Source organism: Meriones unguiculatus, chromosome 14 (assembly GCF_030254825.1).
Source record: "Meriones unguiculatus strain TT.TT164.6M chromosome 14, Bangor_MerUng_6.1, whole genome shotgun sequence".
NCBI lineage: Eukaryota > Metazoa > Chordata > Mammalia > Rodentia > Muridae > Meriones > Meriones unguiculatus.
In genome coordinates, this window is record NC_083361.1 from 19659292 (window position 1) to 19766925 (window position 107634).

The 107634-nt window shown below is 42.2% G+C and overlaps 3 protein-coding genes across 6 annotated transcripts; 1 reads left to right on the forward strand and 2 right to left on the reverse strand.

The window, feature by feature from the left end:
- Nucleotides 1-4499: 4499 nt before the first annotated feature.
- Mosmo (modulator of smoothened) lies at nucleotides 4500-62993 on the reverse strand. Of its 3 annotated transcripts, none has more exons than XM_060366920.1 (3): nucleotides 62707-62993; nucleotides 12957-13169; nucleotides 4500-6259 (listed from the first exon to the last, which is right to left on the reverse strand). In XM_060366920.1, exons 1-3 carry the CDS (start codon nucleotides 62810-62812, stop codon nucleotides 6120-6122), a joined length of 459 nt encoding a protein of 152 aa, XP_060222903.1. In that variant the 5' UTR covers nucleotides 62813-62993; the 3' UTR covers nucleotides 4500-6119. The 3 variants fall into 3 exon arrangements, with proteins under 3 accessions (XP_060222903.1, XP_021491330.1, XP_021491331.1); XM_021635655.2 differs by having other exon boundaries at nucleotides 4500-8219; XM_021635656.2 differs by lacking the exon at nucleotides 62707-62993 and adding an exon at nucleotides 15385-15412 and having other exon boundaries at nucleotides 4500-8219.
- On the forward strand, nucleotides 62661-84082 carry Pdzd9 (PDZ domain containing 9). Of its 2 annotated transcripts, XM_060366921.1 has the most exons (5): nucleotides 62661-62798; nucleotides 69784-70022; nucleotides 71569-71748; nucleotides 77012-77201; nucleotides 83597-84082. In XM_060366921.1, the coding sequence occupies exons 2-5, from the start codon at nucleotides 69992-69994 to the stop codon at nucleotides 83994-83996; spliced, it is 801 nt and encodes a 266-aa protein (XP_060222904.1). In that variant the 5' UTR covers nucleotides 62661-62798; nucleotides 69784-69991; the 3' UTR covers nucleotides 83997-84082. The 2 variants fall into 2 exon arrangements, with proteins under 2 accessions (XP_060222904.1, XP_060222905.1); XM_060366922.1 differs by lacking the exons at nucleotides 62661-62798; nucleotides 69784-70022 and having other exon boundaries at nucleotides 71677-71748; nucleotides 77149-77201.
- A 705-nt stretch (nucleotides 84083-84787) lies between these two features.
- On the reverse strand, nucleotides 84788-106687 carry LOC110547840 (cytochrome b-c1 complex subunit 2, mitochondrial). The gene is made up of 14 exons (XM_021635652.2): nucleotides 106534-106687; nucleotides 104329-104412; nucleotides 104078-104227; nucleotides 103806-103870; nucleotides 102187-102243; nucleotides 100354-100478; nucleotides 97228-97325; nucleotides 94832-94889; nucleotides 93378-93473; nucleotides 92905-93104; nucleotides 90208-90288; nucleotides 88006-88082; nucleotides 86219-86372; nucleotides 84788-85033 (listed from the first exon to the last, which is right to left on the reverse strand). Exons 1-14 carry the CDS (start codon nucleotides 106564-106566, stop codon nucleotides 84950-84952), a joined length of 1362 nt encoding a protein of 453 aa, XP_021491327.1. The 5' UTR covers nucleotides 106567-106687; the 3' UTR covers nucleotides 84788-84949.
- Between the last annotated feature and the right edge of the window lie 947 nt (nucleotides 106688-107634).

Below are 107634 nucleotides of genomic sequence, written 5' to 3' on the forward strand. Positions count from 1 at the left end.
ATGAGGGGATCCAGCCAGGGTCCGCCACCAAGTAAGTGGCTAAGCTCTTCTGATCCCAGCCATCCTTAAGTTGGTTTTTCTTTTCTGGAACGTTTTGCCCAAGAAGCCAAGAAGCCGGAACTGCCGAGACGTAGAGACTTTTTTTTCACGTGTTCATTCCAGCCAGATCAGAAACAAACTTCCCAATGGAGAGTGTTAAGAAAGTGTTCAGATTCTCTGGGCTGCAAACACCCTATGTAAATTCAGCACTATGCTACATGCTAACAAGGCAGGTGAGGGGCAGGCCAGAAAGAAGTAAGGGGACCGTAGGGCCATGAGCTAGGTGAGAGGGCCCATGTGCCCACCTTGGGGGAAATCCTAGGCGGGAGGCCACAGATACAGAATTTCAAGGCCAGCTTGTACACAGTGAGACCCTGTATACAGGGGGTTGAGGGTCCTGGATGGAGGCTGGCTAATTTGTCGGCATTGTTTTTGGAAACACAAGGGACCCAGACAAATAAGTTACCTCCCCCTCCTATTTCCTTTGCTTCTGTGATACAGGGTTTTGACTTTTCTTTTCTTTCTTTCTTTCTTTTTTTTTTTTTTTTTTTACATTTAAGGAAAATCCAAACACTGGGAACTCCTGGTGCTTTCTTTCACTTGAGCTCAAGCAGCACATTCTGGATACACCTATGCTATAAAGAAGGTTAAGGAAGGTTTAGAGACCCAACAGAGAAAGCTGTGAGTGAGCACCCCGCCCCCCCCTTTAAAGACAGGCTCCGGATGTTCAGCCATTAAGGCATGGCCGTTTTTGCCTCAGTCTCCCAATTGTTGGGGCTGTGAAGAACAAGCACAAGCAGCCCATCTTTTGTAGCTCTCTTTAGAATGTGGCTCTTGTCAGGCATCAAAGCATAGCAGGAATGTGTGTCTGTTTTCTTTTCCTTTTTGCTTTGTTTTTGAGACAGAGGTTTTCTTGCTGTCCTGGAATAAACTCTGTAGAGCAGGCTGGCCCCCAGAGATCCACTGGCCTCAGCCTCCCAAGTGTTGGGATTAAAGGTGTGCACCATTGCCTTGGTAGGCGTGTCTGTTCTTCCGGAGCTGGTCAGGGTTCGTTCATCCATCTCTGATCTTTCTTTTAGGAGCTCTTACCTGGTTACATTATCCCCATTCTGAGGTGGGATATATTTTTGAGAGATTGATTTGTACTTTCCTTTACTTCAGACTCAAGAACAAGGTGCTTCTTATGGGGTTAAGAAGCAGCATGAAGTCAATTGTTTTTAAATTGCTGACTAAAAGAGTGCCTTGCTGAAGGAAGAAGAATATGTTTAATGTCCAGAGGATGATGGGAATGTATAGGCTCCTTTTAATTAAAGGAGACAGAAACTAATTCAAACTGGCTTGAAGTGGGGGAGGAGGTTTGCTTAAGTAACAACAAATGTCCAGGCAGTTCTGGCTTCAGCTAACATGATGTTTAGAAAATGGTCTCCATGTCTCAGCTCCCTTTCTTCTGTGATGGCTCGATTCTCTCAGGCCAAGGCTCCTCTGGTTTGGCAGGAAAATCTGGACACAGTGGAACAAAGTTCTCCCTCTACCCCCACCCTGGCCACAGGGACAGAGCTTTCCTCCAAGGAGCTCCAGCTAAGTCCTAAGCTTGGCTCCTTGGTCACATGCCACCATGCTTCCTGAACCAATGGTGTGACTCTGATTGTCTGAGTTGCTGTCTAGCTCTGCAGCCAGGTAGGATCAGCTGTGAAGTCACATGGTCTGAAGAAAAGGGGCTGTTTTCCAAAAGTTTTGCTTTTTGCCTTTGTCTGCGTTTTATGCATGCGGCTGGAGCCCTAGAAACCAATGCGTGGCCTTATCAGTTTCACCAATTAAGGGTACCAGCACTGTAAGATACCATGAATAGTGACTGCAAAGAGAGACCTTGACAAGAGAGAAATCCTGAGAGATTGAAGGCAATTTGAGTACATAATTCCATTTTTTTTTTCTTCAAACAAAGTAGACAGCATTCACCGGGTGCTGTTAATAAGGAACAGCTTTTAGACAGGGGTCGGCGTTTATGGTTCTCTGCCTTCTGCATCCAGATACAAACCATAGACTTAGCTTCTACTGCTGGAGCCAAGGAAATCATGCAACTGGGACAAGCTATTTTTATTTCGTTTAGACTAGCCAAACTGGCAATGGGAGACAGCAGGAGGCCTAAATCTGAAGTCAGGGAACCTGGGTTTCAAACCCAGATTTACACCAATTACTACTTACAAAGCCTGGACAGCTTTCATTGTTCCGGCCCTCAGTTTTCGGCCTCTAGAGCCTCTTCTCCTTCTGCACAGGAAGAGGGCAAAAGATGACACAGAAAAGCACAGACCACATGATTTAATGTTACTTTCTTCTCCTAAACATACTGAATAACATTATTATTCACCCACAGGACCCTACAAAATACAAACTGCCTTAATAAACTGGTAGACTGTAAAATATTGTTATTTGGTAAGTTTTTTTGTAATCTGAATTTACAGCAGCATTCTTTGTAAGAACAAAAGATAACACAAAACGCCTCACATGCTCCTCCATAAATCAATCCCTCATTGAAAAATGATGTGCATACATAGATGTTATTATTTTTAAGATGGAATTCCACCTAAAAAAGTCTTGGCATGTGTGTGTATATATATAAAATATCACCCCTTTTGTTAAGCTAAACAACTGTACAATGCCTGTTGGAATACCCAGTGAGTCACAGGGCTCTACTTTTACAATAGTGAATATCCCTTTATCTCAGCGGAGGAACTGCGGGCAGTTGGTGGCTGTGGGGGATGGGCAGCCACCTTTCATCATGGTGTGGTTGCTGGAATGCTGCCCTTGTGAAGGCAGCAGTGAGTGGGTCTGAGGGGCTGTTGAGAACAATTTACAAAGGAGATGTGAAGGTGGACGGTGTACGTGTCTGGAGGGGTGTGGAGAGGGAGATGGGTCAGAAGTGGATAGGGTCAAGGTATCTGTATGTAAGAAGTTACCAAAGAATAACTAAAAACAAACTTTTTTCTTAAAGAATATTCAATGTTATTGACAGTAGTCCTTGGGATGGTAGGTTATCAGTGGGCACTTATCATGTTCAATACTCCCAGACTTAAAAAACAAAAAAAAAGTATTTTTCTTTATGAGTATGTGTGTGCCTGTGAGTACGTGCTGTGTTCTGTGCCCAGGGAGGCCAGGGGAGGGCACTGGATCTCTTGAGGCTGAAATGGCAGCCACGTGAGCTGCCTGACGTGGGTGCTGGGAACCAGAGGGTCCCCTGCGAAAGCAGTCAGTACTCTTAACCACTGCCACATTGGGTTTTAACACCCACACGTACACACTGTCGTTAAAAAGAAAATCCTTTTACATCAGCCTTGACTCGTGAAAACTGCCTTCACAACAGACCCTTGGGACAAGAGGTGGCTGATGGCCCAGGGAGTGGTGAGAAGGGTGGCAAGTGCGAACCTGCACTCCAACTTGCTAGTCACGAGCCACCTTATCCGTCAAGGGTGTAGAAGGTGACCTGGTCCAGTCTCTGTTACACGTGCAGGGCAACTCTTAGCCCAGGACAGTTATGGATAACCAAAAAGACCTTCGGTGCTTCAACTGCATTTGAAAAAAAAAAAAAAAAAAAAAAAAAACACGGCAAAGAAAGAGGAGAGAGCTGCTTTAATGGACGAACAGATCCGTCTTAAACAATTAATGCCAAATATCTAAGCAACGTGAAAACGTGCCAGAGAAAAGGACACTGTATTTACTTTACTGGAAAAAGGCCCTAATCCGTATATTGAAGGAACAATGGCAGCTGCCCTGCTTTTTCTGTTGCTGTGATAAAACACAATGACTACAGCAGCTCATGGAGGGCAAGGTTTATTTGTGTACCGGCTCTGGAGAGGTAAGCAGCAGTCGTGGCGGGGAGGCACGGCAGCAGGCATGGCGGCTGGAGTAGAAGCTGAGGTCTCACATCCTGAACTGCAAGCATGGAGCAGAGAGCTGGGAAAAGGCACGCGGCTTTGAAACCCCAACCCCTCCCCTCCCCCATGCCATACCTTCTCCACAAGGTGACACCTCTTCTTAAAGCTCCCCAGACAGCCACCAACTAGAAACCAGGTATTCAATGAGACCATGGGGGGGCTCATTCGGATCACAACTATTCTCGAGTGAAGGTGAGCCAAGCGTGAAGTGGGAGAGCAGGGACTCTGCCTTCCAGACACTGCTAACATCAGCCTAGAGGCAAGGTCTCTGAACATGCAAAAGTGCTACAATACTGTTCTGTTTGTTCTGGGACAGGCTGGCCTAAACTTCTATGTAGCTGAAGATTACCTTGAGCTTCTGCCTCAAGCCTCTGAACGCTAGAATTACGGCCAAGTGCCACCTGGTTTTCTCAGTGCTGGGGACAGAACACAGGGCCTGGTGCACACTCTACCAAATTACTTCTTTAGCAAGAGAGCTACATCCCTAGAAATAAACACTTAAATCAAAGCTCATTAAAAGTAAGAGAAGCCTTTTTAGTTTCTTTAGTAGACAATTTATTTTGATAAACTTGCTCAATAACAAAAATACAAGTGAAGAAAATTATGTTCACTTTATACAGTCGTATTAACAATTTGTTTTGAAACTATTAATTGAAAAATGTTATAACCAATTAGAAAACAATTCTTAATAAAGTTTGGGATAATATACAGACCTTGACCACAAACTAAAACCTCTCAAGGCAATACAACTACAATCTCTGTATAGGCAATTCTACCTACACAGACCACCTTTTTCCTTCATATATTTTTATCCTTCAAAAATTTTCTGAAAGACAGCTTACTGTTTTATGAGTGTAAATTTAATTTTTAAAAGAAAATCAAAATGGGTTGATAAAACAGTTACTATAACCAGAGTAACTGGTGACTAGTAGTCTTTTAATAAAGACAAAATAAATGCAACATGTTCTTCTCACGAAGCCCATGAGGCCAAATAATAGCTAAAAACAGATCCAAAGTTAGTTTTCAACACTTTTTCAGGACCTTTCCTCTAAATCAATAGATTGCCTGTCACCAGGACTGTTTGTTACTTCACTGAAGAGATTAAACAGTGAACTCACAGAACACCACGTGGAGAAATAAAAGCTGTAGGTAAAAGGATAAGAACCAATAATGTGTTTTGGTCATCTAGAACATTACAAAGGAAAAAAAAAAAAAGGCATCCTTCAAAAACAAAACAGATGGAACAGAAAATAGGTTTGTGAGAGATGGAAGAGTCAGAAACGTCACACCCACACACTAACAACACAGAACATGGATTACCTTTGGAAAGAATTGTACTGAAATGGTTGCTTTTAATGAATTGAAGATTTTTATCTTTACAGATGTTTAGGCTTGTTCAATAGGAGCTTCTCAAAAACTCAAACTAATTCAGTCTTGTGCAAATAAAACCTAAAAATAGTTTTCAGCAGATTTTACAGTGATATTCTTAGGCATGAGAAGAATGTACACTCTAAGAACAACGTAACAGACAAAAATCTGACAAATGATTGCACCATAAAAGTGTCTTATATACATTTTACAAGATATGATTCCTGCTATAAATTAATACTGTGCTATGTGGTACTCATATGACCTTTCCCAGCAGCTGCTGGCAGCTGGTTGTCCTTCCACTTACAGGACTAGACTGCAGGAGTCCACGTCAACAACGTTTGGTCTGGAGAGTTTACAGAGACTGGACTTCACACACTACTTGATGGGATGGTTTTAATCCTGGGTTAGAGCGCTGAGTGGCTGGAGGGACTTTCTCCCACCAGCTCTTCACGCACTGGTCCTCCAAGACAACGATGAAATTAAAGACAATTGAATGGTTTGGGTAATAGATACAAATAAAACCTAAAATTTTGTAATCATATATGCAATACCACTGTGAGAGAAGTAAACAGCGGGGAAATTCATAGCAGCTGAGAAACTTTCTCTCCCCATGCTCATGATCCAGTTAAAAATATCTTGAGAAACTATTTACAGTAAAATCCATCTTTTGAAAGAGAAAAGCTCTTGGTCATGTCAGTTAATTTGAACTATACTTTGCTAATACTTTATACCAGTGGTATGCCAGCTGCCACACCTTTCCTTCAAGTGGCTGAGGGCTAATCAAAGCACAATCCCAAATGTCCACAGGACATGTCTAGTGGTGGCCTTAGAATTGACTGGATATAATATTTGGTGAAAAATGTCCTTCCTCCAATTTACTTCAGGTTTCTCACACAGAAGGGTCCACTTCTCCAAGGTTCCTGTGTGAGCCCAAACACTGGATTTTCATTCACAATTTAACACTAGCAAACAGGCTGGTGGGGTCTATCTGAGCAGGTAGCCCTGTCTCTGAATAACCATCCTGTGAGGAATGATCAAGCTGCTTAGAGATCATCCCTGCTTGTATGAAGCACAGGCTACATGGGACTCAACATGGACATTTGGATTGCCATTCACGATAGAAAGGACAAACTCAGCTCCGCTGCCATGAGGCATCCCCATGACAAACTTCAAGTGGGATTATATAGTGTTCACCAGGGAAATCTAGGCGCTGACCTAGGGATGGGGATTTGGAGAGGAAAGGACTATTTAAAAGCACTCGTGAGTTCAGGATCAGCTGCACTGCTGCGTCTAGAAAAACCCAGAAGGCTGTTAGTGTAATGCAGCCTTCAAAGCAAATGCAAGTGTTAGCTTTTCAGCAAAGGTGTAAAGCATATAAAGGAAATACTGTATTGCTCAAGAGTCTGGTAAAAATATACTAAGTAATGCTTACAGATAAAATGCAATTAGTGTTGTAAATAGTGTTGTAAAATTAGTGTTGTGACTAGCCAAAACAGCCAGCTATCTGCACGTGAACTTAGTGTTTATGTGAAGTCGTGTGCTTGAACATACAGGACGCGTTGTTAACGCAGCAGACTGAGGCAGTGGGAAAAATGAATGTTCATACAATAGAGGGTAGTTGTCACTCACTTCAACAGTGCCAGGTCCCCACACTGTACGGCTTGACATGACCTCATCTTTACTATCATACACAAATAAATTAAACCTAGAAAGGATCTTTAGCTTAACTTAAAATTGCACCTAGAAAGGTATGGAGTTATTTGTACCTATTACAGAAACCTGCCAAAATCAAGGGCTGCTACAAAGAATGAGGTAAGCTGAAGACTCTCTCCACTACGCAGCCTTCAGATAAATGGCTTTTTTTCTATTGAGTTCTAGGTTGCACACCACAGTGTTTTGCTAGCAAGCATTCAGAGTTCTCTTCCAGGAACTGTTTGCATGTGTGCATATACAAATGTATACACACATACTCACACACACATATACACACTGTATACTGCATCAGCAAAATATATATATTATATATATATTTATATAAATATAAGGAAGATTTCCCCCACCCACCCCAGACTTGTTTCTTAGTGTTTGCTTTTTTTCTTTTGTACACAGAGATTAGGGAGTCTTAGAATTCTTACATACATTTTAGCAAACGAGTTTTGATCTATTGGCTTCTCGGTGCAGTAATGCAATGGCGATCCATTGTGGTGCCACAGGCTCATGACATGACGAGGAAGCTGAGAACACTAACATCTTAGGTGAGGCCAGCCTCACACGAACCTCCTGCACCCCTCTGGTCCATCATGATTCATAAATACTAGACGGCCCCCCCTCCAATGAACCATTAGACATTAAAAACAGATCAACAGAGTCACAAGGGGCCGCATGCTTTCAGGATAAAGCACTCTCCTTCACTAGGTTGCTATCACAGTGCAGACTGCCTGCCTGAATATGCTCAGGAGATTTAGTCAATATTGTATTTGGTTATGGAAAAGGCTCTCATTCTTTTTTTGTTTTGTTTTTTAAATCCAAAGTGCATAGTGAGAACAAATCAAAGCATTTTTTCCTTTCAGCATCAGGTTCATCTAAGCATCTTCCTATGAGAGGATTGCCCAGATGCCTTCTCTTTGTCCTCCCAACCTCTAAAAATAAAAAAATAAAATAAAATAAAATAAGAGTTAAGCCGCTTAGACATTCGTCAGCCTGGTAAACAGACTTTGCCAGCAAACAGAAGTCCTACTATTGTGAAGAAAATCGATAAGACAAAAAGTACATATGATGACCCAACTACTGTGTTGTTGGGTAACTTATAAGGTTGACCTCCGACTTCATTGATGTAAAATCCTATTGGAAATATTAGGGCAGCCATACAGAAAAGGATCACTGTAAAACAAACCAAAACACAACATTAGTAACATGCTTTGGTGATGAGAAAAAAGCAACAATGAAAATTTGGTACAAAGCAATTTTTATGAGGGTTTGTGGATTGATAATAAGGTCAAACCTGTGAAAACATGGCCCGACCCGTCAAAAGACTTACACACGCTACAGGCCACACAATATCCCCGGAGGCCCAGCAGACCAAACAGAGGAGAGTAAAAGCCTGGGGTTACTCTTCTTTATATACGTTTTTAGAGGATTTTGAATTATGACCATTAAAGTGAGTGTATGTGTCTGTCTGTCTGTCTGAACCATTTAGTAACTAAAGGCAGAGTTAGAGATGAAGTTCCAGCCCTGTCTGACTGCTGTAATCATTTATAATGAAGGGTAGAGTTAAGGGAGAAGTTTGGGCCTGTTCCCCTCCTTAAAATAGGAGAAATACGAAAACGTTAGGTAAAACATGTCAAGTCCCTAGCAAAGTGTCAGGCTGACAGATGTGCCAAGCAGACGCTGTCACTATTACATCACAGCTGTCACTGCCAGTCCTCCTCACAGCAGGAGTGGGCACCTAGGAAAAAGGGGCATAAAAACGAGTACTACTTCTCTTCCTCTGATTGTCAGCCAGCTGGAGAGAGATCGTCAGATCTCTAGGATGCTGAGCAAACTGCCAGAGGGGTTATCTCTTGGACAATGGTCCAGAACAGTAACATCCCTGTCAGGTTTCTGAATATATACAGACAACCCAGTGAGGAAGGCTGAGAAACCTCCTTTGGGTTTTATATACAAACACAATGAAATATACTTTTCACTAAAATGTTTCTAGAAAGATTACCAGAAAACCCAGTGTTTGGGCAGAAGTAATGCTTGTCTGACCATTTGCCAAACAGTATATTGTCCATGTTACCAAAGAAATGCTTTTCCCAGTAAACATCAGTTACCCACAGGAAGGCTAGCTTTTTTGAGAAAGAATTTTTGCTTTTTGAGGATGGGAGTCAAGTGCTCATGGTCCCTTGCATTTCTTAGAATAGAAGGCGAGGTATGAAGATCTGAAACTTTCTGTGATTAACAAAATGAGAAACGTTTTCTTAGAAACATACCCCCAGGAATATCAAGAGAGCCCTGGACAAATATATCAGTTGCCAACAGCTCTAAATTTTCTGGGTGGGTCAGTCGGAACTTAGTGGAATCCTTTCCTGGATGGACTTGCATGACATTAAACAGTAACGCCTGCTTCAGCATCAGTGTTCTCTGGTGCTCCGTGCCACTGTGGTACACTATTCTGTACTGTGCGGACAAAAACCCATTTCATTCTGGACAGTGACTATACCAAACAATCTCATACAAGCAAAGTTCCATTCTTTGTGACACCTACAAGTGAAAAACTTTAGGCGTTAGGTTTCATTGGGGTTTTGGCCGTTTTGTTGACAAGTCACCAATAAACAATTTTAGATGCGCTGTAAGCATCTGCTTATCAGTGTGTGTGCATGAACTCTGCAAAGCAGCCTAACCGGAGCTGAGTTCACGCGTGTGTGAGCCAATCCCAGCTCTTGGGAGGTACAGGCGCGATCCCAGCAGCATGCTGGCTTGAGCTTCCATGCATAGTGAGACCTCGTGTCAGCACACACGCACCGTAAACACACACAGTTGTCCGCTGGGGCTAAGCTGGTTCTTCAAGTATTTTCCTCTGCTGCTGTGTAGCTCGGGACACAGGGAAATAAGACAGAGGCATTTAATGGCAATTAGTAGTATTCACTTAGCAAGTACAATTAGAGTCAGGACTCTGAAGAGTATTTCCCAAACTGATTAGGAAACGCTCAATTAAATCCTGAGGAAGCAGTGACTTCCTATTCATTATGTATTTTAAGGCCTAGGAACCTGGTTCTCTGTACTTTCTGGGGTCCAGATTTATGTAGATGGAAGAGTTTTTCTTTTTTAATAAACTTACTATAATTTATTATAATAATTTATTTATAATGTATTTATGTGCATTTTATGTACCTTGGTGTTCTGCCTGCATGTATGTCAGTGTGAGGGTGACAGATCCTTGAGAACTAGAATTACAGGACAGTTGTGAGCTGCCATGTGGGTGCTGGGAATTGAACCCGGGTCCTTTGGAAGAACAGCCAGTGCTCTTAACCACTGAGTCATTTCTCCAGCCTGAGCAGTTTTTCTTTTAAGCTATCGACAGCTGTGAAGTTAGATAGCTGTGAAGTCAGATCTTAAACTATTTTATTAGTGTTTCCAACAGGTAACAGTTAAGGGGAAGATCAAGCTCTGGTCCCAAGTAAGCTTGTAAAGACAGCTTCGTCTTCTCTATGGAGGAGATTTCTTTGAGGTAACAATGAAGTACCAGTAGCTGTAAATCAAGAGTGCTAAAAGGGGGCTAGGGAGATGGCTCAGGAGGTGAAGTATCAGCTGTGCAGGCTACAGGCGTGAGTTCAGGTCCCCAGCAGCACACAGAAAGCTGTGCATGTGCACGTGGGCAGGAGGCTGGTGGAGACAGGCTTGCTGGCCATCCAATCCAGCAAATGGTGAGCATCCAGGTCAGTGAGAGATCTCATCTCAAAAACTAAGGTGGAGAGTGACAGGACACCTAATACCAACTGTTGGCATCTACATGAACATACACACTGTGGGCGTGCGCACACACACACACATACATACATACACACACACACACACACACACACACACACGATAAAAGAATAGGGTCAGACTTAAAGAAAAGGACTCATCTTTGTTTCTCTTGTCCATAGACAAGGCACATCATGCGAGGCTCTCATGACAGGATCTGCCATTAGAAATCTCCTTTCACATTATTACAAAAACTCCTTCCCTAACTAATGAAAGAACTATATACAGCTGGGCTCCAGGAAATCTTCAGGCCTCAACCACTAGGGGGAGCTCCATTCCTCCCTGAACTGCTCCCCAGTAAGCACAGAGTTAGGTAAATGTCCACTTATCTAAGTCTATTCCGACGGGTCCTAAGTTAGAGAACAAAGGACCGGAGTGGAGACATCTTTACGAAGTATGTATTTTTTTTTTTAGAGGAGATAACTGTCTCAATGTACATAACACTACTCTTTAGAAACTTCCAAAAATAGTACGTGCCTCCAGCCAAGAGGTTCTAAGGGCTGGTGACAGTCAGGAATGAGACTTCACTTGGTTACCCACCCCTAAACTTTGAGTCACTCTCATATGCAAATACAGCTTCAAAAAGAAAGGATGAATACATTGCATTTTGGAGTCAACTATACATACTTAAAGCTTTTATCTCTGGCCCTGTGCTCACCGTGCTGCCGTCCTAGCCTCATGTAAGCTTGTTTCCTTACAGTTTAGGTCTTTGGGTACTCCTTATTTTACTCATTAATGACTGAGTCATACCTCGGAAAATGACCGTGTCTGTGAGCAGAGGATACAGAATTAGATCCTTTTTCTTTAAAGTCCTCATCAACATGCTTTCAGTTAGCGGCCTCGTCTATTACTGCTTCTGGCCCTCACTCTCTGGAAAAGAGTTGTCTCAGGTCTCTGACAAGAAAAATATCATCAGTTTGTTTCTCAGTGCTTGATACGGGTGAGGAACTGTTGCTTGCCTCAAAGGCAACTTGATATAAATTTTACTATTAAGAGAGGGATGTAGACAAAAACACAGTGAGAAACAAAGTTCCACAGGAAGCTGGGGGACAGGGACCCCTGAAGGAACAGCACCTCCCTGCAGCGTGAGGGGACACACCGAGTCGTTTCACTTAGATCGTCCCCTGGTAGGACAGAACGTAAGGCCTCACAGACTAGCAGGCAGTGCTCTGACCCAGCTACAGGTCTAGCTGAGGTCAACTGAGCTGTGAGCTGGTAACAGGGATATTGGAGGTTAACCTTTGCTCCAGTTGTAACAGGTATAAAGAAAAGCAGCAAGCTGAAGTGAGCTGTGTTAAAACTATCTTTAGACATGTGTGCAGCCCGAGCTGAGCCTAAGACACTGTGCAGAAGCCTCAGTGTCGGCACACGTCTGTAGACCAGGGCCACCGCTTCTGTGCAGCGGACAGTCCTCTCTGGGGGAGGAGGTCACAGCACTCCTGGCCACTGTGTTTCCCGTGGTGAAAAGAGTTGCTTTAGAGACAATGGAAGCAGAATTACAGAATGTTCTTGCATGTGTATATATTTGTTTTCCTTACCCTTGGGATAAGCTTCTAAAATGTTCAGAAATTAAAGCAATTTTGCAAATTACAAGTGAATATTATATGTAATATATAAATTCATGACTCCACTGGGAATAACTTAGTAGACTAAGAAGCCTTGATACACAATTACTAGAAAAACTAAATGTGTTGGTTTTTCAATGGTCATTCACCCCAGCAAAAACAAAAATCAACACTATTAAAGAGCAAATGATCGCCTTCATCTAAGTGTGTTTTCCTAGATTTCTCTTTATTTTGATAGAGGACACCAGTACCTTCAAAGTGGAAACCACTCAGACTAGTGGTAGCTCCGAATCACAAACCTGACACACTTATGTTACAGACAGTAAAAAGCCTCATAGAAAGAGCATTCACACAAAGCAGTGCCAGCCTCGGTGTCCTGGTCCTGCAGTGAGGACGCTGAAGAGCTGACGGGACTGTGCGGTCTATCCCATGCCATGTGAGTGGCGCTCCGGGAAGATTTACGAGTCCTTAGGACTGATCTTGATAATCTTCGTGAAAACGTGTGCCTTCTAGACCAACTGAGTAAGCACGGGCTACTTACTTCCAGTGAATGCTATCCATCGAGCATATTTTGTAGCTTCTCTTCGCCAGTGGGACGCCACCAGCAAACCACATGTGACAGTCAAGGAAATGATCCCCATGATGATAAAAAACAGGGTGGTGACCCACTCTGGGGGCAGTCGGGGAGGAATGCAGGTCCGGTCTCGCCCATGGATCGTTTGACACTGTCTCACAAGGCCCACGGTGAGTGCTCCTGGGAAGATGCAAAGGTGGGGAATACTTTAGTAGGCCTGGCACACTCAGGGGACAGTCCCCAGCCAAACCCCTTTCATACGTAAATCTCCTCGCTATCTGTGTGGTAACCCAAGCATTTAATTCACAAGTTCTCTTCAGCAGTCTGCTAATGTTTACAATGTGACAATGCTTGAATTAATGTAGAAAATGAACATAAGCAACAACAAGCCTCAAGAATCATAAAAGACAGGCAGTTCAGTAATTTATTGAACAAATGCATTTCTTTCTGTCATGATAATCTTTCTACACAGACTGAAGGCTGCAGCCCATGCTTACCAGACACACACACAAGTTGGCCTGCAAATGGTTTTTCAGAGTACTTGTATCAGGCACTGATTGGGCACCAGGGACACTAGCAAAGTTGCTGGCTTGGCTCCTGCTCTTCCTAAGCTTGCACACTGACAGCAAGAACTGGACGTCTCTGCTGCTGGGTTCAAGACACATTATATAGGTCTTTATTTTGGCTGAAGTATGTTTTAGGACATTAAGCACAAACTTGAAATATACCCAACAACAACAACAACAATAATAATAAAATAATGGAATAAGCACTAAAGTGAAAGCTATCAAAGGGTCTAGCTCACTATTTTTACTACTATGTAAGAGTCAACACTGTTACATCTTACTGGAATGTGTCAACAGGAAAACACAGGTTACGAAGGCAGCTGAAACAGCCGAGTACAGTGGCACCGCCTGTAATCCTAGCACTCTGGGAGGCAGAGGCAGGTGGATCTCTGTGAGTGCAAGGCCAGCCTGGTCTACAAAGTGAGTATAGGACAGCCTAGGCTACACAGAGAAACCTTGTCTCAAAAAAAACCAAACCAACCAACCAAACAACCAACCAAACAAAAAAGGCAAGCTGTAAAGTATCCCTGCCCTCATTAATTTTCAAAAACTTTATTATTATTATCATTACTACTACTACTCTGTATGGCAATGTGAGTGGCATGTGTGTGCATGTACACGTGTGTCATGGGCCTCTAGGCTAAAGGACAGCTTTGTGGAGTTGTGTTCTGGGGTGCACACTCCCGTGGTCCAGTCTTCATGGTGGAGGCTTTCACCGTGGGCCTCCCATTTAGATAAGTGAATTGATTTCTGTGAAACACCAGGTACCATCTTTATCAAATGTGGAGTGAATTATCTTAGAGAAACCCAGATTATGAATCCAAGAGACTATGTTCTCCTTTTCCACTCAAAGAACTAGCATTACTCCTAAGGAAAAGCTGTCCCCTCTGCAGGAGTGACTGCACAGAGAGAGCAGCTGCCACAGCACCAGCGTAAACCTTGAAGGGCCGCTGCAGCCAGCAGATCCCTGCCTCTTTCTGGGGAGGGCGTGTCTTTCCTGGCTGGCCTTTTGTTTCCCATGACCACAGTGATGGCCCTCAGAATCGGAGCAGTAGGCAGGACCGGTGCCTTCTTGAGGACAGGCAGCAGAGCGGGGAGGAGGGCTTGGGGAAGGTGCACTGCACAGCTGAGCCTCTCCACCAAGCCAGTCTAGAAATAACGAGAGGAGCGCGGCTCAGGAGATGGCTCAGTGGTTAAGAGCACACAGTGTTCTTGCAGAGCACACACACACACACACACACACACACACACACACGACGTATAAACTAAAAAAAAAAATCATAAAAAAAGGAAGTAAAGTAGGTTTTGGGAGGGGGCTCACTGGGCAAAGTGATTGCTGAGCAAGACCGGGGAGCTGTGATTGCCTAGCACCCACTTAAAAAAGCTGTACAAAAGAGTACCAGTCTGCAATGCTAGTGGGAGATGGAGACCGGAGGATTCTGGTGTCTTGCTGGCCACAGCCTCGCTGAAGCTGTGAATCCTCAGTGAGATCCTGTCGAAAAACACAGATGCACCTTCCCCATACCATATACATAATGAAAACAAAACACTAAAAAGGTTAAGAAAGAAAAAGTGATGAAAAAGTTCTCTCAAAACTAAGTTATGGTCTCTCCTCTTCTCCAATAATTCTATCTGACCAGAACTCTGAGAAAATTAACTGCATTAAAAAAATCTAATAGTTAGGTTCATCTGATGAATCCTGCACAGGTACAAGCAACACGGGCGCAATACGAGGACTGTCACAGAAGTGCAGGGGTCGAAGTGAGCGGCCCTTTAGAGTGCGGCCACCCACCACGTCCCCTGCTCCTGTGTGGAACTGAGAGACTTACTAAAAGCAGGCATCAGGCGTTTCCATGACTTCTTAAGCAGTAAAAATTTCCTCTGACCGATAATCTGAGGTACGGCAGGGCCTTACTATGAGAAAGCATTTTATCTGTGATTCTGGAAATAAAGAAGGCATTCAGAGCAGTGGCCATGAACTCCTAACAGGAAACCACTCCTGATCATTTAGCAAAAGACTTCTAACAAACTACCTTCTTGTTGTCATGGTTCCATTTATAAAGGCTGCAACGGTCATGAAACAGACCTGCACAAAACGCAACACTGGATTTCTATTATTGAGACAACCTGTCTTCGCAATTCATACAAAGGAAGCCTGGCTCTCTACACCTATGACTTGAGATTTGCATTGAGGATTATCAACCATGTGCTTCCAAATACTAAAACGGTACCCACTGCATGAGATTGTAAGCTCTCTCCAATCCAGCGGGAGAATATTTCTGAGTACTCCCATGCCCCGCCTCTAACTCTCTGGTTAAGGAAGGGTGAAGACACCCACTGTGCTGGCTGGCTGGCTGGCTTTCTGAGTTAACACTTCTTTTTGTTGCCTCTCCTGTCTAGCAAACGGCAGCAAGTAAATATCAACAGAACAAACAAGAAATTGAAAATGATAGCTATAAGCAAATTGGAGAAAACCTGATGGGTGTTCAGCTATGAAGGGGTTCTGCTCCTGGATTTATGAAATTCCTTATCACACAAAGCAAGAATGAACACTCAGCACCTCTGAAGAGAGGCAGACAGACAAAGCAACCAAATGTTTATAGCAATGTTACTCACTCTGCCCTGTTGCTGCTCCGCAAGAAAGGCCAGCTAATTTTAACTGGCCATTAGAGAGTATTGTATAAAAGAAAACTAATACCCAAATATTTTTCTGCATGCTGGGTTTGTGGTCAGTGATGTGTACTCAAATAAATGGGGCTCCAGGTTCAATCTCTAACACTCCACAGAAAAGTACTGCAAGGCTCTCAAATGCTTAGCCCAAAACAAAGCTCCCATGCTTTCTCAAAGAGTGAAGGGTTAGTGTCAACAGCGGTTGGTTAATGTTGCTAGCTCTGCCCTCTGGAGTAAGACTGTAATTTGGTAACATTCATGATGCAGTCACATGTATTACATAGGCTAGCTGGGAAATTCTATGTAGTCAATTGCTTGGGAATTTAGACTTTGTTAATGGCCACACTTTAAACATGTCTTTAAATTTCATCTTTAGTTCAAGGAGTTATCTCTGGCCCATCTTTTACTACCTCTACCTCCATTAACTTTGTCTGCACCACACAGCTGATGTTAAAAAGTAGCTTTGAGGGTAGTGGTGGTGCTGGGGACTGAACCCAGGGATCCTTTAACCTTAGAAGTGAGAAGTAAAATTTAACAGAACACAGCTGGGCGTGGTGGCTCAAGCCTTTAGTCCCAGCACTTGGGAGGCAGAGGCACATGAATCTCTGAGGCCAGCCTGGTCTACAAAGTAAGTTTCAGGACAGTCAGGGCTACAAGAAACCCTGCCTGGAAAAACAAAAAAAAACCAGAACAAAACACCAGCAGGGTGTGGTGGCACAGGCCTGCAGTCCCAGCCCTGCAGGAGGCAGAGGCAGGTGGATCTCTGTGAGCTCGAGGCCAGCCTGGTCTTCAAAGCAAGTCCATGACAGCCAGAACAGCCAAGGCTACACAGAGAATCCCTGTCTTGAAGAAACAAACAACATCAACAACAAAAACCCAAAAACGAAACAAACAAACAAACAAACAAAAATCCTAACAAACAGAATGCCATCTTTTCAGAGAAGAAACTATACTTTACACTTCATTGGAAAACCCACAAATAGCCTGTAGTACACAGTAGGAATTAAATGAATTAAAACAAGCTACAATTAGAATCCCATTGCATTCCAGAGGCTCACTTGAAAAGCTGTTGCTCACTGTGGCTTCTTGCAGCACACCAGTTAAGCAAAAGCCCAAGCGTTTACTAATTTTTGTTTTACATGACAGGTTTTTTGCCTTTTCAAAGGGCCTGTGACTGCATTCCCCAAGCAGCCAATCTATCTTTACCCTGCAGCTGTTGCCTAGGTAACCAATCCATCCAAATAAAAGATTTATACACAATAGAAAAAAGGAAACCAAACTAAACTAGAGGCTCGAGCCTCCCACAAGCCTCACAGGATTGCACCTGTATACCATCCACACAGAAGAGTCAGCGTGTCCCACTCTGCTGAGTGCGGTTCGCTCTTTCTTTCCTTTCTTTCTTACTCCCTCTCTCTCTTTTTCAACACAGGATTTCTCTGTGTAGCCTTGGCTGTCCTGGACGAGCTTTGTAGACCAGGCTGATCTCAAACTCAGAGATCCCCTGCTTCTGCCTCCCAGAGTGCTGGGATTACAGGCGTGAGTCATGGCCCTCGACTTCAGTGTGGTTTCTTAACTAAAACTGGCTTTTGAAGCCAGTCACCTATGGATCCACACAGAGATGGCTGAGCACAGCCAGTCTGAGCACGCCTGCTACCACAGTGAAGATGATTAGGAGGCATGTCACCACTGTGTTAAAGGCACTGCCACGGAAAATCTGTAACTCAGGGCTGTGAGGCAGTGCACACGCCCACCGGGGCCTGTCACAGGCAAATCATGTGATGTGCTTACCAATCTGGACCCCATCCCTGCCATTAGTGTGGATCTCTGACTTTCCTCTCTACCAGAAAGCATGTTCTTAGCAAGCTCTTTACTGGTTGCACACACCAGACAAATGCTTCACCACAAATGTCCTAATGACTGATAAAGTTAGTGTTTAAACCAGTGACAATGCTCCAATTTAACTGAAACAGAGGAGATTCTCATTTTACAAAAAGCTTGGCTGAGGAAACCTGACAGAACGCAGGGCAGGCTTGGAAGGTGAGGTCCCAAGGCAGGTATGGCTGCACACAGTGTGCCCTCCTGTCACTGCTGCTGGCCTCCGAGCCCCGAACTTCCTTCCCAGCTGCTACTTTCTTCCTTTCTATGGGTGACTTCTTCCCCACTGTGTCCTGACAGCTCGTATGCTGACTGAGTGGAGGCACAGGCACTAAGCTAAACACTTGCCAACAGAGTTCAGTTCCCAGCACCCATGCCAGGAAGCTCAGGGATCGGGCCATTGACCTCAGAGCAGACTCGGTGCTTAGCCTCATCCTCCTGTTCCTCAGGATTATTTTAGATATTTTAATATGTGGCTCATTAAGATTGTCTCTTTGGCCTATTTGGTCAGTTTGCTTTTTATAAACTTCTGTGTCCTAGAGTAAACACAGTAGATGAAAACGACCACTAGCTAAGGTTCTGGAAGAAATGTCTTGATGGTGTCCCAGGAACTAGGAAGTACCCCTGCCACAGGGTTAAGGCAGCTCTCAACCACTGTGACTCCAGTTCCAGAGAGCCTGACACTTCCGGCCTCCCCAGGTACTCACACGCCATCCCCTCCAGCTTGGCTGTGACTGCCTGCTTTGAGAGAAGTCAGCTCTTAAAAACAGCGAGGATCCCTTGCATGTGCAAAATCACTGTTTTCCTGCTGCTTTCAAGATTCGCTTTATGTCTTTAGCTTTCAATTGTTTAGGATGTATTCTGGTGTGGATAATCTTAAATTCGTCCTATTTTGTGTTTGTTGGAATTCTTCAATACGCAGAATTACTCCCGTTCCCTAGCGCTCTTGCAGCTCCCCTCTTTCTGGAGCTCCCATTATGTGTACCTGGCATGTGCGGTACTATCACACTTGTCTCTAATGCTCTGTTCCATTTCCATTATCTGTTTCTGCCCCTTGCATTGGAAAATCACAATCAATGTACTTTGCTGATCCTTTCTTCTGCTGATTTTTCATTTCAGCTACTGAACTTTTCAACACCAGGCTTTTCTATTTTTAGACTTTCTCTTACTAAGTCACTGTTTACTTTTGGGATATACTTAAAATATTTGATTTAAGTCCTATTTCAGTGGTTCTCAACCTGTGGGGTGCAACCCGATCCTGCATATCATATATTTACATTATGAGTCATAACAGTAGCAAAGTTATATGTAGTTATGAAGTAGCAACAAAATAATTTAATGGTTTGGAGGTCACCACAACATGAGGAACTGCATTAAAGGGTTAGCATTAGGAAGGTTGAAAACCACTGTCAAGTGAGTCAAAGGCTGGGATTTCTCACACAGTTTCTACTGACTGCTCTTATTTTTGACTCTTTATAAGACATAAATCACTGTTTCCTTAAGTGTCTTATAGCTTTTAGGTAGAAATTGGAAATTTGATCTCTGTGAGTTTCCAGACAGCCAGGGCTACACGAAAAGAAACTCTGTCTTGGGGGAAGACCCCCACAAGGTAATCCCACCTGATTACTTTCAGCCAGGTGGTAAAGGTGCAAACCTTTAAACTTAGCACTTGGGAAGCAGAGGCAGGCCGATCTCTGTGACTTCAAGGCCAGCCTGGTCTACAGATTGAGCTCCAGGACAGCCAGGGGTACAAAGAGAAACTGTCTCAAAAAACAAACAAACAAGGAAATTTTAGTCATGTATGATGACATACACCTTTAATTCCAGTACTTAAGAGGCAGAATCTGATCTACACAGCAGGACCCAGCAGGGTTATATGGTGATTTTACATAGCACACCGTGTATACCGGGATGGGAATCGGCTTCCTCCCTTTTCCACGATTTACTCTTGTTATTGTTTGGTTCACATCTCTGCTGGAATAAGCCTGTATCTTTTGTCATGTGTGGCCTTTGAAATCCCTGATCCACTCAACCCTTAAATATTTGCAGTCCTGTGCTGAGGACTCTGTGTACAGAGGTAATTTACAACTACCTAATCCTTCACTTCTTGCTTGAGCAGAAACAGTCAGCTAAAAGTGAAAAATGTGATATGCCTTCTATACCTCCTTTCTGGGCACAGGAACACCCTGACGATGCCTTTGGCCTTTATGTTAGAGCTCTTCAGACTCCTGTGGCATGACTTTCCCTATTTGCAAGCCTGTCTGTCTCTCTTTTCCTTCTTCCTGTCACCTTCTGTGATCTTCAATTGGTCAAAGAGCTCTAAGTACCACCTGTGTTTTATATAACTCAGCTGACAAATTTAACAAATGTCCATGTGGTCAAATAAAGATAAATTCTGAAAATGTAGGTGCTCAGTGAGCCACCAGACAAATCAAAACAGTAGCAGGTCCCTGGAGATGGGTCTGTAAATGTGACAAACCCTAAGCTCTCTCAGCCGATTACCGGCTGCTCCTTGTCACGGCTCCTGACTTTTACAGCTGACAGAGAGGATGGGAGCGCTCAATTTAAACTGCCACAAGCTTGCTGTGCTTACCCAGTAAGTCCTTTTTTGATTGTTTCAAGACTTTAATGTCCAGGGTTCTAAAACCAACATTTTAATTTTATTCATTGATTTAGCCATTGGTCTTGTCGCTTTCACAGAGGAACAGCTTTTTGGAGGTACTTACTGTACCGTTCCGGGAGTTAAACCCAGCTGGTCACAGTCTGGACATAAGCTTTGCCATTGTCTTGGGCAAAGCCTGCTTTTGCAGCAAAGGAACACAACTTACCATTCAGTTTGTGTGAGAATGAAATAATAATACCCGTGAAGCAAATGGAACTATACATACTGAAGACTTATTGGGAAAGGGAATTAGATAAGCTTTTGTTTTGGTTAACTTATCTCTCTCTCTCTCTCTTTCTCACTCTCTCTCTCTCCTCTCTCTCTCTCTCTCGCACACACACACACACACACACACACACACACACACACCCGCACCACAGATAAGGCAGTGGCAGACATCCTAACTTAACATAGTAGTTTACTTATGGAACTAACATGTCAAAATTAAAAGGGGACTATATGCTGGTTGTTAAGGCTGCTGGTCATTAAAAAGAACCTGGCTACACTACTGTCCTAACTACGCCACTGTATCGGTCATGTTGAAGACTAGAGTCAAGTTCATTCTTGCTGAAATAAAAGCTCCAGGCAAGGGATTTCTAGGAACAGGCTAGACGCTTGAGATGGCTATTGGGCAGCAAGCTTAAGAACACAACAAAAACATTTAAGTCTGGCTGTCTTTTCTTTACAGCTTGCCGTTCCCTCTAACCTTTTCTTTTTAATTAATGGATTGCGTACCTGTACTGCTTGTCTCTGGGGTCGGGATGAGTTCCACGGTGTATGTGACAAGAACAGTCTTGGGAGTTGGTTCTTGTCTGCCATCTTATGAGATCCTAGGCTCAAACCCAGGCCATCAGGCTATGTACAATGCGCTGACCCCTGTATCATCTTGCTAGCTTCCACCTCTCTCTCTGGAGATCTTACATTTCCCCCTTCCCTTTCCTTCCTCCAAACCCTCCCATACAACCCTCCATACTCTTTTCCAAATTCATGGCCTTTTTTTCATTAACTGTTTTATATCTACATATATGTGTGTATGTATATTTATGTATATGCATATATATATTCCTAAATACATAATTACTACTTATCTATGCTGTTACTTATGTGTTCTCAAGACCGATCATTTGCAAAGTATTGGATAGCCAACTGGTGCGCACTTCTCTGGGGAAGACTATTTCTTCCACTCTGCATTCCTTAGGTGCCTATAGTTCTCTGTGGAGAGTTGAGGCCTCCTAGGCTCCTCCTATCCCCTCCACTTTGGCATGTTTAATGTCCTTGTTCAGCTTCTGTTTAGGCAATCATGTTGGTGAGACTTTCTGAGATTCCCAGAAGACACAGCCTCACAGCAGACTGCCCTGTTCCTGGCTCTTACAGTCTCTCCGCCCCTCTGATCACCACCAGCTATCTGGAAGCACTATTGTACCGCATAGGTTGTAGCCAACTGACACTTGCTTAAATCATCCTTGACACTGCCCTCTCATTATAAGGACTTCTTCAGTGCTTGTTTCCTCAGCTGGTCTTAGATCCATTAAGAACTAGCAATCTCTGAGAACTGTGTCCTGGGCACGTCTTCCAGGTAGGGACCACATACTTTGAACCCAACTCCACACTTGCTGCTTGGGGACTGTGCCTTTTGTGAACCTCTTCCAGACAGTAACTCCCAGCCCCCTGCAGTCCCACATCCTGCTACCTGAGGACCTCAAGTCCTGAGCCAAGTAGCATGGACCCCAAGCAGCATCTCCTACTCCTGCTGCAACCCCAGCCCCTGCCACTTAAGAAGCCCTGTGAGCCTCCTACAGACTTCTGAAGATTTGCTTCAAGGATCTTCTAAATCTTGTTCCTCCTATACTTCAAGCTTTGCATAGCCCTGGCTAAGCTGAGACCACTTCTGATGTCCCATTCCCACACTAACACTAAACTCCAAACACCATTTATCTGCTCTATGACCTGACAAACTGGGGTAACAGCAAACAGAGATACAAATACTCACTCAACGCTGGGAAGATGAAACACTACCAAGGACCTAACTCCAGTGCCTAGGTCCCACTGCAACAAAACAAAGTACATGAATAACTAAGCCAATATGTCTCCTCTAAAAATTAGTTCCATAGTAATGATCACCAAGAAAAGCAGCCTAGATGCTGTGCATAACAATTACTTCAAAATAGCAATTCCAATCCTGTTCAAGGAACTCAAAGGGTACGAATACATGCTGGAATGAAGATGAAAAAAAAAAACCACAAAGAGCTGAATGAAATGAAACAATTCAATGTAAGAAAACAATTTAATAAAAAGAATTTTTAAAAAAAGCCAAACAGAATAAAACCCAAAGTGAAAAACTGAGTATGTCAAACTAAAAGCTCAATGGAAAGACTAATAATACAGATGGATCAAGTAGAAGAGCGAATGTTAAGGTTTAAAGATAAGTATAGGATTTGGATCACTCAGCCAAAGAACATGTTACATCAAAAACTAACAACAAAACCCTTTAATGGAATGTGCAGAAACTCTGGGACACCATTAAAAGACCAAACTCATGAGTCACAAATATAGAAAAACCCCAAAGCTACAGAAAATACTCTCAAGAAAATCACAGAAGGAAATCTCCCCAAATCTAAGGAATCAGAAGTCTATCAAGATGCAAGAGGCATAGAGAATACAAAATAGGAAAGATCAGAAAAGAAACTCCCCATATCACATAACATCAAAACATTCAATGTACGAAGCAAAGGACTTTGAAAGCTGCAAGGGAAAAAGACCAAGCCATATATACGGACAGGGTCATTAGAATAACATTTAATTTTTCAGTGGAGACTTTAGAAACCACAAGAGCTTGGACTGATATTCTGTAAGTTCTGAAATACCACAGATGCCAGCCAGCCTTGGCTACTTCACCAAGAAAAGCTATCCATCATGGTTCAAGGAGAAAGAAAAACTTCCATCATAAAAATAGATTTAAAAATGTACAACCACTAAGCCAACTCTACAGATGATAATAAATGGAATACTTTGGCCTAAAGAGAAGAATAAACACATTCAAGGGAGAACAGTAAATAATTCCAGAAAAGTTAATCAAGAGGTCTTAGAAAAACACTACAAAAAACAACAAAATGATGGGACTTAATGTACGCTGTTCACTAATAACTCTTCACAATAATGGTCACAATTACCCAATAAAGAGACACAGACTGACAGACTGGATTAGGAAACAGGACCCATCTTTTTGCTTCCTCAAAGAAACATACCTCACCATCAATGATAGATAAGACCTTGGAGTTTTACCAAGCAAATGGAACAGGCATAACTATTATAGTATCTGACAAAATAGACTACAAACAAAAACTAGTCAGGAGAGGAGGTTACTTGATACTTATTAAAGAAAAAAAATCAACAAGATATAATAATTCTAAACTCATATGCATCAGGCACATGTATAGCAAATTTTATGAAATACAAATACAAATTGATTTAAACCCATTTTCATCAATAGATAGGTCGTTCAGACAAAAACTAAAGACAGAAATATTATAGTTAGGTGATATTATAAATCAAATGGCTCTAGCAGACATCTACAGAACATCTCACGCAAACAGTGAAGATACAAGTTCTTCTCAGCCATGAAGACTAAGCTACACACTATTAGAATGATAACTGCATCAAGGAAAAGAGCAAGAAGGACATTTTAGAAATAAATGAAAATGAAAACACAACATCGATGTGACATAATGAAGGCATCTTAGGAGGAAGTTTATAGCTTTGCCTATATAAAAAAAATTGAAGGGCTAGAAAGACAGCTTGGCCGTTAAAAACACTGGCTGCTCTTGTAGAAGACTCTTCAGTTCCCAGCACCCACATGACGGCTCACAACTGTCTGTAACTCCAGGTCCAGAAGGTCCAACCTCTTCTTCTGAACAATGCAGTCAGTAGACACACGTGGTGCACATAAGAATGTGCAGGCTGAGTACTTAAAACACACAAAAATAAAATAAATAAATCTTTAAAGATTTTTTTTGAGAGATACTCAGTTAATGATGTACATGAATGCCCTGAGAAAACAAGAACACCACCCAAAACTGAAGATAGAAAGAGATAATTAAAATAAAGGCTCAAATTAGTGAAATAGAACAAAACAAAAAACGATACAAAGAAGCAATGGAAAAGAGTTTGTTTTGTTAAAATATTAACAAGATTCATAAACCTTTAGCCAAATTAACTAAAAGAGGGAGAAGACCAAATCAATGAAATTAATAGTGAAATGGAAGCCATCACAATAGACATTGAGGACATTCAGAAAATTATAAAGACAAATTAAAAAAAAAAATCTATAATCCAAGGCCAGGCAAGGTAGTGCATGCCTTTAACCTCAACACTCAGAAGGCAAAAGGCCAGGGTTCTCTGTGAGATCCAGGTCAGCCAGGGCTGCAAAGCAAGATCCCGTCTCAACAAAACAAATGTCTAGTCTACAAACTAGAAAAATCTAAGAGAAATAGATGAATTTCTAGATATATATGACTAGCCAAAACTAGATCATCATGAAGTAAGTAATTTAAACAGACCCATAACAATCAATGAGATAGAAGCAGTAATTTAAAATCTCCCAACTGGGGCTGGATAGACGGCACAACAGTTAAGAGCACTGACTGTTCCTACAGAGGACCCAGGTTCAATTCCCACACACGTGACAGTTCACAACTGTCTGTAACTCCAGTTCCTCACAGCAATGCACATAATTATATATAAATACATTCATATACATATGTACACACATATATTCTGTCTTTAAAAACAAACAAAAACCCAAACCAAACCAAAACAAAACAAAAAAACCCACAGGACCAGATGGCTTCAGAATTCTACCAGACCTTCCAAGAAAAACTAACACCAAGGGTCCTCAAATTACTCCATAAAACAGAAAAGGAACACTTGAAAATTCTTTTTATGATACCAGTATTACCCTGATAGCAAAACCAGAAAAAGACTAAACAAAAAAAGAAAATTATAGGCCTATCTCTCTGAATAACATAGACTCAAAAATTCTCAATAAAATACTTGCAAGACAGATTCAAGAACTCATTAAAAATATCATCCACTATGATCAAGTCAGTTTCATCCCAGAGATGCAGAGATGGTTCAAGACAAGATACAAAAAAGGCTTTTGACAAAATTTAACATCCCTCATGATAAAAGTCTTAGAAAAATCTAGGAATACAGGGAACATTTCTCACAATAAAGGCAACTGCCAAACAGGACTATTCTCAGAGCCAAACTGCCATTACTCTCTGGAGTTCAGTTGGGCTTGCTTACCAAAGAGCATCCCAGCTGGGCTTGTGATTGTGATGGAGGGATCAAGAAGAATCATGGTTACCCTCACCAGAGTATCCAGCCACCCCTCCCTAATTGCATATGGCCTTGGGGTCTCTGGGAAGGGCTGGATAATTTAAGCAGGAAAGGATTAGGGGAGGGGAGGCACCATTTAGATAGCCAGGGGAAGTCAACATCCATGCTGGGTGAAGACCTTCAACTGTGGCTACTTTAAAGTCACCCATGCTCCTAACTCCAAACCTCTGAGCCATCAACTGCTCTTTTTCTGTAAGTAAGCCTAACCCAGAGTAAACTTTGATGAAGTTGCACCTTGGTTTATCATTGGGACTACAGCATGAGCAGGTGGATACTGTTTGTCTTCCAAGTGAATGAATTTTACCACCATCACCGCACAAGTCCACAGACAACATCATGCTAAGCAGAGAAAAACTCAAAGCATTTCTACTAAAATCAAGAATAAGATAAGGATGTCGACTTTCTTCCCTCTTGCTTAATATAGTACTAGAAATCTTAGCTAGAGTAATAATGAAAAGTGAAGGTGATAAAAGGGAATATATATAGGAAATGATTATCCTTATTTGCAGATATGATTCTATATATAAAAGACCCTCAAGACTCCATCAGAAACTGCTACAGCTGATAAAACACAGTCAGCAAAGTAGCAGGAATATTTTGTACAAAATTAACATACAAAAAACCTAACCAAGGATGTGAAAGACCTGTACAATAAATTTTTTGAAAACATTGAAGAAAATGGAGAATATATTAGAAGATCACACAAGGTGGAAAGAGTTCCCACACTCATGGACTGGTAGGATTGATACTGTGAAAATGGCTATCCTACAAAAAGCAAGCTACAGAGTCAACACAATCCCACCAAAATGCCAGAACAATTCTTCACAGAAATTGAAGCAGTAATCTTAAATTTCTTATGGAAACACAAGGCTAGTCCAAACAATTCTGAACGGTAAAAATGCTGAGATATCACCATCCCTGGTTTCTAGTTATACTACAGAACAGTAAAAAGAATAAAAACAGCATGACAGGCATAAACAGAGGAACACTAACCAATGGAATAGAACTGAGGACCCAGATATAAGTCCACACTACTACAGCAACCTAGTTTTTGACAAAGAAATGAAAAAACAAAGACAAAAAACAAAACAAAAACCCAAAGCATTTTAAACAAATGGTTCTGGTTAAACTACACATCTTCACAAAGAATGAAATGGAATTCCAAATGGACCAAAACCCCAATATAAGACCTGATTTCCTGGATCTGTTAGGGATACTGTAGGGGCATTTGCTACTTTATGAGTTCTTCTCTTTCACCCTTCTCCACCCTTTTTCTTCTTCCCTTTCAACCCCCTAACATTAGATAAGAGAGAAAAAAAGGAAAGAGATCCCTGAATAAGGTCAGGGATTGGAAAGGGAGTAACGTTATCCTTAGACTACTTCCTGCTGATTAGAGTTATCAAGTTCCTTGGGGAAATCTGATCTTTGCCATCACTATACCTAGTTTCTTCTTTGAATCACTACTTAACAAACTGTCCAACAGTAGCCAACAACCAACAAACTACCACCAACCTTCCCTCTCATGGTTCTAGCATTTATATAGCCTCTGAACAATTCCAAACCTCATACAATGGCAGAAACTATCTGCAGCTGGCAAAACTACACCTCTGCTAGAGCAATCATTTGCCTCTGCTAGAGGCAAATCATAATCAGCTGCTGCAAAGCAGCCCCATACTTGGGGTTAAAACAAAAACATATGCTTATAATATTTCTGTTTTTTAAAGAAACCAAAATTCCAGAATTGTTACTACAGGTCAATATGTAGACAGAGGAAATAATTTCCCAACAGAACCCTGTAGTGAAGGAATTAAGACCAACATTTAGTAAATGGGACCTCATGAAACAACAACAACAAAAAAACCCTTCTATACAGCAGAGGATACCATCACTCAAGTGAAAAGGCAGTCAACAAAATGGGGGGAAAATCTTTACCATATATATATCTGACAGAGAATTAGTGTTCAAACAACCCAATTAATCTTGGGGGATAGAACTAAATGGAGTTCTCAAAAGAAGAAAGAAAGATGGCTGAAAAAAAGAAAAACAAAAATTCAACGTGCTTAACCACAGGGAGATGCAAATGTAATTACTTTATGTTACCTTAAACGGGGGTCAGATGGCTAAGATAAAAAAATAAAAACAAAACAAACAAAGACAAATGACAACAAAAAGCGGAACACTTGTTAGCTGCTAGTGGGATTGCATTGTGCAGCCTCTGTAGAAATCAGTGTGGAGGTTTCTCAAAAAGCTAGAAAGACCTGCCATGTGATCTAGTTATGTCACCCTTGAACAAATACCCAAAGGATGCTATATCCTACTACAGAGATGCCTGCTTATCCGTGTTCATTGCTGATGTATTTGCAATAGCCAGAAAATGCAAATAGCTTAGATGTCAATCAACTGATCAATGGAAAATGAAAATGTGGTACATTTAGTACATTTACAACATAGATTATGAAGCAGCTGTTGAAAAAGTGAAATTAAGCAAATAAATGAATGGAACTGGAGTTAGTAATTTTGAATGAGGTAACCTAGACCCAGGAATGTTTTCTCTCGTATGTGATGCCAGCTTAGAAGTTAAGAAGTAAGTAAGCAGCAATGGGGAAAGGTGAAGCTTCCAAAGGAAGAAAAATAGAACATGTAGGTGTTATGATGGGGGTGGAGAAGGAGCTGGGGGGGAGAAATGGGGGGTTGACTTTATCAAACATATATGCACATATATGCATATATGAGCACTGAGCTGCCTGACCAATGAGGTTAAAGAGCTCATGACATCAAAATAAACTGGATCCATTCAATAAAGATGAATAGAACCTGTGTCCCTGGTAAGTACAGCATGGATGAGAGCCTGTCTTCACTGAGACAGGGCCAGTCTTTGAAGCTCGTAGCATGTAGCACACAAAGAACTCACTAAAGAAAGGCTTAGCTCAATGTCTCCAAAGCTCATATAATGTGTGTAGAATATTTTCCTAAGGATGGCTTATTCTGGTTCAATAGTGGCAATGTGGGCAGTGAGTTAAAAAAATTGTTATTATTTTTTATGCTCTCTTATCTGAAATATATATACAGTCATACAATCTTACCATAGACAAAAAGTACTTGTCTAATATTTTAAGCTTCTAAAATGTTTATAAAGCATCTCAAATTGAAGTAAAATGTACTAAATTATATTTATATTATATAATGTGAAATATTCTAATTATGCATGGATTTGAACAGATGCTGTGGATCTAGAAGAAATTATGAGTACAAAAGAAAAAAAATAAAGAAATTATGAACACACCATAGAAACAAGACTAAGCTGACATTATTTAGATAGAAAGGTAGAATTTAGAGGGGCATAGAAGGAAAAGAGGGAGGGAGGGTGGGATTGGGAGGAGACGAGGGTGGGGGCTACAGCTGGGATACAAAGTGAATAATTGTAATAAATAAATAAAAAACAAAACAAAAAAAGAGAGGGCAGACTTAAGTTGCAGTGTTTATATGGCATCTTGAGATAGCTCTGTGAAGAAATTTGTGAGATCACATTATATAGTCACTCTAGATGAAATTGGCAGAAGTAATTCATTTGAATAACTTCCATTAAGACTGAGCTGGTTTAAGACCAGTGATGCTGACAATGAGAGTAAAAGCCCAACAAATTTGGTAGGTCAAATAGTTGGTGTGGTCAGAAAACTACTACAGAATTGTTTGTAAAGTATTTTGACAGAAGGGCTGAACATTAATGACCCGGAGCCTCCAATCTCAAAGAGTGTTCAGCTCTTAGTTGTTAGAACGGTGCCATCCCTGAAATCCTCACTCTGACACTCAGTCCCTTCAAGTGATATAGGGAGGATCACAAGTTGATCACAAGTCTGGGTATATGAAACCCTTGCCCACCTCTCCTGTCCAGGAAAGGAAGGAAGTGGAGGAAGGGCAGGCTCAGTCACAAGCAGCTCCTAGTCAAAAGTAGTCATGTGATTAGGGAATTAGAGCCAGCCAGAGCTGCACAAGCCACCTGTCCTAGTGTCCTTGAAGCAGGGCTCCAAGGACACTCAAGTTCAGAGGCTAAAGTTTTAAAGGGATACAAAGCAACTGGCAATCTGGGGCTAAATATCAGGTTTCCTTTTAAAAATTATTTTTATTATTTTAAAATTATGTGTGTTTGTGTCTGTGTGTGTGAATACAGGTGCTCGCAGAAGACAGAAGGGCATTGAGGCTGCCCAATGTGGATGCTGGGAACTGAACTCTGGGCTTCTGAAGGAGCATTCTTAACTGTTGAGGTACTTCTCTACTTCTGACCCCATGCCCTGAAACTTAGGTTTTCAATCAACGACTTCAAAATGATCCCTACCACATGTCACTAACTTCCAAGAACACTATTCATGAGAAAGAAGAATGAACAGGATTCCTAAAAATGTCTCCAGGAACATTCAGATTTCTCCCAGAACAGACTTAATTCACTCACTGGAAATGAAAGGCACACGACACTGGGAGGAAGACTGTGTCTGGGCCCCTCTCACAGGGGTGACTGCTCTGTGCTCCGTTCTCTGATGTGTGGCCCCGCCCACTCTTCCTCACAAATGCCTACATACTACATCCCAGCTTCTTTTCCTTAAAGAAGCATCTGTGTATCACTGCCTCATGAACAAAGATTCCTTGGATCAACTTCATGCCCATCTCCAACACCAATGGGTATTTGCATTTGCCTTGATTTCTGCAGTCCAGAAGTTGAGGACCATCTTCTCCTCAAAAAGAAATGTATGATGTTTATAGCCATGGATTAGCACGCTTTCAGCATTGCTCAGAGGACTATTGAGTACTTCTCCCTAAATGGGGTAAGTATATTATACATCACCCTGGCTAGGTTTTTTCATCAACTTGACACAACCTAGAGCTACCTGAAAGGAGGGTTTTTGTTTGTTTTGTTTTGGTAACAGGGTTTCTCTGTGTAGCCCTGGCTGTCCTGGAACTCACTATGTAGACAAGGCTGGCCTCAAACTCACACAGAGACTCATGCCTGCCTCTGCCTCCCGAGGGCTGGGATTAAAAGGATGCGCCATCACTGCCTGGCCAAGAGGAGAACATATTTTCTTAATTGAGAAAATACTTGCACACGATCAGCTGAAAGTAAGCCTGTTAATTTCTGCAGACTCAGCTTCCTCGACTACACAGGGATACCAAAGTGGGATTATAATACTGTGTAGATTAAAACACACGTGTACGAAACACTCAAAATACCTCCCGGAGTGTCTTGCTGATCTTAACCTGTTACTGCTACATGATATTTCAAAATAAATCATAACCATAAAAACTTGAAACCTTGCAAATGCAAGGAAAGTCAATTTAACACCAAGAGGAAGGAGTGTTTGTTCTGGGATATCAATATGGTTCCTCAGTTATAGAAGAGGGTGGATTTAGAGTAGAGAAAGCTGAGAGTTCAAATTCTGATAGTTCTTCTATTTAGTATTAAATAGGAACCTCTTTTTTTTTTTTTTTTACCACAGTTGTATTTGGCTTCAAACTAAAAATTTAAGACGATAATGCTTTTGATTTTCTACATCAGAAAACACTAAACTTTTGCAGAAGAAATCAATCCCTCATTAATTATCTTACATTTGCGGGAGATGTGATCTCTTGAGAAAAGAGGCAGCGGTCTAGGGAAATCATTTGTTAGAGAAGGGCTCTGATGCATTTCAGAGATCCAAAACTAAGCCAGGAGCTACGTCTGATTGTTCTCCCCACATTAGCTAGGCACCGTGTCCTACCTCGCTTTGATTCACCCAGCAAAACTCACTGAGCACACACGCTCCGGAACACAAGACAGGAAGAGCACAGGCTTCCCATCTTTCTTTCAGGAGCATGGAGTCAAGACACGCAGTCACTAGTGGGACTAGTGCACCGCCATGCTTGGCCAGATCTGCTTTCTATCGGAACAGCTTTCTCCCTTTACAGTTCTGCATAATGGAATCATACACTGTTTGTTACTACGGATAAATATTTGTATATTTGTACATATGTACAAATACAAACACAAGTACATACAGCTCAGTCTGTACTTACAGGTTTTTATCTTTCTTGTAATACACAGGGATCAAAATGCTTGGTCATAAATGTACGTTTAAATTTATAGGAAACAGGGCTGGAGAGATGGGCTCAGTAGTTAAGAGTACTGGCTGCTCTTGCACAGGACCAGGTTCAGTTCCCAGCACTCAAGAGCCTCACAACTATCTTGTAACTGCAGTTCCAGGGAATACACGCCCTCTTCTAGCCTGTTGGTATCAGGCACATACATGTTGGCAAATGCTCATGAACTTAAATCTTTAAAAAGCTACAAAACTGGTTTTTAAAGTACTGTACCTTCTGCATTCTCATCAGCAATGAGATTTCTAGCTGTCCCTAAACTTGCTTGGTATTACCAGCCTTTTGAGCCATTCTGAAACTGTAGAAGTGAGAACACAGAGATCTCATTGTGGTTTTGTGTGTCCCAAATGTCCAATGACATAGAATGTTCATGTACTTATCTGCCATCTTCCATGAATCTAAGTGTTATTTATATATTCTGAATTGCCTAGCATGTATTTTACAAATAGCCATCCCTACTCTTGAATTTAAATGTTCTTACCACTGCCTTTGAAGGAGAAATGTGTTAAATTGGTCAGTTCTCTATCACCCTTTCTTAACCCCCACTCTCTCCAGTGTTGGGGACTGGACTCAAGGATGGCCTTAACCAGCTGCTAGGCAAATGCTTACTGTTGAACTAGACCTCCCACCTTAATTTGTCAGTATCTTATTTCCCCTCTGTAGCAAAAGCGGGCTGAGATCTGTGCAATCAGAGATGACATCAGACAGGACAGCAGAGTAATAAACATTGATTACCCCTAGAGCTAGCTATGAGAGACTCTCCATGGCTGATGAGAAGAAAGACTGCCAGAGTATTCAACCTTCCTTACTGTGTCTGCATAAATAGCTAAAAATATCCCATCATCTCAGTCATCTGTAGTTTAAAAACATGGCAAGGATACTTCTTCAGGCCTAATCTTCCCAATTCTTAGCCCGTATACTTAAAAATAGATTTCTGAACAACAATCACAGTTATTATGAACTACAATTTTTATAAAACCAAAGTTTGTTTTTTTTTTTTTTGTGTTGTTGTTGTTGTTTTGTTTTGGAAACAAGGTCTCATTATATAGCTCTGGCTGTCCTACAACTCACTTATTAGACTAGGTTGGCCTTGAATTCACAGAGATCCACCTGCCTCTGACTCCCAACTGTTGGAACTAAAGGTATACATTATTCCCAAGCATAGTTTTTTAAATCTATCTGTCTGTCTGTCTGTCTGTCTGTCTGCCTATCTATCTATCTATCTATCTATCTAGTCAATCACTTTACAACCTGATCCCAGAACCTTCCTTCCTCTCCTCCCAGTCTCACCCTCACACCCTGTTCCATGTACCCCTATTCCCCCTCTCCTTCTTCTTAGAGAAGGGGAGGCCCCCAAGGGGTACCAACCCACCCTGGCACTTCAAGCTGCAGCAGAACTAGGTGCACCCTCTCCCACTGAGGCCTGACAAGGCAGCCCAGCTAGGGGAGGGGATCCAGAGGCAGGCAACAGACTCAACAACAGCGCCTACTCCCATTGTTAGGGAGCCCATATGCTGACCAAGCTGCACATCTGCTACATATGTGTAGGGAGTCTAGATTCAGCCCATGCATGCTTTTGGTTGGTGGTTCAGTCTCTGTGAACTCCCATGAGCCTAGGTTAGTTTTCTCTGTATGTCTTTTTGTGGTATCCTTAGCCCCTCTGTCACCCTCTATCATACCTTCCACTTTTCCACAAAACACCCGGAGTTCAGCCTATTGTTTGGCTGTGGGCCTCTGCATCTGTGTCCATCAGCTGCTGGACAAAGCCTCTCAAACGACAGTTGTACTAGGCTCCTGTCTATAAGCATAGCAGAATCTCATTAATAGTGATGGGGGTTGGCTTTCTCCCATGGGGTGGGTCTCAAGTTGGGCCAGTCATTGGGAGGCTATTTCCTCAATCTCTGCTCCATCTTAATCCCTACACTTCTTCTGGACAAGACAAATCTTAGGTTGAAGGTTTTTTGGGTGGGTTGGTGTCCCCTTTCCTCCACTGAAAGTCCCACCTAGATACAGGAGATAGCTACCTCTGGCTCCTTAAATCCTGATGACAGAACACCTTAAATCTATTCTTACGAATTCAATAGAGGCCTTTAAAGAGGAAACAAATAAATTCATTAAAGAAATACAGAAAAATACAAACAGGTGAAGGAAAGGAATAAAACAGTTCAAGACATGAAAATGGAAATAGAAACAATAATGAAAATATACACTGAGGGAATCCTGGAGATGGAAAACTTAGGGAAGAGGACAGGAAATACGGAGGTAAGCATCACTAACAGAATACAAGAGATGGAGGATGAAGAAGATATAACTGAAAAAAAAAATGAACACTGGTCAAAGAAAATGTTAAATCTAAAAAGTTCCTGACACAAAACATCCATGAAAGCAGGGAAAGTATGAAAAGACCTAGCCTATAAATAATAGAAATAAAAGAAAGATAAGATTCCTAGCTCCAAGAAATCTTGAAGAAAAATCATAGAAGAAAATTTCCCCAACCTAACAAAAGAGATATCTATAAACATACAAGAAGCTTACAGAACACCAAATAGATTGTACCAGAGAAGAAAATCCTCCCATCACATAATAATCAAGACACTAACTGTACATAACAAAGAAAGAATATTAAAATCTGTAAGGGAAAAAGGTCAAATAACATATAAAGGCAGACCTATCAGAATCACACCTGATTTCTCAAGAGACTCTTAAAGCCAGAAGGACCTGGGATGTCTTGCAGACCTCAAGAGACCAGATATCAGCTCAGAATACTATACCCAGAGAAACTCTTAATCACCATAGTTGGAGAAAACAAGATATTCCACAACAAAACCAAATTTGAACAATATATATGCACAAATCTAGCTCTACAGAAGATACTAGAAGGAAGATTCCAACCCAAGGAGGTTAACTACATCCAAGGAAACACAGGAAATAAATAATTCCACATGAGCAAAAACAAAAGAGGTGAACACACACACAGGCACACATGCACACACTAACACCACCAATATCAGGATAACAGGAATTAATTACAATCATTAATCATTAATATTGCTTAACACCAACAGACTCAATTCCTCAAGAAAAATATAGACACTAACAGAATGGATGTGAAAACAGGATCCATCATACTGCTGCATACAAGAAACACACCTCAGCAACAAAAACAGAGTAAAGGACTGGAAAATGGCTTTCCAAGAAAACCGACCTAAGAAGAAAGCTGGAGTAGCCATTCTAATATGTAATTAAATAGACTTTCAACCAAAATTAATCAAAAGAGATGGGGAAGGACACTTCATATTCGTCAATGGAAAAATCCACCAACATGACATCTCAATTATGACCATATATGTCCCAAATGCAAGGGTACCCACATTTGTAAAAGAAACATTTCTAAAGCTTAAATCACACATAGAACCCCACACATTAATTGTAGACTTCAACACCCCTCTCTCACCAACAGACAGTTCATCGAGACAGAAACCAAACAGAAAAATAATGAAAATGACGTTATGAATCAAATGGACCTAACAGATATCTATAGAACATTCCATCTAAACACAAAAGAATATACCTTCTCAGCACCTCAAGGAACCTTCTCCAAAACTGGCCACATAGTCACAAAGCAAGCCTCAACAGATACATGAAAATTGAAATAACACCTTGAATTTTTATCAGACCACCATGGATTAAACTGGACTTCCAATAACAACAGAAAGCCTGTCAACTCATGGAAACTGAAAAACTCTCTACTCAGTGACCATTGGGTCACGGAGGAAATAAAGAAATGAAAGACTTTCTAGAATTCAATGAAAATAAACAACATACCCAAACATATGGTACACAACAAAAGCAATGCTGAGAGGAAAGTTCACAACACTGAATGCCTTCATAAAAAAATTGTAGTGATCCCATACTAGCAATTTAAAAGCACACCTGAAAGCTCTATCACAAAAAGAAGCAAACACACCCAAGAGGAATAGACAGCAGGAAATAAAGAGCCAAAATCAACACATTAGAAACAAAGAGAACAATTCAAAGAATCAACAAAACCAAGAGCTGGTCCTTTGAGACAATCAACAAGATAGCCAAACCTTTAGCCAAACTAACTGAAAGGCACACAGAGAGAAAGAGAGTGTATCCAAATTATCAAAATCAGAAACAAAAAGGGGGACATAACAACAGACACTGAGGAAATCCAAAGGACTTACTTTAAAAACCTGTACTCCACAAAATTGGGAAATCTAAACAAAATGGTCAATTTTCTTGATAGGTACCACTTATCAATGGTAAATCAAGATCAGGCAAACAATTTAAATAGACTATCACCCTTACGAAAATAGAAGCAATCATTAAAAGTCTCCCAGCCAAAAAAAAAAAAAAAAAAAAAAAAAAAAAAAAAAAAAAAAAGCCCAGGCCCAGATGGTTTTAGCACAGAATTCTACCAAACTTTCAAAGAAGAGCTAATACCAAACTATTCCACAAAATAGAAACAGAAGGAAAATTGCCAAACTCATTCTATGAGGCCACAGTCACCCCAATACCCAGACCACACAAAGACTCAACAAAGAGAATTTCAGACCAATCTCCCTTATGAGCATTGATGAAAAATTACTCAATAAAATACTCGCAAACTGAATCCAAGAACACATCAAAAACATTATCCTCCAAGATCAAGTTAGGCTTCATCCCAGGGATCCCGTGATGGTTCAACATATGAAAATCCATCAACGAATCTACCATAAAAACCTACTGAAAGAAAAAGAAAAACAAAACAAAACCATGTGATCATGCCCAGCCAAAGTTTTTAATGATAAAAATCCTATAGAGCATCATGAATTCTTCAACTCTGTTCCTAAATTGCTTAATAGTCCTCACTGCATGTTCTTTCTAGGTTCACTAGATTAAGCTTCACATATAAGCTAATAGTTCCCAAACTGATCTCTGGCTAAGATCCTGATCTAAAGGTCCAGACTCCTTAGCACTGCTTAGTTCATATTACTTACTAGATGCCTTATAGGCATTTGAGCTTAACACATTCCTTAGCTGCCTGCTTTTTGTGGTAACTGTATGACTGTTTAATCGAAATGTTCTTGAATAAGTCTTCCCAGGCCCAAATCACAGTGATCAAAACAACTCACTACACTCCCTGGGCTTATCCCAAAAGACTTTTATTCTATACACCAGTGGTTCTTAACCTTCCTAATGCTGTGACCCCTTAATACAGTTCCTCATGTTGTGGTGACCCCAACCATAACATTATTTTTGTTGTTACTGTTATGAATTGTAATATAAATACTTTTGGAGATAGAGGTTTGTCAAGGGGGTTGCAACTGACAGGTTGAGAACCACTGCTATATGTGATTCCACTGGGAGCCAGACCTTTACTGAAAAAATACCCAGCAGGTAAATGTGGGGAGGAGTTAGTGGAATAAATTATAAAAATAACAATGATAGTCAATATTGATCGTCAATTTGGCGGGATCTAGTCTCACCTAAGAGACAAGCTCTGGGGATACCTGTGAAGGATCAGTTAGAGTAGAGAATGCCTGTTGCAGGATATTTGACCCCATTGTGAACTGTAAAACCTTGTTTCATTGCTGTGGTTGAGTCCTATCACACACACTCCTTTAAAATCCAAGAACTTTCTGTTTACTGTAAATGGTGATGATGGTGTGGTTCACCCAGCCCTAGCACACACCTTTAATCTAAGAGCTTTCTGTTCCCAGGATTTAAAACCCTAGGTCAAGAGGCAGAGCAAGAAACCAGCTGGCTGGGATTAAAGAGGAGAGACTTTGAATTGAGGGGTATTTAAGACAGGGTGGAGAAGAAAGGGCTCAAACTCAGCAACCTGGCTTTTTGGGCTTTGAACTAGCAAGCCTTTGGCCTTAGGTTTTTTTGTTCGTTTGTTTGGTTGGTTTTTGTTGTTACCATTTGCTCTTGGGCTATCAGTTGAGCTAGTGAGCCTTTTGGTTTTTTTCCATCCAGACCTGAGCTGAGAAGGAAGGTCAGCTGGGTACTTTCTCTGCCTCTCTGTGCTAGCAGGTTTTTACCCCAGCATCTGACCCCTGAGTCTTCCTTCATTGGTAAAATAGAATGGTTGGGATTTTCCTTCTTTTAAGACAACATAAGGCTTCCTCTTCTAAAGCTCAGCCCCCACACTTTTAACCTTTCCAATCGAACACCCTTCACATCTACCTCTAGTTTCACTCTTTACTCCTTAGGTCATTATTAGTGGCAGTCTTAGTGCTCAACTGTGCCAGAATTGCTTGGATATTTATTATTTGTCTTAGAAATGTCAATTTTAAGTCTATAGATCTACTGGGGTTCTTGGTAAGAATGTTAATTACCTGCATTTTGAATAAAATGCCCAAGTTAGTCTTGTACACAGACTAATTTGACAACTGCCACAGACTAATAAATCTTTGTTTCTAATATACGGAGATATTTTGAAAACATCACCACAATAGCCCCTCCCACAAAACAACAACAAAATCCAAGGCAAACTACACTTCCCTTAGGGATGCTACATCAGATTACCACAGTGCTTCTCTTTCATCTCTACTGTCTACATCTTACTCTGTAATGTGACTCTGACTACATTGATCTGTTTCACTCTTACCAATTTCCGCCACGTCCTTTCAATCTTCTCTAGTCATTTTCATCAGCATTTACACCAATGGCTAACTTCCTGAAATTAATGTATATTTCTGTTGCTTTCCTGGACATTTCTGTTGTTCCATCTCCAAGACAACCACTTTTAGCTCCTGCAAGGCCTGGGCCCCCTTCTTTCTGGGATCTCAGCTCTATTCCTTATTTGCTCTAATGTCCTACTATGACTTCTCTCTCTGTCTTTCTTTTAATTTATTAACTTTGTATCCTGGCTGTACCCCATCCCTTATCTCCTCCTAGTCCCACCCACCCTCCATCCCCCTATGTCCCTTCCCTAGTCCCCTGATAGGGGAGGACCCCTCCCCTTCTATCTGACCCTAGACCTGGAGGGGACAGGAACTCCACAAGGAGACCAACAGAGCTATCATGACTTTAAACACACAATGCACCTAAGACATATCATTCTGACTTCTTTTATTCTTTTTCATTTATTCACTCAATCAAATATTTAGTGCCCATTATTTTATTCTAGGCTCTCTTCTAAGTCTTGGCCATAAAAGCTATAAAAGGAGATAAAGGCTATTCTAATAGTGGGACAATTACAGCCATGTAGTGGAAGTTTTGGCTTTTTTAAAAAAAAATCAGTTATATTATATAAGTATGTATTTGTCGTAATCCCAAGTGTGGGATGTGGTAATGCTTTTTATCCACAGCTGATAACAGCCTCGTGAGAGGGCACATGATCTTTGTCAGCTGAAAACTGCCTCTTGCAAAGGGAGGGGGCATGGTTTTTGCCAGCTGGAAAACATCCTTGTGTGGACTCTGAGAGGGTATAAAAGCCCAGAGATGGAGGGGAGAGGGAGGAAAGAAGGGGGAAACATCCTTATGTGAACTCTGAGAGAGTATAAAAGTCCAGAGAAAGAGAGGGGGAGAGGGCGGGGGGAAGGAAGACAAAGGGGAGGAGGAGAGGCCACACTTCGAAACACCCGTAGAAAGAAATACTCTGCTGCTGCTGGTGGTGGTTGCTGGTTGCTGTTTGGCTGGACTGCTGGAATCTGACAACGAAAAGTGGAATCACTCCAAGGCACTAAGTCTAAAGAGGTCTACATCCCCTGTCTCTACTATTCTTTTTGAGAGAGGTAGAGGCATTTAGGAGCCCCAAATAAAGTAGGTTTAAAAAAACTCAAAGCCTACAGCCCTAACCATCCAGTTTAGAAATTCTGGAGCCACACTTACTGCTTATTTCACACTGTCTCCTCTAATTTGTTTAAAATCATTTTGTTTGTTAATTTTTCTTATTTATTCCTTCCTCCCATTCCTGCTGTTATCATTCCTGTTCAGGTCACTACATTGTAATTCTGAAATTATTCAAATAATTTCTTACCGTCTATCTTCCCCCCTCCTTATTATATTTCATCCACACACACCACATATATGTACACCGATGTCAAACACACACACACACACACACACACACACACACACACATGATGCCATCTATGTGCTAGCACTTTTCTGGGTGCTGGGATACAACAGGAAGACAAACAGATGCATGGTTAAACTCTGGCATACTTATACAACAAAACTAAAAGGAATAAGCATGGATACACACAACATGCACATCATCCTAACTGTGGTTGTAGACACAAGGTGATGGAACTCATGTACAAGTTTATAACAAACAGAAAAGAGGACAAATACAATTGAGGAACTCAGAACAGACTCTGTAGGATATTCAGTGTTATCAGCTGTACATGACAACTCATGCCTGTAATTCTAGCACTTGGAAGCTGAGGCAGGAGATCAACATGAGTGCCAGCTTGGGCTACCTAGTGAGTTCCAGGAGAGCCTGGCTACCCTGACTCAAAAACAAAAATCAGTGTCAACAGTGACCCTGAGAGTAAAAACTTTTACAAAAATGTTTCCATTATGTCTGGTAGAGAAATTAACCTGTGCAATCACATAAACATTATACCAAAAAACAACAACAACAACAACAACAAAAAAAACCCACAAAAAAAACAAAAAACCCAATAACAAACCAAACCAAAAGGGACTTGGAAGACGGAGACAGGAAGATAACCAAAAGCTTAAGGCCAACCTGGGCTACATGGCAAAATCCCGCCACAAATCAACAAACAAAAAGACAGACAAACACCCTAACAAAATAACAGCTAATATGTTGAATGGAAAGAGACTAAACATTCTCCAAGATCCCAGCACAGGCAGAGGCAGGTGGATCTCGGAGTTTGAGGCCAGCCTGCTCTACACAGCGAGTTCCAAGCCAGCCAGCACTATGTAGAGAAACCCTGTCTTGAAAAGCCCTCCCCCTAACCCAAAAAAGAAAGATAAGCCAGTCCTTTCTTTTGTGCTCATTTGTCATCTCAAAATAAGGTTTTTAAAAAAAGTCCCCTTCTAAGAAAAGTCACATAACTCTGAAAATACGTAACGGTAAAGAGAAAAGCACTGACACATAATTTAACTAGAAAACAATACATGAGGAGGTTAATATTCAGACATTCTAAGAAAATTCTGAAATGGAAAAATAAGGAACTTTCTTATATAGATAAGCTTTGTTCAGACATGTACATGTTTAAATTGACTGGAAAATTATTTATTATTATTATTTATTCTTTGACATTTTTATAACACATATTAAATATGTCTTAGGGTTTCTATTGCTGTGAAGAGACATCATTACCACAGCAATTCTTATGAAGGAAAACATTTAATCGGGGCTAGCTTATGGTTTAGAGGTTTAGTCCATTGTCATCGTAACAGGAAGCATGGTACTGCACAGGCAGACATGGTGCTGGAGAAGAAACCGAGAGTTCTACATCTGGATTGGCAGGCAGCAGAAAGAGAGAGACACTAGGCCTGGCTTGAGCACTTGGAACCTTAAAGACCACCCCCAGTGACACACTTCCTCCAACAAGGGCACACCTACTCCAATAAGGCCACACCTCCTAGTAGTGGCACTCTCTATGGCCATGGTCTGGCCATTTTTATTCAAACCACCACACAATGTATCTGGATCACATCCACTCCACCTCTCCATTCTTAGTCTTCTCCTACCTCTACTCTTTCGTGACCATGCCCACACGCCTCTCTTCCTATTTTTTTGTGATCCACTGAGTCCAAGTGGTCCTGCTTGTTAGGATGCTGACTGATTTTGTGCAGTAGCCATAGCTGCAGTGAGTTCCTAACTGTAATGGCTGTAGTATTCCCAAAAGACAGCAGGAAAGTACAGTTTTGATTTTCAAATACTTCTTCACATTTGAATCTTCTCCTGCAGTGATGTATGACAGCTTGTAAATATCTACTTACAGGAAGGTCTACAAAATTAAACCCAAGAGAATACTAGCTTGGGGCATTCTTATCAATGATGAATCAGGACAGTTAGTACAGATTCCATCTAGAGTCTGAAATAACATGTGATGGCCTTTGTATAGATTTTCTTCAAGTTTAATGGACTTGGAAAGCATTTTGCCAGGAAATGTTCAGAATTTAGGGGTAGCAGAGAGAAGCATGGGCTTATTGCAGGAGAAAGTGGAGGAAATAGTTTTTACACTATCACCAGTTTTTGTGATGCTATTTAGCAATGTGACCATTAGGAAATTCCTAATCCCTCTACTGGAAGCCTTACCTGCAAGATGTACTGGAGTAAAGGTGGCAGAGAACCCGTGAGAGCGGCCAACCACTGGGTGGGGTGTTGGGATTTCTTACCGATATCCAAATACCTACCTAAAAGCCTTTAAAAACACAACAGCATTTTCCCTTTTAAGTAGATTTCAGTGTCTAGCGTTCCAGATCAATTGACTGCTAAATCATATTCTGAAGTTAAAAAAAAATCATTGGAAAAGTAAAAGTTTAAAACAGAAGAGTTCTAAGCAAAAGCAAAGCGAGCTTCTTTAAAACCCAGACCTAATATACAGGACATTCAGGCAAGCTGATATCTCACCAGACAGATGACAAGGCCAGAAGACTAAACAGCAACTCGGTGGAGAAGTACAGGAGCCCTGTTTTATTCTATGAATCATACTTGGATCTCACAGCTCAGAGAAAGAATGCTTTCAAGCAGAGGTATTTAGAATGTCAAGAATTTCATTAAACAATCTGCCTTTGTGACTTTCTAAAGCATGAACACCACAGAAGGGCAGGGGAAGAAATGCTCTGGTGACATGCACTCACTCAAGTTCATGGGGGAGGAAAAGCTAACTGGGGGGGAAATGCAGAACACGAGCTGTGTGATCTACAGCCCCATGAAAAGCAGAGTTTTTGAAAGAGCAAAATTGAAAGAAATACCACTAAGTAAATTATATCTAACAATTCTAAAAAGATGAAGTATGCTAGGAGGACAATTAAAGAAGGAAGCAGTTATTTCAGAAATAAGCTTAAAATGGCTTTGGATTTTTAGAGTATTTAATTATGTGCTTCTGATGTTTAAAAAAAAAAAATCCTTTTTCAATTCCAGAGCTCTGCAGCTTATCACTGATAGGCCTGCAATGATGACAACACACATATTAGAACCTCTACTGCACGCAACGGAACAATCACAACAAAAGACAGTACACTTATATGTACCGCATAGAGCGGCTGTATACATATCCACACATTCCATATCCTTAGGTGCAATCAACCCCATCCTGAAAATATCCGGGGGGGGCACAAAACTGCACCTACACTGAAGATACTAAAGGCTTATATTTTTCCATGCTACAATCTCTACACCAATACAATGCACAACTATTTATAGAGCATTTCTACTGTATTAAACCTTATAAATAATTGAGATAAAAACTGGTTTATAAGCAGGTAGTGTGCAGTTTTACATACGGGACTTTGCATCATGGCTGCGGCTCCTGACTGAACCCCATCATACCTAGACACTGAAGAATGAATATACACACACGTGCATAAATGCTCAGTATAATGACCCCATTCTGAAACCTGGAAGGCAAGAAGGGAAATTCTAAGTAGTTTAATTTTTATTATTACCTATATATACTTTCTGCTTTCTGGAGGAGAGACCACACATTTCTTACATTGGATGGTAAGACCTAGGAAAATAACAACTCACTGTTAGTCTAGAAACATGCAGAAGGAACTTCAAAAGGAAAACTGCATTCAGATGTGTATCTACCCGGCTAACCAGCCATAATAGAGACCCTGGAGATGATCTGTTGGTTTAGCCTGGCAAGTATTTCCAGAGGAGCAGAGATATTTTCATGCTGAGCAGAGCTGCTGAAGGCATAGACTAGGGCAGGAAACAAATTAGATTCAGTCTCCCTAAGATTGCGCAAGTGGAGTAGGTGTTTAGCAGTTTTCTTTCTCACTTCTCAAATGGGATCTCAAGTATTTTGGTTCGGGGGGAAAAAAAAACACCTAGTTTTGTCCTCAACTCTACCTTAAAACATGAACACTGAAATAAAGGCTGCCCAGGCTGGGGAGGTGCCTCATGGTTAAGGTACTTTCTGAGCAAGCCTGAGAGCTGCAGTTGAATGTCACATGGCCATAGTGGCCAGCCTGTGATTCCAGCATTGAGAAGGTGGAGACAGGATCCCAGGAGCAAGACAGCTACAGAGACCAACTGTACAGGAGCTCTCTGGGGTCAGCTGAAACTCTCTCAATAGAGTGGACAGTGATTGAAGAAGACTTCCAACTTCAGAATCAGGTCTCCACACATGTGTACAGTTACGCAAACACACCTGCACATACACGAACATACATACACACATTAATAAAATAAAGGCCACGAATAAAGCACTCACAAAGCTAGAGAGGGAAAACAGCTGTCATTACACTGAGCGCTTCCATAGAGACATGGTATTAAATGTTTCACATAGGCTCAAAATACTTGAACAAGGAACCTAATAGCAAGTTAAATACTTAGGTATTAGATATAAAAAACTGGTTAGGGAATATACCAGGTCTGCTTCCACAGCTGTGCTCAGAGTTTGTGACTTAGGAATATCTAGGCAGAACAGTTTGATTTTTCTTGAATATTTATCCAGAATCAAAACCTTAGAAACTTCAACAAACATGTTTTATCAACAATGACATCCACAAACGAGTGGGACATTTCCCCAAAACAACTATTTTGGACAGAAAATTCTAAAACAAGCCAGGCATGGTGGCGCACACCTATAATCCCAACACTCAAGAGACACAGGCAGAGGCAGACAGATCTCTGTGAGTTTGAGACCAGCCTGGTTTACAAAGAATCCAGGACAGCCAGGACTACACAGAGAAACCCTGTCTCAACAAACAAACAAACAAATTCTAAAGTATTCTAGTGCCTAAAAATTCAACCTAATAAAAAAGTGTAATACTATACTATAATACTATCATAGTTTTACGTCTGATAAAAGCACATTTTCAAAGCATTTCGGGTACCAGTCTTACTTCCTTTTTTAAAACTGTTTCAAAATCTTGGGCACTTCATGACAATTTCTCTGATACATTACATAAAATTACATTTTAAAGCCACACACTGCAGTAACTAGTCAAGGGTGGTTTAAAAAACGAAATTCCATGTGACTCTAATTAAAGGTTTTTCAAAAATGCTGTAATTTTAAAAGCTGTCTGGAGACTTACACATAATATACTTTAAGAACCATCCAACCAAGTTTCTCAACTGTTCACCTCATCAATGTACTCCGTGCAATCTCCAACAGCGTCCTGGCTACTGTTAGTTACATACTTTCCTTAGTTTTCCCCGTTTCACAGGACCAAGAATTTACTAGCAACTGGTTCTTACACACTTAGTTCATTACTATTCTTACTTGCCTTCCTTAATGGGTGAACCATCTCAAAATCAGTTTATACAGCGCTACACTCCTACAGCCTCTCCTGTGAAAACAGGTCTACCAGCCACATTCTTTACCACTCTCTTCCTCATCTCTCTACATGTCTTCTACAATCACAAAGTATCACCAACTATCAATAAATCAGTGTCTACGAGAATGCAGTTCCATCACACATACATTCACTTAGTTATTGATGTCAGACTATATCTAAAAGTAAGTGACTTTGACACCAGCTAAAATTCAGGAAACTAACTGTTGGTGAAGTAGAAGGAATAAAAATATAGACTAAACACTGTCAGGTCATCTTAGAGTTTGTCAAATGCTCTTTAATTTGGTACAGCAGAGTTTTAAAAGGTGGGCATGATTGCAGGGAATGAAATTCTTTAGGTGGAGGGAGGGACAGAGTTTCTCTGAATAGCCCTGGCTGTCCCAAAACTCACTATATAGTCCAGGCTGACCTCAAACTCAGAGATCTGCCTGCCTCTGCCTCCCAAGTGCTGGGATCAAAGGTGTGGGCTACCATGCCTGGCTAGGGGAATGAAATTCATAAAGGAAAAGAGACCCTTAAGGGAAGCTTCAAAAATGTGGTTCCATTCAGGGCAGTGGTGATACACACATTTAATCCCAGCACTTGGGGAGGCACAGACAGGGGGATTTCTATGAGTTCAAGGCCAGTCTGGTCTACAGAGCTAGTTCCAGGACAGCCAGGGCTACAGAGAGAAACCCTGTCATATAAGGAGAGAACTGTTCTCTGATCTCCACATGCACACCATCCCCACACACAAATAAAATAATTAATAAATAATAAATAAATAAAATAAATTATAAAGGTTTTGTTTATTTGTTTTTGAGACAAGGTCTCTCTTCACAGCCCTGGCTTTCCTGAACTCACTATATAGACGCCTATAATCCCAGTTCTCTGGGAGGCAGAGGCAGGTAGATCTCTGTGAGTTAAAGGCCAGACTGGTCTAAAAAGCGAGTCCAGGACAACCAAGACTATACAGAGAAACCCTGTCTCGAAGGGTAAAAAAAAAAAAAAAGCATGTGCTACCACCGCCTGACAGCAAAAGGGTTCTGAAAATACAGAGAACAAAACTCAACACAAAATCCAACATAACAAGGCTGAGGCGCTTCTAGTCATGCTGGCCTGTGCACGTGATCTCACTGCACCCTCGTTCTACACACGCCGGTACTTTGCACTGAGCTCCATCTTTCCACGCAAAGCAGAGAACATTGCCTGAGACACCCCAGCTCAGGTCTGCGACGCCTCTCTGCTGTGAGCTGTGGTTTTCACTGTGTACACAGACATTTCTGAACATCATGGAAAACAAAGACTTAGTGTTTTCCTGTTACATTCTTCAGCATTTGTCAAATTAAGTTATCTTTGGATTGCACTGCGGCAGAATATTTGATTTTAAAAACTGTTCGCGCTGCTGACTTCAGTTTCATTAAAGAAAATCATTAAATGAATTTTGGCTTGGGATTAGGGCAGAATTGCCAGCCACTCCTGAAATGGCCTTCAACCTACTTCTGCCATTTTGTACTATGTATTTATGTAAAGTAGCGTCCTCAGCACTGACAATCATCCAATCAAAATATTGATCAACTGAAAAAATGTTGATGATGCTCTATGCCTTACAGTAGCAAATATTCAGCCAAGACTGAATTCTTCATGTAAATTAAACAAGCATATTGTTCTTACCAATATGAAAATTTTGTCTTTGTTATACAGTAAAATTATGTGTATACTAAAGAGTTCTTTTAAAATAAATGTCTTCAGCCTAGAAAAATGGCTCAGTGGTTACTGCCCTTGAGGCGGTCCCAAGTGTAGTTTCCAGCGGCCTGGCTGGACAGCTCACAACTGCCTGTAACTCCAGTTTGAGGGGATCCCACACCGTCCTGTGGCCTCTGTGAGCACTGCATTCTTGCACACATAGCCACACACAGGCATGGGCACACACACACAATTTTAAAAACTAAATAAATCTTAGAGTAAGTGTGCCTAATTATAAATCAACATTTAATTTGCACACTTTTCTATACACACTCACTGTGATGCTTAATATTGTCTTCTTGACAAGATCTAGAATCACCTATGAGAAAAACCTGGTCATGTCTATAAGGAGTTTTAGATTGGGCTGACATCAGAAGACCCATCCTAAATGTGGGTGACACCATTCCATGGACAAAGATCCCTAACTGAATAAAAAGGCGGCTGAGAACCAGAGCTCAATCTCCCTCACTTCTCCCTGCCTGCAGATGTAAGTGATTAGATGCTTCATGCTCCTGGTGCCTTGCCTTCACTACCATGTTGGAACTGTAAGTCGAAACAAACCTCTCCCTCATTGGGGATTTTGTTAAAGCAACGAGGAAAAGTAACTAACAGGAATGGGTTAGAAGTATACAATGTTTAAAGAGCCCTGCCTCTAGGTGTTGCTATTTGCGTGTAAACATGAGTAATCTACCCTTCCCGGCCCCCAGTACAGGGTCTTGCTGGCCTGAACTGGGCAGAGCAGGGTAGCCTCCTAACTTGTACTGTTCCCCCTTGCCCATGACTCCAAATGCTGGGATTGCAGTGTGGTCTGCTATGCCTTTCCCTTGCATTCTTAGCCAACCACATACATGTCCTTGCTATAACGGGTATCACTGAACATAAACCTTTTATGGTACAACTAAGAAATATGCATTCTTACGAAAATTACTATAACAACTTTACTACAATAAACAAAATTTTCCAAAGTTACTAGACAAATATATACTGAATTTCATGTGTGTATGAATATTAGTCCAAACCAACTGCATAAGCCAATAAATTCAATTACATTTATTAAAAAGCCTTCCTTCAGATTCCATTAAAGTGACTGAAAATTCAGACAGACAGACAGACAAGTTAGAATTCTATAGCGGCATGGGGAAAGGACAAAGACTTGTCAGAAAGCAAACAGCTACCAAGTTTCTGGGATGTCTAAAGGAGAATCAGGCTCACAGAAAGGGGGCTACTATCCCTGCAGTCTGTTTTAACACAGGCAAAAGATGGTCATTTTTATTACAGAAGTGAATGGGTTCTCCAAAAACATTCAGTAAAAGCACCAGGTCAGAAAAATGGCCAAGTTCAGGAGTAGGCCGTGCATCAAGCCAGCGGGAACTGAGCCCTGAGAATGACAGTTTTTTCAACCGGGTATGAACGGCTTGAATAGTTAGGCTGGGAACTTGCTGCAGCTGGTTCTTAAGAAGGGAAGGGAACAGTGAGAGATGATAGGTGAGCAACACGCTGTTTTAGTTAACTGAGCTAAAAAGGAAAAAAGGATTGTAAACCACTTCCAGAGGCAGAAAATAAATAAAAGAAATAGCACAGTAGGGGGAAACCTGCAATGTGCCTTCCCTGCCTGACAACTGCGAAGGTATTCACACCAAGAACATTAAACCCTAAGTGCAAGCTGGCTCATTTAAGGCAGACATTGTACACCCAGTACCAGCGTGACTGTAAGTGGTTATAGGCGGATACTAGAAATAGTCCTCTCAGCTTCACAGTGCCATCTGACATACAAGGGGGCTTGTCTTCTGATCCCAAACCCATTACAGTCTTTTCTAGAGTGGAATTCCAAAAGGTACCCAGTCTGCTGGCCCTTACGAGTCACACTGGGGCTGTAGAGACAGCTCAGTGGATAAAAGCACTGTTTTGGCAGAGGGCCAAGTTCACACACAGAGCCCATGCTCGGTGGCTATAACCACCACTAACCCCAGGTCCAGAAAGACCTCGTGCCTCTGATGGTCACAGGCACCTGCACTAGTGTGCACAAACCCACAATACACATAATTAAAAATAAAGTATTTTTAAAAAAGAGTTTATTGGGCTGGACAGATGGCTCAGAGGTTAAGAATACTCACTGTTCTTCCAAAGGTCCTGGGTTCAATTCCCAGCAACCACATGGTGGCTCATAATCATCTATAGTAAGATTTGGTTTGCAGGCAGAATGATGTGTAAATAATAAATAAATCCTTTAAAAAAAAGTTTGTTAAGAGCCAGGTGGTGGTGGTCCATGACTTTAATCCCAGCACTCCCATTCTGGAGGCAGAGGCAGGTGGATCTCTGAGTTCAGAGCCAGCCTGGTCTACAGAGTGAGTTCAAGGACAGCCAAGAGAAACCCTGTCTTGGGGGAAAAAAATTTCAAAATCATCTTTGGCTATAGTGAGTCTACGACCAAGCTGGGTTACACAAGACCCTGTCTCTAAAAACATAAACAAATAGACGTGGGGTAGTTTCACTTAAACAAACAAACCCCAAACTCCTGAAGCCAGATGTTAATAGAGCACGCCTTTAATCCTAGAACTTGGGAAGCAAAGGCAGACAGAGCTCCCTGAGTTTGAGGCCAGCCTGGTCTACACAGAAAGTTCTAGGACAGCCAGAGCTATATACGTGAGACCCTGTCTAGAAAGCAAAAACCAAACCAAACCAAACCCTCAGTGAAGTGTATGTACTGCAGAGAATAAATGTTTTTAAGCTCTGAAATGAAACAAGTGAACTGGAGAATAAACTGAACACAAACACGCTACTTTCCCCTACTCTTTTAAAAATGCTCAAGTGATTCCTTATTGGGTTTGTGAAAGGGAACACTGGATGCTCCTGCCACTGCGTGACACGTGGCTCTCTCACAAACCTTGTTAGGATGCTTACCTGTCTGACACCGGGGATGAGGGGGAGTAGTTTAAAGCATTGCATTGTGTTTGTGTTTGTTTACAGAAGTAGACAGCTATAGCATGATCTTAAGGGCTAATCCAGGAATCTAACTAGTATTGATCAAGATAACCTATCAGGCTATACAGCTTTCACCTTATACTGTTTTAAAGGTGCAAATGATGACAGGGTGGCTATACCTTATTTCCAAGTGAAAACCAACAGATTTATCTAAAAAATAATTAGACTACAGTCTATGGATACACAACTAGTGAATAACCTGATATATATGCATACATAATATCTATGAAACAATCTAACATTTTGCAGAAACGTGTTCAGATGAGAGTGCTGAACCCCTCTCTCCTGAGTTCTAGCCCTGCAGCCCTTGGGTGTTCTTCCTTCTACAGAACATACCTAGAACAAACTCCTCAGTCATGGCACTCTGCAGCTCCCCACTTTTATTCTCCACCTCTGGTTCAAAACCTTTGTGTCAACCATGTCACTTTCCTTTTTTCCGGCCATCTGCAAGCTTAGGCTGAACACTACCTAATTTACAGAGAATAACATACCATATCCCCTTTCTCAAGAAACTTTTAAAAAATTCTGTACTATAATAGATGGCTGTGGTGGCTCACATCTGAAACCCCAGCGTTAGGGTAGCTGAGGAAGAATTACAGTGAGTTCAAGTCCAGGTTGTGCCACACACCGACTTACAGGACTATGGTGTAAGACCTCAAAAGAAAACAGAACAAGAATAAAAAAAAATACTAAAAAAATATTGCAAGAAACACAAATAACCATGACATAGGCATGGCACCATGAGAAATGTGCACGTTGTTAAGATGAAATCATTTTGACTTCATAAAAATGTCAGTTGAAGATGTCTGACAGATGGGCAAGATGAGGATAAAATAGGGACCAGAATGAGCATGAGGGCTTTGTAGGCTTAGAAAACATTAAAAAAAAAAAAAATCTCTGAGATAAGAGAGTTGTACTTAGCACAGTACTGAAACGGGGTTAGAATACAGATCTCCATATGGAGAAAAGGGGACCTAGGGTTGAAGGGCAAGTGCAGCCCCACTCTGAAGACTGCTTTGTGCCTTTTGCTGCATGGATACAGACCATGTACTCGTGGTGTCTCTTCAAGTACAGTAGCTAATGGCCAAGATCAGCTCTGTGGGCAGACTGCGTAACTCTTCCATCTCTCTGCACTTATATAAGGAGATTGTGAGGATTAAATTAGTTAGCACAGATAAAGTCTGGAACAGTATCTGTCACAAAGTGCTATGTTAAGTATTTACTATGATTATACTTGTACTTTGAAAAGATAAATTTAGCAACAATGTAGAGAAATGGACTGGAATGGAAATTTCTTTGCTGCACCTCCTTTGCACTGGCAGTTCCACATCCAAGGACAAGCACTGCAGCAGACCTCTTGATTATTTAAATACTCAGTATCAAATGGATCATTTGTTATGTTCAAACCACACCTATGGTCTATTTCATCCTTGCAGAATATAGGTACTTCAAGGATAAAGTTTTTTTCATGTGCTTAAATGTGCTATTCCTTCTGAATAGGAGTTAGAGCGATGGCTCAATGCTTGAAACTATGTGTTGTTCATGCAAAAGACCTGAGTTCCGTTCCCGGCACCCACACGGTGGCTAACAACACTCTGCAGCTCCACTTCCAGGGTGTCTGGAGTCCTCTTCTGACCTCTGCAGGCACTAGCCATGTAAGGGTACACATACAAGGATGCAGGCAAAGCACTCGTGTGCACCGAACAAATGCAAAAATCTAAAAAAACCCAAAACAACACTTCAGGGCTGGAGAGATGGCTCAGTGATTAAGAGCACTGGCTGCCCTTCCAAAGGACCTGGGCTTGATTCTTAGGCCCCACACGGCAGCTTATCGTCACCTGTAACTCCAGTTCCAGGGAAGCCAACACAAGTACTCTTCTGGCCTCCACAAAGACCAGGCACACAGGGTGCACAAATATATAAGCAGGCAGAAACACTTAGACACTACAACAAATATTCAGTACAACTTCCTTTTAAACCACAAACACTTCAATAGCCTTTGTTGTGAGAATGGAGATAAGTCCGGTGATTTAGGAAATACCCATGGGAACAACAAGGAAGATTCATGGTAAGATAAAGACTTGCTTTCTCAAAATGATGCCACTTTATAAAGGAAAGGGTCACATTTTTCATAATCTAAGAGGCCTTTGAGACTTACCACTCGAAGTTAGTGACCTGTTTAACGTAACTGATCCGAACACGGTCATTTTTAAAGAGACTTCCAATCATCAGAGTTGAAAGCTGACCCAATGATGCCTCAAGGTAAACAATATCACACAAACAAATTGCTCTTCCACTTTCTTATTCGACTCATCCAATTGCGTTTTCTTCACTCTTGTTTAATCTCTGACTATAGGATGTGGTCCTTAGTTGAACAGGTCTATATTAAAAGTCAGCAGCTGCTTTTCTGCTCAATATATACAGCAGCAAGTGTCAAAATGCCAAATGTGACATTTTATTTATAGCTGAGTCACATACAAAAGTGCAGCACGTTTCTAATTAAAAATAAATCAATTAAAACAGTAATTCAAAGAAACGTCTGCCTCAAAACTGAACTGGAGCCTCACAGTGAGACTTCACAGAAGCAAATCACACATTTGCTGCTTATTCACAGAGGCATGTACACACATAAAATCTCTAGTCTGTCAGTTGTGAAGCAGTCAGTCTCGGAGGAACATCGTATTCTACTTGCTCGATGAAAAGCTGGCAAGTACTCAGTGTAACTTACAGTTAAGAGCGCACAGCAAGACGGTCCAGGAACAGCACTGGGGAGCAACTCCATCCAAGCACTTCGGCGTTACGCTATGGTCAAAACACGAATTACCCCCAATTTGTTGTTACAAAGTGGAATGGCTTCTGTAATTAAGCTTTTCAGGGGCTAGCTGCTTACGGAACAAGGAAATTCTACCAAGCACTTAAACAAACAAAAACACCAGTAGCACATGTTTGAAAACATTTTGAGCAGGTAAATCATCTTGAGTACGTAAAGCTGTGAGTGTGAAACTGACACCTACATGTGTGAGTAAGAAGTGACAATTACAATGCTGCCGCTGGGCGATCTGAGCTCCCAAGGAACAAAGGGGATTAAGAAATTATCTAGCTGCGTGTGGTGGAGCACACCTTTAACCCCAGCCCTCAGGAGGCAGAGGCAGGGGGATCTCTGTGAGTTCCAGGCCAGCCTGGTCTACACAGTGAGTTTCGGGACAGGCAGGGCTACAAGAGAACCCTGTCGCGAAAAATCAAAAATAAATAAAGAAATAAATAGATGAAAACAGGCTTTACTCTCAAGCCAAAATGGCGGGCAGGTGTGCTGGGTTGTTTTGCAATGATACAGCACACGAGACTAAGATGTGAAAGAAGCCATAGGAGAGCCTCCCGAGGAAAAAGAAAAAGAAAAAGAAAAAGAAAAAGAAAAAGAAAAAGAAAAAGAAAAAGAAAAAAAAAGCCTCCTGAGGACCTTTGTAACAACAGGGTTTTCACGTTAAGAGCCCTGGACCTGAGCATGAGGCGTCCGGTCATGCCTAAGGAGCAGGTGGACAGGTGGACAAATTCTACCTTGAATTCCATCTGAAAGAGCTTATGTGGGAAAGAAAGGAGAGAAGAATGGGCGAAAAGCAATCTGTAGTTGAGATCTGTGGACGTGCCTGGTCTCAGAATATTTTTATGGAGTTCATTCAATGCAAATCACAATATAAGAATTATTTGCTCGTCAATCCTTCACTTTAAATAAATGTCAATTGTAACAGTAAAAATAAATACATAAATAAAAATAAAAAAATCATCCATGCATGTCCCAAGTTCTGATTTATAATGCAATAACAATTTCACAAACAGCAACATTTCACTCTGTGCCCAGATGTCCCCCATAATGTTATATATGATGCCCACTGGTTAAGTATATGCAGTGAAGTGACGTGTGGGGAAAATAAATTCACATTTCTATTACAGAAGCCATGGACAACCACAAGAAATTTCTAGAACTATCTCAGCCACAGTGATGGCCACACCTGTGATCCCAGCACTTCGGAGGCAGAGACAGAAGATCAGGAGCATGGGGTCACATCCTCAGCTCAGAATACAAGAGACCCTTTCTTAGGAGGGGAAAAAAAGCCTGCACTCTTTCCTAAAAATAATGACATGGCTAACAGTGACAATGGGATGCAAGTACACGTTGCTATGTTCCAAACCTGTGCACCCTTCCTACAATGCTTGGCTGCCTCTCACTTAGAAAATTCTTTACCCTCTTCCGGATACACACAAACCCAAGGCACTCTCGATGTGGGGGCTTTGAGTTTCTATTGCCACTGCACTCACTGTGCAGTCCTTCTGCCCAGAGCGGATCCAGCTGGGTTTCAAGAATATTCAGACATACAACGCTGCCTTCAATCTCTCTTTTTTTGGAACAAGGCAGGGCATTAGTAAACAAGTAAAACAGATAATCAAACCCCTCAAACAGCCAAGTGTTTGGCTTTCTACGTAATAGTCTATAGTAACTCTAACTAAGAGCCAGGCGTGTACTGTGTATCGGACACTGTGCCGATCCACTACATGCTGCATTTTTAAAATAATCATCTTTTTGTTGTTGTTTTGAGACAGGGTTCCCCTCTGTAGCCCTACCACTCACTCTGTACATCAGGCTGGCCTTGAATTCAAGAGCTCCGCCTGCCTCTGCCTCCCAAGTGCTGGAATCAAAGGCCTGTGCCACGTTGGCCAGCTAATAATCATCTTTTGAACTAAGCATATCACCCTGATATTACAGCTAGGGAAGGGCTAGTTACGTACCTCAAACCATGGAGATTCCAAGAATCAAAACCTAAATTCGCCTGCTTCCAAATCGTACTGAGCCATGTCACAAGGTAACTCTAAAACAAATCTACATTTATCAAGCAAAAAATCAAACAATGATAATGCTTTGGTCACTTTAGGCTAAACAGTGGTGGATCAATGTTTGCTATTGTTATTAAACCGTTTTAAAGAGGGACTATGGCAGATGCCACCAGTCTAATGAACACATGCGCAGGCAACACTTGGAATTTTTTGGAATGATTTCTAGTTATTTCTGCCTTCTGTCCATGTTCTTAGTACCAATTTTCCCTACAACATTTTCAGGCCTTTCAGATTGAATCTCTGGTTATATCTCTGTTGGTACTGTTAAAAAAAAAAAAAAAAGAAAAAGAAAAAATGAATTCTGGAAGACCAGAAAGGGAAAATCAATGCTTTGCTCAGAAACTTTAATCTCATATTAGGAAATCTGGTCTACACTGTAAAATTTGGCATCAAATGACTTCAAGCTTTGAACATACTCTGTGAATACTATAAAAGACTTGTCTTTGAATTTTTTCCCAAGTCCTTATTACTTGATATGTGTAAGTTCTGATAATGTCACATTAAAAAGAGAATTTTTTTTTTTTTTTTTTTTTTTTTTACTTATGTGTATATCTCTGGGTGGGTTTGTGTCCATGAATGCAGGTGTCTGTAGAGGCCAAAAGAAGGTGTCAGACCCCATAAAGGTATAGTTACAAGGTGCTGGGAACTGAACTTGGGTCTTCCACAAGAACAGCAATGTTCATCATCACCACTGAGCAATCTTTCTAGCTCTATAATGTTACTTTAAAAAAGGACATCAGTGAACTATTTTATCATTACAGAATTTCCTTCTACCAACTGGTGAATGGGGAAATAAAAATTAGTTTATTGCTACCATGGAAAATTACTCAGTAACAAAAAATTACTCAGTACTTTAAAAATCCAATATGGGTGAACTTTAAAAATATAAATGAAACAGCTAATCACAAATTTCACTTACCTAAAATACCCAGAACATGCAACTCTCTAGGCAGAAAGGTTAGTGGTTGTTTAAGCCGAGGAAGTTCAAGATGCCAGCCACGAGGTATGCGCCTGCCTTCTGGAATAATGAAAACTCTAAAGCTGATGTGGTAACACTGCCATACAACTTCATGAATAAACTACAACCCCCTGAACTGTATACACAAATTGAGTGTTTTGTGCTGTGAGTAATATCTCAATAAAGTTGTTGAAAAGGAATTTTATTGGAAGGACTCAAAATGAAGGAATATTATGGATACTTTCTGAACCAGAGAACACAGTTTCAGGGCTGCCCTCCTGGCAATTAGACCTGGTCTCCCTCTACAAGTCCCCATGGGACAGACCGAGCAGGTTCTGAGTGGCCTAGCTCATTCAGCAACGACACGGAGCTGCTTCATGCTACCTGGCTGTGAACACTGGAGTTATGGCAGCTCAGAGGAAAGGCTTTGCTGTTACTATTCAATAATAATTCCCACTACTTACTAAGAGAGTCTGCAGAGGTAGGTGTGCTTTAACACTTTAAACCTGGGGATAGGCCAGGACCTACGTGTGGATGCTGAACCAGTCTCAGAGAGCTAGCAATTGTGCCAAAGTGCCTACGTGAGACTTCGCTGCTTCCTTTGGGGAAGATGGCAGGGACCAGCAGGGAAATGATACTTTTTTCCCCAAGTCTCTCCATTCCCCAAGTATTTCTCAATTTTTAGACTTGAGAAAAAAGGAAACTTATCTCACAAAATGTGGGACATTGTCCGAGTATAAACGAAAGTTTCTACCCATGAAAGCCAGAGGCAGCAAGAAGGGCAGGGGGAAGAGATTGAGTTAGTGTAAGAGACAGACCCAGGCATACTTAGCGCAGGAGTCTGCCTGTGAAAACAGCTCCATTCTTTCTTTCCGGAGGTCCTGCAGGCACAGGTTTGCACTTCTGCTTAGGACTAGAGAGTTAGTCTACATTTTGGGATCCAATAGTTGGAAAGTGCGTGTAACCAAATAAGCCAGTTTTTAATATCCTCTTTTGTAAGTACTAACATCACATTTTAGCTCCTAATTATTTCCCCCTCAATGAATTTAAAATAGGAACAGGGATAAAGCTGGCGGCCATGGTAGCCCAGGCCTTAGAATCCCAGTAACCAGGACATAGAAGCAGGAGGACAGTGAGTTAATCTGGCTGGGCTACACAGTTAATGTGATAATCTTATGAACCTGACCAGCTCGAGAGACTGGTCAAGAGACTTTGGGTTGGTTTCTGAAGGTACTTCCAGAAAGGACAGACCCTGCCCCAGAGCAGGTAAAACCTGGAGGAGAGCCTACATGGAGACAGGTCAGAGGGAAACAGTGCTGCTTGCCAGACTTGCTTCTTGCCAGTGTCTACCTGTTGCTGTTGCTGACAATGAAACCCAGCTTCTGGGCCTCTAGCTCTTCAGACTGGGGATGCTGAGGCACCTAATCCCAGACTCTGAGCCTCTCTAACACACAGACTGCTGCTGAAGAACACCCAGTCCCTATCAGTTGTAAGCCACTCTTGGAAATCCTCTCTCCTAACGCACATACACATCCTATCAGTTCTTTCCTTTAGAGACCTTGACACTGACACTTGACCTTGACCTTGACACTGACACTGACCTTGACCTTGACCTTGACCTTGACACTGAGCTCTGGGCCAATCTGAAGTAGACCCTATCTCAAAAAGCAGAAACAGTAGCAGGCACAAGGGTATCAGTGTGTGATCCCCCTTCAAACACCAACATCCCATCTCAACAGAAAGAAGAATGGAAATGCCTTCAAGAGCAAATCCAGTGACTTTTTCTTACACACCCACTTTAGAGACTTTGATAAGATGTAGGGAAGAAGCTCTTTTATACATATTTAAAAAAAAGAGTTTGGGGGACACGCAGCACTCCTCACAGGAAGCAGTAGGCCAGTCACTGTCAGGGTGGTCACTAAAACCCTTGCTGTAGAGGGATGATACTCCTTTCAGAAATCTAGAGATCTGCCTAACTGTTGATCATACTAAAATTAACAGCGTTTCTTTGTTGTTGTTGTTTTGTTTTGTTTTTTTTTTAAAAAAGTGTTTGCTTCTTTAGGGACAAGAGAGAAGAGTGACAGGGAGGTTAAGAAATGTCTGTCAAGCCCAAAGCCAATATTTGAAGACTGAAACTCAAGTCTGCCCCTTTCCTATTCTGTAATCTGGCAAAAACGTAAATCCCTAGGGAATTTGATTGAAATCTTACTTAAGACGAATGAAAACTGTAGGTAGCACTTCAAGGAAAAGACTCAATCTTGGCTTCCTATGTAATGGGCAAGGGCACTACCACAGAACCTCTACACCACAGCCCCAACAGAGTTTTCTTAAAAGGAACCCTTGCCACAACGACACTCATGTGTCATATACACTGTCACATACACTGAAACAGAGGGAAATGTCAATTTCCTATCAGCCAGATACATGAAGCCAAAGGGATCAAAGCAAGCAGTGAAGCCTCTAGACTTCAGATAGCACACAGCGCTACATAAATGATGCTGCTGTTAATGCTGAGTCCACTGACCAGCAGGGATCTGCCCTCAAGAGAGCAGAGCAGAATTATGTAACTGTGCCATTGTATCCACCCAGCATTAAACATTCCTGGTTGTACTCGTGGACACTGCTGAGGGTCCTTCAAGTGCTCTCCCCAGGCACTTTCCCTCGCAAACACGGTTTCATTACATCTGCAGGAGCTTGTACATAAACCAAGCTATCAGAACACATGCAAGAAAGGTTCTCACAGCCAGGTGAAAATAGAAAGGATATACCTTTTCTGTATTGTGACCAGTACAACAACAACAAAACGCAAAACCCCGCCAGTCCAAAGTGTGGTCCCCAGTGTCCTGGCAACACAGCTTATCAGCTGGGGTTGTTTGACACAGAAGCTGAGGAGCACCAAGGTTAGAGCACGGAGAGAACAAGAAGAACAAGAGGAACAATACAAAAGTGATAGAGAAAGCACAAAGCAAGACGGAAGCTGTTTAACTCTAAGCTCGTGTATGCTATTCTTGATGTTTCCTTGTTTCCAAAAACATCTAATTAAATCCTATCATTTTTCACAGTAAAAACCTAAGGCTTGGGCTGGAGAGATGGCTCAGTGGTTAAGAGCACTGTCTGTTCTTCCAGAGGTCCCAAGTTCAATTCCCACATGGTGCCTCAAAACCATGTATAACGTGATCTGGTGCCCTTTTCTCGCATGCAGGTGTATATACAGATAGAACACTCATATGCATAAAATAAATAAATAAAAAATAAATAAAATAAATAAAAAAGTTTGAGGCTTATTGCAAAACAGCAATACGACAATATTTTGTAAGGAGCGCTCACCACTCAGAATGCCAGGTACCATTCTTAATGCTTCCTATGGATTGATCTGGTTAAACCATCACTAGAAGCCAAGGGACTGTCCTTGTTTTACAGAGGAAAAAACAGACACGGAGAAGCTAAGGGGGCTCGAGCCAACGCAAAAAGGCCAGCAAATGTCGTATCTGAGCCCTGACACTTTCCTTAGTTCGCTACAGTGGTTTTCTAACTACCCTGTGAAGACCACTTTAGTTCTAAGAGTTCTGCTATAGACCTACTTTTAAAAATCATGCAAAAGCCAGGCATGGTGGTGTGTGCCTGTAATCCCAGCACGCAGGGAGGGAGAAGCAGGCAGATTGCTGTGAGTTCCGGGCCAACCTGGCCTACAAAGCGAGTCTAGAACAGCCAAGGCAATAAAAACCCTGTCTCAAAAAACAAAACAAACAAGTATCATTTAAAATCTTCAATAAAAGAACTGGAGAGATAGCTCCGTGGTTAAGAGTACTGGCCACTCTTCCACGGGACCCTCGCCTGCTTCCCAGCACCCACATGGTGGTTCACCACCATCTGTTACTTCAGTCTCAGTGGTGTGACAACCTCTTCTGGCCTCTTCCAGTACCAGGCATGCAGGCAGCGCACAGACATGTGTGGGCAAAACACCCACAGACATAAAGTGAAATAAACTTTGAAAAAGACTGCAATGAAACACTGTAAACAAAATGCGAGCGGCCTGACTACAATACACTGAGGGGAGACTGTTAAGGTTCTGCTACTGTGTGGAGTCACCCTTGCAGAGACCTTGGAGTGAGGCCAGTCCCTACCTCCCACATCCTACTTGTACTTCTTGGGATTGTTTTACTGATTTGAAAGATACAACTATTGTTTGCATTATTTAGTTATTTGGTTTTGCTCTGAAACTCAGCACAACATCTGTCTGCTCAGGTAAAGCTGCACACTGAGCATGCCCCGTTCAAATGCATCTTTGTCAGAAGGCACACACTAGCAGATACTTCAGTCCGTTTCCCACCCCATCCCCCACCCCTGCCAGCTGCTGCTGAACCCAGGGCCTCTCCCAGGCAAGGCAGGTCCCTAACAATAACTGTATTCCCACCTGTAATTGTGACTTTTAGGGGATCTATTTTTGACCCACCTAAGGTAAGAATTAAAGAAACTTCCTATTATCTCTTATTAGTTCTCTTTTAGCCCCAGAATATTTAACTCAGAGATTGCCTGAGATATTGAGGGAAATTGTTAGGTGGAAAAAAAAAAAATCTCGAAAGTTTTTTTTTTAACACTTCATTTCAGCACAGACCCTCACGGCTACCCTCTGGATCTTGTGCCCACCATCCCCCTGCACTGCGCTCAGCAATCATTCTCATCTGCTCTTCAATTTCATTGTGTTCACAATTCCACTGACCATATGCCGCCTGCTGTTTGATTGATCATCAGTAACCCCCCACTTCTGCTGTTTATTCTGAGCTATCACTACACAGTCACTTTGGCCAGTACCCTCAACAACCTGACTGCTTGGTGTTTTGTTTTGCTGCAGGTATATGAAAACCTTCAAGCTTGTTGAGGCATCTATAAGATTTCATACCAGTGTTTCTGATGTTTTATTTTCAAGGGCATTTAGAAAATTCACTATCCCCGAAATAAGCTAGCCCGGTCTCAAAGCAGCTGGACACAACTCGGGGTCAGCGGAGCAGGGAGGTTACCACACTGTACGTTCAGAGTCACCACCATCCACAAAGCCTGGTGTGCTCTCCGCAGCCATCTCCCTTTCTCAAACATTTTCTACTCTCCTCAAACTTTGCACTACTGTCCCTTTCATGTCTTTGCCGAAGACTTTAACTCCAAATCTGAAGGCACCGCATTCATTCCACTCCCCCGTTCATCCTGAGCGTGAGTAGCCCTTGCCACATCATGTCAGGAATGCTGCACCATTACTGCTCTCGTCTCTTATATAATGTATAGCAACAGTTCCCTTCTCGAATCTATCTTGCTCATGGACATTCCATCCACTACCTACAAGGACTCCATCTAAAAACCGTTTATTAATAAGCACCTCTCTACTCAACAATTCGAACTTTTGCTCCGAAGTATGTGATGCCCCAAAGAAAAGTCTCACAACAGAATCACTGCACACACAGTGGTAATGAATCGAATGTCACACACGTAGCTGAATTACCTGGTCAGCAACACTCTCAGAAACAGCCTACACGATTCCCCAAACTCCCATTTTTAAACCTGTTACAATTAACAGCTGTGCTAGTCAGTTAAGTAGAATTCGTTGGCATTATGTTAATAACCAGTAAACAAGGCAGCGTGATTTTGTGTTACTAGGTCTAGATTAGAGAGGAGAGGGAGGAGAAAGCAACAAATGTTCCAGCTTTTTTTTTTAAGAGCTAAAAATATTGCTGGATAAATTGAGAAACCCTTAAGTGACACTTAAGAAGTTTGACAGCATAGCGATACATTTATAACGAATCATTTGAAGGGAGTCCTGACATTCCCACTCCTCATTCCCTTCGCCTGCCCTGAACAAGCAGTTCAAACAAGACTGTTCCTTAACACTGAGCGGCTCTCCTGACAGCTGTTTACATTAATTAAAGGTTTGGTCTCCCAGGTCTGGGTGAGAGAGAGAGAAGGAAGAGAGGGTTGGAGCCGAGAATCCTGCCAGCGCATTCACCTGGGATACCCTTCGGAAAGATGCCCGCTTCTTTCTTGAGGGCACCCCACACACTCCCCCGCCTCCAGCTCCAGTGTTCCAGCAGGCATTGCCGCTGGGGCTGCCTGCGACTCGAATGTGTTATTTAATTTTCTAACTACTATTAAGATACCTCCAGCGCGCGCGCGCGCGCGCGTGTGTGTGCGTGAGATGCGCTGGAATGAAAGATGCTCCATAAAATGAAGTTTATTATTAGCATTATTATAGCCCACGGGCCTAAAATAAAGCAAAGACTATAACCACATACACTTCACAGGGAAAGGGGGAAGCACGGCTCAGCAGCCTCCTCCGGACCCCTCCCCGGCGCCGACCTTTAACCCTCGGGACCGCCGACCCGGGGACGGCCGCCCTCCCGGTCCGCGCACGGCGCTCACCCGCCGACTCCCCGGTGTTGATCCAGTCCGGGTTGGCGATGCTGGCGATGGCGAAGATATCGGCGGCCAGAAAGAGACATCCTGAGATGATGGTCAGTTTATCCATCGCCCCGCCCCGCTCCCCCCACCCCCCACCGCAGGGCAGGCCGCGGCCTCACGCCTCGCGCCCCATGGGCCGCCGGGCCCCGGGGTCCCCGCGCCGCCGCCCTCGGCCCTCGGCCCTCGGCCCGCGCCGCGCGCTCGCGCCCTCCGCGCCGGGACCCGCAGCCGCCGCCCGCCCCGGAACTGCTCGGCCCGCCCGCCCCTCACCCGGAAGCGAAACCGCGCGCCGGCCGGCAGCGCCCCGGACTGCCCTACCGAGTCCGTCGGAGGGCCGGTCGCCTCAGCCCGGTGCTGGGGGCTGCAGGGGGCTCGGCGGTGGTTCCGGACGGAGACTACCAAGATCTTAAAGATTTGTCCTGTGAGGATTAGGTGCAGACTATTCCAGAGACGGGAGACCGCCGTTAGGGAGAGAGAAAGTGGAAGGATTGTCATGTTCGGACCTGCAGAATGGCCCGAGTGACTAGAGAGTGGTGTGAGGAAAGGTAGGCACAGGCCAGAGATGGGATCCAGGGTGGGCACGCGCCTGCAAATAGCAGCACTGGGGAAGCGGAAGCTGGAGAGTCAACAGTTCCATGACAGCCTAGGCCAAATAGTGAGATCCTATCTTTAAATTACCCAAATGAATGTTTGGATTTTGTTCCAGGTGCTGCAGGAAGGAACTGGGGCTGTCGACAAGGATAGTGACGCGACCTAACTTAGTGATGATCCATCGTGTAAAAAGATTGTAATGGGGGAGGGACGGCGGACGTAGGGACACCAGAAATGGCCAGTTAGTCGAAGACAAAGAATTGTGGCTTTTAGCTAGGGTAGTCAAGAGAGAGAAAAATGGGCAGAAGGAAGGACTTGCTGATAACAGGGAAGGAAATGAAGAACCTGAAGTGCTCGTTAGTTTGCGCCAACTAGGTGTTTAGGGATACTGTTTACATAGTGAGGGTGTGGAGAGAGCCCAAGATTGAATGCCCCAAACAGGAAAACAGTAATAGAAGTTGTTGGGATAACAGAGGATTTGCTCACGGTTTTGCTGTCCCCTGGAAGTTTCTTTCCACCATGGCTCTCTGCTAAATCAGCATTAACCCTGACTCTAGATCCATCTTTTTCTCAGCACTCCATAGAGCAAATGGAGACGATTTTTCTGGTCAAGTACCACCTAAGCTATCTCTAGAAAAGACCTAGAAGAGTGACATCTGTCTCTATTTTTGGAATGCGCACACGTCCACAAAACTCAGCAGGTTTCAAATTCCACTAAACCCAGCATCCTTGCAGAAATGTGCAGGGATCTCAGTGGCACCACACAGTTGGAGAGAAAGGACTTGATTGCTGGTGCAGAGTTTTCAGCCCTAACACTGATCTCTTGGGGCAAGTATTTTTAAAAGTACATATTTAATGACATTATTTTTCCTCTGCCAGAGGCACTGCCACAAAGTAATTCATATATTCTGAGGATCCAGATAGAATGCCTATCAGTTTACTGTGGAAGCGCTTTGCTTTCTCTTTGAAAGGACTGGGAAAGTTTGACGGAGCCATAGTTTTGGCTTCCTTTTCTGCTGTGTTGATTGCCCAGAACAAAAGAAGCTGTAACTATGCAGAAGGGAATTCCTAACTAATACCCACTGATGTTCATAACTGGCCAAGGTCAAATGTTGAAACACTTTGCAACTGTTTTGACTCCAGCTTTGTAGAATGATACTGCCTTGGTTCTTGTGTTAAAAACAAACAAACAAACAAACAAACAAGCCATATGTGTATACACACACACACACACACACACACACATATATATATACACACATATACAAGTATAAATTCTCCTTTTTACCCTTACAGTATTTGCCAGAACTTCTTGGTATTTATTTCTCCATCCAAGATGCTAGACCTCAGATGTGTGTGTGTGAAGGATGAAAGCATCTTTTCCCATTAGGCTACTGGTTGCATATCATTGTGGTAGCAGTGATTTACTCTTCCTTTTCTTACTACTTTAGGGTAGGGGCGTAGTTTTCAGGAGCCAAATACACTGTTCACAGAGTTGCCATTATTTCCCATTTTAGCCTTGTGCTATATTTGTGTTCTCCAATAGCACTGGTAATTCAGAGTTCATGTCTCTGAGGTACAAGGACAAAACAGTTTTCTATAGCTCTACCTGGGTTTTAATAGAAGCAAAGCTCAGGGCCTTGGGAGGGAGGGAGGGAGGAAGAGCTATCGTAAAAAGGATGCAGAAGTATGTTCTAATTCCAGTCCTGCTGCTGATTTGAACTTGAGAAATCCATGCCCTTGCTTTGGGCATTTTCCTCCTATCTCCCCCAACAGATTTTCTGTGTAATAGAAGTATCCCATCCCTCACTTGAATAAAACAGCTGGGATCTTTCTATTCAGAGATGAGCCACCATGCTCCTTATGGCAGAAAGTCCTTGGGGACCCAGAAGATCATAAAAGGCCCCAGGAGGGATCTATGCTGGCAGTCTGAAGACATAAATAGCCATACTGTGGCTGTAAAGGGCTGTGAATATATCGTGCTTTATTGTGATAGATGGTAGGGCTCAGGTCAAAAGAGGCTGAATCCAGATGGGACTTCAGGGAGAAGTGGAAGAAACTGCCATCACTCTGCACTTGAAGGAGTGTCTTTGGCCTGACAGGATAATGAACACACTGCCTCTGTTCAGGTCAAGTTTACTACATGGGCCAAGAGAGTGGTAGATGTGTTGCCTATGGGAACCTGGGATTCTTAGGGTTGGAGAAGACAGAAGCAAAATCCAGAGATGAGGAGCTTAGACCCAGGGCTCAAATGGCTGTCTGTCTTGTAGGTTGGTTCTCTCAGAATCATCTCCGAGATGAAAAGTTATTGATCGGTGGTGTGTAGGAAGTTTATTAGGGAGCTCTTTCAGGACCAGTTCCTGTGTGGGAAAGGAAGGAAGTGGAAGTGGGCAGAAGTCAGCTGCAGGCACAGGAGGCTTTGGCAGACTGAAAGAGAGCTCTCAAGCTCAGGTGTTCAGGACAAAGCTTTCTAGCACTGACCAGCCATTAGGTGCTAGCTACGCCAGAAATTGTGTGTAATCTTGGAAAAGGCAGCCTATTCAGCCAGGGACATTTCTTCAAGAAGACAGCAAAGGTGATGGCTCACTCAGTAAAGTGCTTACTGGGCAAACATGAGGTCTTGCTTAGAACCCATGTGAACCCAAACATATCCGCCTGTGATCCCCCAGCTGGATGGAGACAGGAGGACCCCTGGGGCATGCTGACCTGAGAGTCTAGACAAATTGTCGAGCTTAAGGTTTAAGGAAAGGCCGTGTTTTTGTTTTTGTTTTGAAAAGGAGGAGCCAGGCAATAGTGGTCAAACCACGCCCTTACAAGTGGTGCATGCCTTAGGCAGAGGCACAGATACCGCTCCTACTGCAGTGGGATGTGAGCCAGTGAGATGGCTAAGTAGAAACGCACTTGCTTTTAGAGCCTAATGACCTGAGCCCAAGTCTTAGGGCCCGCAGGGTAAAGAACCAACTTTCTGACCCATACACACTGACCATGACACGTGCATACCCATCCACACATGTTCATATAGAAATAAATGTGAGTTCAAGGCCAGCCTAGTCTACAGAGTGAGTTCCAGGACAGCCAAGGCTACACAGAGAACCTCTGTTTCAAAAACAACAACAAAAAGGTAGAGAGTGGCATCGACCTCTGTCGTCCCCCCCCCGCCCCCCGCCCCCGCCACACACACACTCTCTGGTACACATACACAAATACCCTTCTAGCTGAGATCACTCAACCTACAGCCCTTCCTATAGCTGGAGATCAGTCCCTCTGCCCTTGGTACCTGGATTACACAGACCATCATTTGCTCTGCAGGTACATTTTGTAATATATTCTGTAACTAAATAATCAAAGTATGTTTGTTTTTTCATTTTTGAGACAGGGTTCCTTTGTGTAGCTCTGGTTGTCCTAGGACTTGCTCTGTAGACCAGGCTGTGCTCAAACCCGGAGATCCACCTGCCTCTGCCTCTTGAGTGTGGGGATTTTTAAAAGGCGTGTGCCACTACTGCCAGCCTTTTGACAGGAGCTTGTGTAGTCCAGGCTGGCATGGAATGCAAGAGCTGGGGTGACAGGTGTGCGATGCCATGTCTGGCTGGTGATCTTTCAATTCCCCGGTGTCTTCAAATAAAGGAAAAAGAGACACACTAATCTAGCGATTTGAATTCCCTTCCCATCACCTATTCTTGGGACATGCTTACTCAGATTTGATGAGCCACCCCCACTGCAGTGAAATGGGAGCCAGCAAGATGGCGCAGTAGAAATGCGCTTGCTTATGGAGTTTGATGACCTGATTCAATTCTTAGCACCCCCACCGTAGAATGAAAGAACCAACTCTTCTGACCTACACACCGACCATGACACATGCATACCCATTCACACATGTACATATAGAAATACATGTAATAAACATTGAAATGTGGGCCTGCTGGCCTAAATTTCACTGTGTAGGCAAGACTAGCTTTAAATTCACAGAGATCCACCTGCTTCTGAATGCTGCTCCTGCTCCTGAATGCTGGGATTAAAGTACCTCAGTACCAATCTAAGAAAAAAAAAAATTAAAAAGTACATAGAAGGTTGAGTGTGGGGGCACATCCCTGTAATTCTTGTCTTTGGTAGGCTGAGGCAGGAGGACCATGAGTTCCAAGAGCAGCCGGGGCCACACAGAAAGACTTTCCACAAAACAAAATAAAATAGAAAGTTTATATTTCTTTTTATGCTTTAGTTGTTGATTTTGATTTTTTCTTTCAGGGTCTGAGAGTAGCTTCTGCAGGACTGTGGTGGCCTTCTTGCAGGATGGGGACACTGCTATCATTTTCCTCTCTTACAATTCCACCAGAACCTCTGATGTAACTTACATGATGCGGTGGCTTAGGCCCTCATTTCTAGTGTAAGGCCCTTGTTGCTGTATATTTTTCAAGATGTAGTTGTTACAGTCACCCATTTACTGTAAGAACAGGACAGGAGAATGCTGTGACAACAAGACGAATCAGCTGAGTGCCAGAAAGTCCTCCCTGTCTCTGTTTGTAGCAGTAGCCTGCTGTTTTCTAAGGATTGTTATTGCTGACAACTCCTGGATCAAGGTATCTTATCCTGAGTCCATGATCTATGTTAGTACATCTTCCTCCTCTGTTATGCCATCCCATTTATTTTGGATTTTAGAGCTTCCCTCTGCCAGAGACTGTCTAAGTCCACTTAATGATTGGATTCCATTGGTGCTTCAGATCCTGAATCCCTTCTTAACAGCCACACTTCAGGTTATCTCTAGCACTTGATGCCATAGATTGGTTGAGTTCTCTAGAAAAGAGGCTGGGTTGCAAGGAATTATTAGGGAATACTTTTGGGCCTCATGTCTCTGTGTGGAGGAAAAGAGGCAGGCTGGGCAGAAAGCTAGAGAGTATAAGGCAGCCATGGCAAAGCCACAGCAGGGCTTGTTGGGAGCTCTGGGATGACCCTGCACTGGTCACTCACTGCTGGAGGGACCTAAGATCCTGGCAGAAGCTTCCTAGGCTGCAGAAGGAATGGAGGGGAGGTCAAGTTATTTAGTTCTGAACTGGTCTGGACAGCAGTGTCCCTGAGTTTGTGGCACACATTTTGCCTAGTCAGTATGACTTCTGAAGAGTGAAAGAAGACCGATGCGCGCCGTCCCCACATTTTCTAATCATTCTCCCACTGGCAGGAAGATGGAGGTAAAGGATGCATTTTGTGATAAAGTACACTTGGCACCTGAGTACATTCCAGCCAGGGTGGAAGAGGAAAAGGGTGGCCTATCACAAGAAATGCAGCAGGGGGTTCCCTTTGCACAGAACACTGTGAGAAGGGATCTAGCCAATGAAAATCTGTCTTGGTTTGTTGTTTGGATGGAGCTAGAGAAACAGATGACCAAGCTGAGACATACCCAGGTTCATCCTAAAAATCTTGGTACAGTGCCTGACTTCCAATAGGTGTTTGCTTACTATTTGTTAAAGGATTTGATACCCTGGGACAAGGTGGTTAATATCTTTTTCATCAGAGTGGTGATCCAGTTCATAACGCTACTTTCTAAAATTTATTTCCCATATTTTACAGTTTCCTAAAATTCTCTCCATATGTGTTGAAAATACAGGTTCCAAGCTGGTCAATGGCACGCCTTTAATCCAGCACCCCAGAGGTGCACGGACTTCCGTAAGTCTGAGGCTGGTTCCAGGACAGCTGAAGTTACAGAAAGAACCCCTGTCTCCAAAACAAAACAAAACAACGAGAGAGAGAGAAGAGAAATAAAGAAAGAAAGAAAGGAAAATATAATTTCTAGTCAGGTGGTGGTAGCTCATGCCTTTAAACCAGCACTTGGGAGGCAGAGGCAGGTAGAGACCAGCCTGGTCTACAGAGTGAGTCCAGGACAGCCAGGCTACACAGAGAAACCCTGTCTTGGGGAAGTGGGGAAAAAGATAAAAAAAGAAAATACACGTTCTAAGAGGATAAAGTCCCTGTTTGTCTCATCTACGCTCATGTCCTCAGCATCCCCGCAAGCCACATGGTGGTTTCTGGGGACTCTTTGTTGTCTGAGTGAATGTGAAGGATTATTTTGGGAAAACGAAGGAAGCAATAATCCATCTTCTAATAGTGACTCATTGTTTTCAGGCCATTCTTGGCTCTTTCTCATCTGAAACACACGAATAAAGTACACTGGCAAGGCAGTTAGAGCTGTTGATGTAACAATATTTGGAAACCACCATTAATAGAGGGCAGTGGGTTCTGGAATATTCTACGGTCTTCCAGCAATGTTGTTGCTTATATTTGGAGGCCCTCTCCCTTCTATGCTCTCGCTCTGTCTCCATTGTTTCTCCACCAATCAAGAGCCTCTCATTCACTGAACGAAGCAGACACTCTGCTAATTCCTGCAGAAAATTTTCTTTTTGCATATAATTTTCACACTCTACATTGGAGTGGTTTTCACTCGTGCCACGTTTTTTTCAGGGTCTTCTGAAGCAACTACCTGGCTGCCCAAACTTCTGGGAAGCAGCCTTGCATCGCCCCCTGGCGGCCATTCAGAGAATGGCTGCGCGCCAATGTTTCCCCGTGGCCTGCGGTCCTGATCTTGTGTCTCCAGGATTCCAAACTGTTGGAAGTTGGGACAGATGCCAACCTCGGCTCTGGGAGAGTCAAGAGAGCCCCACCCTAGGCAATGGAGCAAGGCCCCCTCAAAAGCAAAAATGGTAAATGGGGAAATAGGACAAGGGTGATATGCCTTGGGTTTCAAGGCTTCCTCATAAAACGGCGGTCACAGTTGGGAATCTCTCACCATTGTTTGTTCAAGATACAACTTGCATGCAGTGAGGTGTTCTTTTTAGTGGACTGCTCTGTGAGTTTCCACAGATATATAGCACTCTTCACCACTACCACGGTGAAGCAAGGGAACATGTTCACCTCCTGGAAATTACATTGCAACTGCCCTTTCTCCACCCCAATTTCTTGTGCTTTTATTGTTTTCTAGAATTTTGCTTTTCCTATGGAGAACGGCCAAACATGGAATCATGTACACAAATTTCTATGGAGTGATTTCTTTCCCTCTGCCGTCTTTAAATTTTAAAAGTTATATATAGTGTGTTGGGGGTGAGGGGGTTGGGGTCCGAGAATTGAGTGGGTCCTGGAGACTGAGAGCTGAGAACATGTTTCCACAGCACTGATAGCTTTCCAAACTGGATTACTTTGTAAGCACATTGAACTTGAACTTTTAGTTCTCCAGCTGGAGGTGTTGGAGCTGTCCAGCAAGGGCATTTGCTTTGAGGTCCCCACAGCTGGGTATGGGAAGCTGGGGAAACCCGTCTCAGCAGTGATCCTGGAAATAGCATAGAGTCACAGAGACTTGGCCAAGGCCTGGTGAACCCCAGAGCATTGCTGGCCCTTACAGAAGGAGACGTGTGTGGAGCAGAGCGGTCTGTTTCCTCCCAGCTGCTGTGTGCCTATACCACTGTCCATTTCTACTGCCGGGGCTGTGACATGCTCGAGTGACTGCAGTCTGCTTTTCATTTCTTATCTCCATGCTCGCTCCACATATCACACAGAGGCCAGCATGGTGATTTTATTCGAAACAGTGACAAGCTGATCATGTCCAGCTGAAATTACTTCGAAGATTTCCTTAAGGTGAACCTGGCCAGCAGCCCATCTGCCAGGTGTGCCCCGCCACCACTGCCTGATGCCACTCCTTCATGTCCCCGTGTCTCCTTTCTGTCCTAGAACCTTGATTCTGTTTATGTCCTCCTGCTTAGCTTGCTGGTCCTCTCACCTTGATTCGTATTTACTCCTTTGGGGAAGCCTGGTCCCTATCCCTGTGTAAAACTTAGGTCCCTGTTGTTCACCCTCAGAGCCCTCTGGCCTTCTCTTCCTGTTTAGCATCCAGTTTGTTTGCAGCTGTGTCCTCTACTAGGCTGTAAGATCCACAGGGGTACTGAGCCCATCTAGTTCACCATAGGGAACCCAGGGCCTGAGCACACTGCTTGTTTGCATCAATAAACATCTGTTAAGTGAATGGATGATAATACCTGATATTTAACACCCATGAAGTACTAGGCCTGTACAATAGCCCTTTAACTGTCCTGTTTAGTTTCCACATACTTTACAACACTCATTTTCCCAAAGGGGAAACTGAAGAACGGGATGACTTTGGAAGTGCCCCCGAAGTCTGGTAGCAGAGCTCCACAGCAACCCTGCCATGCTGTTGTCTTGTGAAGTGACTGAAACAAGTTCCTCTTGTTTTCTTAGTGAAAGGATACAGCCCCAAGGCCAAGGCGTTTGCACATAACTTGAACAAAATGAAGCAGACTAAACTCACTGTGGGCAGCCTGGGACTGGGCCTGATCATCATCCAGAATGGGCCCTACCTTCAGATTAGCCACCTCATCAACAAAGGGGCTGCAGCCAGTGACGGAACACTCCAGCCAGGTGACTGTGGCTTTCACTTACCTCCTTTCCACCTGCCTTCAGGGAGTCAGCACGAGGATAGAACATTGGCTGAGAATTTCCTATGGGCTAGCCAGTTGCTGCCACTGTGTGTACACATCAGTTAAGTGCTATTCATCTGGTTCTTATGACACTCTCGGGAGGGCCTGTTCTTACTGTCCTTTTGCAGGTGAGGAGACTGAAGCTTAATGGCAGAGACCTCCTCATCAGGTTCACTTTCATCCAGTAAGTGGGATGCAGACACAGGCCCAGACACATGTGCATCACTATGAAGCTGCACATGAAGATTTCTTCTTTCCCGGGAGGTGCTAATCATGCCTTTCGGGACACATGATCTCATCTCACCTTCTCAACAGGGGCATATTCTGCACCAAACCACTGTGTAATATGCAGATACTCGGGAGCTTGCCTAGGAGCTGGAATTTAACACCCCCCCCCCCAGACTCCAAGCCATAAGGTTTCATCGAGATCACCTCACTTTTCAGGTCTCTGGGGGAATGCCTTTTCTATCCAATGCAAGACGTGCTTTTCCAGTATTGCCTTGGGCCCTGGTGTGGTACCCAGGAGTGGGGGATGCAGAGTGGGATGAGGTCATGAAAGGGAAAAACCACTTCAGGCCATTTGTTCTGAAATCAGGTCCGAGACCTGTCACTTTCTCATTCTGTGACCTTGGCAAAGTCACTTAATCTTTCAAGCCTCAGGGACCTCGTATTTAATTTGGGAGAATCCCATCTTTGTTCTAGGTTGTTAGGATTTGGTTAAATGTTGTAAAGAGCTTTGAAAACAAGTACTCCAGAAACATTGCCAATTATTTCGCATTCCTATGGCTTCACTATAGCTAGTTGTCTTTTTTTTTTTTTTTTTTTTTTTAATGTGTGTGTGAGTGGTACACAGAGGCCACAGACTGATGTTGGGGTCTTCCTTTACCCTTTACCCTGTTCTACCTTAAATATTGAGGCAGAGTCTCACTTGGGCCTAGAGCCTGCAGTTCACAAGCCAGTGTGCTTTGGATTCCAGGTGGGCCATCTCACGCACCAACCATGTACCTGTGATTCTGGCTTATTCAGCCCACTGAGCTCCTCCCACTGAGGAGCTCTGGATGTCTTTGGAAAATGTGTGTGTGTGTGTAAGAAAGAGTTCACTTTGGCATATGTTTCTAGAGGGAGAGCCTGTAACAGCAGGGAGGCAAGGACAGCAGGTGGCTGGAGCAGAAGGATGAGAGATCCCATCCGGCCACGTGCAGAAAGCAGAGGGAACAAACTGGAGGTGAGGTGAGCCTGTAAGCTCTCAGAGTCAAACTCCAAGTGACAGATTCCTCCTCCGAGGCTCCTACCAACTGGGAAGCAAGTTGTTTAAATAACTGAGCCGGGGGGGGGGGGGTAAGTTCTAATTCAAATCAGCATATAAATATAGTGTGTACTGATACATGATTGTGACAGAATCTCAGGACGAGGCTACAGCTCTCAGAGGTCCAGAGCAATCTAGAGTTCAACTTTAAACATCGTTTTTATGGTTAATTAGTGTGTGTGTTTCAGAGCACATGAGTGGCTTCAGAGTTCAGAGGGCGTCAGATCCCTTGGAGCTGCAGTTATAGGCAGTTGTGAGCTGCCTGCCATGGGGTGCTGGAAACTAAACTCAGGTCCTCTGGAAAAGCAGCAATTGTTCTTAACCACTGAGTCATCTCTTCAGCCTCAAGTTCAATTTTCGTTTTTCCTGAGAGATGGTTGCTCTGTATAGCCTAGGCTGTCCTGGACTCACTCTGTAGACCAGCCTTGAACTCAGAGAGATCTGCTTGCCTCTGCTTCCCTGAGTGCTGGTATGACAGGCGGCCATCACCATGCCTGGCCTTGAGTGCAGTTTTTTGTGACTTACCTACACTGCTGACCCATTTATTGTGTTACCCTTAAGGAATGAACAGTGAATGAGAGGATCTGTCCCAGGTATTGTGCAAAGTATTTACACTCCTAGTCAAAACGTCTGCAGTACTCCTGGAATGCAGACCACGGAGTTTGGGTCCTTCAAGAGGTGAGATGATCTGTGCACTGCCACAGCTAATTAGGGACTACATGCCTGTCACCCCCGCATTTGGAAGGTGGATGCAGAAGGATCAGGAGGCATTCAAGGAGGCTACATGAGTCCCTGTCTGAAAACAACAACACAAACATTATGCACAATAGTTATACATATAAAACGGTATATATGATATGTACATATGTATGTATATGGGGAGAGAGCACGCCCAAGTACAAGGATAGCAGTCAAAGGTCAGATTTGAACCCATGACCTCCTAGAAAACCCATACCATATTACCAATGGCCTAATGAGCAGAAGTGAGATTTTTTTTTTTTTTAATTTTTAATTTCAAAACAGAGTTTCTCTGGTGTGGCCCTTGCTGGCTCTCAGCTGTTCTGGGTAACCACATCTCTTCATGACAACCAGTTACTGTTCAGTTTCGAGGTTTCAAAGTCTGCTTTTCCATTATTTTTAGCAGCGATCATGGGATTTGCTATTTCCTTGATACCTGCCCCTGTTATTTCTCATTCACAGGTTCTAAAGTTCTTTGTCTTTGGTGTTTTATCTTGATTTGCTAATTTGGTGCTGGTTTTCTGTGGCTGTCTGATACACAAAGCCGTAAGCTATTACTACAGCTTTAACATATTAATGCAGCTTTGACAGTGGACAGTAGCCATGTACTGGCTTCATTCATTCATTCAGTTAGTCATATCAGGCTCATTCACTCACTCGCTCACTCACTTATATTCATTCATCTACATTTCCTTCATTCCTTTTCATGTGTAGGTTCTATGGTTACTAACAGCGGACAGCCAAACAAACATGATCCAAACATGAAGTGTATACAACTTCCATCTTAGTTGGAACAGAGAAAAAGAAAACCTATCTTTCAGTAAGGGTATGGCTGCTGTATAGCTGATTCAATATAGGCAATCCAGACAGGCTTATAGCAATGTCATTCTCACAGCCTATTAACGCAGAAAAAAAGTTCATGATGAGGTTGGTGTTCATAAATACCAAATTGGTATCTATGACAGGCAGTGCTGCTACCTTTTGCCAGAGCAATCCCATTCACACCCAGACACATTTGGTTTACAGCCAGAATGGCCAGGGAATTCAGCTATTTATTTTCTGTCTTCTTGGCAAAAGTCACCCTCTTATAACACAATTAAGCAGACTGTCTTTTAACATCATCATAAGAGGGTAACTTTGTTACTGTAATTAACCTCAGCAGGAAGAGCAGCTGTTTCATCCTGAGCAGCTTGAAGGTAGCTCTGAGAGCTGACTTCTGAAGCTGGCTTCAGGACATGCTTTTGTTTTTCTTTGCCTTGCCTTTTGAGACAGTCTCACCATGTAGCCCAGGCTGGCCTTGAACTGTCCATTTTTCTGCCTTAGCCTTTTGAATACTGATTTTACAGGCATGCACTACTGTGCCTAGCTCTGTATATGGCTTGTGTTATCTACTTCTCGAAACCAAAGCAGAAGGATTTCTCAGACTTTCTAAGTACTTACTTTCTAGAACAGCGGGAACTTTTGTTTCTCATAGGATCTGGCTCTAGAGAAGTGTCCCCCTGGCAGTGCTTGAACACACCCTAAGGGTTAGCGTAATTGCTGACCAGCCTGTACTGAGATGCAAGAGCCTCCTCCTGGACCCCTCTCTCTGAGCTTGTGTTTCAGTGTCTTGGTATGAGGGTTGTTGGGGGTCCAGGCTTTACATGCACACACAGGGAACGTGTTATCCTCATCAGTTATAAAGTCCCAATGGGGCAATACAGGAATGAAGAAACTACAGACACTTCGGGAACTGCAGACACAGAGAAGCTGGAGTGGGTGGGTGTGCACACTCTGATGGAGGGAACCACCCATGTACAGCACAGGAAGGAGGTAGCTAGTCTCAGTAGGAGGTGTCTGTAACTGGGCAGTGTCAGGTTGCAGTCACCCACGAGGAGGAAGCTGCAGTTGCTAGTTTTTGCACACTGGTCAAAATGGTCATACTTGGACCAGAGGAAGGCTCTGGGCTCTGTGAGCAGCCTCATCTGGGGAAGGCATGGCCACTTCCACAGGTATTGGAGTCCTTGAGATGGCCTTGTCCATGCCAATACTACTCTCAGGACCTTTCATCTGCTCCCCACTGAGAAGTACTGAAAACTAAGACTTTCCCCAGAGTGAATCTGTCCTTTAAGGGCAAACCTGTATTGCTCTTTAAGGGCTTTGCTGAATATTAATGTTCATGCTCCTTATTGCAAGCCACAGGAAACTGCGGTTAAGGCACCCAATTTAGGGCAATGTCTGACAGAACTGCCAGAAAATCTTCAGAACCAGGCTTGGACCAAAGGGTCTAGAGATCCCGGATGCTCCTGTCATCCCAATGCAGGTTCAGTGACCCAGGCAGGAACACCTGGTGGCCAGGTTGAGTTTATAGGTCTTCATCATAGCTGGTGGGAGTGAGGGGTGGGGCAGGTTAAGTCCATACAAGTGAATAATTGATCCTTTCAGATTTTGTTTAGGGGGTCTGGGGTTCTGTTGTTAAGAAACAACTGTCTTTCCATCTGCTGGGTACTCAGAAGCTCCATGTGGGTGACTATCATGATTCCCTGTGAAATATGTCTTAAACGAGGGGTCTAGCCAAGTCTTCTGAACCAGTTCTGCAGCTTGTAGTGGGACTTGTTGAAGAGTTGGAGGCAAGAGGGGAGCAACAAGCTTAGGTTCCTTGGAATCAGCACACTGTCTGTATATGCATGCCATAAGCATAATGAACACAAGCTAATTACTTAGTGGATCATGCAGTTATCTGCCCGATTTATTTAGGAAGGGGCAGAAAACTCAAACAGAAGCCTATGTGCCTAACTTAGCCTGTTTGCTGTGGAGGGGCCCGTTGAACCCAGGCAGGCAGGATGGCAAGAGGCTTCTCTGAACTAGTTAGAGCCACTCATTGTTGTTTTTAATGTTTAGAATCCTAAATCTAAATGGCTTGGGTTTTAAATGCTTTTAGCCTCTGGTAAATCAAGGATTTCAGAAATGTCCCCCAAATACTATTAAACAGCTATTAGGAAACTTGCTTAAGCATCTTTATCATGCCAAGAACACTCATGCCAGAGGAGTGTTTTTGACTCAAGACTCAAGCTGGGCTTTGGTCACAATGAACCAACATATGAACCCATAAAATATTTCAATAAAGCCAGTATGGCTCTTTTCAACCCATTATTTTAATGTAACTGTTTTCCTTTTTCAGGTGATGTTCTGTTTAGTGTTGGACATGCCAATGTGTTAGGATACACACTCCGTGAATTTTTAAAGCTTTTGCAAAATATCACTATAGGAACAGTGCTGCAAATCAAGGTTTACCGCAACTTTATTGACATACCCCAGGAATGGCAAGACGTATATGATTTACTCCCCGAGACTAAATTTCCAGTCCCACAGTAAGTAGTTTACTTTAGGACAATGTTATGAAACCCAAGCCTGTGTGTGAGGTGCAAAGTCTTGGTTAACGTGAGAACCATCAGATGGTAAAAGCCTTGGGAGGAGGGACTGGTGACGCTGCCAGGGCGTAGTGAACTACATTCTACACAGGACATTCCGCAGGACCTCACATGAGGGAGTGTTATAAAGGCGACTTGGACCAGAGACTGAATCAGCAGTCTTTAATGGGGACCCTGTTCCCAAATCTTATCTGCACTGTGCCAATATAGCCCGTCTAGCCCTAAAACACAGGTTAAGATGGGGCTGGGGAACTGGCTTAATGGGTGAAGTGCTTGCTGTGAAAGCACGAGGATTTGTGTTTGTATTCCTGGCATTGTGGAAAGGCGGAGTGTGGTGGAACATGCCAGCTGTGGCAGGCCACACAGAATAGGCCCCAGAGTCACCCAAGGTAGTCTAGCCCAACTGATGACCTGCAGGTTCAGTGAAAGACCCTTTCTCAAAAAGGTGGAGCATGACAAAGATACCTGATGTCAACCTGACTGCCACAGGGGCATGTACACACTGTTGAGACTCCTCCTTCCTCTTCTCTCTCTTGCATTAACTTTCTGCAAGCTTCTCTACAACATTTATGCCTGCCTTAGACTGTCTATTACTGTGATAAAACACCATGACCAAAAGCAATTTATAAAGGAAAGGGTTTATTTTGCTTAAACTCCCACATCACAAGTCCATCATTCACAGGAAGCCAGGGCAGGAACTGAAGAAGAGAATGTGGAGGAAGGCTGCTCACTGGCTTTTTCAGTTTGCTTTCTTATACCATCTAGAACCACCTGCCCAGGGCACAGAACCACCCACAATGGGCTGGGCCCTCCCATACCGTTCATTAAGGCAATACTCCATAGATCTGCCTACAGGAAAATCTAACGGAGACGTTTTTCTCAATTAAGATTTCCTCCTTCCAGATATGCCTAAATTTGGGTCAAGCTGATAAAACCGACACGGCACAATGCCCTTTTGTAAGCCTCTCCCTTCTTAGTAAACACTAACTCCCCTTCTCTTTCTATTCCTCTTGTCCTAACTTGACGAGAAAGCTATTAGAGGGCTCCATTTTCTCAGGAGACACACGTCCCAGGCATTCCAATATAGGCATTGCTTTTATCTCTTACCATCTGAGGTCTATCCCAGATCATCTGCCACCTTCATACTGTAATTCCTGCTAGAGGCCATTTCTAGCACACAGGGTAAGCCAAGCTGGGTCCTAGTGTAGGCGATGACCAGCTAGCTGGTGGCTGGTATTTCTCTCTATACTTTAACTCTTAATCTTTCAGGATGGCAGCCTTGCTATTTGGGGCTCTCTATATACAGTTTAACTCTATATATACAGTTCAACTCTACACACAGTCTAACTCTATATAGACAGTTAAACTCTATATACAGTCTAACCCCAGGGGCTGCTGGTTGTAAGAGCCTCTAAAGGAAGAGGTAGTAGAGAATTGAATCCTGAACCTTAAGATTCAGGGTCTGGAGCTTGAGCTCAATTGATAAATTGAGCTATCCAGGCCTGGTTTCTCTGCCACCAAAACAGCTCTCTGGCTAAAACCTTTTATTGTTTAACAGCAGAGGGTCTTAAATAGGGTAAGCCAGTGGCTCTTTTAACTCACAGCCTTGACGGTTTCTTGGTGTAAATACAAGGGGCTGTAAAAAGAACCACCTTAGTTCCTTTTAACTTAGTGGCTCAGCAGTGAACAGCAGCTGGCTGAAAGGTAGTGATAATTAAGAAGGCAGATGAAACACTCTAGACTGCTTATCACTTACTAAACTTTGAAGCATATGAAAACATACACATTTAGCAGACAAATCAAGTGGAGTTTTACTAACCTCACACACATGCAATCAACACACAAAACAAGGAAGCTCCCTAAGACACCACTCATCCACATATGTAAACAGATTAAATATATACATATAAACATACATACAGACAGTATGTACAGGCAATCAGACATAAACACAGACAGACACATTTTTTGGACGAAGTGGGTGGCCTCAACAAATGTTTGTCTTAAGCTCTTATACTATCTAATACAAAGGTTCTCTGTGTAGGGAAAAATGACCTCATTCAAAAATAGATATAATCATTACATAAAAGCGACTATTGATCCTAATATCTAACTAGATACTTTATTATAAATTTGAAGCGGTGGTTTTATCTATATGCTCATTATGAGTTCAAAGCAGCAGTTTTCTTTTTATTTCAAATGTACATTGTGTTCAAAGCAAGTGTTTTATGTCAAGGTTTTTCTAAGAAACAGGTGTCTTGTCTTGTATAGCTAATCATTTATTCTTTGTTTCTATATTAATATGGGTTTTCAAACTGTGGTATACACCTGGGCCTTATCCTTAGACTAAACCTAGAATTAGTGCATCTCCTTGATTATTAATTTGTTTCAATCTTGTTTTCCTTCTTGGTGTAATTCACAGGAAGGTTCACAGAGCTGCTAGCAGTTTTTGTTACACTGCAGAAGGGTTTTTAAATTACTTGATTCAAGTCAGAAATTCTTTAAAAATCATCAATTTGTTTAAACAGCACTATGAAGGTACATCTTCAAAATAATCTGCAGGAAATCTGCCCAACAGAATGAAGCAGTAAGCAGTGAGGGTGTCAACAATGCCAGCTATGAGACACGCATGAAAAGGCAGTACAGCAACAATAAGTACTCCTGAGGCAAAATCCTTGGGGCCTTGCCTACACCAGGGATATACCCGTTCATCAGCCATGAAAAAACGAGTGGACTGACTCAAGGAAGCTCACTCGCTTGCCTTTGCCAATCCAACATGTAATTGCTCCCAGCAAATTCCAATGGAGTCAAGTCTTTATTTTGTTCACCTTAGTTATATATTTCCTCATTCATTCATTTTTTTAAAATTGGTTTCTCTGTGTAGCTCTGGCTGTCCTGAAACCTGCTATTTCAATGGAGTCAAGTCTTTATTTTGCTCACCTTATATATTTACTTATTTTTATTTATTTATTATTAATTTTTATTGGTTTCTCTGTGCAGCTCTGGCTGTCCTGGAACTTGCTCTGTAGAGCAGGTTGGCCTCAACCTCAGAGATCTGCTTGCCTTTGCCTCCTGAGTGCTGGGACTAAAGCTATGCACCAACACTGCTTGGCTGTTTTACTTTCCTTTTAAGTAGCATTAGACTCTTTACAACTACCCAATTCTTTTATCCCCACCTTTGACATATCTTCCCCAGTTTCTGTGAGACCATGCTCTGCTGATTTTCCTTTTACCTCTGGGTTCTTCCTGTTGGTGTTTTAAACAGCTAAGTCTTTGATTCTTCTCAGTTTCCTAGGTTATCTCAGTGGCTGTGGTTTCTGTTACTGTCTACACACTAAGTACTTGCAAAGTATATTATCTCCATTTAGATGGCAACCTCCTCAGATCTATCCTTAAAATCAAAAGCCAGTTATATTTTTTCCCCATTTATGTGACCGAAATACCTGTCAGAGTAACTTACAAATTCACTTTGGTTCATGGTTTCAAAGGGTGGTTCTGTCAGTGGTCATTAGTCCCAGGTGCTTTGGCAGAACATGGTAACGGTGAGAAATGCGTGGCCGAAGAACTTCACTTCATGGTGGCAGAGAGAGGAAAGGGTGGGGGCAGCGTAACTCAGAGAACATTCCTCCAGGGACTTATTCCCTAGTGAGGCTCTTCTCCCTAAAGTTTCTAACTCCCCAAATTCCAGCAGCAGCTGGGCCCAAGTACTCAGTCCAGGGCTCTATGGTACAATTCATACCCAAACCACAACGTCATAGGTATCCTACTGGGATATTCTGCCTAGATAAGAAGCCAAAATGCTAGGGTTATGTTTGATTCTTCTGTCTCCTCTGTCAGCCCCTCAAGCAGCCACCAAGACTTGCCAGCGTTTTGTATCTCATCACAGTGGCCACTTTTCTTCCTGCTACCATTGTCCCAAAGTCACCATTTGATCATCGGCTTGTCTTTCACTTTTTACACAGGATGACCTTACATAATACAAATATGACCATGGCAGATTCCATCTTACGAACTTCAGAACTCTTGTTCTTAGATAAATATCAAAGTCCTTAACTGTCTCTAGCACTTTTCTGTGGCCTGGATGATAGCATTCTCATTCGGTTTCCCCATCCCTCTAGTTCTCTTGGCTTTCAGCTTTTCACACTAACTTCTCTGCTGTCTGCACCACGCTTACGCTGTGTTCATGTCTACTCCAAGGTTCAGGGTAAACGGAGGAGCCATCCTACAGGGAGTGTTGGGACAGCCAGAACCACCAGTCACGTGTGTTCATAGCACTGTCTCTCTACAGTGACTCCAGTGATCAGTTGTTGCTTCTCTGGGAAAATGTAAACTCCATGAAGGCAAGAGTTGGTCTTGTTTTTTTAAACCTACCATGGAACTTTCCCAGAATGAAAAATTGACAATTCCTCAACTAACCCTCTAAGAGCTTGTCTCTAACAGGACCACAGGTACCCTGAGGTGTGCTGGGGTGCTTAGGACATGACACTCTCTACAATATGAAACCTAGTGTGTCCCTACAAGAGTGGCCCTTAATTTCAGCAGGATCCTGTAGCTGTGCTAAGGATCAAGACTAGGAAAATGACCTTTATACACTAGATGCTTCAACTTGGGAGCCAAGGGTCAGATGAAGCCCACAGGTGTGCTTTGCACAGCTCCCACCTAGAAAGAGCAGTGACTTGGCAAGGAGGGTGAGTGGGAGGTTTAAACAGTAGCCAAACAGTATTTCTTGACCAGAGAGGTAACCATCAGGGTTTTTGTGATTTTTCATTTTTATTTTTTTAGTTTGTGCTTTTCTGCATATTTTAAAAAGAAATTTAAGTGAAAAGTATCTGAATTAGTTGCCAAATCTACAAATACTTCATGGGAAGAATCAGTATCTCCTGAAAAATCAGATGGCCCGTGTTCCTATGTGGTGACAGCACAGGCTTGAGTGGGAGAGCTGCTGCCCTCTTCAGATGAGGTAGACTGGAAAAAGGGTCTTTTTCATCAGCATTTGACCATAAATCATATATAGCAGCTAATACTTCTTCAGTGCTCACTGCATGCTGTGTGCTGCAACATGGTACTATTTAATCTTCTTGTCATTTCTTTTTAAAGACAGGGTCTCTCTATGTAGCTCTGGGTGTCTTTGAACTATATAGACCATAATGGCCTTGAACTTACATAGACCTGCTTGCTTCTGTCTCTCAAGTTCTAGGATTAAAGGGGTGTGCATGTGCTACTACAACTGGCTCTTGTCACCTGTCTCATGCTCACTTTAGAAGAAACCAAGAGCCCAGAAATGTGTATAAGTTCGCCACATGGGGCTATTAAGCACTTAGATATACACCTAAGGAATTTTAAACTTTAACCAAATGAAACTAATTTAAAATCAACAGTCACATGGGGCTGGAAGCTCTCACACAGGAGAGTGCCATTTTCTAAATGTTTTATTTATTTATTGAGACAGGATTTCTCTGTGTAGCTCTGCCTGTCCTGGAACTCAGTAGATCAAAAGATTTCATTTAAGTATGTGTATATTTGTATTTCTGTAGTTTATGAGTCAAAGAAAGTCATAAAATGTCTTATTAGAGGACTTCAAAAGTTTAAATGACGACTATCCATAACTCCAGTTTCAGAGGATCTGACCACCTTATTTGACATCCTTGGTCACCACTATACATGTAGCCAACACACACACACATAAAACACTCATACATATAAAAGGATAAATCTGAAAGTATTCAAGCATTAAGAATCCATTTCAATAACACTTCAATGATGTAGAAAGTAATGAAGGTAACTGTGTTTTTGGATTTTTTTTTTCTTTTGGTTTGCTTTGTTTTTCGAGACAGGGTTTCTCTGTGTAGCCTTGGCTGTCCTGGACTCACTTTGTAGACCAGGCTGGCCTCAAATTCACAGAGCTCTGCCTGCCTCTGCCTCCCAGAGTGCTGGAATCACAGGCATGGGCTGCCGAGAGTGTTGGGATCACAGGCATCGGCTGCTGTGCCTGGCGTAGTTTTAGACTTTCATAACAAAGGAACAGTGGTTTTAATTTTAAGTGTGTATATGCGTGTGTGTCTGTCTGCGGGAAGATTGAGTGCAGTGTCTGTCCACAGAGGCCGGAAAAGGGTATAGGGTACTCCAGAACTAGTTACGGGCAGTTGTGACCTGTCTGGCATGGGCCATCTCAGGGTTTCTCTGTGTAGCTTTGGCTGTCCTGGACTGGTTTTTAGAACAGGCTGGCCTTGAACTTTTTTTTTCTTTTTACAAAACAAAGTTTTTTATAAGATATTCTGTTAGGGATCTTTAACTGTTAAGATAGTAAGAATATATTATATTCACTCTTATTTCAGCACACCAAAGAAAACAAAGCAGACAAAAGATGAGTCTTTTGTAAGCACTGATGACCATGAAGATGCAGTTTTAGATAAAAGACTTAAGTATTACAGATATCCTCGGTCAGTTTGGAATCACCCTGTAAGGACACCAATATCAATCTCCACAGAATGGCATGGATATAAAAAGAAGGACCATACTATTAGTGTTGGAAAAGATGTGAACTACAGTGTAGTAATTCACAAAGATGACAAAGAACTGAGGGCCCCTTCTCCATACTGGACAATGGTAGAGCAAGACAAGGCCATCTCCTCCTCTTCTTCCACTGAGACTTCCTCCAACTCAGATGTCTTTTGCCTGGAGGACTATGCACAGGTTGAGGAGGGCAAAGGTCAACAGGTATCAAAGTCTGGTTAGATACTGGTTTGCAAATCTGTGGCCACAGGACTTTTTATTTTTAAATATCCAATTTTTTAATGCCTTCCCATGTGCAGGTCTATAGATTTCCTACATGACCTACCAGCTCTTCTATGACTGCAAAAAAAAACCTTTCACAGACCTTCCATTAACAGCTGAGGACTTCCCTGTGGTCTAAACAGGCTCCACAGACCTATTCTTAGAATCATATCATCATTCACTTAGCTTTTACAACATCAGGCAGAAGAACCCAATCATGAGAATGGCTGAACACTTGTCCTATAAGGTAAAGTTTTCTTTGCATTTTTTGGACTGGCTGTTTACATTACAACCCCTGTCCCTACCCTTTCAGTGACACTTTTACTTGCAATGTCAGGTTGAGAGTTATTTAAAGGAGACAGGATTGAAACACGTGAGGAAGAGACAGGAGAGAAAACACTGCCACAAAGAAGGAAAGTTAGACATAAATGAAGGAACCGGCTGAGAGGATGGTCCTTAGAAATGTCATTTTACTGCAAAGGGGATAAAACCCAGGCCGTTCGTTCAATTACTGTTATCCCCAAATGAGCAATTAATTTTAAACTTGTTTTTATTTTAAAAGCCACCAAAAATAATCTGGAATTTTTTTCTTTTGGAGCTCCTTAGCCTCACTTCAAAGTTTCTGAAATTTCTTAATTGAGTAATTGGTGAACTCAATTACTATATTACTGTCTTCTTGAAAGCATTTACAACAAAGATCTTAGCATATAATAAATACCTGTTGACTGCCTAGGAAGAAAGCAAGAACGACATTTACACACAGTGCTTTATTGGCTCTAGGGCAGCTGGGAATAACTATCCACATATCTGCTTTTAAGGTTTACTTCACTGAGAAAAATGTTGAATGTTAAATTAAGACCTGACTCTGATGTGTCTGCTGGTCTGGGCTGAAACTTGAAGATAATGCATCTGTGTTACAACTCGTCAAGAAACGGTGTATGTCCCAAGTCTCCACTTGCTGCCATTGACTTCTTGCCAGAAACAAACTTTTTTGCAGCCTTAAATAAAACATAGAAAGTTAAATAATGTTATCACCACATATTTTATTTATGGACAAGACACTGTAAGACAGCAATTCTATAATACAGCCTCGTAAGACATGGAAAGACAGCTACCGGTAGGCTGCACTTTGCTTTGTATTATGATGGCGAAAGCCCTGGGTCAATCAAAACATCCTTATTGTTAACATAAAAGTAAATTTCAATGCTTGGTGTCCCTTTATTTTGGAAGAGGGGCTGTTGGTGGTGGTATTGAGAGAGTATGTATGTAATCTAGGCTGCTCGAAACTCACAATCTCCTCACTTTAGCCTCTAGAATGTTGGCTGGTTCTAGGCATCTGTAATCACGCCTGGCTTTCTGGTAGTCTCCACATCACTATTTCAAATTCAAAGTATATATTAAGTGTACTAGCATAGGGCACAACTACGTAGAGCAGGAGCTCCTCCATTATCCCAGGTTAGCCTTTCTGATGCAAGAGAAGGTGGTGGAAGTGGGTGAGCAAGGATCCACACAGCCCTTATATGTAAGTACACTATTATCACCACACAAAGGTGGGAAGATGATGGTTCAGACACCTACAAGAGAAAAGGGGGTGGTGTCTTTACTGTAGAAGCTCCTCAGATGGTAGATTTATACCGGAGTTCACCTTATTAGCACTCAAACAACTCAATCTTTTTTTTTTTTTCTTTTTTCCTTTCTGTGGTGTTCTGAGACAGGGTTTTTTCTATGTAGCCCTGGCTGTTCTGGAACTTGCTCTATAGAACAGGCTGGCCTCAAATTCAGAGATCCACCTCCCTCAGCCAGCACTGCATAGCTGTAACAACTCCAATCTTGTAAAAACAATACCATTTAAGAGGGGATGAGGAAAACTAGCAATAGAAGGTCTTAGGCTGAAAGAACATAGACATGGTAAAAGGACTGGCAAGGTGCTTCTTGTGTTGAAGAGGAGCAGCAAGTGGATATGAAACCTCCTGACCTTAAATTGAAAATGTCTCAGCCTAATAGGCATTTGCTTGAATGAGGAAGATATATTCACCCAAGCTGCTAGGAAAGCTGTTTGCAGACATGGTGAAGAGCTCTGCTTTCTGAACCAACATGGGCCCCAAGGAAATGGATGCAATTCTTCTGAAAGTAGATCACTAAGGTAAAACTATCTAAGGTTCAAACAGATTTCATTTGCTTACCTTTATGACATCAGCTTCAGCCACTGCATCAATATGTTGAAGGACGGTGGATGGTGGCATATAAGAACCAGCAACTAGAGCCTGTGACCCAATTTCACTCAGGAAGCCCTCTGAAGTCTCCATGGACATTAGGTACCCAGCTTTCAGTTTGTTCCTGTTCAATAAAAGGCAGGAGTCAGTTTATCTTTCCATCTATCTATTTTTCTTTCTTCTTTCTTTCAACAGCAAGGCAGTAAATCTATTTCAGACAGGCTAAGAAGTCTTGTATTTATTCACTTTAGCAATATTTTTTATTCACATTATTTGGAAAGCTTTGATACAAAACAGTACTCGAACAGGTTGTCCTTTGATCTTAGAGTACACCTTAAGTAAAACTTTTAAGATGAATTTTAATCATGAAGCAATTGTTAACTTATGAGGAAAAAAAGGTTTTTATTGCTATTTTTTTATTTTTTATTTTTTTTGAGATAGGGTCTCTCTATATAAACCTGGCCGTCTGAATCTCACAATGGCTGGCTTTGAACTCAGAGATCTGCCTGCCTTTTCTTCCTGAGTTGCTAGGATTAAAGGTATGCACCTCAATGCCCAGCTATGATTATATTTTTATTTAGTTATTTTGATCTTACCTTTTCCAGGCCTTTCTAATAAGAAAAAAAAAATACCTACTTACGTGGACTCACCCACTTGGCTGATAATATATCACCCACTTGGCTGATAATTTTATACATGCACAAACCCACTGAGCATCAAATCCCATTACTCCAGTGCGATTTATTTCAATGAGGAAAGGGCATGATGGAGAAGGCAGGTGGGAAAGTATGGTACAATACAATGTCATCTGTGCCCCCACAGCTTAAACATGGCGGCAAAAGCTTCACTTTGAAATAAAACCCACTCAATTCACAACTATGCTATAAGAACTGTTATTCTTTGGAAACACGTCATCAAAGGGCATCTGAGTTATCTATGCTGGGAATGAATTACTAGAGATAAAGGTACTTGCTACCGAACATAATGACCCAAACTCAGTCCCTGAACCCCACATGGTGGAAGGCGGGAAACAATTCCTCCACGTCGTCCCCTGGCCTCCACATACATGCCATGGCATGGGTAAGCCCAGACTATACAAAAAAGAAAAAACGCTGGGGCAGCAGACATGGTTCAGTGGTTAAGAGTTACTTGTTGCTCTTGCAGAGGGCCTGGGTTTGGTTTCCAACACTCCCACAGTGATTCCTAGCCACTGTATCCAGGGGATACGAACCCCTTTCCTGACCTCTGAGGGTACAAGGCACTACATATATGCTGACAGGCAAAATAAGCACACTCATAAAATAAGTCTAAACAATTTTTAAAATAACTTATTTTTTATTTTGAGCATTGATTAGTGTTTTGTCTGCATGGATGTCTGTGTGAGGGTGTTGGATCACCAACAGTTGTAAGCTACCATGTGGGTGCTAGGAATTGAACCAGGGTCCTCTGGAAAAACAGCCAGTGCTCATAACTGCTTGAGACATCTCTTCAGCTCCCAAAGTTTTCTTTCCTTTTTCTTTCTTTCTTTTTTTTTTAATATAAAAAAAGACGAACCATCAGCAGGAAAGAAACAATGGTCATTTCTGCAGGGCTGGGAATTGAACCTGTGTCAGGTATATGCAAGGCAAGTCCCTACCAGTGAATTTCAGCCTTTCCTTTCCTTATTAATACTGTTCTTTACTCCTCGTATGAGTGTATAGCATTGTTTTTTTTTTTTTTTTTTAATGAAGTGTGAAATAATTAATATAGAAACTTACTTGGCAGTTTGGACATCTGCACGGGAAACGCTTCCTTGAGCAATCGCTTTTACTTGGTTGTAAGCAGCCTTGATAACCTAGGGCATGCAAGTAAAAAACTGGTCATCAGTGGCCAGAGCCTAGGTCTCCCAATATAATCAATGCTCCTTTACTGAGCAAAACATTTCAGGGAGTTCTAGTGTCCACTGGGAATCCCGTGGTCACCTTGTGCTCCTTAAAGCCGCTGTTTTATGCACTGTTGAGAGTTTAGTGTTAAACGGTCTGGTCTCCTGATCCTTCTATATTTGAACACTGGAGGCAGCTGGTGATGCTACGTAGAGAGGTTACAGAGCATCTGGGACATGGCCTAGTGAGCAGATGCAGCCACTAGGGCTGGAGACAGGGAGGGAGGAAATACAGCTGGTTCTGTTCCTGGTCCTGTTTTCTGCATCTTAATCCAGAAGATGTGATGCCCTGCCTCTGTGAACTCTACTACCACACCCTCCTTACCATGACAAACTGAAACTAGGAGCCAAAATTAAAGACTTTCCCTTTACATGCTGACTCTGTCACAGCACTGAAAAATGAAGCTGCACTTACACATACACACATATTACTCAAAGATACACCTGACAGGAACCACCAAGCTTCTTATAAACCTAAATAGGCATAGGGCAGAAACTGGCTGAAGAGGGTGCCTCTTCCTTGAGGAAAATAGACTCCATGTTACTACTATTTACTAGAAACACACAAACACACCTGGAACACAAGAGTCCAGAAATCAAGAGAAACTGAAAGAATCCAAAGTTTCACTGACATACATACTTCCTACATGTTTGCTGAACTAACAAGTTAGGATTTTCTCCACCTCAATCCTGGCACATTCTGGACCTGAGACTTATTCTTTGTAACCACCTAAATTCTATGACATTGATTTCCTTTCCATGTTTGTTACCCACTTCCCTGGCCATGACCTCAGACTGAGCATAACGGAGAACTACCTAAAGTCACACAGCCTCTCAAAGTCTCCAACTGCAAACCCTGGCCTCACTCTAATCACTGTCCTTATTCTCCCACGTCATCAACATCTCCAATGCCTCAACTGTCCACTTCCTCCCAACCTGTCAGGGGTCCCGGCCCACATTCATTGATCATCCCTTCAGTAACTCCTGACAATCTTTTCAACTACTTCCTACCTTCTTCCTAGTTCTAACTTGCCCACTTTCAGGAATCTGACCTGGCATGAATCCTATTACCCACCTCCTTAATTTTCAACGAAGAAAACTTACAAGCCAAACCTGATGACTACACTACAAATCCATGACCACACCGCTGCAGGTCCATTTTCGCTTTTAGTCATTCACTTCCCCAAGCCTCACACTTTCAAGTTTCTCTTACCCTCCACATAACCTAGCATTGTCTCTGAGCATTAGCTTTTGTTGCTGAGCTAAAATGTCCTTTATTCTAGATGACACTTGCTCCTCCTTTCCTAATTTGAACCATTTGTCGTTTTCTAACTTCTGTATCTGCTCAAATCTATCTTATGAATATTTTCTTCAGCTTAAAATTTTCAGGGTAAAAACTGTTTCTCTCACTCCACCAACCTTTCTTCATTCCTTTGCACTCAATGATACCATTTTCTCTTTGCTTGCTATTCCCTTCATGCCCCAAATTGTGTTGTTGCCCAGAACTGCAAATAGTTTTCTTTTCCTTCTAGTTTTTGTGGTTGTTTTGTTTTGGGGCAAAACTCAGTATGTAGCCAAGGTTGACCTTAAACTTTTGATCTTTCCACTTCCTGCCTGGTACTGGGATTAAGAGTACTGGTTCACAGGCATGTGCCACCACATCCAGTTTATATGACAATGCTGACTGAACCCAGGGCCTCATATATTACAAGAAAGTATTCTACCAAATGAGCCACACACTCAGTCTTCTTACTAAAACTGTCGCTACGAGAAAGGCCTACAAATATGCATCCTGGTTGACCACTCCTGGATTCTGAAATACAAATGTCAGAACACATGTCTAAGAAGGAACAAAGTACGCATTTCTCCTTCCTGTAGGCATTATTCTACACTTTGTAAATTTTCCCCCATAACACATAATTCAATGATATGATACCATAGAGATCTTTGACAAACCATAGTATTCAGCCATTTCACATTCAACTAAAAACATGGCAATGGTAAGAAAGCTTTGGGAGTTAATGAGTTTGTAACTTACATCACCAGCAGCTGCAGACTGGGAGATTGTGTAAATTCCAAAGAGTCCAGAATCTGAATAACTGGCATTAAATGCAGAAACCTGAAATATAATGGAACTTTACTATATAAAATTTTTCCAGGTAGAAGAGATCACAATGTTTGGATAAAAACTTGTGCTATTGTTATAGAAACAAAACATAATAATATACTTAATTCTGTTGAGGGCTGAAATGTTCTGCATAGATTATTCTTTTCAGAACTGCAAAGCTTTAAAGAGTTTTGAGTCATTTAAACCTTCCTAAAACAGCTGCTCATCTTCCTCTTTTTTGGGTTTTTGGAGCGTCTCTTGATGGCTAAGGGCCGTACAAACAATTATAGGATACAGTGATCAAGCGATATAGACTGCAGACTGTAGCACGTGACAGATCTGATTCTTTATTCTGCTCTTGGTACCATCTGTCTCACCAATCTGCTTGTACTCCTATTAACTAAAGGCAAAGGACTAGATAGAAATTTTGCCTAGTGGCCATAGCCATCTAAGGTAGCAAGAAATTTAGCTTGTAACATATAGGGTAAGTCAAGTTTCAAGCTCCCAAAGTTGACCTTGAGTGTCCAGAATAGCACTGTTCAGTATTTATGTGAATACATATACATATGTATATGTATATCACCAAAGATATTAAAAGATACAGGTTTTCAGATTCTTTTTGTTTGTTTGTTTTTTTGAGACAAGGTTTCTCTGTGTAGCCCCAGCTATCCAGGAACTCTATAGACCAGGCTGGCCTCAAACTCACAGAGATCCACCTGCCTCTGCCTCCCGAGTGCTGGGATTAAAGGTGTGCACTGCTACCACAACCCAGCTTTTTTTCAGACTCTTGAAACAGATTTATTAATTCATATCCCTGTGAATGCAGCCTGAAAAGTCCACATTTCAAACCCATGTTCTAGATGACAATTATGCACGATGAAGTCTGAGAATCACTGGTCGTTTATGTAAAGCACAAAAGAAATACACTCCAAGTTTAACTATAATTAAATTAAGATAATCCTAGACATACTTCCAGCTTCTAGTTCATTTCTCAACAAGTTCTAGTCCAATGTTACAATGAAGCATCAGTAACAGTCCCTGGTGAAAACTGATACATCAATAAAATGGATGATGAATTAAGGGAAAGAAAATAAAAAAGAAAAAAAAATCTGAAGGAGATTAAATTTAAGACAAAGATTTTCAAACTGTTCAATGGAACCCCAAGGCTCCATACAGAAGGGTTTCATAGTTTTCAAAATTTCTTTAGAAGTTAAAATGCTTGTGTTGTGCACTGTAACACATATACAATGCATATACAAAAGTTCCTCTGCTTAAAATGTTCACAACTATCGTTCAAACGTTAAACAGTGGGACAAAACCCAGAACAATGTTGACTGCTATTACTACTGTCTCGACCTCCCACGTTCTAAGATTACAGATGTGCAGCATTATACTCAGCTCAGTTACTGTCTTCTAAAGGCAGACTAAAGACCAAGGAATTACAGATACTTCGTTGACATTTCATAATTTCTTTTTCTTTCTCACTTGAGCAATGTCATGTAGGCTAGCCTTGAATTTCTGATCCTCCTGCCTCACCTTCCAAGTGCTGGGATTACAATAGTATGCCACCATGGTTGACATTTCATACATTCCTGATGCAAATATCCCATTTTAAAAGCATTTTCCTGTCATAAAAGTGTCAAAAGTTAACATGGGCAACCCATAATCCTAGTGTTTGGGAAGCAGAAGCAAGAATATTAAGTAGTCAAAGTTGTCTTCAGCTACACAGCAAGTTTTGAGACCAGTTCAGGATATGTGAGACCTTGTCTCCAAAAGAACCAACTAAAGTTATTATAAGCCTTCTGTTCTTTTTCTTAATATTTACTTTTTATTTATGTATACGAGTGCTTTATTTGCTTGTATGCCTGAATGATAGAAGATCTCATTATAGATGGCTGTGCGCCACTATATAGTTGCTGAGAATTGAACTAAGCACCTCTGAAAAAGCAGCTGTGCTCTTAACCTCTGAGCCATCTCTCCAGCCTCCCTGTTCTTATTGTCATCACTTTTGTGTTCAATTAATCTTTTGTGCCTGCTTTTTGTTTGTTTTGTTTTTCCCACTTGTTTGGAAAACAAAGAACAGCAAAACTCAGTAATCAGCCACATGAGCAAAAAGAGAGGAAGATACCAATTACATCTAGGGAAATAAGGAAAATGAAGTCTTTCTTTTAATAGCATTCTTTCTTTATATAACATGTGTATATAACTGTGCATATATGCTTGTGTGTGTATATGTATGTGCACAGATGGCTATCTTTTATCAGGCAGTGACTACACTGGTTTTTGAGACTAGGTCTCTTACTAGCCTGGAACTCAAGGCAGACTGGCTAGGGACCCAGAGACCCACCTGTCTCCACCTCCCCAGCACTGGATTATAAGCATGTGCCTCCACACCTAGCCTTCTTACATGGTTTCTGGGGACTGAAACCATGCTTGCAAGGTAGGTAGGTACTTTATCCCTCCCTCTGCTGCTAGTGTGCTGGAATACCAGGTTTGAGCCATCTAATCAAGCTTATATTTGTTCATCTTAAAATTTAAAATCAGACTATCTTTAGTAGATAATCAAGCTGTATCACAAATAACATGTTTCTGGAAGCTAAAATAGGAGATGTGACTGCTCAAACTCACATCAAAAGGCTGGTGACTTCCTTTAGCAACACTCTGGCTCAGAAGGCTGGTGGTGTTGGTGCCCCTTTTGACATGTGGTCCAGCACCAAGTAGATGCTGAAGGACACTAAATGCATTTGCTTCTGTACTTCCAATGGCAGCACTTTCTGCTACAATAGCAGCATGGACCAGGTTGTCTCCGTTTTGCTTCCTAATTTCACCTGGGATCATGTAAGGATGGAAGAGAAGAAAAGTAACTTTATTACCATTGATGTTACTCATCAGGATTCTCTATGACACAGTAGATTAGGGTCTGTGCTTTACCAGGCCTTCCCCAGTCAAAGCATGTTTAATGTAACACCCAAGACACCTACTTCTTTTCTTCTGTACTGACATAACTTGGTTCTAACAATCAAGCCAATACTGCCTCAACATGCCATTCCTGCAGATAAATGCACTGGCATATGCTATTACCTAGGAGAAAGAATATTTACCTCCACGGTATTTGGCTTTTACACCAGCCAAACCAAGGCCGCCCCTCATGTTGAGAAACTGTTCAGCAACTTGCTTTAAGACACGATGGCTTACACCTGTTTCAATGGAAGCAAAAACAAAGCTAGAGTCAATATTTCTATTTAAAATACATAATTATTAAACGCAAACAGGCTTTTAACAGACAGCTCAGCAGGCAAAAGCTCTACACCAGTCTGGAGACGAGTTGGATCCCTGGATCCCACCTGGGTGGAAGAAGAGAACTGACTCTACAGTTTGTCCTCTGTCCTCCATACACGTGGTGGTGGTGGCATGTGCTCAGCTGCTAATCATATACACACACGGAATATTATTTATAAATCCAAAAGTATGCAGATATTACAGAACTAAACAGCAAAAAACCAAACCAAACCAAACAAACAAAAAAACCCCATGAGTATTCTTGCCAAAATACTCTCTTCCTGGTATCATTTTACAATTTTAACTATTATGTTCATCTAGATGTTCTTAGGTATAGTTACTAATATATATTACCTCCCTCCCTCCTCCTTCCCTCTGTCCCTCCATCCCTTCCTTCCTTCCTTTTAATGGCATACACCACCACTGACCAGCTTCTTTTGTGGTGCCACAGGCTGAATGGAGGCCTCAAGCAGGCTAGACATATGTTCTACCACAGAGATATACTCCAAGACCCTATTTTAAAAGTGGTGGTATTCTCTTTAATGTTTCTAAATTGTCTTCCATAATTTGTATTTTTGTAAATCAGGTTATAAAATATGCTACTCTATGTATGCATCATTTATTCAACCAAAACCTTCTTAATGGACATCAGCATGTTTCTAATAGCTGTTGGAATATTGCATTGTACACCAAAGGGCAATCAAGAGAGAAAAGACAACCCATGTAATATAAGATATCTATAAGCCACATACTTGATAAGGGCGATATAGTATCCATACAAAGTTGTCAATTTTTATTATCAGTAATTCTTTTCCTTTTCAAGACAGAGTCTCACGATGTAGCTCTGTTGGTCTGGAACTCACTATGTAGAACAGGTTGGCCTTAAGCTCAGAGAGATCTATCTGCTTCTGGCATGCTAAGATTAAGGCATTCGCCTTCATGCCTACCATGTCAATAAATTTTCACAGTGTGTATTTCTCCAAATTCTAGGTAATACTGGGAAGTGCCAACTTTTTAATTTTTGCCAATCTTGCAGATTAAAGTTTTCTTAGTGATACTCTTTGCTTATAAGTTTACCTTTGTCACAAATTTTGCAAACACTGTCAAGAAGGAAACAGTAAACACTGGAATTTATTTCCAAAACAACTAGCAATTAAAATCCTATCATATAGTATCTTCTTACAGTTTTCAAAATGTTCAACCCTGTGCATATGTCACATAGCTTAAGGGGTTACTCTTGGAAAGCAAACTGACATGCAGGCAATCTCATACTTACCGAGTCCAACCAACGCCATCCTTGCACTTGTGAAGTGGTTCTGAACAAAGTAATGTAACTGAGGAAGTAAAGAAAAGCTATTAGTTATATTAAAGCATAAATGCAGAAGGCTAAAAGCATACAAGGGCGTTATTGCAGATGTCTGAATGTTGTCTTAATGGACTAGGAAGGGTACTGCTCATCACACTGTGATTTTATCACTAAAAACTGCGGCTTAACAGAACAAGACCTCCATTGTGCTCATGCTTCTACAACTCTGATGAAAACTCTAATAAAACCATTGAATTTACATATAATGAAGTGTGAGAATTGTATCTCAATTAAAACGGAATGAATGGCTACAGAAAAGTGATTAAAGCACTTGCCCTGCAAGCGTTAAAACCAGTGTGGAACCCAGAACCCATGAAAATGCCGGGTGGTCAAGGTGGCCTGCCTGTAATTTTAGCCATGGAAGGCAGACTCAGGTAACTCCCAGAGCTCTGTGTCTGATTAAAAGACCCTGTCTCAATAAATAAGGTGGAAGGGTGATCAAGGATGATTCCCAACCTCATTGAACCTCCACATGCATGTGCACGTTTCCCCTCACAAACATGCATACACATACATCACACCACAGACACAACAATGGAAAAAGAATGAACGAAAACAAGTATATACAGGCTTGAAATCAAGAATGACACTAAATTTATGCCTTTAGTATAATGACACGGTTTTAAATGGTATATCTGATTTACTGTATCTTGACACAAGTAACCATACAATGGTATACTATTCTATGAGAGACTACTAGAACTATACTTCTAACCATTTTCTCCCGTTTCTTTTCCTTTGTTTCTGTCTGTTTCCTTTTTTCTTTTGGGGAGATAGGTCTGTCCTACTCAAGTTTGAAACCAGTTTGTCTCAAACTTTACTTGCAATCAGGTCAGTCAACACCAGGGTTTCTGTGACAGTTAACCCACTTATCAAACTAATGACGCACCCACCCTAAATGTGGGCAGCAACATCCCTGGGCTGGGATCCAGGACTGAACAAGCAAGGAGAAAGCTAGTGAAGCACCAACGTTAATCAGTCTGTTTTCTGACTGTAGATACTAGCTGCCTCACACCCCATGACAGACAGTATTCTTAAACTCTGAAGCAAAATAAACTTTCTACTTCCTCTAAGTGGATTTTTTAATTTTAATTTTTTAAATCAAGAGTGTGATTATAGCAATGGGAAAGTTAACCAATGCCGTTTCTAATATATTCTGCAGAATTGTCTAAGAGAGTGTTCATACAAAAATAACATTATCACTTTCCCTCAACTTCCACTGTTTCTGATACCCACACTACAGAGGGATGAAGCTGATTGCAGGTGGAATCTTAGACTCTTTAAAAACAGTTAACTGAAACTGGATACAGTAGAGCACACCTGTGTTGATCCTGGCACACAGGAGGCCAAGGATTCTGAGTCTGAGGCCAGTCAAGGTTATTATACAGAGAAAAAACAAAAACAAAAACAAAAACAAAACCCAACTACTCATTCATCCAACAAGCCTCACATGCCTACAACATCAGTGAGATTTGGGAATCTTGGTTTATATGACTACCTTAGGCTAAGCAGACAAAAAGCAGGACTAGCATTTATCTTATTATGAGTAATAAGTGCTACCTCCAAGGGGCTAAAGATTTGTTTTGGGGGCAGGAAAAAAACAACCTCATTATATAGGCAAAGTAGCTATGTACTGGTTTATAAGCAGAGATACACTGTTCTACACTGCAGAGGTACACTGTCTACTGGAGGGGTACAGAGAGTGACTGAAGTGATTCTGACAGGAAACACTGGCTGAATTTTCACCAATTTATCAAGAAGCTATGACCTAAATGAATAGTAAACATCTGCTGAGTCACCTTAGATGGATTTTTATGGATGTTTTTCTACTGAAGCTGAATTGCTAAGGTATTGGCAATGTCTTGGCTAATTTCCTTAGTCTTCCCTTAGTCTAGGAACACATTAAGAAAAAATGAACAAATCAAAACATTAATGGCCTCTGAGAGTACCAAGATTATCATAGTTAACACCTTAGTATTTGTCTATGAATAGTTTTTTGCTTTAAATGTGATTTTTTTGGCCTATCCTAACTCATAAATTGCCTTTATTTACAATATGCTATGAAATGTTTACATATTTGTAAATATTTTTACTTCTTTTAAAAAATTAATTGTATTAATTATTATGGTGTATACGAGTCCAGGTATGACTGTGCCATGGTGGCCAAAAAAATAACTGGGGAGTTGGCTCTCTTCTTCCATGGTGGGATGTGGGATCAAACTAAGGTCACTGGATTTGTGTGGATTATGTGGTCTGGTGGCTAGGTGTGAACATTCATGAAATGCAAATGCAGTTCCATCACTTACTTCCTCTGAGGTTACTTTCCCTACCCGATAGTCAGGACAATACAAGGGATTAGCCAAGGCATTCTTGTAGGCAACATCATGCAAGTCCTCAATGACACCTGAAAGACAGACAAACAACAGGTACTCAAATGTATGGACCGCTATGGTACTTTTAAACAACAGCAATAAGACTATACAGCTTTGCTATTCAAGCTTTCAGGGACTTGAAATTTGTTACCACATAACTTCTAACAACTTGTATAGTTGTGCCTGCGGAATGCAGAGAAGAGGAGAGCAGTTATCTCTGCAAGAAAGAACGCTTCACCGAACCTGAATCTGACTGTGCTTCCAGGTTCTCTCCCTGGGTAACAAGGGCATTGCCAGGACACAGGGAGCTGTGGAAGCACCAGGCTTGTTTTGGGTAGTTAAAAGGTAGCACTGACCTGGACTTACTCTTTCCTGGTGCCCTGGCACTGCTGTCCCTGCCTTCTGTGCCTTCTCTCTAACTATGTTTCCTATATCTGTTCATTATTTGGGCATACCTCCTGATGACAGGCACTGTGCTAGTTGCTAGAAACAAAGATGAGTGGCTACAATGGCCACAAAATGTCAAGGGGAAAAAATTATGAAATAAAATTGTTATGAGTACAATGTTAGCAGTGAAATATGCAGTTGGGCATATGGAACAACAGTGGGAAATGGAAAAGTGAAAGAAAGAAAATCTGGGAAGAGTCTTCTAGAATGATTGAGCAATTCCCAGGTGAATAATTTGTGAATAGCATAAAATGCAGAGGAAACAGATAAAGAAAAGTCTGACTTGGAGTGTGTGTGGGTTTAGGATGGGGTGGGAGTCAGTGCTGGAAGAAGAAGATATTTCTTTTTTTTTTTTTAATAATTTATTTAATTTTATTTTATGTGCATTAGTGTGAAGGTGTCAGATCCCTTGGAATTGGGGATTGGCATTACAGACAGTTGTGAGCTGCCATGTGGGTGCTGGGAATTGAACCTGGATCCTTTGGAAGAGCAGACAGTGCTCTTAACCACTGAGCCATCTCTCCAGCCCTAGAAGAAGATATTTCATAGCAGGAAAGAAAGGCTTTGTAAAGTCTTCACTGTTAAGGAATGAAAGATGTTTAAAAAGATAGGTATGTTTAACCTGATTTAAACATTACACACTTAGACAAGTATCAAACATACACAGTTCCCATTAATAAGCACAATTTTGTATTAATACTACTAATAATAAACTAAAAGAATAAGGATGGGGCCAGATGAAAGCTATAAAGGTTAGACAAGAGTTCTGAACTCTAACTTAGAAGTTATTTTTAAAGGATGTTCATTTGGTTTTCAAAGCAGAAAGATAACTGGCAAGGAACTAGGAAGCTGGACTAAATTAGTAATCCTAGAGGTGAAGGTGGAAGCAGCCAGGAAATGTAACAGGACATGTTTGGTCAGAAAAAGAGGAAGGCTGGAACCCTGGTGCTGAGAAGCAGCCACCCTGGACATGTCAGCCATTTTGTCTACAATTTTTGTCATTTGATCACATTCTTCTGTGATACAGCATGATAAATCAGCCACACAAACCTCTAAGGTGAAGACAGGTTCTTTCTCTAGAGTCCTGTACTTGGTCCCTGGTTCCACTCAGAGCCACCACAGCTGGTCCTTGTTCTGGTCCACCTGCTCATTTTTGCTTTTATCAGAAGCTGTGTAATGTCTAAAAGCCAGTGGTGCGTGTTTACAGATTTGCTTTGCCAAATATATGTTAAGATTATATAATCAAACATCACAAATATCAATGCGAATTAGTTATATTAAAAATTACGGAGTGTTTTTTTTCCTTAAAAACAATTTTTATACTATATATCTTGCTCAAGTTTTTCCCACTGACTTTCTGTTCTTTCTATCTCTGTAAAAATAAACAAAAAACAAGCTCGGCGCCATGGCGCACACCTTTAATCTCAGCACTCGGGAGGCAGAGACAGGTGGGTCTCTGAGTTCAAGGCCAGTCTGTTCTATAGAGCGAATCCCAGGACTGCCAGGCTACACCTTGTCTCAAATAAACCAACACACACCTAGAAACACACATATAACCCCAACAAAAACAGAAACCAAAATAAACAAGCAAAAAACCCAGTAAGACAAAAAAAAAAAATATGTGGGGTGTGCTCTGGAAGTGAAAGGGTTAGACTAACTTTGTAACCTGTATGTCTTCTAAAGCCTATAGTTTTGAGTTTTAGGTTCAGGTTAAGCCTCTTAGCACCTTTCCAGAGAATGGAGAAATGTGACCCCATCTATGAGGACAGATAGAAAAAAAAGCAAGCAAGCAATGACCTTCACTCAGCAAAAGAAGGACCAGACCCTTGTCTTCAAGATAGTGTTTCTTAGCAACGAACCCAAACTGCTTCTGAGTAGCTTTTGACCTCCAGCCAAGAGCCCACAGCCCTAATCTTCAAGGATGAGCTAACCACCCCCACCTTTAATTGCAGCTGCATACACACTTGGCAGGACTGGCCAAGCTTGAGCACCTAAGACTAACCAATTATCTTACTTTATAGCTTCCTCATCCAATCCTAAATTGCCAAAACTGCAACTTCAAATCTCCCGCAATTTTTCTTTTAAAAACCTAAGGCCTTTGTCTCCCGGTGCCACTCTTTGCTGACCAGCAGGGGTGACCCCATTGCACAATGGTTAAATTAAACCTCTTGCTTTTGCAATGAGTTGTGTGGTCTGTGAGAGTTTCTGGGAAAGGTGCGATCTTGAACTCCTGAGCTGTGAGACCCCAGGTCTTACAAAAGGACCCTCTAAGGGGGAAGTGAGTGACAGCAGCAACACGTAAGAGCAAACTGCAACAGTAGGAGCATACAACAAACTGCTGCTGGGTTTGTCCTAAGCAAAAGCAAAACCAAAACCAAAACCAACGTGGTGGGGAAACATGAAAAGCCTGTAAAAGTCTACTATCAATTTGCCTGTATCAAGTGAAGAAATTAACAACACAAATGTTTAGTAATAACAGAACAAGTAAGACTCTTGGGTAACAGTGCCCATTTTGGGAGATATTTCCATGTCCACACAGGACTTTCTTTACAAACTGATCCTCTCAAAACTATAATCTTGGAAACAAAAAGCGGAATCTGCAAATGTACTCACGAGTCTGTGAATTCTTAAAGGCAACAGCTTTGTCAATCGTCAGCTGAGACTGAAGGGCAGCTACTTCCCAACGGCGAAACTCTGGTGCTGTGGTGACATTGAGCAGGAACTCCATCAGGATTTCACTACACAACACCAGTGAAGAGGAAGAGGTCAAAAACATCTCCTGTGTTATGAATCATACCTTTGATCTATAGGTGGAGGCAGAAGAACTTTTCTTTTAGGCTAGCCTGAGCTACGAAATAATACTTTGAAAAATAATGCCTTGAAAAATCAAGGGTGGGAGCTCAAGGAGAGAAAGCTAGCTTGATGTACCCTAAGGTTCTAGGTCAGTGGTTCTCCACTTTCCTAATGCTGCAACCCTTTAACACAGTTCCTCATACTGTGGTGACACCCCACCAAAGTTATTTTCATCACTACATCATAACCGTAATTTTGCTACTGCTATGAATAGCAAGGTAAATATCTGTGTTTTCCAATGGTCTTAGGCCATTGGACCCCTAAAGGAATTGTGACTCGCAGGTTGAGAACCACTGCTTTAAGTGATTTCCAGGACCACAACAAAATATAAAATCAACATTTAAGATAGTTAACTCCTGGGTCTGCGGAATCTTTTAGGTTGGGGAGATGGCTCAGCAGGTTAAAGAACATTGGCTGATCTTCCAGTGGACCCAGGTTCAATTCCCAGGACCCATATAGCAGCTCAGAACCATCTGTAACTCCAGTCCTAGGGGATTTAACACCCTCTTCTGGCTTCCCTGGTTACCATGCATGCATGTGGTACAGAGACATGCATGCAAGCAAAACACCCGTATACATAAATAAAATAAAGTAAAAGAAAATGCTTCTTTTAAGAGGTACGAAACATTCAGTAGGTTGTGTGAACAAGTGTCATATCACTATAAAGTAAGTTGAATGTGGTCCCAGAGACTTTGGATATTGCCTGTGGGGGGTTGGGGGTAAGATACTGAACTATAATCTTAATTGTGGTTAGGAGCCCAATCCATACCAGGTTTGTGAATAATATTCCAAAATAAAAGTCTAAGGTCACAGTGACAGAGTCAACTGAGTAGTAGTTTAGTCTTTGTGTTAGACACACACACACACACACACACACACACACACACACACACACACACGCACGTTAACATACAAAGTATTAGGTTTCATCCTGGCATATTAAAACATTTCCTCCCGTCTTCTCCTCTAGTCTGCCCTCCTCCACCTGCACTGTTCCGCAGCCAGTCACTTCCTTTCACATCATAGGTGTTTCACGGTCCTCCCTGCCTTCTTCAACACCTTGCGGCTCCCTTTTCAATGTCATGAACCACACTCACTCTCCTGCACACTTGCAGAAACATTAAAAGCTAGGACCTACTGAGACAATATAGTATTTATCTTCTGAGTCTAGATCACCTTGTTTAATATAAACTTGATATTTTTTTAAAAAGTAATGTTTCTATTTTTATTATAAACTTTTTTCTTTAGATTTTAAAAAGTTTTATTATGTATGTATCTCTCTGTATAGGTTCATAAATTTGAGTCCAGGTACCTGTGGAAGCCAAAAGAGGGCGTTAGAAACCCTGGAACTAGAGTTACAGGCAGTTGAGAGGCTCCAGATGTGGATGAAGGAACCAACTTCTGGTTCTCTTCAAGAACAGTCTGCACTCTTAATCACTCACTAAACCATATCTCTGGCCCCCCCAATTTTTTATTCGCTGAACTTTTTATATAATAGGATAGAAGATTTTTATTATATTTTCACATGTCATTGTACAATCTGCCCCTCGTATCCCCATAAAAGCAGATGTTTTAATGCATGCAAATACTCACATATCATTCCGAATGCCTTCTACAGTGTAAGCCATGTTTTCCCTTGACGCAGTTACACTGAATTAAAAATAAAGTACAGTGAATTGTCGGAATTAAAAAATAACTTTTCTTACATATTCTTTGTTAAAGCACCAATTCTTTGTACTACCAGTGAAAGTAATATCTAGTCAACTAAAATTTTAAAGTACTTTGAAAAATGACAAATAAATCCACCTTAAAAAGTAATCAAATTTTGACTCATGGTACAACTTGGATGAACCTTGAGGACTTTATGTTAAGTAATTTACTATGAACATTTTGTGTAATTTATTCATGCAGAGAACAAAATGACAGCAAATATAAAGCTAACATTCCAATAAAGGACAGTGAAAATCAGAGAAGAGAGGATGGTGCCACGGAAAAAGGGAATAAAAGGCGACAGTTTCCTGGACGGCGCTTCAGCTGAGTACAACATGAAGTTCAAGAGGCGGGTAGTGGCAATGATCAGCCAATGTCTCAAGTGTCAGTTAGTGTTATGGAACCCCAAATAGATTTAAAGTGGCAAATTTTATGTTCCACATATTTTACAATGAAAACCAAAAGGGCAAATACTCAAGACACTTTTGTATGCTTTAGATAACAATTGCCTTATTCTCCCCAGCTCCAGAAACCCTAACCCTACATACACTGTCTTTGAACTCTTTCCACAGGTGCACATGCTTACTTCACTTCCTAAGTGCTGTTTTAGAAAGGGTTATTTTATTTATGTGTGTATGTGCCTGTGGAGGCCAGAAGCTGGTGTGAGATGCCCCGGAGCTGGGGTTACAGGGCTCCTGGAGGAGCAGTACGCATTCCTAACCACAGAGCTATTTCTAACCCGCAGACTATCAGCTCTTCATAGTCCCAGCATGGCCATCACTCTATCCTTTTCTTGAACTGGACTTTCAGCTTCCGGTCTTTAAAAAATAACATGGCATGGCACCGTATCACCACACTGATGATACTGTTTCGGTTTCCTCTTTCGGGAACAGCCTTTTTTACCTTTTGTTCCCTTTTCTTCTAGTTGTTGTTTTTTTTCCTCCCCGATTTATGGTTTTTACTTTTCCCAAGCAGAAATCTTTTGCGTATTGTATATACTATAAATATTTACCCCCAATGTACAGCCATATTTCACATTTTTGATGAATATTCACCAATTTCCCCCTTCTGTTTAAGAAATATTTAATCCCTTTATTAACAAAGGGAAGTCAGCCTATAACTGATCATTTCTGTGTTCCCCCACCTCCTTTGAGACAGGGTCTCACTGTGTCATCCTGGCTGGCCTGGCGCATACTGAGATCCACTTGCCTCTGCCTCCCAAGTGCTGTGATTAAATGCATATACCATCATGTCCAGCTTCCTTTACCCCCAGATTTGTTTTTAATGATATGTATAAAGCATGTGTCTGTGAGGGTGTATGTGCACATAAATGTGGCTGACTATAGCAGTCACAGAGTTGGATTCTGGAGCTGGAATTACAGTAGTTGTGAGCTGTCTGAGTGGGTGCTAGAAACCAAACTCAGGTTCCCTGCAAGAACAATGAACCTTTCAAACTATTGAACCATCTCTCTAGCCTGGCTATTTCTTACTATGCAACAAACCTTAATTTACCACCAACTGCTTCAATTCCACGGATTATCTTGAAAGACGAAGCTCCTTTGGTAGTCTTGAAAAAGAAAGGATGCCTTTTTAAAATAGTTCTTCAATGACACGTCTACCACACATCACACTATGTCAAAATCTATTGTCTTAACTGTTATTAGCAGATCCAGGACTTTACTAAATCATCTCCTCAGCCCCTTATTTTTTTCTTCCTTATAGGCCCAAGATCTCACACATCATTTCCAAACACTGAGGTAATAAAGATACTCACCAAAGTAGATGCAAGACGTAGTAAATGAGCAGTTCCTAAGTTGCTGGAGTCTTCATATCTACTGCCTACTTTAATGAATAAGCCAATTCTTGATAGAGGAGCATAGTTTTCCAGAGAAGCAATCACCAAACCATTTGGTAATTTGGTAAACTGTAGTTAAGACAGAATAGAGATGTGACCAATGCTTGTATGTAACGAGGAATTTAAGTCAAGTGAATATGGACTCCAATGAGCAATTCAGTAGAACTAACCTCAAGACCCTCAGGCTTCAGAGGCACTCTTCCAGGGGATGCTGGAGTTTTAACCTTCGGGGCAACTTTGAGGGAATAAAATCTCTAAAAACAACAAAGAGAGGTTATGTGTGCTCTCGTAAGAACAGTCTTTTTACATGTAAAAGCAATGCATCAGCACCACCACTCAATACAGTGATCTCAAGTAAATCATCACCATCATGGGAAGGTCGGACAAATAACTCTTTAATTTATTAGAGGTTCAATCCACCCAAACCATTTTTTTTTTCCTGTAGACAACTTTTCTTTACTCCCTTTCCCTTCTTGGGAAAAAAAAAATTTCAATGTGTCCAGGATGACCTCAAACTCACGATTCCTCTGGGTCTACAGGTTTATACTCCTGTGCCTGGCTTGAGTCACTGTTAAACTTCTACCTATTTGTGATTTTTAGAGAATAATGAGTTTTTTATGATCTTTAAAAAACAATAACAACCAAAAACTATGTGTTTTCTTACCCTTTGATTATTTTATTAAAATTTTAAGTGTTTCTTTTTAGTTGTAATGTTTTCAAAGTTTTTGAACAGTTGGATGTTTTAAGATTTCAGTACTATGGCTTCCTTCATTTTTCAGTCTCTTTATTTTCCATCTAAAATAACCTTTATCACCTTGATCACGTAAGGATCTTTTCTCAAAACCCCTGACACCTCCATTATATTTGCATCCTCTTATGTGCTGTTCTAGGCATAGTCAATCCAAGGAAGGGTCCCAGCTTCTTTGGCCAAATATCTATGTCATCCTAAGATCAACAAGGGATTAAGTTAACAGCGAATTCTCAGTATAATCCGTATAACTTGGATGACAGATCTAAATGCATTGAATTTATCTGTACACATATATTTACAAATGACCCACAAGAATACAGTTATTCCATTTATGTCTAGACTTCACAGGGTTACTAATGGACATGGCAGCAAATAAAGTCTCATGATGCTAAGATCCAATAAACGTGTTGCTGTCTTTTGCCCAAGATACCTGTAAAGTGTTCCTCCTCCGAACTGCCCCAACTGCTGTATACTGACCACTCAGCCATTAGAGCTGGATTAATCTGGCTGCTGGCTTTCATTTGTTCTTGGTATTACTGCTTTCCCTTCAGTTCTGTTTTTAAATTATGAATCATAATGAGCTCTTTGTCTTTATCAGTTTAGTTTGCCAGGTAAGGTGTATGTAGCCACTTGTGTTTTTTTTTTGGCTGTGCTTTCCCAAAATGTAATTCCATAATAACCAGCCATAGCAGCCCACATACGAATAATCCACGGTTCCATTACCAAGCAAGATTTAGGTGCTTTGGGGTGTGACATTTTAAAAATTCTGCATTTCTCTCTTTTTTTTTTCCCCAGGAAAGACTTATCCTTTCAATTATCACACAATTTCTATTTTGTTTTAATGAAACACACATCAACTTCTTCACGTGAAAAGTAGGGAAGTCCTGCCTTCGAAGGACTGTTAGCAATTGGTTGGTCTAGGTGCAAGGAAGTTTACAACCGTAAAATTCTACAATACATACATGTAAGCACAAAGCACAAGGAAACACCCTCCCCTGGCCAGGATTTTTTTTCATCATTGTCCAGCGGTCTCTCAACAGAAAACACTGGCATTTCGGTGTTGTAATTCTGCGCTGTGGGTGCTGCTGGATGTTTAGCGGCACAGCTGACCACTAAGACGCCAGAAGCACACTCCCGAAGGGTCATTAGGAACAAGTTCCACACGCAACCGGCCAGTAAGGACAAGCTAGCCTCTGCTGAAAATTAAATGCTCCCATTCTCGTCTGTGCAAAACCACTGTTTCACAGTGATAACGTGCTGACACCTGAGGTACTTTCCCTCAAGTGACAACTAAGTAATTTAGGGTTAGGGAGAAGCCTTGAAGACAGATCAAGCGCCCCGGGAGGGAAAGGCAGAGGCCCGGGTGTCGGCGGCCTCCGCCCTACCTGCTTCTCCCGTGACCTTCAGGAGTCTCCCGAGCGTCGCTTCACCGCCACCCTCCAGGCCACCCTCCTCTCCGGCTGCTCCCAGGACCCGCCGAGCCCCCCGGGCCTCAGCTCGCCGGCGGCCCGCTGATCCGCGGGGCTCACCCGAAGGGCAGACCCGGGCTTGACGCCAGGGCCGCACACTCCGTAACCAGCCCCGGGTTGCCGACAAGCCCTGCCCCGCGCGCGCCCGTGCTCACCGAGAAGGACCCTGCCCTGCTGAGGAGCTTCATGGCTCTGGTGGATGCCCTTTCCCACGGTCACCGCCGCCGGCAGCTCCGCAAGATGGTGCCGGACGACCGCGTTTCCCGGCGTGCACTGCGAGCCTGCCCACGCCCCCTCGGCTGAGCGACTCTCTACACTCGCCGTGCTCCACTGCTCCTGGAAGCGGGGCCAGCCTCGCTCCGCCCTGGAGAGGCCGGGGCTCCTCGAGGCTGGCGCCACGCAGAGCGCTTAGGGGACCTTTCCGTGTCCTTTTCCTGCAAGAACGTGCAGCCTAAAGCGTCCGCAAACGCCGCGGTCACCCCAGCCGTGCTGGACTTTCGTCCCGGACCTGCCCGTGAGGCCGCGCCAGTCCGGAAGTCTGGGCGCTTCCTTTCCCCCGGAGATCTCCCTTTACTGCAGTCCTCTCGGATCTGTGCAGAGACTGGAGAGACGAGCACCCCCTTCTAACAGATCGACCCACTTGCAGGTGGGCCCGCAGCTCAGGTAGCAGCAAGGGTTCGATCTCATGTACCTACGCAGAAAAAGAAATCCCCTTGTTTTCTCGTGACACGTATTTGGAATATGCGTGCATGCGAGTGTGTATGTTTGTTGGAAGTGCAGACTCTCCAGTTTCTCTGCCGCATCCGGATCTGTTTTTACAAGATTTCGAGGTGATTTACAGGCATACTAGAACTTCAGGAAGGGTGGTAATGCGGGCTGGACAGGATGACAGGCAAACATGGGCTCTTGGCAGGTGACTACAATTTGACTCTAAATGTTATCCAAGATCGGTCATTAAATACGTTGCCAACACTTGCCTTCAGGGTGGACCTCCAAACCAGAGTTGGCTCCCGTGTTAGGTAATTCACAGTATTGGCACAGGTGATTTTAAGTTAGTACATGAACGAACACTGACCCACTCTAACGGTTACGTACTTGTTTTGGGAAGCAATTCTAGTAACAAACTTTCTCTTTAAGTGCACTTATAAAAGAACAAAGTTGGCTTTACAATGCTTAGCTATTGGTGCATGCATTTAATCCTAGCACTCCCGCTCCCGCAGGCATTTAACCCTAGCACTCCCGCTCCGGAGGCAGAG

Excerpts from the sequence above, each read along its gene's own strand:
- Mosmo (XM_021635655.2), bottom strand. The coding sequence starts at position 62,812 with ATGGATAAACTGACCATCATCTCAGGATGTCTCTTTCTGGCCGCCGAT. Across the intron at positions 13,170-62,706 it reads CAACACCGGGGAGTCGGCGG|GAGCACTCACCGTGGGCCTT; the intron begins GTGAGCGCCGTG and ends GCATCTTCCCAG. Across the intron at positions 8,220-12,956 it reads ATGGATAGCATTCACTGGAA|TGATCCTTTTCTGTATGGCT; the intron begins GTAAGTAGCCCG and ends TTTGTTTTACAG.
- Pdzd9 (XM_060366921.1), top strand. The coding sequence starts at position 69,992 with ATGGAGCAAGGCCCCCTCAAAAGCAAAAATG. Across the intron at positions 70,023-71,568 it reads CCCCCTCAAAAGCAAAAATG|TGAAAGGATACAGCCCCAAG; the intron begins GTAAATGGGGAA and ends TTGTTTTCTTAG. Across the intron at positions 77,202-83,596 it reads ACTAAATTTCCAGTCCCACA|CACACCAAAGAAAACAAAGC; the intron begins GTAAGTAGTTTA and ends CTCTTATTTCAG.
- LOC110547840 (XM_021635652.2), bottom strand. The coding sequence starts at position 106,566 with ATGAAGCTCCTCAGCAGGGCAGGGTCCTTCTCG. Across the intron at positions 94,890-97,227 it reads GGAAAGTAACCTCAGAGGAA|TTACATTACTTTGTTCAGAA; the intron begins GTAAGTGATGGA and ends TTACTTCCTCAG. Across the intron at positions 86,373-88,005 it reads GCAGATGTCCAAACTGCCAA|GAACAAACTGAAAGCTGGGT; the intron begins GTAAGTTTCTAT and ends TTTATTGAACAG.